At 37.0% G+C, this 140,386-nt stretch overlaps 8 protein-coding genes across 12 annotated transcripts; 3 read left to right on the forward strand and 5 right to left on the reverse strand.

Moving 5' to 3' along the window:
* Window positions 1–2,836: 2,836 nt before the first annotated feature.
* On the forward strand, window positions 2,837–5,273 carry LOC128229707 (uncharacterized). 2 transcript variants are annotated; one of them, XM_052941511.1, is made up of 7 exons: window positions 2,837–2,937; window positions 3,069–3,099; window positions 3,302–3,540; window positions 4,037–4,178; window positions 4,393–4,562; window positions 4,778–4,907; window positions 5,063–5,273. In XM_052941511.1, exons 1-7 carry the CDS (start codon window positions 2,922–2,924, stop codon window positions 5,187–5,189), a joined length of 855 nt encoding a protein of 284 aa, XP_052797471.1. In that variant the 5' UTR covers window positions 2,837–2,921; the 3' UTR covers window positions 5,190–5,273. The 2 variants fall into 2 exon arrangements, with proteins under 2 accessions (XP_052797471.1, XP_052797470.1); XM_052941510.1 differs by lacking the exon at window positions 2,837–2,937 and having other exon boundaries at window positions 2,969–3,099.
* A 957-nt stretch (window positions 5,274–6,230) lies between these two features.
* On the reverse strand, window positions 6,231–11,599 carry LOC128230458 (tripartite motif-containing protein 45-like). The gene is made up of 8 exons (XM_052942731.1): window positions 11,534–11,599; window positions 10,963–11,272; window positions 9,738–10,695; window positions 9,091–9,309; window positions 8,790–8,852; window positions 8,545–8,598; window positions 7,823–7,949; window positions 6,231–7,518 (listed from the first exon to the last, which is right to left on the reverse strand). The coding sequence occupies exons 1-8, from the start codon at window positions 11,536–11,538 to the stop codon at window positions 6,972–6,974; spliced, it is 2,283 nt and encodes a 760-aa protein (XP_052798691.1). The 5' UTR covers window positions 11,539–11,599; the 3' UTR covers window positions 6,231–6,971.
* An 808-nt stretch (window positions 11,600–12,407) lies between these two features.
* Window positions 12,408–35,937, reverse strand: LOC128231765 (metal cation symporter ZIP14-like). Its single transcript, XM_052944945.1, has 9 exons — window positions 35,799–35,937; window positions 21,649–22,034; window positions 19,429–19,591; window positions 19,003–19,172; window positions 18,332–18,460; window positions 17,909–18,127; window positions 17,266–17,479; window positions 16,497–16,684; window positions 12,408–16,267 (listed from the first exon to the last, which is right to left on the reverse strand). The coding sequence occupies exons 2-9, from the start codon at window positions 21,916–21,918 to the stop codon at window positions 16,103–16,105; spliced, it is 1,518 nt and encodes a 505-aa protein (XP_052800905.1). The 5' UTR covers window positions 21,919–22,034; window positions 35,799–35,937; the 3' UTR covers window positions 12,408–16,102.
* On the forward strand, window positions 25,663–26,713 carry LOC128230914 (spidroin-1-like). The gene is made up of 2 exons (XM_052943340.1): window positions 25,663–25,707; window positions 26,246–26,713. The coding sequence occupies exons 1-2, from the start codon at window positions 25,663–25,665 to the stop codon at window positions 26,711–26,713; spliced, it is 513 nt and encodes a 170-aa protein (XP_052799300.1).
* LOC128230915 (poly [ADP-ribose] polymerase tankyrase-1-like) lies at window positions 30,224–44,059 on the forward strand. The gene is made up of 11 exons (XM_052943341.1): window positions 30,224–30,373; window positions 33,827–34,310; window positions 36,128–36,220; window positions 38,017–38,195; window positions 38,426–38,627; window positions 38,872–39,036; window positions 39,422–39,603; window positions 39,908–39,980; window positions 40,940–41,104; window positions 41,599–41,740; window positions 43,222–44,059. Exons 1-11 carry the CDS (start codon window positions 30,224–30,226, stop codon window positions 43,412–43,414), a joined length of 2,028 nt encoding a protein of 675 aa, XP_052799301.1. The 3' UTR covers window positions 43,415–44,059.
* Window positions 44,060–46,902: 2,843 nt separating this feature from the next.
* LOC128232576 (SCY1-like protein 2) lies at window positions 46,903–63,965 on the reverse strand. Of its 2 annotated transcripts, XM_052946220.1 has the most exons (18): window positions 63,893–63,965; window positions 59,564–59,718; window positions 58,830–58,987; window positions 58,440–58,584; window positions 57,833–57,982; window positions 57,034–57,249; window positions 56,376–56,492; window positions 55,413–55,538; window positions 54,874–55,050; window positions 53,726–53,848; window positions 53,298–53,411; window positions 52,989–53,000; window positions 51,020–51,152; window positions 50,572–50,690; window positions 49,707–49,807; window positions 49,298–49,379; window positions 48,727–48,846; window positions 46,903–48,475 (listed from the first exon to the last, which is right to left on the reverse strand). In XM_052946220.1, exons 2-18 carry the CDS (start codon window positions 59,714–59,716, stop codon window positions 47,579–47,581), a joined length of 2,943 nt encoding a protein of 980 aa, XP_052802180.1. In that variant the 5' UTR covers window positions 59,717–59,718; window positions 63,893–63,965; the 3' UTR covers window positions 46,903–47,578. The 2 variants fall into 2 exon arrangements, with proteins under 2 accessions (XP_052802180.1, XP_052802181.1); XM_052946221.1 differs by lacking the exon at window positions 52,989–53,000.
* Window positions 63,966–65,080: 1,115 nt separating this feature from the next.
* Window positions 65,081–88,326, reverse strand: LOC128231978 (uncharacterized protein KIAA0930 homolog). Of its 3 annotated transcripts, none has more exons than XM_052945290.1 (10): window positions 88,170–88,326; window positions 87,518–87,666; window positions 86,752–86,856; window positions 86,192–86,269; window positions 83,784–83,885; window positions 80,941–81,081; window positions 79,989–80,192; window positions 73,871–74,018; window positions 72,974–73,123; window positions 65,081–68,004 (listed from the first exon to the last, which is right to left on the reverse strand). In XM_052945290.1, exons 1-10 carry the CDS (start codon window positions 88,297–88,299, stop codon window positions 67,964–67,966), a joined length of 1,248 nt encoding a protein of 415 aa, XP_052801250.1. In that variant the 5' UTR covers window positions 88,300–88,326; the 3' UTR covers window positions 65,081–67,963. The 3 variants fall into 3 exon arrangements, with proteins under 3 accessions (XP_052801250.1, XP_052801249.1, XP_052801251.1); XM_052945289.1 differs by having other exon boundaries at window positions 73,871–74,021; XM_052945291.1 differs by lacking the exon at window positions 73,871–74,018.
* Window positions 88,327–90,081: 1,755 nt separating this feature from the next.
* On the reverse strand, window positions 90,082–103,494 carry LOC128232840 (uncharacterized). Its single transcript, XM_052946607.1, is given in 9 exon segments — window positions 90,082–92,557; window positions 92,560–93,008; window positions 93,375–94,777; window positions 94,995–95,160; window positions 95,555–95,739; window positions 96,872–97,986; window positions 99,301–99,440; window positions 99,866–100,020; window positions 103,388–103,494. Coding segments are annotated over 8 exon segments (5,292 nt in total). The 5' UTR covers window positions 99,961–100,020; window positions 103,388–103,494; the 3' UTR covers window positions 90,082–90,818.
* Between the last annotated feature and the right edge of the window lie 36,892 nt (window positions 103,495–140,386).

A 140,386-nucleotide genomic window follows, 5' to 3' on the forward strand; every position in this document is an offset into this window, starting at 1 on the left:
TTCATCGTATTTTTTTCTTTACCATCCGACTTTGATTAAAGCACGTTTTAAAATCCCTTAACCCTTTTAAGATGCAGATATTGTCAAACTTAATCAATTGATCATAATATAACACAACACAGGTTTGCCTTATCATGACGATAACATAAAGAAATAAACACCTTATAAGTACCCGCGCCCACTTTTATAAAATATATAAAAAATATAGATCCCAGTTTTTGCTGCACATCTGACTTTCTGACTTGGAACATATCGAGGAGAAATAAAAATTACAGTTTTTTATTAAGTTATCTTTATTAATAAAGAATTTAGCATTTTGAATTTGTCGATATCTCTCATCAAAACGTGCATGATTATACAGCGTATTGGCTCAGCCTCCACCCTTTGGCTCCAGCTCCCTGGCTTTTGGCTCCAGCTCAACCCAGAAAAAGAGTATAAACATGCTTTTTCCGGTAAACAGGCGGTCATTTTTATTCCCGACAAAATAAAAGCACTCGATAAAACTGATTGTATCTTAAATGTAAGCTTCTTGAGTGAAATTCAGCTGGAAATTGGTGAAAATGTTCTACCTTCGTTTGTAAACATGCATGTGTTTGATGGGAGAATCGGTTTTATAACTCCATAAACAATATGTTTACAAAATAACCGAAATACGTGTGAAGATTAAACATATTTGTATGGCACTGCATTCCCCGATTTCTCAAATAAGCCCTCATAATTGTGATATTAGATCAAATAACGAGTCATACTTACGTTTTACGATGATATCCGTTCTCTTGCTCTAGCTCGGAAGTGGCATTGGCTCTTTTTTATACACAGCTCCAAAAAGAGCTGGAGCCACTGTTTCGCATCCATGTAATGGTTTGTTAAGTGTTAAGTTTATTTAGTCTCGAACTAGGGCCGAGCAGTGTAAATATTCCTCTTCAGGGTACATCTTTTTCTATGTGTATAATTATCTTTAATGTTTACGATGTGTTCTTTGATGTGATCATGTACATTCAGTGTAGAGGTGCCTTCACGATAGAAATGTTATTCTAAGCATTTGTTGACTCTCTTCATGGCCGCCAATGTATAAAGGCAGTCTCGGGAAAACTTCCTCAATGGCAACACAATGAGTCCGGCACATGAACAGCGTTGACACTAGTGGATTGGGTGGCGGTACAACCGGCGCGCGCTCCAGCAAAAATCGTTCAAGTTTACTTTTAATGTCAACAGCGGAGAAATAGTAATAAAATACGCTCAAAATACACTCAGGCTAGATACTGTAAGAAGATTCTGGGGAGTACCTCAAACACCCTGTCAACATCTTACACCGTTTAAATTTCGGTTCTGAAGGCGGACAAATGCCAAAAGGCTGTGCCCTTAAGTTGTGCCCCTCTAACGCCAATCTTTTGTTAACGATTTCTAAACTACAATCGTCGATGAAAGTAACTGGCTTTGGATCGGATTTTCCCATTCACATCTGAAACATAATATGAAAGATACTTATAATAATACACTGCTCAATTATGTCGTCATCAAATAAAGGAAAGCGAATCTACATTCAACATTTTTGCATTTTGTTCGTTTGTCAACCAAGATTTCTGAAGTTGTACCATCGGTTAATGTACAAAAATAATTTTGTTACAAAGCTTACAAATTGCATGAATCTATATAGCATTATGCCAACAACCCCTTCTTGTACTATAAACGACCCCAGCCGATGACGCCGACTGTTCGTAAGGGTTTCGATTCATATGTAGAAGAATATTCGAGAGCATACATCTATTGTTGTTGTTGTTGTTGTTGTTGTTTTCTATTTTCTATTTTCATTATGTTAATTTTTTTTCAGTACAATGATGCATTCATTTCTCAAGAAATATTACACACCTTTGAGTGTCATATTACATTATAAGGACCGGGCCGGTCAGCCCCCCAAAATAATACATATGGTATTTTAAGGTGTGTCATATTTCTTATATTATATAAACCATTTCATATTGCCATTCAATACTTTAAAAAATGTTGTTCATGTGTTTCTTAACTTTTTTTGAACCTGGTCATGTTAACCCATTACGTCATCGGTCTATACTTTGTGGACAAGTCCGAACCGGCCAAAAATTCTTTATGGACCGCTCACTTCATAAAAACTGGATTTCGATTAAACTACAGTGATATTCAGCCGACTGACTTTAGTCTAATATTATATACATATATTTGTCCCTTCTATTTATATAGAATGTCGATCGGTCCGAATATTACTGTAATTTAATATTAAAGCACAGTTTTATGACCCCAGCGGTCTATAAAGTATTTGAGAAATCTACCATTCCACGGGTCTCTCAAGCCCGGTGAAACCCTATATCGACACTTTCTAATGAGATCCTTCAAACGTACCGGTGCCGTCCCTCGTCTGTTGTCTTTCTTGTCATTTTGTATTCCTTATATAAACGATCTTACCCTTTTCTGTTCATTTCCTGCCGACATGAGCCAACAATTTCGTCTGCCTCACTATCAAAACCACTTTCACGGGTTGCTAGAGAAATTGTCACATTCCATCGGGATTCGGACGCCGTAAAGGCAGGAGTTTTCAGCATAACGTGAAATACTTCAAATAAATGGTAATTCTGATTTGCTTACAAAACAGTTGTGTTCTTTACTTTGTAGTACTAAACATATTATAGAACACCATGCTTGTATACAATTAAAGGAGGACTTAAATCAAACCTAGCAAGATGGATTTTGCTAATTCTGCAGAATTCATTTCAATCGAATTAAATCTGACGGCATTTGTTTAATATCACACGATTGCATGTTTGTTTTGTAAAGTAAATTGGAAATAGCATTTGAAGACTCTCTAAAATTTGATTAGGTTCCGAATCAGTGGAAAGTTTAAACACTGATAAGGCTTCGGATTTGAATAGTGTCACATTTGGGGCAAAATGAGGACTCTTTTAGGTGAGTAATAAAGAACTGCATTAACGTTAGGATTGAGCTATAATCGAGTTTCTTCTTTGATTACCACAATTGTATTGCTTAAATTGCAATTATGTTGGTGTGTTTTTTCAATATTGTGTTTGATATTGCAGTACTGCTGTGTGTGACAGGACACCATTTAGCGTACGTATAATATAATGATAATGGGTTTATATATATCACAATATATAACATATATACCGTAATAATATTGTTGTTTTACTACCAAACATGATACCAAGACCAGCCATAGAAAACATTACCTCCCTCTATTTTTGGTTGGAATATCAAATCGTTATGTTATTGGTTAATATAGTGTTTGGTAATAGAACAACGTCTACCACAGTTTAGGTATTCCTATCTATGGTTTTGAGGGCGCGAGCAGTGCCGTACAGACAGGGCGCACCCTGCACTATAAAGTTGACATAGCCAAGTGTGACCTAATCACTGGTTCGGCCATAATCCCGGAGTTTGCCGAGACGTTCGGAGGTCACGTGACAACATGGCGGAGTTTCAATGACAGGGATATATCGGATGAACCATTCCTTGCTTTCTTCGACCAGAAAATGTTGTTTAATAATACAGGTAGATAAAGCTTGTGTTTTATGTTCGTTTATGAATATTTTGGCCCAACCATTTGTCACATTTCAGCCGCGCCACTTGGTGCATTTCGCCTTCCGATGGCAACATCGGCGCGTTAGTATTTTGGTTTGTGTCTTAATAGGAATGTCTGTTTAAGTCTGTCATAGCCTTTGGCATCCAAACACTTTTTAACCGTAATATCTTACCAGAAAATGCTTTGTAAACTCTTATTTTGGCGTACTGTCTATACACTGGAATAAGGCACACCCCGGTTCGTGGGCGCTTTGTATTGTTGTGTTCTAAATCTTGAATCTAAATCTAGTGTTGATACTACAATACGTCTATCTTCAAAGTATATATATACGCCTATGCGATTCTTACTTAAACATCCTTAGGAACTGCTGTACTAACGGAAAAACATTAATGCAGTTTCGCTGATAACTGGTGCTCTATAAGTACAATGGAATTGAACTTTGTCATGACTTCCGCCCTCTGGCAGGTGGGTTGATGCAGGTGTCCCGAGAGGTTGAGGTGTGGGGAAACAACAGCGCCATTGTCACCACCGTCCTCTACACCCCGGACTTCCGCACCGTACACGACATGTACATACACCGCTGCTCGCTCACCGCGGAAAATAAGACGTGAGTCCGTCGTCGAATTCCTACATCCATTCAGGAGTTCTCTTATGAGGCCATGGTTGACCCATATGTAAACAAGGGTTATCAACTGTTAGGTTTAAATATGTTTCGGTAATACAGACATAACAATGTTGTAAGTAAATTCAAGGTAAGGGATTCGAAATGCCTGGCGAAATACTGGAACAGAAAACAACGTTTGTAATTATTTGATTTCCAGTGGTGCAATATCGTTCAACGCTCCTGAGGAGGGGCCAGCACGTTTACACGGGTTCGCTGAGTTGCTTGAGGCCCTGGAAGGGGGAAGCTATGTCCACTTCATGGCCATGACCTTCATCTGCCATGGGGGCAGGGAACACTCATTCTCTAACTTCGGTGGCCATATTCAAAGTAAGGTGGATCATGTGGTTAAATTGTGCTACACTATTTATTTACTGTAAGATTCATTCTTGTATTAAAGAGAAAAATATTCATGTCATCAGAAAGAAGACGACAATCATTACGATGGCGACGAAAAGGGGAAAGATACTGTCGGTGGTGGTTGTGGTGGTGGTGATTGTGGCTGTAGTGGTCTACTTATGAGGAACTCTTTGCGATTATTTCAGACTACGAATTAGGTCGTGGGGAGGTGGTGAGCGTGGGTGAAGGCATCCGCAGCTACGTCCAGCAACTTGTGCACTACGATCGCCGGGCCGCTAGTCACGTGGTTGACGTCGTCTCTATATGGATGTATAGGTAAAGTCATTGCATTTTATCATAATAGTTATGTGAATAATATGTTAAGTACAGTATGTGCAACGTGTCTTGTTCTTGTTGAGTCTAGAAGTATGTTCAACACAGTATCAAAGCATTAAAGTTAACATTTGTATATATTATCTATTCTACCACAGTAACCGGACGGTAGAGATCGTGGACACGCGGGGATTGCCCCCGTTCACGGACCTTGGCCACAAGCACGTGTCCTACTGCTATCTTGACAACGGCGCACCCGGAGCTTCATTCGAAATTTACGCCTGATTTGGAAACTAACGGCTTTTAAAAAAAGGCTATGCGCCAGGTGGTCCTAAAATCGGCATAAATAGCGTTTAATACTAAATTATAGAAAGCGTATCTAGTTATTTATCTCATGGAGCGTTTACGATAGAGATTTCAAAGACAAGGCATATCAATCTGAACATTGCGCAGTCGGGCCTTCATCCTCCCTACATTCGGCATAAAAAGGTAGATCTTGCACGAAAGCTTAGTAAGTGGAACTGCGACTCAATGTTCACCTCTAACTTGTTAAATCCCTGTACCTAGTATCGTGACCATGAACTTGGTCTGCCGCAGTTCCAGCATACGCTATGTACGTCCTTATAGGCATTCGTTCAGTTGATCATTCGATTCGTATATAATATATTTTGAATGGCTCAACCCTAAGATTTCGAAATATAGAGACCTTGACATTAAACCAGTGATATTGCAATTCCTAACGTCGTTTTGGTGAGAGAGACATGTGTCCCAAGTTTCATCAATATCCTTCAATATATGAGACAACCCTGGCTTATCTACTTAGTACAACTGTTACACATACAATTTAAGGTAGCTGGCCCCTTAGTGATCGTAGATCCAAGTGATCCATGGCTCACCTTAACCTATATTTTTAATAAATAAGTATAGTTTTTTGGATTATAGTTTTTTGTAGGTTTAATAGATAGACAAAATATCCAAGTAAATAGCGCTTCTATACCTAGGGTCAGTGGTTCGAGGCTCCGTACTTGGTATATCTTTCTTTAAAAAAATAATAACATATTTGAAACCCATATTTACTTTCACGAGCTGTTATAAAGAATAAATCCAATGCAGAGACACTGAACACCGATTCCTACTCTTTGTGGAATTATACGTATTCAAGCAGTTTCTCGCTCAAGATGGCAACAGCGGCGCGTTAGCAAAAACACCTAGACCGCTTATTCATGAGAAAGTATTTTTAAAGAATTCCGTTACTTTTTGATAACTAAATCACTAATTTCAAGTTCTCTCCCTTCACAAATGAATCAACGATGATAAAACCACAACTAGAACTCAATACATGTGTTTAATAATACCATATATATGTACCTCTTTAAAATAACTCGAACTGTTTGTTCTCGAATTACATAGTCAAGTGAGACAAGTCTGTCAAATGCAAAATTATCTTCCCAAATATAAAACTGAATATCTCATAAAATAACTTTGCATTAACAAAAAAAATATTTGATACAGCATTTTGGATAACAATCAAGCAATAATTCTAATTTAAGTTAATATAGTATGGTAAAGTAAAGAGAGGTTTAAAAAAATCCGTTTTGACCATTTTTTAAGTTAACAGCATTCTTGCACGGTTGTAGCTCCCTTTTTATTTATTCTATAAAGAAAGCGGCTAATTATCTTAAATATCAAACATGAACTTTTCACCACAATAAACGACATTCATTTATGATGGGACTTCACATAACTTTATATGTAAATACGGTGCAGAAAGACAAAAAGCACACAAAAATACAAATACAGTATATAAATTACAAAGACATCTATATTTATGTAAAAGTTTTGGAAAATGTTCATCAGTTGTCAAAATTATATTCTCAGACGTTACATAATAAGACATTTATCACCATTGAACGAAGACAAGAAATTGCTAAAACAAATTTTCACTTCGTTTATATCTCAGCCTATCCATTATATTCATTAGATATGATATTAAACTTATAATCGTAGTGTTCCCATTAACATGTATAGTAACTCGCTTCCGGATCACAGACACGCTTTGTCCCCTATTCACGGCGCTAGGGCCTCCAGTGCTTCATCCGGGACGACGTCGATGACGCGGCCGGTCTTGATAGTGAGGACAGTCTGCGTCACTTCCGGGCTGGAGACGGAGAACACCGGCCATAGCGGCTCCGACATTTCCGACACCACTAGATTCTTGAACCGGAAAATTAGCTTCTTGTTCTTCACGTCCGTGATGATCCAGTGGCGGCGCTCGGCATCCAATAGGAAGCCGTAGTAGAGACGAATGAAGGTCCCGGGCGGCGACTTTGTACGGGCGGAAATAGCGGTGTGGGAGAGAAGCTGCCCATTATGCCAGGTCTGAAGGCATACCTTTCCACAAACGTGACAGCCACGCGCGCTCACGCACCAAGCATATGGGTGGCAGTCGACGGACGGGTGGCGGTCGATGCAGTCCAACTTGGAGAGGCCGATCTCGAACACGTGTTCCTGACGAATGAGCTTGTGCACCTTGTAGACCACGCCCACTTCGAAGTAATACAAACCGGACTTCTGGATCGGCCTGCTCGCCATTGCGCCGCGGTAGATGGCAAATCTGAAAAACAGTGGCATGTTCTATGAAGAACCCATTAGCTAGACGAAAACAATGAACAATTTGTCGATTTGCTTCGATCAGATTTTTTTTTCAAAAAGGACTTCCATTACAATTTATCCCATTAAACTTTTAAACATATAATGTCAAATGAATTGTATGGGTTATCTGCCTGCTTGCTCCCTTTGGGTACGGTGAGCGGTAGAGCCATTGCTGACCTCGGCCATTATCGTTCTACCAACCTCCAGCATATTCACACTAAGCCAATAGCTCGGATAAACTATATGATACAATGTGTATGAATTACCTGCCCTGTTCCCTGCCGGTGCGGCGAGTGGTGGAGCCCTTGCTGATCTTAGCCTTCATCGTCTTTCCTTCTTCCAAGATCTCAACACTAGGACTCGATGTGGTCGCGTCCAAAACAAACCCAGGACCTATAAATGTACGTAGCGTGTGCAATATATAGTTAATGGATTAACAGGTAGAAGCGGTCATAGAAAGTGGCCCTTAGCTTCTCTGGTGACGAGAAGTTTTGCTGACTTTCCATGTTGACTATGACCTAACCTTGACCTTTTCCACCTAATGCCACAGAAAACAATACAAGTTTTCATTCAAAGACCCTCTTGACAGACAATCATAGTTACCAAAACAATTACATTATCCTATTAATACCATGTGTTAACTTCTGTAAATTCAGGACGAAATAATCAATGAAAATGACATTAAACAAAGACTTGCTAGCCCCAAATCGGTGCGGATCATCTGCTGGTAAAAACCAAACAACTTTGATATTCAATGATCTTATAACGTACTAGTCCTAGGTGTTGAACATGTTTTCCAAAGTGTTGACTGTGACCCTGGCCTTTCAATTACTTGATTGAGCCCAAACTCAAATTCTAGTGGTAAAATGAGCAAACTGTTTTATACATGTCTACCAACCAACCGTCCGACGTTTGCAAACCTCCAAGTGTATACTTTCCATTTTCTTTAAATGGAGAAACATAATATAAAACAATATTTGAAACTTACAAATCACGTCTCCTAGCATGTGGTCGGTAATTGGGGACATGTCCTCACTCATAGCTGGAAAATAGATGTCGAGATACGTGTTCACGACAGCATAAGGTAAATATGTGAAAAAGGCTTTATTATTAAGACACTCTTTTGATAAATCAAAATATATATTTATTCAAACATGTATATCGAGAGTTATCTTAATGTTGACAGTAACTTTAATACAGTACAATGCTAAAATACTTAAGGACTTGAAATACCGCTGGGAGTAGCAGTCCGCATCGATCTGGAAATCTTCATCTGATCTCGTCCGCCATGACCATCTGAGCAAAAGAAAAAAAAAACACTAACTAGACACTTTTGATGCTGGGCTAAGTATATGTTTATGTATGTTTATTCTTTTTCAAGTGTGTGGTTTTTTTTTAAAATACATTTACATCAGTTATTAGGTACCAGGTTAAGCATAGCATTCCCAAAATAAATCAAAATGCTATACAACCGTCATGGAAGCCACGACCATCCCACGACATACGAGTACACGCATTCAGAAGCTCAACTCACGCAGATCGAGTCTCTCGACAGTGTGCGGGGAGGAAACCCTAAACACGTGGTCGTTCTGCATTGGCGTCCCGTGTAGGTACACAGTGGCGCGGTGCTTCCCCTTGCTCGTCCCCAGGTACACGGCTTTGTAGCGGCCGTCCCCGGAAGTGTTGTCCACTACCGTAGCGCCCCGCCGCCGCCCGGATGGATCTAGCACGTCAACACGCAGGTCCACACCGCCTGCAGGGAAAAGTAAAAAGTAAAGTTGAACAAAGCTGGAGTAATAAAGAAAATTACTCATGTGTTCGAGCTTTTCTATATAGTATGTACCGGACTTCCCCACCCTGTCTTCCTCACCCAAGGCAAGACATAAAATTAAGTCATCTGATAACAGTTTAGTATATTAGAACTATTATATTTCAGTAAAACACAATCAAATGAGTAACTTTAAAAAAAAAAAATGACAAACTTAATACTAGTAAAAGCATTTCATGTGTTGTTGGCACGGACATTCTGTTACTGGCTATGGTCCACGGAAGAGTTTAAATGGTATATTCCTTCAAGTTTTGAAAATTCACTTGACAATGTCTTATGACAATGCACTTTGTGTATTATTAAAAAAACATGACATTTCAATGTAATTTTTAACGTGAGTCATTCATACTCACTATCGGACTGCTGCATTCCCTCGCTGTCAAACAATGTGATGTGGAGAATCGTCTGCTCCCGGTCCACAATGACGTCATTGGTATCCACGTGCGTGTTCGGAACGTACGCCGACGTCGACCAAATACCTCCCATATCTCTCACATGCTTGTTAAAATCTTCGCCTAGTTTCGTATTTCTGAACTTGATTTCATCGTTGTCGTGAGGAAGCGTATCAAACTCCTCATCCCGTAGGTGGTTCAGACGCTCAATGATCGTATCTTTGAAGAACAGAAACTCTGACTGGCTCCCGTACGTGGCGATATTTGCGGAAAACTCGTTCGCGTCTTCCATGCTATTGATATGGAAGTTGATGCTGTCCAACTGGTTTTCCAGCCTTTTTTTCTTTTCTCTTGCTCGTGCATGCGCCTTGTCCTTTAGTTCCGAACGTCTGCGCTCCAGAGCTTTGATACTGTTGTCAAATGCGGTGTCGATATTGTGTGTAGTATGTTGTAGACTGGTATCAAGGTTGTCGATAGTAGTTTCAATGGATGCGGCCGTATCTTGGGCGGAGAGTGTGCGGTGCTTTACATCAGACATTAATCCCTCGATGGATCGGCGAGTATCCATGTACACTTCATGCAGTTCCCGGATGTCGTGACCCTTGGACTCCTGGTGATCGGCTACAGCGCACATGGCACAGATGGGGCGGTCACACGTGGATGTCAGACAGAAGAAGGCATAGGGCTGCTCCTCGTGACCGGGAACGGTACAGAAGTGCACCTGCTGGAAGTCGTCGAGGGGAGCGTCCTTCAGCTCGTCCATCGTGAGGATGTGGTGGCGTTTTGTGATCTTGGTGCGGCAGTGTGCGTCATTGCATTCATCACAGAGAAACTGGGCACATTCCTTACACCGGTGCTTGGCCACTCGCGTCTTGTTTGTGCACTCTTGACAGCCGATGTCCGGGGTACGGCCTTGAACCTGGTTGGGTGGAATGCGATTTCAGAATGCGAATTTGCTAGATAGCCAATAGAATCACGATTTAATGTGAAGAAAATAGACATACCCTATACACAATAATATCAAGAGTATAATAAAGATTCGAATTGCTTATTCAGTTTGTGCAAAATACAAACTTAGTTTATAGATATTAACACGTTCACAAAAGTTACGTTTAAATCCCTATTTTTCAGAACTGATAGTATACGTTTTGGTAATAAAATATATTTGATTTTGTGTTAATCGTACCTTTTGGTGGTTGACCAGAAAGAGTCTGGTCTCGTCCGGTCGAAAAGCCTCCAGATCGCCATTGGGCACGTTGTGGCGAATCTCACACGTGGGACACTTGACGATACCGCGCGTGGCCGTCGACTCGAGGCACGAGATGCAGATCCCGTGCAGGCACGGAAGCACGCGCGGGGTACGGAGGAAGTCGTTGTATTCGTTTTTGCACTCGGCACATTCCGTGTACTGTTGTCGGATGTCATCGGGCTGCACGGAGATCTTGCTGCCCGCCTTAAGCGCAGAAGACATCATGTACTCCTTCTCTCGTCTCGAACTTTTTAATATCGGATAAGAAATTCGTAAAGAAAAGTATTATGTAGTGTGTCTTTTAGGACTACATGTTAGCTAAACCTAACTAAACAATACCCCTTCACCATGTAGATAAACTAAAACAGAATAAGAAGATATTTTCATTGTGTCCATATGATCCATTTAAATGCACAATTATACTTTTTAAGAATGAGTGCAAAATATTTATTTCTAAATCATTATTGGAATTATGGTATTTTTCCAGAATAAAAATAAAACAAGAAACCTCATTTTATTCCAGCATTTACTTTATGTAACAAAATATTTAGTGGTTCATACACTTCTATTTGTGTTTGTTTTATTTCAAGGTTACATACTTACCCCAAAGTTGAATGTTTTTCAAAACCACACAACGGTGCCGGCAGTTCAAGAGGGCTGATTAAAACAACGGGATATTATTAACGTATGTTTTTCTCTATTGTTTTACGGACAGAAATTGATCTGCTCAATAGCCATGACATGACTTTCAAAAGCCCAAACGATTGAAACAGTATACTGTGACAGAACTGGTTTCAAATCGACTAAATCATAAAATGAAATTTTCTTAGTGTCATGTTCTCGTTTTTTATTTGCTATATATTTATGTGATTCGAACTTAAACCTGTATTAAAGATGAACAGAACGTTTAGGAAATAAAAAAATCAACGAAATGCCATTTGATGTTTCACATATTTAAGATAAATAAGGTACCACAAATATTTTAAAACAAAACGGGCATCAGAAGGTCAAGTTTATACATTTAAATGCAGACCTTTATTTGAATAAACCCACGTATATAATTCTAATAAGCACGATTGAGCCCATTTCACAAGTTTTGAAATGTTTTCATGAAAGTTTATTCAGCGTTTGCGAATCCATATATCTTCATCGCCGTGCGAAACGGGAGTAATCGACGTGTTTAGATACTCATATTTAAACGATTAGATTTAATAAGTGTTTGCAACTAAAAACTTTATCATATAAAAGTATGTTGCTTTTCATTTACGATTTTTTCACCAGCTGTTATACATATGTATAACCTCCACAGTGAACTGGCACTGTGTGCGCCCTTTTCATACTGTATTTGTCAGGCTATGAAAAGAATATAACAACTGTTTATTTAAGTGGTCCACTTTTATTTTCATTTCACACGTTTGGTAGCAATGTCTACATTGCAAACCACATCATAATATGAGACATACGTAACAATCTGAAGACAAGGTTTTAACAAGAAATATACGGCATGTTTAAATGCATACAGAGAGCCTCACTACAATATTGCATCACTAATACTGATAAGCCTAAGCCGGAGTCTACCCTAAACAGTTTTAAAATGGAGCATTGCATAAATCATTAAAACTTGCAAATAAACTACAACCTTTACAAATGGCAATTATGAAAGCCAGAGTTATGGGTCTTGCATCATGGAAGCATATTACCAGTACTAACGTATGTACTAAGTTTCATCTGAATTTGAAAGGTTTTACTTGTGGATAAGGTGTTTGCACAGTGATGACATAACCAAGGCTTTAACAATACTGTGATGTTTTTCCTCTTAAAAGCACACCAAATAGTGAATGTCTTGGAGATTTATATCAGAGATTCATTCCTTACGCAATGCTAGCTGTGAAAGGATGAAACAAAGATAACAAAAGTTATACTAGAATTGTGTCAGGTCAAAACCATTATGGCAGATTCTTATTCTATAAAATGTACATCAGTTATGCTAAAAAAAAATAAAAATGAAAACGTTCGTATGTTCTCAAATCAAGAAATTTGTAACTTAAAGGTCATGGTTGTTATCAGTTAATGGTTAATAAACTAAATATAAATAACAGGCCTTAACCATTACATGTATAGTTCATAATCAAGTTATTAGTTACAATAATATACACAAACTGTTTTAAAACGAAAAGTATATTCACTGTATACATTGACATGTAAAATAATTCATGTATGAAAACATTACATCTTGTAAGTTTCTAAAAACAACAACACTAAATGTGCTTTCACTGAACTCAAGAACGTGTCATAACAGTACAAACATGAATTTTGACTAAAACTAGGCCAATGGGGACCTCAAACATTTTCATGAAATGAAAGATGTCAGCGTTTGAAGTGTGTCACATAATGCGAAGGTTGGACATATTGCACATACCATACAGCAGGTGCCAGTGGGGAGATCACGGGAAAGGGCTAGAAAATATCTTGTTTAAAAAGTTAACACTGAGTATTATGTGTGAAACTTGCAAAATTGTAAAACTTTCACTGGTGAATTCAAATGTCAAATACCAATAGATTAAACACAAAAACTTGTGAATTTCATAATGTGCATGTATTTCAAGGTATGTTTTGATGCTTCCTGTAAAATGTCATAAAAATGATATTGTCAATGGCTAAATGATCATTTTTAACTTGTCAAGTGTAGAAGGGCCAGTTTACCATGATATTTATAAACCATTTAAGACATAAACATGACTCATATTAAAACAACATGTATATTTAATAACAATTTTAAAATATAGTTCCAACAAGAAAAAACATGATTGTACTTAAACACTTTTAACATTATACAAACCGGAGAAACAACATTTCATAAATAACACAGAATATCACAAATGTGTACTTTCCAAAGGTTAATTGAACAAGGATAAAACAACAAAGTGATTACAAACACTTCAACATCACTTCCTGAAATTGTTCAAAAAATAAATCAGACAGCATTTAAACAGCACCAATTCTCATGACATTTTTTTTGCATTCTTACTATGCATTTGATCAAAGCTCATAAATAAGTAAGACTAAAGAGTATTGCTTATTGTAAAATATATATGGTTTAATGTACATGTAAGTTTATCATGGATAAGTTAGATAAATCATGGGTAAGTTTTCAACGATGCAATAATCGTAAGTGAGAAATAATCATAGAATTTGTTGTACTGATGCTACAATGAAAAAACAAACATGGACACATGAAGACTATTAAAGAACATTGTATGTATAGCTATGATGTTTTTTCTGTATTATCTACCTCAAAAGAGCTGTAATGTGGTAATGATAAACACAGAGAGAAACAAACACAACTGTCAGGATACATTTAGAAGAACCTTAGACACAATGATTACATAAAATTCTACCCTAATGTCAATACATGCATTTGTAACAGTATTTTCATACAGTCACGCTACCTTAATATCAATATATACAGCAAGAATGTCAATACATACAGCAAGTTGTAACAGTATTAACATACAGTCATCCCGTTAATGTCAATACATACAGCAAGAATGTCAATACATACAGCAAGTTGTAACAGTATTAATATACAGACATCCCGTTAATGTCAATACATACAGCAAGTTGTAACAGTATTAACATACAGTCATTCCGTTAATGTCAATACATACAGCAAGTTGTAACAGTATTAACATACAGTCATCCCGTTAATGTCAATACATACAGCAAGTTGTAACAGTATTAACATACAGTCATCCCGTTAATGTCAATACATACAGCAAGTTGTAACAGTATTAACATACAGTCATTCCGTTAATGTCAATACATACAGCAAGTTGTAACAGTATTAACAAACAGTCATCCCGTTAATGTCAATACATACAGCAAGTTGTAACAGTATTAACATACAGTCATTCCGTTAATGTCAATACATACAGCAAGTTGTAACAGTATTAACATACAGTCATTCCGTTAATGTCAATACATACAGCAAGTTGTAACAGTATTAACATACAGACATGCTACCCTAATGTCAATACATACAGCAAGTTGTAACAGTATTAACATACAGTCATCCCGTTAATGTCAATACATACAGCAAGTTGTAACAGTATTAACATACAGTCATTCCGTTAATGTCAATACATACAGCAAGTTGTAACAGTATTAACATACAGTCTTGCTACCTTAATTTCATAACGTTTCAAAACAATGTATTATTTTAATAGTGTTGCTATTTTATAGCATTAACCCACAACAGAATATTGAGCAACTAACAAACCAAATCAAAATTATTGTCTTATTCTTTCTATATCCCTAAGACATTAAGTGCCTTAAATGCACATGTATGTACTAGTAATTTAAGTATACAAAACAACTGTTGGCTTGCACATACAGTATTCATTAACAGAGTTGCATGTACTCAATCGGTATTAACATATATAACCAATCTTCAATCAATATCCCAAACGAGATCAAAACTACCTTCATGCATAAATACAAAATAAGCAAATAATTACATCTATTTACAAAATGTCTGGAATGTATAAGTAACATCCAGATTCTAACTGCACAATGATAAAGTTACCTTATCAACTGATAATATAAATGGAAAGAGCATTGCTAGTCCTCGATGAATGAATAAATGAATAAATGAACATAAGAACGAACAAACAAACAAATTAATAACTTAACTTGAATATTGCCTGGTGGAAGCGCCTGTCATTTTTCTAGTAAAGGTCAACCTTGAACCCAAAATCAGTAGAGGTCATCTACTGACCATGTCTGAATAATATGCATACCAAGTTTGAAGACCATACATTTGTTGTTCAGAAGTGATTCATTAGAAACAAATAGGACACCCACAACAACACAGGTAGCAAAGACAACACAGACAAAGTAATCCATCTTGTCTGCCATGAAGTTCAAAATTTCTGGCCTTCACATTTTAGGGTTGCAACAAGATTGCACCCGAAATACTTCACTCGAAATCATTCGAATACATGCAAACATCTTACACTTCTCTATCAAACACTTGGTACTAACATGAAGGGTGAAAAAGAAATCATAGTAATGCCCGTCAAGAGTGACCCTTGATGGCACTCTCTATGTTCCCGCCATATATGGCCATGAGAAGCATGATGCTGAATCCTGTGATCATGCCTATATTCTGCAGCAGAAATATTGTCAGGTGACTCATGTGCTTGTTATCTTCAAGTTCACCCGCACTGTTCATCTCCGGCATCTGGAAATGAAAGGCAAACATTGCGCGAACTCATAACCAATATTGGCAGCGTGATTAAGGTGTATTTTATTTTTTATTTTTAAAGCAAATAATTCCATGATTTCTTAGTCGAGCATTTGTCATTTCAAATAATTTACTAATGAACACAATATCTTCTGAATAACTATACTTATACTAAAAAAATCTTTATGATGTGTGAAATGAAGCTTTATTGCAATAACGCACTCACCATATCCACCAGTGATATATAGAGGAACATGCCCCCAGCAAAGGCAAACACCCACGTGTGGGCGGCCATGTTTTCTCCGAGGAAGATGCCCACAATGAGGCCCAGGTAGCACATGCACGCAGACAGGAAGTTGTACAGTACAGCCTTCTTCAGTCGCATGCCGGCATTCAGCAACACAGCAAAGTCACCTGGTAAATACAGAAAATGATACCATCAACCTTTACATTATACAATCATATAAAAACAGTCCTTTTATCAATATATCCTTAAGATTACTCTTTTATCAAAGCATTGGTCTAAATGTTATACAATTTCTTGAGGAATGACTATGGGATATAAATGTTTAATTTTAACTTTTACTTATGTCAGTTTAAATATGATTCAGCCTTAGGTATAACATTAAAATATTCAACTTCTTTAAACTATCACATGAAATCAAGTAATTAATCAAACAATTTACGCTGTATTATACTTCTGAATTCTTCAGCAACAGTTTAATGAAATTGTTATCTGACATCGTATATGCATTGAAATATGTGGGGATTGGAATAATCGTCATAAGGCTGAATTCTTAAATATAAAGCTAATTCAACTACCCAGTGGGGCAAGGTTAAGCAAGATTAATAGCAGTGTCCTGTACATGAAATTTTACATCAAATCATGGGTTATTGAAAGATGGTACTGAAACCTTACATATATTAATGTCACTTAGTATGCCACTTGGTACCTTAAGGCATTAGCACCAACAAATACACATTCATTGGCGTACCTAACTCATGAGGCAGCTCTTCACACAAAATAGCCACGGACACAGACACGCCCGCCAGTATGCTCTCCGTGAATGCAGCTCCTATTGAGACCCCGTCGATGAAGTTGTGAATGCCATCCCCAAATATGATCATCCAGGCTACAGGAGCCACTGGTTTGCGTGGGTGGTGGTGATGGTGGTGGTGAGGTACCAACTGACCTGATTCACCATTAGACTGAAAATTAGGAGTCCATTTATTCAAACATAAAATTATCTCAATGAACACTCAACATGTTTAGTTGCTTTTACATACTTTATGATAAATAACCTGTATGCTTTAATGAAACAAATATAACATGCAATTAAAAGCAGTGAAAATAACATATTTTCCCCTAAGAAATAATCCTTTCACACTAAGTGTCATAATGTGACTTTTTAATGAATTGACTTGGAGATAGATAGATGACCATCGAATGAACTCACATAAAGCCCAGTACAAATTTTAAGCCCCTTAGGCAATGATGAAAAGCTAGTTCATTTACCTTTTTACTAACCGGACAAGGTGAAATGTTTCAGTGACATAGCAGATCCATTTTGTTCAATTTCAGCCCTAGAGGTATTGTACAAATGTATGCAAGCTAGAGCCCATGAACACTGCACCTACCCGAAACTCAGTTTCATATTTCCTGTCCTCAGATACATTATTCTCGTCCTTGTCTGCATCTGCAAGAGAGTCACTAGAGGTATCACTGTTACCACAAGGGGAGATCTTGGGCAGGCCCTCAACGTTCTTGTACTCTGGTTGCGGCCTCGTCTGGTGGAACGAGGAGAAGTCCATTGAAGTACTTGTGGTGCGGGGTCGACCTGGTGGGTCACTCTTTTTCTGAAACAGATATAACGAGCTGACAGTTATGGTTTTTTTCTTCGGATTATTTAGACTCTAAAAAACATATTTAATTCAATATTAAATGGGCAGAGAGCCCAAATTTAAGTACCATTAAAGTATTTCAGCATAATCTGGCCGTGTGGAACAGTTATTTGAATAATGATTCTAAATTTGCATGTGTACAACACTGATTCAACTAACCTCCCTGTATTCTGTGATCATCTTGAGAAGGCGTTCAATGTTGAAGAAAGCGAGAATGCCGAAGATGACCACTGTACACTTCCACACATAGCTGTGTTCATCCAGCTCCTGCTCAGTCAACTCAAGGGCCTACATACAACACAGTAAATGCCTTATGGTAACATTTCTCAATGTTTTAAAAGTAAAGATGTGTGTACACTTTGTTTGCCCTAACTCTGAAAATTAAGCCTTCATGTAAGACAATATTCAGGCGTCATCAATGTATCACTAATTGTAGCAACACTTCAATATCTATAATCAGAAGTATATTTCGCAGAATCAGTAATGATAGAAATTTAATGAATTTCATTTTTTTAGATTCTACGGAAAAACATGATTGGTCAAGATTCATTCATTTTTATTTGTCTTAAAAACCTTGTTTAATTGTATCATTATAAGGACCATATATACAGCATAATAATCGAAAGTATCTGTTGTCATTTCATATCACAAAATCAATGATTATATAATAAACAAGTTTACAAGTTTTATTGGCAATCGGAATGTTGCCTTTGGCCATTTTCAAATGGTAAAAACAGTTATGTGGCCTAGACATACATACAATACACCAGGATTTGAGTGGGTGTGTAACTTGTGGCCCAACTGTTATTTGCTAGTGCATAGACATTTACCTCTGGTATTAGGAAGAGAAGGCTGCTGCCTGCAAGGGTTCCGACAGCCAAGGCGACCATAAAGAGCAACACTTTCTTGTACAAATCCCCATGTATGAAGGGCAGAGCAATCAGGCCGCCAAGCGAACACACATTGATAAGGGTGGTACACAGGATGCCATAGCCCCATGCTGGAATAGTGTGGGATAAGGGTATTATAAAATCGTCCAAAACAAATGTGATCATGGTGTATGAATACCATGTATGGTACTGCAGTTGACTTATGAGGAATAAAAATTATTTCAGATACATTATGTATAAAAGTTATTGAAAAGTAGGCTAGGATGCAATGTTTTGTCAACAATTAAAGATACTGGATATTTTGGTGTGTTTTTTCAGGCTGGCTGCATTGGCAATTTGAAATGAATTAATAAATAGAAATTATACCCTCTACAGATGATGTGAGTGGGTGGTGTTGTGGTGTGTGGTGAAGCACACAGTCTCCCTGCTCAAGAAGGTTGAGAAGGACAGTGGTCAATGTGGATAGCTCCGCCTTTGACTGTCCACGGCCTAGTCCAGATAGCTCATACACGTCTGTTGGGCTCAGGCACTGCAACAACAAAGAAAACACATGTAACTAATATACTTGTACATTACATTCTCAAAGATTTGGAGCAGAATAGTGATCAATGTGGTCAGTTCCGCCTTTGACTGACCACTGTCCAGCCAGGACAGATCATACACATCCAGAGGACTATGGCACTGCAATTCAGAGACAAGGGCAGTGCTACTTTGTAATTAGATTTAATTTAAATTTAATATATTAAAAATTATGGATTAATTTTATAGGACATAAATATATTGAATATCGTCACATATGTATGTCAGAATGATAACATGATAATTTCACATTGTATGTAACAATGAACAGAAATAGAATAGGAAAAGAAAGACAACAACAATATTAAAGATAAAAACAAATCCAAATATTGCCTGGTTTGATACCAGTTGTATAAAGATTAATCATTATTTCAGTTGCAATATAATGACTAACAGTCTAAACAGGTATGTCTGTCAACATTTAATCACAAGACGCTATTGTTTTTTCTTTAACAAAACTGACTCAGTTTTTCTACAGACAACATTTTTACATATATATGGTACATGCTGTAACATAATAACTTCCTTTGTTTAAAGTAAAGGCCTTGTAAATTTCATTAAACAATCAATAATGAGTGACATCATGTCCAGACACTTTAAGGTGTACAGGTATCGATCAAAACACAGAAAAGTGTTTGTTTAGTATGCTGTGGTGAGAGATTACCGGTAAACAAAATTTTTACACTTAAAAATCAGAGTTAAGTATAAAGAATTTGATAGCTGATTATGCTGCTTCCGAAACCTCACTTAATGGTGAAAATAAATATAATTATATGCCCTGATACCATATAATTATTTTCATAACAAACTATATAAGTACAATGTACTTAAAACCTTGAAGAATAAATATCAAACTTTTAATATTTTAGAAAGTCTCCGTGAACCAGTACATGCTTAATCTGTCGGGTCCATGGTGAGACAAGTGTGCTTAATCTGTCTAGTCCTTGGTGAGACAAGTGTGCTTAATCTGTCTAGTCCTTGGTGAGACAAGTGTGCTTAATCTGTCTAGTCCTTTGTGAGACAAAAAGGCTTAATCTGTCAAGTCCTTTGTGAGACAAAAAGGCTTAATCTGTCAAGTCCTTTGTGAGACAAGTGTGCTTAATCTGTCTAGTCCTTGGTGAGACAAGTATGCTTAATCTGTCTAGTCCTTGGTGAGACAAGTGTGCTTAATCTGTCTAGTCCTTTGTGAGACAAGTGTGCTTAATCTGTCTAGTCCTTGGTGAGACAAGTGTGCTTAATCTGTCTAGTCCTTGGTGAGACAAGTGTGCTTAATCTGTCTAGTCCTTGGTGAGACAAGTATGCTTAATCTGTCTAGTCTTTGGTGAGACAAGTATGCTTAATCTGTCTAGTCTTTGGTGAGACAAGTGTGCTTAATCTGTCTAGTCCTTGGTGAGACAAGTGTGCTTAATCTGTCTAGTCCTTGGTGAGACAAGTGTGCTTAATCTGTCTAGTCCTTGGTGAGACAAGTGTGCTTAATCTGTCTAGTCCTTGGTGAGACAAGTGTGCTTAATCTGTCTAGTCCTTGGTGAGACAAGTATGAGTCCTTGGTGAGACAAGTGTGCTTAATCTGTCTAGTCCTTGGTGAGACAAGTGTGCTTAATCTGTCTAGTCTTTGGTGAGACAAGTATGCTTAATCTGTCTAGTCTTTGGTGAGACAAGTATGCTTAATCTGTCTAGTCCTTGGTGAGACAAGTATGCTTAATCTGTCTAGTTCTTGGTGAGACAAGTATGCTTAATCTGTCGGGTTTCAGGGAGACAAGTATGCTTAATCTGTCGGGTTTCAGGGAGACAAGTATGTTTAATCTGTCAGTCCTTGGTGAGATAAGTATGCTTAATCTGTCAAGTCCTCGTTGAGACAAGTATGCTTAATCTGTCGGTCCTTGGTGAGGCAAGTTTGCGTCTGTCGGGTCCTCTGTGAGAAATATATGCTGAATCTGTCGAGTCCTTGATGTGACATGACCAAAAGCTAATTTTCACTTTTGTTCTAAATTCTAAGTGTCCCCATACCTTTTCCAGCAGACATTTCTCATTCAACTCTGGGTTAGTGCCATTGGATTGCATGAAGCACTCAGACACGGTCGAGTTCACTAGCTGGATCTGGTGCTTGCTGAAGAATGTCTGCAGGTCAGTCAGGGTAATCTCTCCCCCAGATCCCAGCATGGACTGGATGTTGGACAAAAATGCGCTCCTCACTACATCCAGGTCATACTGCACAGACTTGACTTGCACAAGCACTGCACACAGTGCAAACATCACATAACAACCCTTCATAGCCATTTTATTTTCGCTTTTCACTCTACTGTTACCCCACAGCAGGCAAGAACCACTCTGGAGTTAGTTGACCTCACAATGGTCAAGAAGTTAACAGCAACCTGATGGCTTGACCGTCAGACCTAGAAAGACATACAGAATAAATTACCTACACTCAAGGATCACATCAATAATAAAACCTGACATAAAACACTTATTAGGCATGAATGAATTATTATGACAGTGAACAATTAATCTTTGTTTGAAATGGTAACACAAAGCAGAGTGCAAGGTGGAAATAATCACAGACAGTTCAGTCGTTGGTCACCTGTTACAATGACAGTATATAACGGATACTGAACACCTTGAAAGAATGACAGCAAGCCTAACGCTAGAGTGATAAACCTAGACATAAATTGAACAATAAATGTCATCAGAAGTATCTATATGATCCAGACTTTCCTTTCACAGCCTCCAACAGGCCAATGTCTTGATTTGCTCCCTTTATTTCCTTGTAAGGACAAGCAAACTAAGCAAAACAAATTGCAGTCTTTTCAAAGTTATTGTATTAAATAAAAACAATTTGTTTAGTTTCACCAATTTGCATACTAAAATGTAGTTCATAAACTATAATTTGATATTGTTCATTATTGACCAAATAAGATATTGATTCACACAATTGTATGCATATAAATACATTTGATAAGAAAACCGATATTAAATCTGCACTCTCACAAAAAAATTGAACGTTTTGACAACACTTTTATATTTTGTCTCGGAACGAGCCAATTTATGTGAAAATGCATGGAAAGTAGTGACATATTATATAAGACTACTGACAAAATATCAGATTGCTGATAATCATATTAATGTTAAACAAGAGCTGTCACAGTATGTGACGAATGCCCCCGAATGTGACATTGACCTATGAACAAGGTCAGTACATGAAAAGTTGATCTTGCCTTTACGTGTCAAATACATATGGCAAGTTATTTTAAATTGCCTCTAAACATAAAAAATACCACCCATACTTGACAACCTACACTGTTATGTCCTTATAAGCAGCATTCCATTGTGAATAAACACTTAGTGTGACCTTGAACTTAGAGGTAGGGACATGGGTTTTGCACCCGACACGTCGTCTTGGTATGTCTGACACAAGTGGCAAGTCATTTTTAAATCTGTCCATACAAGATAAAGTTACAGCCCGGACACGACAACTTATAATCTATGTCCTTATATATGCAGCATTCCATTGTGAATAAACACCTAAGTGTGACCTTGACCCTAGAGGTAGGGACACGGGTCTTGCATGCGACACGTCGTCTTGGTATGTGGAACACATGTGGCAAGTTATTTTAAAATCTGTCCATACAAGGGAAAGTTACAGCCCGGACACGACAACCTATACTCTATGTCCTTATATGCAACACTCCGTTGTGAATAAACACCTAAGTGTGACCTTGACCTTAGAGGTAGGGACACGGGTCTTGCACGCGACACATTGTCTTGGTATGTGGAACACATGTGGCAAGTTATTTTAAAATCTGTGCATACAAGGGAAAGTTACCGACCGGACACGACAACCTATACTCTATGTCCTTATATGCAGCACTCCATTGTGAATAAATACTAAGTGTGACCTTGACCTTAGAGGTAGGGACACGGGTCTTGCACGCAACACATCGTATTTGTATGTGGAACACATGTGGCAAGTTATTTTAAAATCTGTCCATACAAGGAAAAGTTGCAGCCCAGACACGACAACCTATACTCTATGTCCTTATATGCAGCACTCCATTGTGAATAAACACCTAAGTGTGACCTTGACCTTAGAGGTATGGACACGGGTCTTGCACGCGACACGTCGTCTTGGTATGTGGAACACATGTGGCAAGTTATTTTAAAATCTGTCCATACAAGGGAAAGTTACAGGCCGGACTCGAGTTATTGAGCCGGACACACGGACGGACGGACGGATGGACAGACGGACGGTGCGATTTTAATATGCCCACCTTCGGGGGCATAAAAAATTATGTTTTATGCACTTTTCTTAAACTGTTAGTAATGCTTGTTGTCATGAAACATTAAATTTCGAATGGAAATATAAAAATCTGTGATCTTATCTTTTGTCAGCAGTCTTAAAGGGACTGTACACCAGATTGGCACCAAAAAAAGTTTTTTTCTGTAACGAATCTCAGGACAATTATCTAATAGAATGTGTTACGCTTTGACATCATATTTGTAAATAAAAGTACCAAAATGTAAACAAAAATTGTGTCGGAAACCGGGTTCGAACCTGTGTCCCTGTGTCGCCAAAATTGCAGTCCAGCATCGTATCGACTGAGCTACGACGGCTTACTCTAATTGGGTGACATAATTGAGCTATACACCTACCTCTGTAATATCACGTGATAACACTGACTAGCCAATCACGCATAAGAAATGAATTCTACCTGGTAGAAATACCCAGTAATCTTTTTTAATGGAAAAATACGAAATAACTGCTAAACTGAAATAAATTGTAAACTATGTGGTACTTCAGTTAGTAAGTTTCAATGCATTGTACACATCGATGCCAAGTTTATGTCAGTTTTTGACAACTTTCTTTTTTTTTCGCTACCTGTATCTTATCATACCGAGTACAGCCCCTTTAATAAAATTATCACTGGTTTGCAGAAATTAATCCAAAAATTGGCTCATTCCAAGAAAAAAATATACAAAAAGTTCCAAAACGGTAAATCTGTGAGAGTGCACTTTAATAACATAAACTGCTCAAATGTCATTTTCATACAGTTATCTTTCTATTTATAAGCCATACTCTATGACTGACTGTGACCGCCATGTATATATTCATAAGATACAATTAACTATCAAGGGTCATTGTTTATTTATTTCATTGCGTAAATTGTTTATAATATACACAAACTTGGTATTGTTCTGTTCTTGTTTTTGATACCTGATATGCACAGAGCATCAAGTAAGAACAAAAGGCATTCCAACTGTAAAACACAAATAAGAAAACCTCATTCATTTGTACTAGAGTAACAGACACATGTATACACAAATAGACTTTTAAGCAAAATATTCTTCCTTTTATCACCAACAAAGAGTGAAAGCAAAAAGGTTCTATCTGCTTCTTTATTTAATGTCACTTAGAACCTTTTCGCATTCACCCCTCGAATTAACAGAACTGATTGAAGATAAACAAAATAGTTAACTTTGTGTGACTGACCTGAGCCTTAAAAAAACCTTCACATCTACAAATGAAGTTCACTGCTACAATTTAAACGTGTGGTACAAATAACATGCTGTTGGTTCGGCTACAGAAGTTCACATTAAGTTATCAGTCAATAAACTAAACCAGTGTTCTCAAATAAGAACCGGCTGCCGGCCAAAATGGACGGTTCAAATGGTAATAGGGCCGGTTCAAATATGGAAAACTAAATGAATTTTCAGTAAAATAAGTAAGAAGCTGGTCGTTTACTTTACTATTTGAGACGGTTCAACCAAAACTTATTGAGAACCCTGCTAAACCCAAGTTAACCTTAATGTTTTAAATCAATATCCTATCTTGTTTTAATTATACTTCACTATTTCAGTAAGCTTTCATTGTATCTTACACAAATATTAGTATTATAATATATACACAAAATTAATGAGGCTGCTATGTTTTGTCAACAATGTTTTATTGAATATTATTCAATCTCACACTTGAAACCAACTTTATCAAAACCTTTTAGTTTTGAATAATTTAAATATTTTCAAAACATGATTAACAGGCATAAATTTTCAAACTCAACACAAAATAAACAGGTGGGTTACAATGTTTCATTCAATGAAATGATCAAATCCCTGACCTAGAAAACACGAGTTTCTGACTGCCTTTTGTTTTATGGACAGTCATTTTTGACTTACATGTAATATGCATCTCTGGAGTTCCCTAAATAAATTGATATTTTGAACCCTATTGAACTACTTCTCAAGACCAACTCCTTGTCAACCATGAGTGTCCAAGGACCCGCAGAATAAACATTCTAGGCAGTGCTCAAGCCAGGATTTGAAAAGGACAGGGTCCTAGCTGAGAAAGTGCACTTCAGACGCACATTGAATCAACCTTAATGAGAAACTTGCAAGGGCCAATGTTAATGCAGCAATATATAAAGTGTATGTGTTGTAACTACTTTTAGTTTCTTATGGAAATCTTAGCTGTTATCTTTACTTTAGAGTCAAAATTATGTACATTCATTATTTTTGTAATAATCTAAAAATTGACTCATCAATATGTCCAATCAATATCAAATAAATTTCAAAACAGTAAAAGAAACCAGGTTGTATAAAATTGCAACAAAAGGAAAGTAGCAAAAAGGCAGCAGGGGGGCTGGAAAAGGGCAGCAGGGGGCTGGAAAAGGGCAGCAGGGGGCTGGAAAGTCAGAAGGGGGCTGGAAAAAGGCAGCAGTGTGCTGGAAAAGGGCAGCTATCTGGAAAAGGGCAGGAGGGGACTGGAAAAGGACAGCAGGGGGCTGGAAAAGGGCAGGAGGGGCTTGAAAAGGGCAGCAGTGGGCTGAAAATGGCAGCAGGGGGCTTGAAAATGGCAGCAGGGGGCTTGAAAAGGGCAGCAGGGGGCTGGGAAAGGGCAGCAGGTGGCTTGAAAAGGGCAGCAGGGGGCTGGAAAAGGGCTGGAGGGGGCTGCAAAAAGGCAGTTGGGAGGCTGGAAGAGAGCAGCAGGGGGCTGGAAGAGCAGGAGGGGGGCAGGAAAAAGGCAGTGGGGAGGCTGGAAGAGGGCAGCAGTGGGGCTGGAAAAAGGCAGTTGCAGGCTTGAAAAAGGCAGTTGGGAATGGAAAAAGGCAACAGGGGACTGGAAAAAGGCAGTTGTGGGATGGAAAAAGGCAACAGGCGGCTGGAAAAAGGCAGTTGTGGGATGGAAAAAGGCAAAAGGCGGCTGGAAAAAGACAGTTGTGGGATGGAAAAAGGCAACAGGGGACTGGAAAAAGGCAGTTGTGGGATGGAAAAAGGCAACAGGCGGCTGGAAAAAGGCAGTTGTGGGATGGAAAAAGGCAGTTTGGGGATGGAAAAAGGCAACTAGAAAAAGGCAGTTGGGGGCCCAAAAAGGCAGCAAGGACTGGAAAAAGGCAGCAGGGGGGCTTCAAAAAGCAGTGGGGGGGCTAGAAAAAAGCAGCAGGGGCTTGAAAAGGGCAACAGGAAGCTGAAAAGGGCACCAGGGTTTTCCTAAAAGCTATTTCGGCCTACACGAAGCTGGAGCACTGCTACGGAAAATCCTGTAATTATTGTCACTTAATTTAATATTTTGATAATATTCATTTGATTGTTTAGACCTCTGTTAAAGTTAAAAATGTAATTAACAAGATCGTTGTTCACACTTCAACATGAATGACTTGATGAAATATAGATACATGTATTTAAATTAAACAAATACAGCTGAAGTCTCAAATCTTTTTAGAAATACTGCAGATCACAAGTGTAGCTATTTAGCTTCCAGAGGAGTAAAGATTTCAAAGTAAACAACGCTTACGTTAAGAACGTTGTTAAAATTTAACAAAGTTCCAGCCCAATTTTTATGTTTTCTTTGAAATGCTTTCAATTTAAGATATTATTGCCTAATGGTAATAGTTGACTTACTTGTCCATGATTAACTGACTTTAAATCAATAAATATAGAATATAAAACATTTTAAACTAGAAATTGCTTTTTTGAAAAAGCGTTTGTCTCCCCTATTGTGTGGTCGTAGCTGAGAAAAAATAAATGATGGACATGAAATTTGTAACTTTGGACTGGAGACAAACCAACAGTGAAGTTTGGTTTATTCGATTATATTAAATAGTGAAGAGAAGAAAGTGTTGTTGATTAATCATGGAAAATGTAAACGAAGTTTGCATTGTATGAAGTTCCTGGGCGCAAGCGTTATTCAATTATTGATCGGAAACCATTTTTCAGCTCACAGTCATCGTGACCATGACCTTTTACCTACTGATCACAACATCAATAGGGATCATCTACATAACCAACTTGCATACCAAGTATTAAGTTCTTGGGTGCAAGTGTTCTTTAGTTACTGAGCGGTAACCATTTCTTCAACTCAAGGTCATGGCAACCTTGACCTTTGACCTACTGATCTCAAAATCAATAGGGGTCATCTACTAGTCATGACCGACTAGCGTACCAAGAATGAAGTTCCTGGGTACAAGCGTTCTTAAGTTATTGAGCAGAAACCATTTTTAAGCTTAAGGTCACCGCCAACGTATCATTTTTTACCTGAAGGTAACCTTGACCTTTGACCTTTTGATCTGAAAATCAATAGGGGTCATCTTCTAGTCATGAACAACTAGCTTACCAAGTATGAAGTTCCTGAAACCAAAGGATCTTTAGTTATTGAGCGGAAACTTTTTCTTCACTTCAAGGTCATGGCAACCTTGACCTTTGACCTAGTGATCTCAAAATCAATATGGGTCATCTTCTAGTCATGACCAACTAGCATACCAAGTATGAAATTCCTGGTTGCAAGCGTTCTCTAGTTATTGAGCGGAAACAGTTTCTTCACCTCAAGGTCACGGTGACCTTGACCATTGACCTACTGATCTCAAAATCAATAGGAGTCATCTACTAGTCATGAACAACTATGAAGTTCCTGGGTACAAGCTTTCTTTAGTTATTGAGCAGAAACCATTTTTAAGCTTAAGGTCACTGCCAACATAACATTTTTTACCTGAAGGTAACCTTGACCTTTGACCTTTTGATCTCAAAATCAATAGGAGTCATCTAATAGTCATGAACAACTAGCATACCAAGTATGAAGTTCCTGGACCCAAAGGATCTTTAGTTATTGAGTGGAAACCGTTTCTTCACCTCAAGGTCACGTTGACCCTGATCTTTGACCTAGTGACCCCAAATTCAATAGGGGTCATCTACTAGTCATGACCAACTAGCATACCAAGTATGAAGTTCCTGGGTCTAAGAGTTCTATATTTATTGGGCGGAAACGAAGTGTGACGTACTGACTGACTGACTGACAGACTGATGGACTGACTGACGGACAGGGCAAAAACAATATGTCTCCCCATGAATGGGGGAGACATAAAGATATTACACGCAAATGATTTTTACATGGAAGGTCATGATCAACCTCCCTACCAAGTTTGGTGAACCTAGGTCAAACCATTCTCAAGATATTGAGCGGAAATGTTTTTTACATTGGGGGTCGCCGCGACCTTGACCTTTGACCTAGTGACCCCAAAAACAATAGGGATCTTCTACACCTCATGACCAACCTCCCTACCAAGTTTGGTGAACCTAGGTCAAACCGTTCTCAAGATTTTGAGCAGAAATGTTTTTTATATTGGGGGTCGCCGCGACCTTGACCTTTGACCTAGTGACCCCAAAAACAATAGGGATCCTCTACACCTCACGACCAACCTCCCTACCAAGTTTGGTGATCCTAGGTCATGCGGTTTTCCAGTTATCGATCGGAAACGAAGTGTGACGTACGGACGGACTGACGGACTGACGGACTACCGGACTGACGGACAGGGCAAAAACAATATGTCTCCCCCAGAGAGGGGGAGACATAATTTGGTCAGGCAACAAAAAGTACCTATTATTTGAATCATATTTATATGACCATCGTGCTGTATGCAAAATATCTCCTGATATTAATAACTATTCTTACCTTGACTTGTATTCTTAAACTTAACTCAAATTGATATCCAAAAGCATGTAGACCTGTACACAAAAGGACAGCTCAATGAATTTATTGAACGGTATCAAGTTACTTGAATTTAAATACAGTCATATATATTTAATTTGTCCATCAATTTTATTTTCACAGGTAAGAGTAACATTTGATTTGTTTTTATAATATAACATCAATAAACCATGAAAATGGAAATACAGCCCCTCAGGCTTCAATTAGTTAATTTTTGTAAGAGAACATCTGATTATGGCAATGTTATTTACATACCAAATATTTTAGCTGCAGGCCCCATTTTTTCTGTTTATTTCAGTATGTAAGGTCCTTTTGGTTGGTTGGTCAAACAAACCAAGCAGAATGACAGTTACTTCGGGAGTGTTAAAAAAAAAAAATCAGCTTGACATTGAAAAATGGGAACTTCATGGCAGAGTCTGGTAAAGCCTGAAAATGTGAACTACATGGGCAAGTCTGGTAGTAGCCTGAAAATGTGAACTACATGGGCAAGTCTGACAGTAGCCTGAAAATGTGAACTACATGGGCAAGTCTGGTAGTAGCCTGAAAATGGGAACTTCATGGCAGAGCCTGGTAGTAGCCTGAAAATGTGAACTACATGGGCAAGTCTGGTAGATGCCTGAAAATGTGAACTACATGGGCAAGTCTGGAAGTAGTCTTAAAAATGAGAACTACATGGACAAGTCTTGTAGTAGTTTAAAAAATGGGAACTACATGGACAAGTTTGGCAGTAGCATGAACATGGGAACTACAGGGACAAGCCTGGTAGTAGCCTGAAAATGGGAACTACATGGACATGTCTGGTAGTAGCCTGAAAATGGGAGCTACAGGGACAAATCTGGTAGTAGCCTGAAAATGGAAACTACATGGACAACTCAGGAAGAAGCCTGAAAATGGGAACTACAGGGACAAGTCTGGTAGAAGCCTGAACATGGTAACTATGGGGCAAGTCTGGTAGAAGCCTGAACATGGGAACTACATGGACAACTCAGGTAGAAGCCTGAAAATGGTAACTACAGGGACAAGTCTGGTAGAAGCCTGAACATGGTAACTATAGGGGCAAGTCTGGTAGAAGCCTGAACATGGTAATTAAAGGTACAAGTCTGGTAGAAGCCTGAACATGGTAACTATAGGGGCTAGTCTGGTAGAAGCCTGAACATGGGAACTACATGGACAACTCAGGTAGAAGCCTGAAAATGGTAACTGCAGGGACAATTCTGGTAGAAGCCTGAAAATGGAAACTATAGGGGCAAGTCTGGTAGAAGCCTGAACATGGGAAATACATGGACAACTCAGGAAGAAGCCTGAAAATGGTAACTACAGGGACAAATCTGGTAGTAGCCTGAAAATGGGAACTACATGGACAAGTCTGGTAGAAGCCTGAAAATGGGAACTACAGGGACAAGTCTGGTAGAAGCCTGAAAATGGAAACTACAGGGACAAGTCTGGTAGAAGCCTGAAAATGGTAACTACATGGACAACTCAGGTAGAAGCCTGAAAATGGTAACTAAAGGTACAAGTTTGGTAAAAGCCTGAACATGGTAACTACAGGGACAAATCTGGTAGTAGCCTGAAAATGGGAACTACATGGTTAAGTCTGGTAGAAGCCTGAAAATGGGAACTACAGGGACAAGTCTGGTAGATGCCTGAAAATGGCAACTACATGGACAAGTCTGGTAGAAGCCTGAAAATGGCAACTACATGGACAAGTCTGGTAGAAGCCTGAAAATGGCAACTACAGGGACAAGCCTGGAAAAAGCCTGAAAATGGTAACTACAGGGACAAGCCTGGAAGAAGCCTGAACATGGTAACTACAGGGACAAGCCTGGAAGAAGCCTGAAAATAGTAACTACATGGACAAGTCTATCTATATCTGAATATGTGACTTACTCAAGATTTTTATGTGATTAAAAGTTTAACTTTAAATTTCTCTTAGAGATAAAACAGATTGAAGAAAATGGTGTAAATCCCCAATGAATGTTATATCCAATGATTTTTTTCTTTTCAAGGCATGAATTCTTCTGGGTGTAGTATATTTTTGATATTGATAATAGAGACAATTTTCTGCCTCATAGTTTTAGTTGGCAATTAAAGAAATCCAGTGGGTTTTCGGAATTGGACTGGGCCATCCTGATAGGAGGAAAAGGTGTCATTTTGACTTAAATTAGGAATTCCAATTTTGACTAGAAATTACCAAGAATGCTATAAGAGAAGACAGAAAGAATAAAAGAATGTGATATCTGTGATTTTTTTGGATGAATAAAATGAATGAATAAAAAAGCAATGAATTTCTTGAAATTTAAACAAAGTCTTGACAATAGTATGAAAACTTACTCTTTCACAGCATAATGTATGCATAAAAAAGTTTAAACATGTATATTTACCATTATATTAGCTATTTTGGCCTGATTTTGTTTTTTTCTCAAAGTCAACTTTTTTCCCAATTTGCAAGGCACAGGCAGTAAAAATAATTTCAAAATAAATCACTGGATATAGTGCAGTATGTTCTTTTTAAAGATGTGTCCTCTAGTTATTTTGTCATTGAAAAGGAAGAAAGTCCTAGCCACAATAATGTGTGTTTAGGGAACTTCTTAAACTTTTTTTTATATTCTTTTTGTTCCCTTGACACCACAAATTGACTGATTCATACCAATGTTAAATATATTCTTATACTGTAAATCCACAATATTTAAAACTACATTGTTAAAAAAAACACAAAATATGTTTCTCTTATTTCACTAGTGGTTCATGAAACACTTATTTAGATCGGCTTCTGTCAACAAAGCATTGTCATTATGGAACTATTTAGCAGGTATGCATTATATTGCCGCTCGATATACTTAGCGCTGGGATCTGTCATTCTTGGCTAGGAAAACAACAAATGGGATATGGACACATAGAGTCGCCAAAACAAAAATCGTCAAAGACACAGGGACTTAGAAAGTTCCAGAACTAATGTCATCAATGATATTAACAATCTTGATGTCATCAATGATATTAACAATCTTGATGTCATCAATGATATTAACAATCTTGAAGATCTGTATCAGATCAAAACGTGGTCTTCTATAGGATACCATATGACAATTTCGTAGTCCATAATAGATCTGATGAGACTTTTGTACAGAATCAGAAACATAGTTGTGTTCATAAACTATATACAGTCAAGTTACCCTTAGCGGATCATAACCAATAGCGGATCACTCTCTTGTTGAATACACGCTATAAAGTTTATTTAATTGTATTTTTTTCTGAAAATTGGCAGTTATGTACTTTAAAGTGATTGTGAAAATCACAACAAATATTGGTTAAATCGAACTTCAAAATCTTCTGTATCATACGAACGTTCGATGCAACTGTTTACGTGACCCAGTTGTTCCGGCCTCAATTTGATTGCAACATATGCTTTTTCTGAGAACCTTTCGTCCAACTACAATGTGTAAGTGAACAATTTATACATTTTATGAAAGGCCAATATATAACCTCTTAAAAATGCATAACATTCTTTTCTTTCATCAATGAATTGTTAGAATTAGGCGGTCATAATTACGTGTGGGTAATTAACCAATAGCGGACCGCCATTTTGTTCATGCAGTGAGTCTGAGGGGTTCTCTCAACATAGTGAATTTGTACCAGTTTGTCATTGCCGATTTTTTTAAACATAAAACAAACATTGCTGGATACTTATGTTACTTTAATTATGATTATAATATGAATTATAACACACATATCTAATTTAGTTTCAAATGTTTGACTTTTTATTATACATAAATATGATGTACAGTACTGTACTCACTTAATATCATAAAAATGATATTTATCAGCTTTTAATTTAAAAGACGCCTGTGTTTTAATTGGTATCGAGGATTGCCACTTCCATAAGTGTATACCATGCAGTTTGTGATTGTTTTTAAAAATATCACTTGTGTTTTACAGATGAATGAAGATTGAAATTGGGCAGAGTTGACAACATTATTTATTGAGAAGAGTTGGTGGAGGTAAGTAACCATTTGAATCTGGAACAGAACATCACATTAACATTATCATATTGTAGCAGGGTACACTTAAAATAAATTATTTGAAATCAATCTCAAAGTTACTTGCTCATGGTTTGTAAAATCTTTAAAGTTCAGGTGGCCGTGTGGACTAGCCAGCTGTCTTCTACTTTTTTCTTCGTTTTCCTTAATTCTGTATTTAATTGAAATGATTTTCTTTCAGGTACCACCACCACCTAATATATCTGCCATCAAAGCCAGAAGAGGAAGAGACCATGATATCTCCACAGACAAGGAAGCCCATGATGAGTCTTCAGCAAGCTGTTGCACATCTATCACATTAGAGAACTCGATGATAAAGGGGTACCATGTGTACAAGATAAAAACCCCAATAACTGACCCTGTGACAAAGCTTGTTGTGGATAGGGAATATACTTACATCAAAGATAAAGATGCATGCCTTGTGTGGATTCCTGGACTTTCTGAGTTTGATATCACTTTACATGACATGGTAACCGATGATAAAAGACAGCTTAAGTTGTCAGATATAGCTGCCCTTCCAATTGGCCATGTACCATGCATTCTTTGTTTTTACAATGTACTTGATTCGGGTGGACACGTGTGTGCCATCATGACTGGTGAACCGACGCCCAGTTTCCCACCGTGGCCTGCTCCATCTGAGAGTGGTGGTGGCGTTGTTATCCCATGTAAATATGTACTTACAGCAGAAGATGAAGTGAACACTATACAAATGTTAAGAGAAACACTCAAAAAGATGCCCGAATGTTATGTGATGAAAATAGTTGTTAATTGACATTGATATACTTGTTATTGCCATGAAAATAAGGTGGACTAAAACTGATACATAAACTAATCAGTTAATTCATATGTCTTTAGAATGTATTTAGAATTTAATTGGCATTGTTTTGTTTTCAACAAATCTAGTGATAATTCGTTGTTCATTATTTCTCACCTGCAATAAAACTGCTTGATGTTATTGATCAAAGAATCTCCAAATTACAATTTTGATTGTAATAAGTACTTTATATATGGGTTATGGTTTTGTTTAGTTGTTCAATGTTTTATACTCAAAGTAGCTTGAATTTTGATTCAAATTGTTGCATCTTTTGCCATCAATCTTGTTCACTCCAGTTTTCGTGATGTATGTGTATTTTGTTCAGGTTTAAGAAATAGGTTTACCTTATACAGTACTATTTCTAACAGCTTTTAACCTGTTACCTCATATCATTGCATCAGGTTAGTACCATAATATCAACACCTAGCTCAGGCTAGCTGGTCAGAATTTCTAGTCAACTTGTTATGTGTTTATATAAATTATATTTGTTTATATTTTACTTTTTAAATGTCTGTGATTTAATTCTTGATTATAATGTGATTTACTGTGATTTTATGATTCTGTTATCCTCAATCATTGTCAAATTATTTTTAAATGAAAATAAATTATCTCAATCAGCATGAGTTTATTCTATGCATAGAATTAGTAAATCCTATTCATAAACAGTTCACAGATTTACAAGCACATGCATACACAGTTATTATTCATATCCATTTTGAAAATTTTATACAGTTATAAAAAGTCCAAAAGCTCTCAAAATTAACTGGACCTGAGTGTTTTCAGCTGGAAATTTGTTGAAATTATTTAACAAATCGCACATCTTTAAATACATATATGCTATCTCTACGGACTTGGCGTGATACAGACCACCAAATAAGCATCCTATCATGATATCACATATAAAATGCATAAAAGAGGGACTAAATATATTTAACAGAAAAGATAAACAAACTGATTGGCCGTTTTGACAGCTAAAATCTCGCTTGAGAGAACCCCCAATATCGGAATGTCACGTGATCCGTTATTGGTAAATTTGGTTCGCTAATGCCTCATTTACTCGTACATGCAAACAACGGTCAGTTAATCGGTTTCTGCACTGAAATTGAATTATTTTATGTCAATCAAAAGAGGAAATATTTTTCTTTTCAACTGTAAACGTTGCAATCTCAGAATGTAAAACGTTTGTTCAATGCACAGCATTGTTTCCATACTGATCCGCTAAGGGTAACACGACTGTATGATAAAGGCAAATAAAAGAGTGTTTGATAACAACTATAATTTGAGACAAGACAAATATTTTATATTATGTTAAATAGCGTAAAAAATTATTACATCGTACCTTTCTTTTTGGATGAGTTCTATTGTCTAAACCGAACTAGAAAGAACTGAAAAGAGTGATGTTAAGTTTGACATTTCGTAAACATGTTTACGTACACGTACAATAACATTTTTAGACTGCGTTCGTTTTTATATTTTTAAATATCTTCATCTTTCATAAAAATACTGCACCAGTCATGTTTGCTATAGTTTACGACATGAAAACCTCAATATGATTTCTTAATAGTAAATTTTAAAAGCTTTCTAACGGGTAGATTATGTAATTTCTATTTTCAATGATATTTTTTTATCTTAATGATTCAATATCAACCTTTCTTTCAAAATTATAAGTTGCAAAAGTTTGCCGTAAAGTATTCTCCTTGACGCGAGTAAACAATATGGCGTCTGCAAGCACCACAAGTAGCAAAAAATCAGAAAAAGAACGTATGTGGAGTAACATTAACAACTGTTTTACAAATCGAATATTTATATAGTGGCTTTTAATCAATGTGTAGTGAATGTTTTTATAAAATTCCTTAATATTACACAAAGTTGTCACAAAAATCATCTAGCTGAATTATCAACATAGCAAACAAACAGTTGTATTGTTATTGAATACAGCAAACCATCTGTTTGCAGACGTAAGCCATATTCTTAACGCACATTGAATGCAATTGTTATCACACCAGCATTCTGTTTACATTAAATATATTCTAGTAGATAATTTAAGTACTCATGTTTCAAAAACAGATGGTCATAATTTCTATACAGTACTTGTTTCACCACTGCATTGCACTCTTTCCGACCCATCCCCTGCTCCCCAACTGGGGGATACATAACCCCTGGAAATTAAAAATTAAAATAAAAAATAATGAAAATTAGAATTGGTGAGTAGGTGCGCGTGACGTGCCTTTTTGAAAGCAAACCAAGCTCAACATACTTGTATTACCTGTATTAACTGAATTACCAAAGACATTTTTATTGCAGTGTACCTCACATACTAACATATTAAAAGTTTTTAGGCATTTTTAGCTCGACTATTCAAAGAATAAGGAGAGCTATCCAAGTCACCCGAGCGTCGGTGTCGGTGTCGGCGTAACCACTTATGTTAAAGTTTTTGTAAGAGTTTGTGTACCACCTCAAATATTGACATTTGGCTTTGAAACTTTGCACACTTGTTCAACATCATGCCCCCACCCTGTACACAGGAGGAGGTAACTCGATCAAGCATTTTGACAAAATTATGCCCCTTTTTTTACTAAGAATTTATGTTAAAGTTTGCGTACCACCTCAAATATTTTCAAAGTCCATTGACATCTGGCTTTGAAACTTTGCACACTTGTTCACCATCATGCCCCCACCCTGTACACAGGAGGAGGTAACTATATCAAGCATTTTGACAAAATTATGCCCCTTCTTCTACTTAAAATTTATGTTAAAGTTTGCGTACCACCTCAAATATTTTCAAAGTCCATTGACATCTGGCTTGGAAACTTTGCACGCTTGTTCACCATCATACCCCCAACCTGTACACAGGAGGAGGTAACTCTATCAAGTATTTTGACAAAATTATGCCCCTTTTTCGACTTAGAATTTACAGTAAAGTTTGTGTACCATCTCAAATATTTTCCATTCAATTTATGTAAATATCTCAGCACATCATGTATTGCATTGAAATCTAATCTAACAGTGATCCACGCATGTTTCGCTCAAACTTTTCAATCCATACACCAAAAAGCGGCGGAATAGTCGAGTGTGCTGTCTCTGTGACAGCTCTTGTTATTTTTCTTATTCATATATTTTTGGTTGTCTTATCTGTGATATAAAATGTGCTTTGAGGGGTTTGTATATATTGAATTGAGAGCTTTAACTTCCAGTTCCTGTATAGTTGTAATGACTGTTTTCCTTAGAAATTTGCATCAAAAATGGTAGGAAACACCCTGAACTTAATACTTAATAGTATAAATTATTGGAAACAATTTCAAAAGGGGTCTTAGGCCCTTAACCGTGGGTTGACATGAACTCCTCATACTCAAAGAAACTGTTAACCCTGGCTATTTTTCAGTGATAACAATTTTCTGCTGGCAGTGGACCTTAAATGTTACAAAATAAAACAATTGAATAAAATTAGAGTCCTTCTGCAACACAAAACAATATTATTAATTGCTTTTTTATAATCCATAAATTCTTGTGTCTACATGTTCATGTTATTTAAATTATTTGACTAAAATAACCTTCAGGTTTTAAAAATGCACTGGGTGAGGCTACAGAGAAGGGAGATTTGGATAGGGTGAAGAGTTTAATGGAGAAAGTCAATGTAGACAATGATCTTCGCATCAAACGTGAGGGTCTTGGCAAGTCACCTCTCCTCATTGCTTGTACATATGGCCAAGTGCCAGTGGTCGAGGAGTTTCTTCAGGTGGGCACTATTATTTTATCTGCAAACTATTTCTGTAAGTGTTTAATATGATTAAATAGAAGAACAGCATTATTTCTTTTTTAAATCAATGTTTATGCACAAGAATTAATATGTGAATTTCAAAGACTATTTTCTAAATGGATGCACATTGGTATTTAAAATATATCAAATGCTCCTTTGGATTCTAAGATTATCTAAAAATATTCTAATTAGTACTTCATTACTTTCAGTCGGGAGTAGATCCACTGTCACGAATGTCAAATGGCAGGACAACCCTACATGAGGCATGCGTTGGGGGACATGTGGAGTGTCTCAAGCTGCTGTTGAAGTACACAGACAATGTGAATGTCAAGGACAGAGATGGACAGACACCAGCCCACCTTGCAGCCTTTAATGGAGAACTGAAATGTTTAAAATTTCTTGCAGAAAATGGTTTGTATTCTAATGACATGCTGTTGTTTTTTGCAAAGGCTTCAATATCTATAGTACACTTCAGCATTACGACTGATGATAGCATTGAAATCAGATGCATTTAGTTTTACATTCAAATGACAATGATGCCATTATCAGTTTACACACCTTTAAGATGTAGCAACAAATGTTTGTGAAAAGAACAGGTGAGAGCAAATATATATCATTTTTTTCCCTCATTCAATACATAAAAAATTGCTTACAGGAAGCAACCTGGTGTTTGAGGATTACAAAGGCCGTCAGTGTGCACACCTTGCCGCAATGCGGAACCACAAGAAGATCCTCCAGCTGCTGTTTGACCTTGGGGTTGACCTGGATTGCCGCTGTGAGCTTGGAAAGACCCCCGTCTTATATGCCTCTCAGTTTGGTGGTTAGTTATGTCAAATGTTATGAGCCTGATTTTAATGTTGATATATTAACATATTTGTTTTACATCAATGTATTCTGCAAAACCTCAGCTTTTTGAATAAAAAAGTATATTATATGTTTGAATAAAAAACAATAAAATAAAAATTATATGTTTACAGAAAGGCAATTATTTTATAAGAAATGGCAACAAAAATAAAACTCATTCAGTGGTATAAGCTGTAATCTAAAATAAATATTACTGAATTGACTAATATAGTGGTTATATTTTCAAGAATATAAAATTCACATCAGAACCAGTAAAAGTTAATGAGTACAGTTCATAGTTATTTATAGGTTTTATTTTTTACTGATCTCTACATATGTAACTACAACTGCTGTTGTTTCAGCTGTAGAGACACTGATCTTGCTTGTCCAACGTGACTGTGACATCACCCTGGGAGACAACAATGGCTACTTGGCTCTGCACCACGCGGCTAAACACAACCGCCTCAACTGTGCCCGTTTCCTTGTCAAACAAGGCTCGTCAATAGAGGCCACACAGGCAGATGGCAAAACACCCGCTCACATTGTAAGAGACTTGTGGTTAATGCATTGAACATTCTTATGCTATTTTGCATACTTTTGGTCTTGCCACTTACAAATTTACTTATTTCAACAAAGGGAAATGTAATAATTTGTTAAAAACACGACCACAGATGCATGTGGCTTCATTTGATTTTTGCATCCTTTAAACATTATTTTATAGATTTAATCTGTGTTTGGAAGAAACATGACAACAGAATACTAGTACTTCTTTTTCTTGATTGTTATCGGCAGTTAAACATTTTCTTTATTTTTGTACAAAATATTTATTTTGGAACAACTATTTCCAGGCAGCCCTAAATGGTGCAATAGATGTATTACACTGGTTACTAGACAAGGGAGCAGATCCAAACAGCCAGGACTGTAAGATAATTGATTAATAGCAATAAAATCAGGAAAGAAGTCACCTTAATTTTTTAACCAAGAATATCATTTCATAAACAGTTTTTTTATCATTGTTTACCTTTTCTATTAACTTGTTTTATTGTAAATGTAAGAAATGTAAGAGTTTCGTTCCCAACAATATCATACATGCCATATTTTCTGGAGACCATTCAGGGGGATTTGTTCAAAAGGCTGAAAATTCAGGGGGATTTTGGTTGTATTCAGGGGGATTTTTTAGCAGGTCTAAGTTGGCGAAAATTTCAAGTATTTTTAGACGCAAGTATGAAAAAAATGTATTCACATATAGTTTGCTTTGAAAACCTCTTAACTTGTTCATTATACAGAATTATTTTATGTCATGATTTATCATATTTTTATGATACACTGTCATGTCATACTGTAATGCACTTGCAGAACAAAATACGTCATTGGAAAAATATGTTTTCGAGACAATTAAATTAAATTTACCTTCCTCCAAAGTCTTTAAAAAAATTGTGCTTATTTCTATCAGCTTTGATGACTTTCAGACAATAAGAGAATAGAATAAATATTATTAATTTCTTCCTTCCAAAAGAGTAATATTTCTTTGCCTTTGATAATTACTACTAATTAATTGATCACTTGTTGTAAAAGTTTCCTTTTGGAGAGTTTCACTCACATACTGTGGTTTCACTTTGTCATTATTGCCTGATGTAAAATTAAAAAAAAAAAAAAAAAAAAAAAAAATATATATATTATTTTTTAAATTCCGGGGGATTTTCATCTCCCGCCGGGAGATCGGGGGATGGATCGAAATTCCGGGGGATTTTTCCTCCCGCCGGGGGATATGGCATGTATGCAATATTGAAAGAGATTGACTTTTTGTGGGTTAGTATTGCAGTTTTTGTTCAAACATATTAAAGTCATTTGTTCAGCAATGAGATTCATCCAACTTTCAGACTTTGGAAACACGCCGGGCCACTATGCATGTGAAGGTGGTTACCCCAGCTGTCTCAATTGCTTCCTGCAGCATGACGGAGAGATCGACATACAGAACATCAAAGGTGACACACCCCTAGACACTGCACGAAAGTTTGGCCGACCCCTGCTCATGGAGAAAGGAGGTGAAGATATACTGTAGATTGTTAGTTTCGTGATATCCATTTTCCATGATTTCTTGGGTTTGGGTCAGCTTCACAGGTTTTAATAATAAGTGTGGCTATCATTTAGTCATCAGAAAACCATGGTAAATTGAATATTTTGCTAGTTTTTAAATCCATGACCTAATTGGATCGACACAATTGCAAACATTAAGCAAGCAATCTGCATTAAGGAGAAATGCAGTTATGATTATAATTTTGATTACCTCATAAAATTTTGCAGCTTCTTGTAGCTATGTGGCAATGACCTGAATTTAGAATAATATTAGTTATAGTGTTTTCAAGGTATTATTTCTACTTTAAATGCCAAATAATGTGAAGTTTTAATCTTGAATTGTATCAACACAATTTTAAATAACATCGGTTAGCTTGTGGTGATGCTCGCATAGAAAGGCAACAATTGTAATGTTCTTTAGAAATAATTTTAATTTGCTGACACACTAAATGTTTCATTTCAGTAAACAATGAGGATCCATGTCCCCAGTGTTTTGCCAAGTACAAGCAGGTTCAGTGGGACACAATGCATCCCCCTGCCCCTGTGGAGAGAAACATTACCAATGCTGGCTCCACCGCGTACAAAAACCCTGTCCCTTCATGCCCGTATGTAAATTATTGTATTGTACCAACATTTATGTAAGAATTGTAGTTTTGGAGATGAAATCTTCAGTTTGTAAAAAATGGTATGACTTATTAAACTATGACTTAAGCTATCTAAATGTCCTTATACACTTGAACTGTTTATGAATTATAATAACATTTTCTAAATCCTAGATTGATAATAACTGACTCATTTTAATTTGTTCTGTATTTATGTAAAAAATGCATACTGGTAATTATATTGCACAAATACTACCCAGATCTGCTATGTTTCTTTGAAATTGATAGAATACTTCAAACTTTATTGGTTATTGTTCTGTATGTATGTAATATATAAATAATAATATTGTACAAAAACTATCCTGATCTGCTATGTTTGATTGAAATTGATATGACTATTCGTACCTTATTGGTTATTTTTTCTAGAGATGCTACAGCTTTGTAAGAAACTTGCAGTTTGGTCCATATTTTGGACATACTTAATTGAATTGTTTATTTTTTTAAATATATACCCTTCAGCTTCACTGTTTCTTTGTTTTAAGTCTGTGACACCTTTAAAGTTAATTTCACCAAGTTTGTTTTGTTTAAATTTGATGTGTACACGTTCCTATTGATGATTTTGTTTACTGTAATTCAGGTAATAAAAACATAATTTAAGCTGTAATTCAAAGCATATTTCAGTAAGAAAAAAAATCACTATTATTTCCTGTCAACAATTATGCCTGTTTAAATTGGCATTAGCTACAAAAATTATGCCATAAAATATAAAAGATAGTTGAATATTTTGAAAAACATATCAATTTTGTAACTTGAGTCACTTTCCTAAAAAATAAAAATCTAAAAAAATAAATAAATATGATATGGTGGCAGAAGGGATCATATCTGGGTCCCTGCAGGCGAGGACGATATCTGCTTTGTCACAGTGATAGATGATTTTACAATGTTTTATGAAACATATATGCACAATTTGTTATTCATAGGAGAAATTTTTTAGTTGTTTACATTTAGATTCTGTAGGTTATTTGAACAGATTTTTGAGGGAACTCATTTTTATCGACTTGTATCGCTTACAAGTCATTGCTACACATCAGGTTAATAAAAAGAATTTCGGGCCCTATTTACTAATGTTCTGGGTCTGAGTTTGAGTCTCAGACTCAGAAAAGCAAAATTTTCATTTTCATAGTCCTATATCTGTTACATATAATCTGCTCAACAATCAGGCACACATCTTTTGTCAAAATGAGTTATTTTATAGATATTTTGACATGTCTAATAATTCAGTTTTCTGAGCCTGAGTCTAAAACTCAGACCCAAGACATTAATGAATAAAGACCCAGGAGGCTCAATGCAACCAGTAATTCATTTCTTTATTCCTCAATATAAACAAATTCACAGACCAAATAGAGCATGAATAACAATACATGTACATCAGTCAAATAAATTAAACAATAATGAATATTGTATTATAATGTTATCTGTTTTAGGAGAGTGCCAACACAGTTACAACAGAACCTGCGTAAGCATGAGGAACGTCGAAGGAAGGAGATGCCCCCCAAGGTCACCCAGGCACGCGACATGGCAACCAAGTTCTACGGGGAACACCTTGACCCAAATGAGCTGTTCAAGTTCAAGGTCCCGGATGGCAGGGATTCGCTACAGGCACTGAAAAACTTGTAGAGAATGGAAAACCTGCAAGAGAAAACCCTCTCGCAGGGTCTAAGGAGCTCCATATAAGACATATATAAGAAATGGTCATGCATGTACAGTACAAGTATTGAAGTGCTTAGTTGGGACTTTTGCATTTGCATGTGTAGCAATTCTGCTGTTCAGAGATGTTGAGAAATCATTGTGAAATGAGAATGATTTAACATCTATTACTGTTGTTATATAAGGTTGCTATATTATTGCTGTTGACAAGATATGAACATGTTTTACATCACAGTTGCCAAATTTAGTATATTTGTATCTAAGATGTGTGAAACAAGTATTTTGTCTGCTGGTTCATTAACATTGATCACTAAAGCTTTCGCCATTAAATGTGCCTAAATCATTTAGATATATACATTGTTTAAGTATTGAGATTACCTCTGCATTACAAAACAAGCAACATGCCTGTTTTGAGCCCCATTTAAATTGTGATGCATACAGAATGAGAAATTACAAATTATTATTTATCATCCGCATACTGGGTTAAGATAATCATGTACCAGAAGTTATTCTGTGATATTGTGTAGTAATTTTTATTATTTATTGTAATTGATTTAATTTTACATGTTCAAGAATTGCTCTTGTTGTATTTGTTATTTTTGTACAATAAATCTTTTGTTATTAATAGAAGCTTCTTGTAAGACCAACATATATATTCATGTGTTTGATAGACAGAAAAAAACAGTATGCATTGAAAACCTGTGGCATATGAAGGTCACCAAATTCCACACAGCGCTAACTTTCCTCTGCCGTACAGTCATCATTGGCATGTAAAAAGCAAAATCTCTTGAACGCATACAGAATATTTTTTCCCCAAATATGTTTTTTCACTTATGTATTGAACATTTGTTTTAAGATATTTTCTGCTTGTCTAGGGAGGTCACCATAGGGGTACCATAGGCAGGTTACATATCATATGGAAATACCTTTGGTCTTGCTCTTTCTGAGCTTTTAGCTTCAAAATTATGAAAGTGTTTATAGCTTTACAAGCGAGTAAAGCTCATTTACATACACAAACCTACTTGCCATGAATAATGGTAACTCTACTAGAAATGTGTCCAGTGGACACTGCAGGTGTCAGCTGGTATAAATGGTTCATGTTCATACAGTTATGTGTAAAGATTAATAACAAAAAGTGCTGTGGGGCAAAACCTTTCTCAAGACAACCATGTCACAGTGTATGACAGTTTTATCAAGATCTGTACAAGCTTTCCAATTAGAGAGCAGACTGATTAATTATTTTTAGCGAAGGTGCATTGAAAAAACAATTAGGTATGAAAAATGACAGTTCAATGGCTATAACACTGACATGACTAGCTAGTTGCTTATTGCGCTCATCAGTGATACTGCGCTAAATGAAACTGTTACCAAATTTTAATGACTCAGTAGTTACTAGCTAGTTGCTTATTGCGCTCATCAGTGATACTGCGCTAAATGAAACTGTTACCAAATTTTAATGACTCAGTAGTTACTAGCTAGTTGCTTATTGCGCTCATCAATGATATTGTGCTAAACAAAACTGTTACCAAATTTTAATGACTCAGTAGTTACTAGCTAGTTGCTTATTGCGCTCATCAATGATATTGTGCTAAACAAAACTGTTACCAAATTTTAATGACTCAGTAGTTACTAGCTAGTTGCTTATTGCGCTCATCAATGATATTGTGCTAAACAAAACTGTCACCAAGTTTGGTGACTCTAAAGTGAATAAAGGGATAAAAGAGGGGTTGCTAAAACACTTGTAATTGTATGCATAGCTTAACCAACAGGTGAAAGTGGCAGTTGAGTTGCAAAATATCTCTTCAGAATTGTAGGCTCGCATAAATCACTTTCCTCCTGTCATTGAACATGTAATTCTAAACATGTACAAAAATGCTCATGCTTGAATGACGTGCACATGTGCACTTATCCATAGCGTTTCTTATCCGCTCTTTTTATTATAAATGATTTTCAGAAAATTGATGGCAAAAGTTGCGAAACATTCAGGAAGTATTCCTTAGGGCTATTCCAGTTAAACATATGTCCCACCCCAGGACGGCAAAATAAAGAAATTCTGTAGGGGGTAGGTCTTTTTCTTAATTTGCTACTGTAGGGGGTGGTGATAAGTCCAATTTCGCTTCTATAGGGGGGCGTCATTTTTGCTTCTGACCGTATCTGCTCATTTATATTCACTGCCCGATGGTGAAATACCGGGTTTTTTTATCCATATAACATATTTTACCGAACGTCGTGTACAGAATTGGTTTGGATACAAATTTTCGCGATATTACGAGTCGGTTCCGCGGTACCGGAAATCAGAAGAAGTTGCGTCCCTTGACAACAAGATGGCGGAGGCGCCAGAATTTGTAAAGTCGTGGTCGAAGACCAACCTACAAAATTGGCTAGAAACCAATAGTTGCGCCATATGTGTGGATACGTTTCGTGGTAAGTATACCAAATTCATTTAATTGACAACAGTTGTCTAGAATTATATTAGAAATCATAATTTGTACGTATTGCGTAAATGTTATAAATCCGAATGTTTCGTCCCCTTAACATTTCGACCACAAGGTATTTTTAGGTTGTATATAATTACATGGGTGAAAGTTTCAGCCTCATGTGGCTTAATATGCACTTATAGCAACATATGAAGAAACAAGAGAACCGTGGTGTGTAGGTTATAGTCCATATAATGGAAAATAACCATATTTATTAATGGAAAATAACAAAATTTATTACAAGCAAAGCCCAGTAATAAGTTTTGTTATTTTCCATTACATGAGCTGTAACCGACTTATAGTTCACCCTAGTTTCTAAGCCAATCATCGAACAAGGCCGTATACAGCGTGCCCATTGGCTGCTCGAAGTTCATTTGGCGTGCGCCATGTCTGTTGACCTAGTTATAATAATTAACTTATTGGGTGCAGATGTGATCTTATATGAAACCTATTCGAGCAAAGATTTGAAAATCTCTGGGTGATGATTGGCTTAGAAACTAGGGTGAGCTATAAGGTCCTATATAGCTCACCTGATCAAAGAGTTACAAAAGAGTAATTGCAAATAATCTTTGCATATAGACGTATAAAAAAATAAACTTCTCAAGGGGGTCCGAATTTGCTCAGAAAATATTCTAAAGGGGGTTCTTTTCTCATCAAATAAACTTCTGAAGGGGGATGGTCCATTTTGAAAGTGCCTTCCTGGGGTGGGACATATGTTTTACTGGAATAGCCCTTACGGTAAGAATACATAGTGTACAAGTTTAGGAACATCAAAGCAGTTAAGTCCATATGAAATAAGACTTCTATGAACATCACGTTTATGTAATTTGCCAGAAATTAATAACTCTGTCATGTTTTAAATTAAATTGTTATCCCATCACTTGGTAAACATTTACTGTCAAAACAGTGACTGTATTATTATTTCGTATTGACCTAAACATGTATTAAAAATAACTTTTCATAAAATATAAAAGAACAATAAAAAAGTAATGATTTATTAATAAAAAAGTAATGATTTATTAATTTATTTTGCAATGCATTAATAACTGTTTGTCAATAATAATGAAATAATCACAGATACATGTAAATAAATAAACAACACCGCCATCTATATAATGCAACAAAGCACTCATCATACATGTACATGTATTTTAAAAATATGAAAAATGGAATGTGACAAAACTAAAATATTCACAGAATTAAGCTTTAGTAAGAAATACAATTAAGCTTTAGTAAGAAATAAAAATGTGACATAAAGTCCCTTTACCAAAATAGTAAATATGTGTATCCATATTGCACATCCCAACAAGGTAATTAGGTCTTGACACCTACAATGTAGAATAAAATAGAATCTCAATGAAGACATGGACCTTTAAACCATAGTATATGAAAATAAGAATTTGATTTCATTGATACAATGGAAACTTATACAAATCATAATTTAAGAGCCGTTTTAATACTGAGTTTGCCTGCAAGAAGTACTCTTGAATGCAAATGTTCATTTAGAGTTTAAGTAGAAATGTAGACAGAATAGCACAATTCTTCTTTCCCAACATTATAAATGCCACCTTATAATTATTTAAGTAGCCATACAGCTAAAGCTTGTGTTAATGCAATGTGAAGAGCAGGCCTTCTTGACGACCTTAATCCAATTCACTCAACCCAACAGGTCATCAAGAGCACTACCAGAGGAGCCCTGTTTCATGTTTTGGTTGCTAGCAGACTGGGGATGTAAAACTCCCATCCCCTGTCCTACCAATGGCTGAGTGGGAAAACCTGTCCCTTGAAAGCCCATCCCAAATCCTGCATTAATTGGCTGAGTACCAAATCCAGTGTTCATGGTATTCTGACTGAATCCTGTATTCATCATGCCAGTTTGCCCACCCATTCTTTGTCCCATCATGCCATGTTGGCCTGGAAACTGTTGATTCCCCATCATGCCTTGAGAATTAAAATTTCCCATCATGCTTTGTGAATTTGTACTGCCCATCATGCCTTGAGAATTCATATTTCCCATCATGCCTTGCCCACTACCCATCATGCCCTGGTGCATTCCAGAACTGTTTCTGTTTTGAGAAATCTGGTTTATATTACTCTTGGGCTGTGAGTTTCCATTTGAAAGTAAACTATCAAAAGATGATAAGTCTACTTTTTTGTTTGGCTGGTTCGACATAGGATTGTTTGACTGAGAAAAGTTAGATGAAGAGCTTGCTGATAATGAAGCTCCCATGCTGGAATTGAATGAAGACATTGGTGTTCCACTAGAAAGTCCAGTGTTAAAACTGTTACTGGAAAATCCTGGTTGTGCAGAACTACCAGACACAGAATAATTAGGCATCTGTCTATTGTTGGCACTAGAGCTGGCCAGGCCCGACACGTTTGACTGCATCAGACTGGAGGTTAGGTCTTTAGGTGCCTGTGTGATTGGTCTGGCAGGTTGTGTGGCAGATGGGCGCGATGAGTTGCGGGCCTCCAGGGGCTTCCCTGCTGATTTCAAAAACCGCTGCTGCTCCTGCTCACGAGCCAGACGCTGCTTCTCCTCAAGGCTCAGTGTCTGTACACAGGAAAACAATAGTTTAACTCACACAAAGTGTGAATAAAAAATCATTATTGAGCATGTTAAAAAAAAAAAAAAGCATATATATTGAATTCTTAAAAGAAGTAGTTTTTAAAAGATGTTTACATATATTTTTATATTTGAAAATTGAGATATATCATACTGATTTAAAAATGAAAACTACCTTCAAATACAATGTAACTGTGTACTCAACAACCCTAGTAGACTTTGAAAACCCAGCTCCTTACCTTGGCGGGCTGACTGGAGGGGGTTGAGGCAGGAGTTGAGGAGGGGGAACTGGTAGCTAGTTTGCTGGCCCCACCCACTGACATTCGAGACATGCCAACACCAGACATGAAGTCATCCATCTAAGATGCATGGGTCATTTTGAAGGTAAATGGAAATTATTTATTTGAGTACATTGTTCATCATTTTTATGTTTAATTAAAAGTTTTGTATAAGTGTACCTTACTTCATGACCAAATCTTTTAGAGTGTTAACTACTTAAAACAAGCTTGTCAATGTCTGTTTTGTTTTTTTTCAGTCGTAAAAAGGGCATAACTGAACAATTATTAAGTCATATAAATTACTTGTATAAATATATAGCCTTGTCAAATACGTGCTTATTGTCTGTGGTAACATGTGTACCAAGTGTCATTGGAATATCTTGAAAGGTTTTGAGTTATGGCCAAGATTAAAGGTTTTGACAACGACACCAAGACAATGACAATACCTTGACTTTTTTCTTCGTACAAAACAGAGGAGCTCACTAGACATCATATTATTAGTACTGTATTATTACCAGATAATTATACTAACCATGGTCCTTGGTTTATCGCCATCCATTTGGCCTATCAATGTCTTGTCATTAGATTCGGTGATTTTTGTGATTTCCATGTTTCTGAAAACCAAAAAACAATTTACATTTAAGTAAAGCGTTTTTTTTTACTGATTAAAGCTATTCAAGCACATTAAAAATGATCACAGAAGCTCTCTGGAATATCCCATATTAGATACCAATGCTGCTATAGTTATAGCATTTCAACTTTTGATGCAGTGTGCATTGAATATAGGAAATAAAAAAGACCTTTGGCTGAAGCCTGTACAAAACATTTTTATTTTTTTGATATACTGTACATGTATTCTTTATCTCAATGTTATTACAAAGCTTTAACAAATGCCCTCCCTAACACCCCACAACAAAACAAGCATAATGTTTGCTACTCACTTCTGTTCCTGCCTCATCTGTTCAAGCTGTTCAAGCTTGCTGCGATGTTCCGTTTCCACCCGCACAACCATCTCCTGTACCAGGCTGATGTAGGCACTAAACTGGAAACATAACAACACCATCACATACCTCCCATGTATGTACATCCAAAGTGCAAAACTGCATGGAGTTAGATCATCATCATGTGACATGTGTGACGGCAGTGTAATTGTACAGCAAAGGGAAGTAACTACTGCATGGAGTCAGATCATCATCATGTGACATGTGTGACGGCAGTGTAATTGTACAGCAAAGGGAAGTAACCACTGCATGGAGTCAGATCATCATCATGTGACATGTGTGACGGCAGTGTAATTGTACAGCAAAGGGAAGTAACCACTGCATGGAGTCAGATCATCATCATGTGACATGTGTGACGGCAGTGTAATTGTACAGCAAAGGGAAGTAACCACTGCATGGAGTCAGATCATCATCATGTGACATGTGTGACGGCAGTGTAATTGTACAGCAAAGGGAAGTAACCACTGCATGGAGTTAGATTATCATCATGTGACATGTGTGACGGCAGTGTAATTGTACAGTTAAGGTAAGTAACCGCTGAGTTAGATGAGTGGAGATATGTTGACTGTTGTTGACCTGTACCAAATAGATTTGTTGTGTTGTTTTTAACATGCTGCTTTTAACATGCACTTGTTCATATCATAAGGTGTGTAACTTTAAATGAATTACATTTGAAGGGTAAAAATGATTGTTCAGTCAATCGAAATCCATTTAAACAATCACAAAAAGACCAACAGGTAATATCTTTACTGAATTGAGCCTACACAATGTAGACATCCAAAAAGAGAAGTGTTATGCAGTCAACCTGGGCTAGGTTAAGGTTGTTGTCGATGGAGATGGTGATCAGGAAGGGAAGAACTTTGCCAGCCAGGATGTCCTTTGTAATCCCCAGCTTTGGGTGGGTGAATGCCACCTTGTAGATCCCTGTAATTACCATACAACAACTTTTTATCATTCATTATTCAGAATACAACATCATTTAAACATTTGTATCCAAACACGCTACAACTAAGTCTTAGATCAGCTAAACAGTGTTTATTTCTTCCAACATTTTTTATCATACCATAACAAATCTAACTGGATTGAGAGTACATTGTAAATGCTATGTTTCTCTTGGATGATGTCTTTGATGATTTCCTTATCATTCATGCAATCAGTTTCAATTAAAACAATGATTTATTCCAGCAAATGCCAATACATTTGTTTCTGTTTTCTATTTTTTAATGGAGCAATATGTTGCTCGAAGCACACACCTAGCAGGCTCATGAGGACGGCTGGCTCCCGGGAGGGTATCTGTGGCAGCATCGGTAACACCTCGTCAAGCACAAACCACTTGTCCATAGACTCTAGTAGTTTGCCCATACATAACAGGCAGTTCACACGAACCTGGCAGCAACAGATGTACATGTATTAGGTCTAGTACAAGTATAAGAAACAACATACCTTAAATTAGGACTTGATTTCAGAATGTTGTATATTCCTAATTCAATTTAATTTAAAATTTCAAAGTTCTGTATATTTCAATTAATTAAAAAGATCAGTCTTAGATACAGGCAATAAAATAAATCTAATTCTTAAAAATCATCATTGAGCTATTTAGAAATGGATTGATTTGTAGAAATAAAACCTTCAAATTTAATTACTCAGACTCACTCACAAACTAGATCATACAAAAAACACAAGTACCAATTAAAAATTTCTTAAAATTACTTGAAATTATAAACAAGCAATTTCATTAGATATTAAGATTTGATTTGAATGTTCCACAAATCTAAAAGCAGTTTTTATATAATTGTATGTGTTTATGGAAAGCTGCTTCATAGTTATAACTTGATATTTTTAGCATGCATTTATCAAATTTAAGCCTCCCCCCCTCCCAGTTAAATGCATATTAAACAAGCACTGTCACAGGAACAGAACAAATGACCCCAAAAGGGTCTACTTGGACAGATAGCCTTTAGTATTTGTGCCGAAATGGACAGATTGTCTTTACGATCCATATATTCATGACAACCTTCCCATGCTTGAAAAAATTGTTAAAGATGAGAATCTTGTTAAAATATTCCCAAATAATATTTTAGCCATACTTTTTCAAAGAAGATACTCAGACCTCATTTTTACGGGCAATGATATTAAAAGGAAACAATGTATAGTCTGTTATTGTTTTATAAGGTTTTGCAGAACTTATTTAGTCTCTTCTTTTTTGTACTCATTATGTGATATCAGTTTTAGCTCATAATCCATTTCAAATACCGGTAACAGTTATTTTGTCATATTTATCAATTATAACTTGTTAAACTATTGTATTTCCATAATTGTGTACCTGAGTAAACAGCAATCATTCACTCAAGAGCAAATTCATTTTCAGCTAAAAGTCACTTAGACCTTGACCTTTGATCACTGACCTCACAATAGTTAGGGTTCATCTCGAGGGAAGAAAGCGATATTCTATCTTCTCCTTAATTTAATGTCACTTAGAACCTTTTTTGCATTTGCCCCTCGAATTCTGATAGTCATTTTCAAACCCCTACAATGCTTCACTTCCTTTAGCCCCAGCGTTCTTCAGTCATTGATTGGAAACAGATTTTCAGTTGAAGGTAAACACAAACTTGACCTATGTCCCACTGACCTCAACATCATGAGGCTTAATCCGCAGGTAATGGCCAATCTGCCTACCAAGCTTGAGGTCCCTAAACCCCGGCCAGCATTCTGCAGTAATTGACTGGAAGCAGATTTTCAGCTCAAGGTCACCACCACCTTGACCCTCACTCCACTGACCGTAATAGAGTTCATCTGCTTGTCATGACCAACCTGTTTTTCAAGTTTGAGATCCCTGGGTCCCACTCAGTATTTGATTGAAAGCAGATTTTCAGCTCAAGGTCACCAATACCTTGACACTCACCCCACTGACTTCAAGATCACTACAGTTCATCTGCTGGTCATGATCAACCTGTCTTTCAAGTTTGATGTCCCTGGGTATAAGCATTTGCAATTTTTCATGGACGAACAGACCGATTACTGTATGCTGCTTTTCGGGGCATAAATGCCTAACTTTTACTACAGGTTAAGTGCACAGTGACAGAAATAAAGCAGAGAACTTTTTATGACATACCTTCTTTTACATCAGAAAACTAGCGTAAGATACTAAGAACTTGTGAGGTTAGTAAAAAGAGAAATTACATTAGAATAATTATGTTTAAATGCAAAGGAAACAAACATTACCTTTGTGGATACCTTATCAAACAATAAATGCATAGCTATCAGAATAAACATAGAAACATAGTAAAATAACATGCAAATAAAAATTTAAAAGCTCCACAGTCCAAATGCACAGGAAACCATATTAGCAGCATCCATGCAACACCTTCAGAAAATACACAATTATAAATAATGGAAAGGATATTATACTGAGGCAAATAAAAATATATATCAAATAATGGGATGTTTTTGAACAGCATTTTACAAACATACAACATGACCAGAAACACATGCATCAAGTGTATATAGATTCATCACAGAGAAACCATTTACCCCGATGGTAGATGTCCCCAGACAGAGTTTCTTTACTCTCGGTACAATGGAGTTCTTCAGGGATGCGTAGTCAATGAGGTCCGCAAATGTAGGAATGATACTAAGACACAACTCCTGCAGTACAATAACACAAACAGACTTGAAAATGGTAAAAAAAAGATACCAGTAATTTTATACTGGAAAATATAAAAACAGTAAGATATGCAAAGCGCTAATACACCATAACTATGTTATCAGGCAATGATGACTTTTAATCGTTTTTAGTAGAAGTTCATTCTTTTCTGTCTTCAAAGTCAGTTCTTTTAATTTGTACTAACAACATACTATACATGTTTAATGGAATAACAGATGTACTAGCTTCAATCAAATTTAGTGACGATATTCAAAATACTTACACATAATAACAGATTATAAACTGAATTGTTAACCTGTATCTGAGGTGTGTCAGACTCCAGTGCCCTGTGTATCATGGGCAACACATGTGTCTTGATGTCAGAAGAGGGAGTCTTTTTCAGTAGCAGGTTCATATTTTGCATGAACAGAAGCAATATCTGCAAAATAGAAGGAGCTCTAAGATATACATGTATTATAAGCAAAGATGTACTCCATTCATTAAACAGGGATGATAACTGACCCAAAACTACAATCCTGAAAAATTAGTTTATAGCCTTAAAGGGCTTAGACCCCTGTTGAAAGGTTTTCAAAGCCATTTATATCCATGTAAGGTTTCTTCTTTCTATTTTTAATGGAAGTGTCCATCAAAAACTAACTACAATTCTACATCATAGATGAAACTGAAAGCTTTCAATCCTGAACTTTATCAGCCCTGATTACAATATACATGAATCATTTTTGTATTACTCCCTAAAATTTCATGTACCTTTATCTAGCAATTCCCTAGCAATCCTTAAATTGGAAGGGTTTTGTAGAGATATGCACTTATGCACTATCTCACAATCTCAAGATCTTAGGAATCAGTTTGTCTGGTAACTGCTGTTGAAGGTGATAGTTTATCCATCAAGGCCCATCAAATTCGTATGCCTTGCCAGATTAACTGTTGGCTCATCCAATTCATACCTTCACCTTGTCAGATAAACTTTCACCTCACCAATTAAATATGTACCCCTTGCCAGATAAACCTTTCCCATCTTTTCAACATTTACCTGATGTGCTGTTAAACCTGTCACATAATTGTTTCATTTCTTATAACTTGTTTCAACAAAATATAATTTTAAAACTATATATCCAAGGAAATGTTCAGCAAATATTGCTAAATAAATTCTGCCAATCTCTATATAATTAAATTAAAAGTTTATGCTCTGAAAATTAAACACTTCAATCGACTAAGACAAATTTATTCCACTGACATATACTCATATTTTTCATTCCACCACTTTCAGTTTTTCTTGACCTGGACAAGGGGTCATGGCCAGGGGTCATTCAGGCACCCTGTTATCAGATTGATTCCTATGCAAATGAACAATAATAGAGAACAACCAATATTTGATAACAGTATATAGATTGCAGAGTATAAAACTATGTGAGTAATATTTGTGACACTTGAACGATTCCCTACCTGTACAGGATTGGTGATTTTAAAGAGTGGTATGAGTTCGGGAAGAATGCTGGAGCGGTACTCCTGATCGGTTGCCTGCTCGGCTATCTGCAGGATGCAGGGCAACACAAAGGGAACCATGTCTGGGTTCACACATTCCTTCTGGAGGGGTGGAAGGATACGCTGCAGGTTCACCCTCTGAAATCAAGGGGTACCCACACTTAAATTAGCACTAAAATTGAAAAAGTCCATTTTGTAATTAGCATGTGAAGTTTGTTTAACAAACAATTATTTTGAATTCAGTGCCACATGAATCTTTTTATCAACAACTCTTACATCTTTTCATTTGTTTAATGGTTATGAGTATTCAAATCAGTGTGCAGGTACCGCATCATGTCAGTTGAACTATGATATTCTTTTAACGCATTACTGTCTAACTTGTGGATTTCTAGGAACCCTCCCAGGGGTGTAAATCTATCTCATAATTAAGTAAACATCACAAAGTCAACTTAAACAGCAAAGACTGAGCCTTATGACCTGAACAGGCCAGCAAATCTGACCTTGGGGAACTTGACAATGATTTTGGGTAGTCCCTTGAAGAACTTGGACTTCTGGAGGTTGTCTTGCTGAAACAGGGAGTCCATATACTGGAGGGTCATGGAGCCAACATCCTCAAAAAATGGAATCTGAAATCATGATGAAATAAATATGTTAATTTATCCAACACCTATAAAACTTTTTCCTCAATAGTTTGGATTGCAACAAGGAAAGGGTTTATAAATAAACAAGAACAGAAACATGTTGTATCTGAAAACAAATCAATAGGTAATATTATTTTCAAGCACAACCTTGATTTTTATGACACTGCTCTAGGATCCAAACATTACTAAAAGCTATCTCACAAATGTGGATTTGCTCTTGTATAAGGGCATCAGCAGATACATACATTCCATAATTTGATCATAAACAAAAGCATGGAGTTGAAACAGTTGGACCAGCTTTTTTTGTGTTTTCTTGAAACTAATTTGCTTATAAACGATAGCATTTTTCTATTTACCTGATCTGTCAAATAAAATCAGTTGCCGGACTTTCAAGAGACAATCTTAGGATGTTAATTTCTAGCCCTGGAGGTATCATTATTGATTAACATACAGGTTTATAGAAAAGCTAGTGATTTTAAACATAAAGTAAGACAAGAGTGCAGAGGAGGTAGAGCCAAAGCTAGGCCATCTTATTTTAGTCCAAAAGGGGAATGACTCCACCATTATTAAGGCCAGAATTATGGGTTTAGCTGTATATGTGCTTATCATCTCTGGCAACATGTGTACCAGGTTTCATTTGAAAATCTTGAACAGTTTTTGAGTAATGATCAATGTTAAAGTTTTGGCAGCAACAGTTTAACTCTTTTTCCTTCAAAAAGCAGACACTTTAATAAAAATTGAACTCCCTACAAATTCCTGAAATACTTCATAAAATATTCTATGTCTACAAACATGTACCAGTGTTCAAAACTGCACAGTTACCTTTGTGAGCTGGTCAGGGTCAGGGCGTACAGTAGGTTCAGTGTTCAACAACAACTTCACGATGTCTCTCAGACCCTCAGGTATCTTCCCCAGCAATGAACCACGCCACTTACGTAACTAAAAGCATAACAAAAGATTATTGTTTTCATTCAATGGTTGAAGAGAGTCAATCACAGAACATGCTTTTACAGCCTAAAAAAAGATCAAGAGTAGTCACACACTGCCATATGTACATGAAATTTGAAGTCAATACCTCAAAGACTTTTTAAGTTATTATAGGTATGAATAATAACAAAGGGAAATAACTAAAATAATCTGCAGCCAGAGTTCTGGTTACTGTGCACTGCACTTCTCCTCAGTGAGAGTTATCTGTCTATGATGTTTGAAGTCAATATTTCAATGACAAAGACTTTTAAGAGTTATACTCCAGACAAAAATTATTATGAATATTAACAAAGTGTAATAACTCAAAAAATACTGCAGCCAGAGTCATGGTTCCTGTGCACTGCACTTCTCCTCAATGAGATATATATGTATATAAAGTTTGACATCAATCAGGGGATATAAAAAGACATTGGCATTTTATTAGTTATATGTTGTCATTCTACAAATGTTAAATTGAATTTTATAAAAGGTACTTGAACTCAGACGCATGTACCTCTTCAGCATTTTTCCTGAATGCCCCAATTTGGTCTTTGCACTCATACAGAGGTTTGCCATTATTGAAGACTGAGTAAACTAGCACCCCTATGGCAAACATGTCACAGGCAAGACTACAGCTTTCTGTGAGGGCATACTCCGGTGCTCGGTAGTCAAGGTTTGGCTGAGCACAGGAAATCAGGTCTGGTTCCCAGTCTTTGTACACAAACATTGGCTGCAATAGAATAGACACATTGTTAACAAGATGATACTCACTTTTTTGCTTGAAAAGGGCCAAATGTAAGCATTTATCAGTGATTAGATTTAAATGAGAAAAATGTTCTTATTGGTAGTGTTGGGAATCAGTTCCATTTTGACTTTTGATCATTGGTTCCACTCAAGTAACCGATTATTTATTGTACAATCGGTTTCTGACAATATCTTAGTTTTATTCTTTTTATTACAAAAACTAATAATCGTTAACTATGCTTATGCTATGTATGTTTGAAGTTATTTGGTGTTGTAGCTTCTGGCCATATTGTTGACGATTACAACTGATCAATTCCAAATTCATAATTGAACTCAAAGGAGAAAATTGGCAGACATAAACCAAATGCAAATAACAAAACGGAAAAACTAAAAAAACTTAAATGATTTAATTGATGATCGATGAAGACCAAATACAATCAATTGCTGCCAATTTCAGGCCCAACCAATCAAATTTTGATCATAATCCATCATCTGAACATCACTACTTATTGATACAAAATGACCAACCATGACATCTTAATATGAAGAACTAAGCACAAGGTTTATACTGCCTGCTCTGAAGTGTTGGAGTTAGACACACAGAAGTCAAAGCCTGCCAGTTTCCAGGCCCCATTCTTGTTGACAATGATGCTCTCTGGACATAGGTTGTTGTGCAGTAACTTGACGCCAGAGTGAAGGAACTGTACACCCTCAACCATCTGAAGACATACAAACAAGGATTAAACACTAATTTAATCTAGGCAATTGACAAGTGACTAATATGTGAATGTTCCACAAACATTTTCAAAAATTTCTTCCATTTTTTGCAGTGTTTTAGGCATACTGTTTTCAATTAAGTGCAATAATATGTCAAGAATGTTACAGAGAAATTGAACTGAAAATTCATTTATTACAAGTATTCATAATTTTAGTTTTATTAACTTATGCTAAGTCTCTATCGTTGGCAGGATGATGCACACGAATGTGGTCTTGTGGGGAAAACTGTAGGGCCCAGAGAAAACCCACTTCTCCAGCCTGGTTACCATAAACCAAACTCACATACACCCAGGCCCGTAATTAAACCAGGTGAGAAGTGATTGTGTTAACTAATTCACAAGCCGGACAACTTACAAACACTGAGTTTAATCCCTTATAACATGCCAATATTTTACTCACCTGAAGAAGGCCATACTTGATCTCCATCTCAAACATGGTGTGCTCCTGTAGCTGCTTCACAACACCCTCTGGAAGGTTGTCACGGTTACCCAGAAGGTTAGACAAGCTCGCAAACACTGGCTCTGTAGCAAATGCCAGGCTCTCCCTGTAAAAGTATTGTTTGGTTGCTTAAAAATTCTTGGTTAATATTTCCATTAGAAAAAAAAATCAAAGATCCTTTTGACATGTTTAAATGAGTAATAAATTATTTTGGGGCATGACATCAAATGCATCATTGCATTTTATGTGTTTATAAAATAACAAAATGCAACACAATTGATTTAAATTGACTTGAAAGTCTGCTAAAACATCTGGGTACACTTATTTAGTGTGAAAACACTTTTCCTTGACCTTGATTCCTCGAGGGGCTGTATTACTGAGAGAACTTTAGGGTGTCGTAGCCGTGTAAGTTGAGCCACACCTTTCTTCAGAGCCTCTATAACTGCCTCCCTGTCCCCACGGGAGTATTTCTCCATAGGTTTTTTTTCACACACAAATATAGCAGCATCCTGAGGACAACAAAAATTGCTTTTGTAAATCATTATTAAGTGAATTATATCAATACTTGATACATTGTGCTAAGCTTGCTATATCTATGGTAACTCATACATTCAATATTTCATGAGACCTCCCCAGGGGATTTTATTTAAAAAAACAGTAGATTTTCACATTTATAGTCTAGGGGATTTTAAAGCATTTAAAAATATTACTGGAAGACTTCCCAGGGGTTTTAAATCATAAATTGTGCGGGCATTTGAAATGTTTTACTTTCAAAAACAATTATTTAAACTGTCATTTCTTTTTAGCTGAAGTGCAGTGCATTGAGTTTATATATGTTGTAAGAAAATATGTTCAAAGCGGACAGGTCTTTGTTTTACCCAATCACAAACAAATTATTTATTATAATTCCAGGAGACCATGGGATGGATTGAAATTCTGGGGAATTTATACTGTAATTCCATTCTATTTCAAGTATGCTGATATTAGTAAGTTTTAAAAGTTAAAAGCTGATCATTTTATCATATTTTTGCACACAATTTTTCTGGTGAAACTGCACTAGACTACACTAATTGTGTCTGAATTACTTGTTTGGTAGTTTTCTTCACTCCGTTGTATATTTTCCAGACATGGCCTGGGCCAGCTGTGGCAATCTGTCCATACACTTCAAACTCCTTTGACATAGGGTTGCCAGGAAGAGCACTGGACACAGCACTCTTCAGCTTGCTAAACATATCCATTGCTGCAAATACATACATACATGTAAAAGCACAGACTTGCGCCAACTGCATTGGTTGAGGATGACAAATTAGGAATTAGGATCTAAAAATATATCAGGTCTTATCAGATCAGTGCTTCCACTCAGCCTTATATACTTAGGATCCAGCATCAGGGCTTTTTCTGTAGTGCCCACAGGTCAGACTATCGGACCCATTCCCAAATTAAAATATAATATATTTTTCCCAATCTTCAGAAAAATTCCCAAACAAAAATTGAAACAAGAGCTGTCACAGTATGTGACGAATGCCCCCAAATGTGACATTGACCTATGAACAAGGTCAGTACATGAAAAGTTAAAGATCAAACAAATACATATGGCAAGTTATTTTAAATTGCCTCTGAACATAAAAAAATACCACCCATACTTGACAACCTACACTCTATGTCCTTATATGCAGCAATACATTGTGAATAAACACTAAGTGTGACCTTGACCTAAGAGGTAGGGACACAGGTCTTGCACGCGACACGTCGTCTTGGTATGCCGAACACATGTGGCAACTTATTTTAAAATCTGTCCATACAAGGGAAAGTTACAGCCTGGACACGACAACCTATACTCTATGTCCTTATATGCAGCACTCAATTGGGAATAAACACCTAAGTGTGACCTTGACCTTAGAGGTAGGGACACGGTTCTTGCACGGGACACGTCGTCTTGGTATGTCAAACACATGTGGCAAGTTATTTTAAAATCTGTCCATACAAGGGAAAGTTACAGCCCGGACACGACAACCTATACTCTATGTCCTTATATGCAGCACTCCATTGTGAATAAACACCTAAGTGTGGCCTTGACCTAAGAGGTAGGGACACGGTTCTTGCACGCGACACGTCGTCTTGGTATGCCGAACACATGTGGCAACTTATTTTAAAATCTGTCCATACAAGGGAAAGTTACAGCCTGGACACGACAACCTATACTCTATGTCCTTATATGCAGCACTCAATTGGGAATAAACACCTAAGTGTGACCTTGACCTTAGAGGTAGGGACACGGTTCTTGCACGCGACACGTCGTCTTGGTATGTCAAACACATGTGGCAAGTTATTTTAAAATCTGTCCATACAAGGGAAAGTTACAGCCCGGACACGACAACCTATACTCTATGTCCTTATATGCAGCACTCCATTGTGAATAAACACCTAAGTGTGACCTTGACCTAAGAGGTAGAGACACGGTTCTTGCACGCGACACGTCGTCTTGGTTTGCTGAATACATGTGGCAAGTTATTTTAAAATCTGTCCATACAAGGGAAAGTTACAGTCCGGACACCACAACCTATACTCTATGTCCTTATATATGCAGCATTCCATTGTGAATAAACACCTAAGTGTGACCTTGACCTTAGAGGTAGGGACACGGTTCTTGCACGCGACACGTCGTCTTGGTATGCTGAACACATGTGGCAACTTATTTTAAAATCTGTCCATACAAGGGAAAGTTACAGCCCGGACACGACAACCTATACTCTATGTCGTTATATGCAGCATTCCATTGTGAATAAACACCTTAGTGTGACCTTGACCTAAGAGGTAGGGACACGGTTCTTGCACGCGACACGTCGTCTTGGTATGCCGAACACATGTGGCAAGTTATTTTAAATCTGTCCATACAAGGGAAAGTTACAGCCCGGACACGAGTTATTGAGCCGGACACGAGTTATTGTTTATGAATGACCTTTTACCTGTACTGGTTCATTCAACATCATAATAAATTAAGATGATGTAAAGTTTTGGGGATAATTGAATTAAGAAATCATTGATTTGCATCATATTGAGAGATCAGTATGAAATATTATCTGTCATGATTTATTGCAATTGATATTTCAGCCTTTTCTGGTCCTTTGAAAGAGAAAAGAAACTTATATTTAATAATTGCCTCATTCGCAGGAGACTGGAAAAGCTTGTTTTTTTTTACTGCTAAATTTCCCAATTTCGCGTCACAATTTTCCCAAAATGTCTAGGGTCTTTTTCCCAAAATGGGCAGAAAAACCCCTTAGCATGAAATGAGTCAAGTGACCGGCCAACAGCAGCCATCAAAATTGGCTTTTAGGAATGAGAAGCATGAACCCTTACAACATTGCTTCATATTTTTTTTTACAAGCAACACTAGTTACTCTACCAACCACACAATTTTTGCAAAAAAATATGTTGCCACCTGGCAAGAGATTGCGTCATTGCAGGAATATATTCCGTTGTAGCTAACGCGCTGATATGCGTACCAACACGTTCATGTGCTGCTACCGCATATGACTTCCAAAAAATTTTTCAGCAGCATATTGCCGCAATGCAGCTTACCAAAACATGAAGATATTTTAACAGGTGCGGCAGGTACAAAAGGAGATTTGTAAATTGCACCATGCAGAATGCTAATTCACCCGATTGTGATGATAAACAATCTCATCCCCCATATTTGAAATGGTTCATTCTATTTGGTGGTTTAATTTGTTTTAATTATCTTAATTAGGTTGCTAGAATATTGAGTCTTTGTTAAAGCATTTTTGAAAATAAGTTAATTGATACTAAAATATACCAGCAAAAGGGCTAGGCGGGGCTTTCACACCTTAAGGAAGGATTTGCATCTTTGTTGAAAGAGCAGAGCTTATTGCAAGTTTTTATAAGTGTCAAAACTTATGAAACAAAATTGAATTTAGTTTTCATTTAAAAATAATCATTGCACAGTGTTTATTCAAATGTGATTTCCTTCTTTAAGAAATTCATTTACAATTCAGGTTAAAGTGTCACAAATGGACTAACTGGTGCAAAAGTTATGGTATTCATTTTTATCCTTATGTACATAGAAAGTTGCATAAAGTTCTTACCATCGATTTATTTGTTTATGTGTGTGTTAACCCCAAATGAATTATGTCCTGACTTGATAATAATAGACATTGAATCATTCAATTTGATATATTTCCTCGCTTTGTATTTCATCATAAAACAGCCGACATTTTACATGATTGTGAACTATGACCTTTGATGTTATGCACGTAATTAATACAATGTAAGGTAAGATTATAAGAGTTTTTTGGAATCTTCCACAGAAAACAATGCAAAAAAGCCTTTAACCATGCACTGTGAACTTTGAACATGTGTTTGACCCAAGTCACTCAGTGTTTTCAATAAGAACCGGTTGCCGGCCAAAATGGACGGTTCAAATGGCAATATTGTCCAGTTCAAATTTGGAAAACTAAATGAATTTTAAGTAGAATAGGTAAAAACTAGTTGGCTACTTTACTATTTGAGACCGTTCAACCGAAACTTATTGAGAACCCTGTCACTTTCAATTGTGATTTTCTGATAATCTTTAAATAGTTACATAGCCTGCTTTGGGTGTAATATATTTATCAATGTTTATACTATATCAAAATTAAATGCCATTATTTAGTCATGATATAATCAAACATTGTTAAAAAGTTATTTTTTTTTGTTTTAATATGCATGAGCAAATTTATATCTGACTGCATTTCTTGTAATAAGCTTACTTCATGCAAAACGTAATGATTTAAAGTTAATCAAATATCTTCTATGAAAGTGGATCTGAAAAACAACAGCTATTAACTGTAGCCATCATAATTGATTAACAGTTACCTTGGTTACCGTTACTTAACACTTGGCAGTAATGAATGCAGCGTGCAATATGCTTTTATCGCAGGGTATCATGAAAAACAGTTACAAGTACATCCATGATAAGGAAAAATTGCGGCCCATAGCGAAATCTGCAAAATATGTGTGGTTTGTAGTGTAAAACCCAGATTGGAAAGAATTTTCCTGGTGCAATGCTTGTGGACTTGTGCTAATTTCGATCACTACTATGGTGCCCGATGTCAGTGAACCACAGCCACATAATTTATTTATGTATAATGAAGGTTGCCCAGGTTAAATTAGAATATAAACAAAACTAGAGATAATATTGAAAGATGAATTAATATTAAAAACTTAAACATTTTACGAAGTGAGATGGAAATAAAATGCGTAAAATGCTGATGTCCGAAATGAAACATCCGAACAATATTCTTCAACTATTTAGTTCACATTTTCACCGGTTAAATACATCACATGGAGATAATATTTATTCACCAAATTGAGAACACATATATTGTGATAAAAACGAAACTATGAGGGAGTTTTACCTCGGTGTGTGTTGATAAAACGCCAATATTTAGTGCGACAAGTAACTTACTTCTCCATAATATTATCGAATATAATGATACTCACCAAACGATCACCTCGTCATCGTCACCATCATCATCATCATCATCATCATCATCATCATCATCATCATCATCATCATCATCATCATCATCATCATCATCACCATCACATCATCATCATCATCATCATCATCATCATCATCATCATCATCATCATCATCAACACCAACAACCCTACCAACAGCAACACCAGCACCAACGCCACCATATTCATCACCACCACCATCATCCTCGCCACAACCATAACCCCTACCACCACTGCCACAATCATCCTTAAAAAGACCACCACACAACCACCACCATCATCAACACCACCATCGTCATCACCACCAACAAACCATCACCACCAACATATTCATCAGCAACAAGTATTAACTAATATTATATAGTTTATTCAATTCTAATATGCTGTTTAATGTTAGCCTCAATAATATTTTATTGAAGTATCAGTCAACAGCACCGCCATTATCATAACTGTCACAATCACCATTTATTACATCGTCATTTAATCACCAACAACACCATACCCTTCAGCACCAACATTACTTTTTTCTCCATATGTTTGCCCATTCTTGAAACTTGACATTACTGTGAAAATGCAATGGAATGTGATGGAAATAGTCCTTTTTATTGTACAACTTCAGCTTTGTAGTAAATGACCTTGTATGTCTCATTTTTTCCCCTGTTCTGGTCTTTTTTGGGGGGGCTCTTTTTTAAGTTCTATAAAATACAAATCACAATCATGATTTTGAAAATTAGAGATATTGAAGATCATTGGCGTTCTTGAGTCAGCAGTTTTAGAACCTTTTTCAAAGTCCATTTCTATTTTCCAATTCCATTTTAAATTTTCTTATAGAATTGTTCTTACAAGAGCAATAACGCTAAGAGAAAATGCTGTATCCGTTACAAACATCCTGTTTGCTCTACATTCAGGTGTACATCTTTTGCCAAAATTGTTATAATAAAGATTTTGAAACATTTAAACATTCACTTTTCTAACGTCAGGTCTCATACTCAGACTTAAGGCGTTAAGGAATATGCCCATGAGAATCGGCAAATTTTCATACAAACTCCAGTGGAAAGTAAACTCCTAGAAGGAAGGCAACCAAGATTTTATATATTTATTGCACATAATTCAGTAACGTAACAATTGGATTTGATAAATAAATCATAGCACATGGAAATAGAACACTGCCTTGTAAATCAGAATGTAAAATCATAGTAAACAAGCAAGAAAATAATGGTGATCAACGACAATGTACATATAAATGATATTTTAATTCATCTTTTAATTTATCAATACAAATTACATTGTACTGTACTCTGTGGTGTAAATATTGTAAATTATGCACATAAGTCTGAAACTACTGATGTTTTTAAGTAGAAGTGCTATTGTAAAATCTGTTAGTATTGGAATTTGGAACTGAAATGACACTAGACTGCCTCACAATAGATATTCATTTAACATCACACATGAGTAAGACATACAATCATAATTGTGGACAGTGACTTTAAATAACTTCTCTGCAATATATACACCTCAACTTCCATTCCTTAAATAAACATTCTTTCAGAAATTGCAAATATTTTTCGATGAACACAACATCTTCAGATATGTTTGGATCGCGATTCATTGTGTATTAATACCATATGAAAATTGATTATCTTGTCATTTGTTTGAATTGTTTTAGCAGGCCATGAAAAACTTAAATCAACATGTTGAAAAGTGTTAATTTATGATTTGTTAAATGTATAAAGCGTTTTAACTATGAAGAGATTAAAATTTCCCCAGTGTTATTATGACATCATCTGATAAACTATTTCCAGTTACACTCCGATCACTCTATTAACAGAATGAGTAGGAAAGTTTTATCGTAAGGTGTTCTTAAATGAAATGAAGTATTTTTTAACAATTTTGGTAAGAAATAATGAACTATTGGTGTAAATATAAGTAATGAATTGTGTGGTTGATGTCCTATTGGGGATATGGATGAAGTTGGGCTTGTTAAAGTATGCATAAAGTCCACACACTAAAACCATCCCAACTGCGGCCATACCCAGATAATGATATCAATCACCAATTTATTCCTTAAATAACTTCAGTCTAACAATATTGCAAGATGAGATGTTAAAAAAACATCATTATAAATTACTTAAATGTTTGCAAAATGCTTCACAAAAATCATTCTCTCAGATAAGCGTGTATGACCGAACATGTTCTCTTTCCTAATCATTAAGGGCTTAATATATTGACGTGCAGTGCACAAAAGTGCAATAACAGCCCTAGTATCCTGATAATGGCCTGACGACTTTATGTTTACCATATTATCTTATCAATAACACAACAAATGACAGAAACATAATGACTAACATAAATCTGTCTGCTTACAATACTAGGGAATATATTAAATTAAGGTTACTGGTAAATCTGACTAGCACAACATGAGCTAAGCTTCATAGTATATGATATAATATAATACATACAATCATCATAATTCAGTATATATGCATTCTGACAATTTGCTTTCTGGTCAAAAATCTGATTACATACAAGATAAATTCTGGAAATTAAAACAAATGATACAAAACAATCTGATCTCTATCTTAAACTTTTGTTAATAGAAAAAAAAGAACACAAAATAAACTGATGACAGACAAACCCTCTCAAAATATTTAAGGAAACAAACCTATATTGGTAATCATATATCCAACAATAAATCTTACAACATTCTTATCTTTGGAATGTGTGAAATAATGGAATGAATAAAAAAATGAAATAATACACTTATAAAATAACTGATCTTTCTGGTGTTCATGTACTTTAATGGCCTGACATAGCAATTATATGTAAATAGTGTTTTGATTTACATGTAAAAAGTAGATGTATATAGTACATGTATAATCAAACACATAATAAAAGAACATAGCAAAATAAAATTGTAAGTTTAACCCATTTTTAAACATATATGAATAACAGAATAAAAGTCACAAATATCAGTCACTGATAACAACATGTGTAATATCTTTGGCATGTTAAATCTAATTTCAATGGGTTTTATTGTTAAATGGACAGAAAGATGGTATTGTTTACACGGTTATTGTGAAGAAACCACAGAAAACATCCTCTAAAATGGTCCCGTCTATATGTATGGTGATTTGTATGACCAAAACAAAGACTTTAGAAAATTGATTTAAAGAAAAATGTTTCCAGGGCATTCTCATTCCTGTTTAAGGAAAATAGGCTATAACAGTAGGCCTTAAGGTTTTGTTAGATTAAAACTCTTAGAAATCATAGGTTTTATTCATAAATTTAAAATATACTTAAAATGTCTCTTTAATTAATTTACCTCTAAACTAGACCACAAAATGAATAATGGCAAGTATGTATAGTTTACTTCCCACAGTTACAAATATTGCACAAAATAATTGCAAATAATACAAATCCTAATTTCCATTTTTTCATACAACCAACCCCAGGAAAGGGCTTTAAAATTGGACTGTCCAACTTAAGAAGTTTTAAATGTGTTGTAGCAAAAACACAAACAGGAACTTATCGAAGTCTACAAAATGTTATTGTTATTTGTTTTCAAAGAGTTGATTGTATGTTTGAATGGAATAGCCATTACATGTTAGGTTGATGAGCAAAGATCCTCACATTACGACCATGATAGAACTCTGTTAATAAGAGAAAAAGGTCACTGTGCTTTTCAACACTCTTTAAATCAAGCACCAAAAATCATACATATACAGAACATAAGTAAATTTCTTGATAGATTTAAAAAAATAAATATTTGGCAACAATTGTTACAAATATTCATGCTGGACATTCTGGTTTTCACGTCCTGAAAAAAATGCACAGCATCAAAGTAAATAATACCAGTATATTAATATCCTTGGTTCTCCTTTCCAACAACCTCTATACTTGGTGCTCTATTTGTTATGCTGCCTTCAATGTGATGGTGTGATATGGATGGTGTGGCAAGGCTGGCTCTAGAACAACAACACAGGCTGGTCTTTGGCATCTAATACATCTGAAAAACATACATAGACCTGCATAAATCAATATTTTACTTCAAATCATGCATATCCTTGTTAATAAACCTTTGAAATAACATGTGTACAGTCTGCCTAAGTAAGCATTATAGTTGGCACTTATTGGATGCCTAAGAAAGCATAACAGTTGGCACTAATTGGTTGCCTAAGAAAGCTTAATAGATGGCACTTATTGGATACCTAAGAAAGCATAATAGTTGGCAATAATTGGTTGCCTAAGAAAGCATAATAGATGGCACTAATTGGTTGCCTAAGAAAGCATAATAGATGGCACTCATTGGTTGCCTAAGAAAGCATAATACTGTGAAATCATTTATATTTGTTGGCATGAAATTTCGTGGTTTGCCGAAAAATTACAATTTCGTGAGTACTTGAATTCGTGGTTTTTTATTTTGAAAAACAAAATTGATCATTCTTGATCGTCTGCATTATCTCCACGTGCTGGCCCGTGATTTCCGTCTTCTACGTCACTCGGTTTATGACACTCGCTAAAGTGCAATACGACATGCCAATTTGTGCATATACTCATGTCAATGATCGATTTAATTGGAAATTAAGGTCATAAAAGAAAATGTACCCCGATCATAAATACAGATAGGCGAAGCCATTGAATGCCGATTAAGAATTTTGCAAACTGTGAAAACACTGATAAGGTCCGTAATTTTGAGTAAACAATCCCTAAAGATTGCTGATGTCTACAATTTCAATCACTTTTGAATGTTATCTCATTTCAATATTTATTCACACGTTTTTGTTTAATAAGTATATTGAACACGTTGTTTTGTTCATTGTCACGTTAGTCGCTCAGTAACCTCCAATGTAATTGATTAATTATTTCATTAAAGAAAAATCAAGAACCGACACTCATCACTCAAATCTTGTAAACTTGGAGATTTTCATGGACAGCACATGTTTAGGCACGTGCTTCAGTCATTTGGTTCATAAAAACACATTAAAATGATTTGGTTTATTATTTGTTAAAGGCTGATATAATATATTTACAAAACAATGATAGTAAGATATACAGTGAAACAGATATTTATGATGTATACTGAGGCGTCTGTAATGAATTAACTAGACTATGTACATAACATGGCAATTGAAAAAGTGAATAAAGGGTTTATCTTTCGTGGGATCTTGAATTCGTGGATCACCCAACCCACGAAAACCACGAATATTAATGCCCCACAAACATTAATGATTTCACATTAGATGGCACTAATTGGTTGCCTAAGAAAGTTTAATAGATGGCACTGATTTGTTGCCTAAGAAAGTTTAACAGATGGCACTGATTTGTTGCCAAAGAAAGCATGAAAGATGGCACCTTTTGGTTGCCTTAGAAAGTATAATAGATGACACTAATTGGTTGCCTAAAAAAGTATAATAGATGGCACTAATTGGTTGCCTAAGAAAGTATAATAGATGGCACTAATTGGCTGCCTAAGAAAGCATAATAGATGGCACTAATTGGTTGCCTAAGAAAGCTTAATAGATTGCACTTATTTGTTGCCTAAGATAGCCTAATAAATGGCATTAATTGGTTGCCTAAGAAAGTATAATAGAAGGCACTAATTGGTTGCCTAAGAAAGTATAATAGATGGCACTTATTGGTTGCCTAAGAAAGCATAATAGATGGCACTAATTGGTTGCCTAAGAAAGCTTAATAGATTGCACTTATTGGTGCATAATAGATAGCACTAATTTGGCTGCCTAAGAAAGCATAATAGATGGCAATTATTGGTTGCATAAGAAAGCATATAAGATGGCACTTATTGGTTGCCTAAGAAAGCATACAGATGGCACTAATTTGGCTGCCTAAGAAAGCATAATAGATGGCACTTATTGGTTGCCTAAGAAAGCATAAAAGATGGCACTAATTGGTTGCCTAAGAAAGCACAAGAGATGGCACTAATCGGTATGGTCATTACAAGGGTGACAAGATATAAGTCACCAGTACATCTGTATTTGATTCCCTTATTCTATTTTGGCTATTCCAATAATATTCGTCAACATCATATATCTTGGGAAGACTGTAGCATGTAATTTGTATTTGAATATAAGTAGTTTGGGTTTTTTGTCATACAATGAAGATTATAACCATTCAGCTAACAACAGCTTAGTTTTAGTCATTATAGGAAGGCAACTGTCCCTGTATTCATTCCTTTTAAGTTTGCATGTACCTGCACCTCTGGAGTTTGAAATATAAATGGTAATTGTAACAAGAGCAGCCTTGATTCAAACATTTTATTTGGTTGGCTTTATGAGTTTTTTTAATGAATTTAATCTGTGGTTTTAAACATGCATTGTAAACAGAATATTTAATACCTGCAGAAACACCCTGCATAAGAACTTAATTGTATGCAAATATGTAATGTAAAGACTAGAGCTATGTCTGAAGATGTTTTTTTTTTTTAATTCTTCAAAAGATTAACAAACCAGAATTTTATTTCAAGTAGTTAAGCTATTTAATGGAAAAGCAGCAATGCTGGTTTCATATTTCCCATACTGCTTTAAGCAGAAAATGTGTAATAAAAACTTAATGCTAAGTCAAAATTATGTTGCTACATTTATAATTAAGTATCAATTTCACCATAATGTCACTTAATTGACTGTGAAAATAGGCTTTAACCACAGATTTTAACCAGGATACTGTATCATGCATTCATCAGATAACAGCTGTTATCACAATCAGACTAAAATAAACTACCCCGGTTTCAAGGCAATAGAGTGTCATTTCAATAAGCTCATAGAGAAAACTGTCGTCACCAAATGCCATAGTTAAAATATAAATTAGCCCACACCAAATTCTTTTTTATTTAGACAAATTTAACGCACCTATTTTCAGAAAATGCAAAAATATACAAATAAAATTTAAATCAAACAACACTTTCTTTTGAAGCCGCCTTGCATAAAGCAATAAAAATCATGTAACATTATGTCTGTGACAACTCAAAAATAGTTCAAACAGTATGTAGGATTATAAGTATCTTCCATGGCCGAGAGTTTAAGATAGGTTCATTCCGACCCGAGCGTAGGGTATTTTGCGGAAACGAGGTTTACCGAGTTTCCGCAAAACACCTTGCGCAAGGGTCTGGATGAACCTATCTTACACGAGCGGCTATGGTAGATGCTTTTTCTCCCACCTCAGTTAAAAACAAAATTAAGTAAAAATGTATGTTTTTTGCTGGAACTCTTTTGTGCCTTGTAAAAATAATTGCGTACGGATATGCGATAATTCATGGTTGTCATGGATATTCGCGCAGTGATTCAGAGTATGTAAATGGTCTGATTGGTCTTTAAATAGTTCTAAGAAGAGTGAAGCACTATTTCTTAAAAGGTGCATGAAAACTGTTTTCTGGTGACATTTGAAGCAAGAAATAATTATCTAGCATTCTAAATATTGCCACAAGACAATGTTTCCATGATGCGCTACAGACGACAGTCATCAACAAGGGATGTAATTACAATGTGGTGACCATTAAAAGAAGTTCCATACGAGCATTTTATCTTCGCCCGTGGGCAAAATAAGAATTTCTAGCATGGTTAAATTAATGGATCTACTTATCTGAGGTGGGAGAAAAATATTTATGGGGTATTTCCTTCAACTTGCAGTTAGAAGTAGGATTAATGTTGTTGTTGTTTAACATTGTTCAAGATTATCACTATTAAAATCATTATAAAGGAATACAATGATTTTCCCCATGCCAGATTTTCTTATGATTTTTTTTTAATGTGAGCACTTTGGTCAAACAGACTACAAAGAAGTGTAATGCCACTATAAACAAGTGTAATCACACTATAAACAAGTGCAATATGACTATTAACAAGTGTAATACCACTATTAACAAGTGTAATGCCACTACAAGTGTAATGCCACTACAAGTGTAATGCCACTATCAACAAGTGAAATGCCACAACAAGTGTAATGCCACTATCAACAAGTGAAATGCCACTACAAGTGTAATGCCACTATCAACAAGTGAAATGCCACTAAAAGTGAAATGCCACTATCAACAAGTGAAATGCCACTACAAGTGTAATGCCACTATCAACAAGTGAAATGCCACTACAAGTGTAATGCCACTATCAACAAGTGAAATGCCACTACAAGTGTAATGCCACTATCAACAAGTGAAATGCCACTACAAGTGTAATGCCACTATCAACAAGTGAAATGCCACTACAAGTGTATTGCCACTACCAACAAGTGAAATGCCACAACAAGTATAATGCCACTACCAACAAGTGAAATGCCACTACAAGTGTAATGCCACTATCAACAAGTGAAATGCCACAACAAGTGTAATGCCACAATCAACAAGTGAAATGCCACTACAAGTGTAATGCCACTACAAGTGTAATGCCACTATCAACAAGTGAAATGCCACTACAAGTGTAATGCCACTACAAGTGTAATGCCACTATCAACAAGTGAAATGCCACAACAAGTGTAATGCCACTACAAGTGTAATGCCACTATCAACAAGTGAAATGCTAGTACAAGTGTTATGCCAGTACAAGTGCAATGCCACTATTAACAAGTGAAATGCCAATATAAGTGAAATGCCACTACAAGTGTTATGCCACTTCAAGTGAAATGCCACTATCAACAAGTATAAAACATGAGTAGTGTGCCATGACTGGTCTGCTGTCTTTTTTTCAGTGCAAGATGGGCATAACTCAACATAGATGCAAGAATGACAGGCCTTGCTTCATTTGTGCTTGTTCTCTCTGGCAATTCTAAGATCAATATGAATTTCTTGAATAGGTTTAGCCAATGTTATAGTTTTTGCATGACAATGAAGCTTACCCTGACAAAAACACCAAAGCTATCACAAATTTCCCTATTTTTTGTAAATAAAAAAACTGGAGTTCTTCTATGACTTAATGTTACATTTAAATTACTGAAATGCATTATTTTACTATCAGTTGGCACATATCTCCCACCTGCAATAATCCTGTGCCATGGGAGGGTGACATAGGTGAGGTAGGCGTTCAGGGACACGCTGTTCGCTCGCCGTCTGTCCTTGAACCAATGCCACGCCTGACCAAATGACTTCCCCCAAAAACCATTGTACTGCTCTGCATCTTCCAGCTCTGTAAAGGAATGGCTCACACTTATACTATTTGACTGCATACAAGATGAAAAAAATAATTAAGTCAATGTTCCAGAAAAAAAATCACGAAATGCTTAGCAGCTATGCATCTCAAACCGAAATGTATATATGCAATCTATTAAAGCTCATCTCTTTTTAATTTTCCTTCATGAATTGTAAAGAAATAAAGATATACCAAAACACAGTTGTTGTTTTTTTATTTCACTGTTCACTTTAATTCATTCAATAGGACTTGGAAATATACAGAACAATTGTTTTCAAGTTTAAAGCTGCACTCTCACAGATTGAACGTTTTGACAACTTTTATATTTTTTGTTCCGTAACGAGCCAATTTTTGCGAAAATCCATGAAAGTCAGTGATATAAGACTGCTGACAAAAAATCAGATACGAGAATTTCATATTTAAGTTCAAAAATTGATGTTTTATGCATTTTCTTAAACCGTTAGTAATGGTTTAAGTCATAAAACATTAATTTTCGAACGGAAATATGAAAATCTGCAATCTGATTTTTTTGTCAGCAGTCTTATATCAGTGGGTTGCTGATATTTATGCAAAAATTTGCTCTTTCCAAAACAAAAAATAAAAAAAGTTGTCAAAACCGTAAATCTGTGAGAGTGCAGCTTTAAAGTGCAGGGTGTACATCATTAATACATATGTTTAGTATAAATGGGGAGACAAAGTTGTACAATATGGACAAGCAGTGGGATCCCCAAACAGTGGCCGTACCATCATGCAGTGTTCCTGCCTCCACTTCCTGTTCACTGCCTATTGTATCCACATCCTCTGTCTCGGACCGTGACTTTTTCACGGCCCGCTGCCTGAATGAGGCTATTGCCTGGTTTGGGTCGCTCATTCTACGCTGGGTGTATTCATTCTGCTGCAAGGACAGGGTAGGGAGGGTCAAAGGTGCATTAAGGTCCCCGGTTAATAAATAAGTAACTGGTATTGAATTTATCAGAGGTTTGATAATGATAAATCTGGTACGCATAGTACCATCACTCTGGTGAAAGAGAATGACGTAAACCAGAAACCAGAATAATGTGTCATGCCAGTCAATAAAACAGGATACATATCTGTACCACTTTTTTCATGTGTCACTTTTAATGACATCTAGCAGGTCATAATAAAGTTATAAAATTATTCAAAATTAATGTAGTGAAAACATGGGAATTAGCATGTGAATAGATACCAAGCTGCCTTTAAGATCATATACGTGCTGATATTTGATAGGAATAAATATATCGCTCACCTGATTGGACAAAGGGTTCTAAAGTTATTGATTGGACAACATACTGGAGGCCTCCAGCCCATACACCACAGGTGAAACTACAATATGTCCTGTTTTTTAAAAGGCTTATAAAAACATTTAAAAACATATATTTGTTTAAAATGTTACAAAGGGCCACAACTCTTACAATATTTAAGTTTTGGCTATTTAACTCGCCACAAGAGCACATTGTTCAAAGTTTTCCATAGAGACATATTTATGAAGAGTAGCCCCTCCCACTGGCGATGTTATTTTACCAATCAAAATGGAGTCAATGAATTGGATAGAGGGCCACCTAAGGATATTTCTGTGAAATAAAAAAAAAATCTCATTTATTTTCTACATCCAATGTTGACATAAAAGGCAAACAAAAATGATATTTTGTAAACATTTCAATGCTTAATACATTTTACAAAAAATAACAAACACATACACACACATACAAACACACCACACACACACACACACACACGCACGCACACGTGCACGCACGCAAACACACTCGCACTCATACATACACACCCACGCCCACACAAAAGAAACTCATGCACGCGCATTTACACACCTTCAGAGTGATGCCTCTTTTTTCATGAAGATTATTTTTGTATTTTTATAAAAAGTTCTTTTTGGTTAATATTGTTGTGGCTACTCATGTCGTTTTTTAGATTAATCATATAAGATATCAAGATCTCTCCATTTTTGTTTGTGGGTCTCATATTTGTCATGATTAAATGCTATTTGTTCTTCTATTTTGATTCTTAGCTTCAGGTACATCAAGTATGCATCAAACGACAATATTCTACTGTTACATTTTGCTGAGTATATGTAAAATTTCATTAATATAATTAGGAAGTTACAAACATTTGTGTGTGGGTTTGTACCTACTATTCCCAATAGAGCCTCAAGTTTACCTATGTTTATATTTATTGTCGTTGATGCAATAAATTTACACAGTTTGTTCCATAAATCTTTTACTTTACTACATTCCGAATATAAATGTTCAATTGACTCTACATTCGAGTAACAGAATGTGCATAGACTGCAATCGGCAAGTTTAAACTTATAGAGTTGTTTGTTGGTTGGTATTATTCTCATAAGAAATTTATAATGAAAACTCCGCAAGGTTGTATCTATTGTCGATTTGTATATATTACTGTATGTTTTGTTCCAATCTAATTGTTCATTTTCGATTTCCATGTCTTCTGCCCATTTCATTTCCGAGGTTGGACGGATAGATGTTTTGGTCAGTATTGAGTAAAGAAATTTGTTTATTTGTACTGATTTTTTAACCTTTTCTTTTAGTGTTATGTTTTCTGTAAGGGTTATGCCGTCTTTGATTAATTGCATTTTTATATGTTGAGGCACTGAACGAATAAGAGTTTGATATTTTATGAAATCATTACCATTTATATCATAAAGGTACCTTATTTGATTGAAGTCATAAAATGTGTTTGTTCTATAGTCAAATATATGTTCAAAATATTTAATGCCCTTTTCAAACCATTCATAATAGAATATCGTTAAGTTTCTGCTACAAATATCTTTATTGTTCCATAGAACTTGTTTTGCATGTAAATTAGTATTTATATCATACATTTTTTTAATATTACTCCATGCTTTAAGGATGTCGTGTAAAAATGAATAATTCTTAGAAATTCTCTTTATTAGAATTTCATCTATTTCACAATCAAATATTAATTCATTTCCGTAACGCATCAGCTTCTTATGAAAGAATATTTTCCATTGACTTTTGTTCATGTCGTCTAGATATCTTTTCACCCAAACGGCTTTTAATGATTCAAGTAAATTTTCAATATGTTAATTTATTTTGCTTAAAAATAAATTTTATTATTTTCGCGAGATTGAATTTAAGGTCTGTTGTTCCGTTGCTAAGCAATCGGAACACTCTCGGCCTCTATCGGTCAAGTCAATGCGGACTGGTTCTCGATATTTGACACTAGTTTTAAGTGCCCTTTTGAATTAAATTAAACCGGTCTATTAACGGGGAATCTTTCTTTGCTAGTGAAATCTCGTGCGGAGAGGACCGAAATTAAAAAACCCGCCCAGCCCACCCAGTCATAGATTGTTTTCCCCATTTACCTTTCGTTTAGAATTTACCTGTTATATAAGTTTTAAAGTAATTAAATTTAAATTTTGCCGCTTAGAAATGTACTTTCATGTGTTGCTGCTTTCGTATTTTGTATGTTACAGTATGTATCGCAGCGGTGATTCGAGTCTGGTCCACATGCATGCTATGGCGGATTGATGTCTCTCCTGGGGGCGTTCGTTTTGACAGAGAATACCCTAAAACATGTCGGGGAGCAACGGATCACAAATCGCCATCTGAATCTGTCTGGAGTGCCATATTAAAGTGTGCGAGGAATATAGAGTCACTTCTTAACGTGCAACCGCTATATGAACATTGCTTGTGACCATGTTGTTTCGCACCATCTGACTGAATTACTATCTTGTAGTCATGGTGATTTATCATAACTGGAAACTCGTGCGGATAGGAGTTTAGTATGGAACAATTGACTGTTGCCATAGAGAGGTCATGACAGAGTGTCGACCCTCACTTTAGTGGAAATTACTTTGGTTATAGATGCATTGGACTGGACCAGACTTGTGGACATTATGTACTTTCATCACATGTTGTAAATGTGCATAACAAGAGCTGGCTAGGCTGTCATCCATTTCAATTTAAAAATGCATACATATATAATTTATGATTTAGATGTATTTGGGCTTGTTGAGACCTTTTACCTTGGTCGAGCACCTCGGTGCTAGTTATCACTCAGTATGGGAATCAACAAGAGGGCTATACATGTGAAATTGGGAATTATCAACTAAAATCAATTAATTAGGATGAATATAGATATCAACTAGAGATTGCTTTTTTGAAAAAGCGCATGTCTCCCCCATTGTGTGGTCGTAGGTGAGAAATAATCAATGATGGACATGAAATTTGTACTTCCTCCCTACCAAGTTTGGTGAACCTAGGTCAAACCATTCTCAAGATATTGAGCGGAAATGTTTTTTATATTGGGGGTCGCCGCGACCTTGACCTTTGACCTAGTGACCCCAAAAACAATAGGGATCCTCTACACCTCACGACCAACCTCCCTACCAAGTTTGGTGAACCTAGGTCAAACCGTTCTCAAGATTTTGAGCAGAAATGTTTTTTATATTGGGGGTCGCCGCGACCTTGACCTTTGACCTAGTGACCCCAAAAACAATAGGGATCCTCTACACCTCACGACCAACCTCCCTACCAAGTTTGGTGATCCTAGGTCATGCGGTTTTCCAGTTATCGATCGGAAACGAACAAAGCATTCTCCTGATATTGCACGGAAATATTTTTTTACATTAGAGGTCACAGCGACGTTGACCTTTGACCTTGTGACCCCCCAAAATATAGGAGTTTTCTAAACCTCATGATCAACCTCCCTACCAAGTTTGGTGAACCTAGGTCAAACCATTCTCAAGATATTGAGCGGAAATGTTTTTTACATTGGGGGTCGCCGCGACCTTGACCTTTGACCTAGTGACCCCAAAAACAATAGGGATCTTCTACACCTCATGACCAACCTCCCTACCAAGTTTGGTGAACCTAGGTCAAACCGTTCTCAAGATTTTGAGCAGAAATGTTTTTTACATTGGGGGTCGCCGCGACCTTGACCTTTGACCTAGTGACCCCAAAAACAATAGGGATCCTCTACACCTCACGACCAACCTCCCTACCAAGTTTGGTGAACCTAGGTCAAACCGTTCTCAAGATTTTGAGCAGAAATGTTTTTTATATTGGGGGTCGCCGCGACCTTGACCTTTGACCTAGTGACCCCAAAAACAATAGGGATCCTCTACACCTCACGACCAACCTCCCTACCAAGTTTGGTGATCCTAGGTCATGCGGTTTTCCAGTTATCGATCGGAAACGAAGTGTGACGTACGGACGGACTGACGGACTGACGGACTACCGGACTGACGGACAGGGCAAAAACAATATGTCTCCCCCAGAGAGGGGAGACATAATAACGTTTATTATCCCATTGCTGGAATAACAAGTTCTTAAGGAGTCTGTTGCATGTCTGTTGCTCAAGGTACTTGCTGGGTTGTAGCATTTTGCCAAACAGTCTATTCCAGCACGGGCATATCATAGGACACTATAGTATTTATAGAGTACACTTTGAATATACATTAAATACAACGGCTCAGCCTAGCCTCTCTCGGCTTGCGTGGTTCTTTTCCATTCGGACTTCCAGCCGTGTGTCACTATGACCTATCATGGAGTCCGTTCGTTTTCACGGCCATATTTTGCCAATCCTTTTATTTTTGTTTGTTAAGCTGTTGCATCAATTGCAGTTATTATATAGCAAGGCTATTATACGTTTATAATATTTATTATGCAGAAGTAAAACTTAGGAAATGTCAATGTTGTTTATTTGGTTTCTATTCAACGAACTGGTAAAATAATTGTTAATTTTTGTCCACCATTTTCTAGTTTTTGGTATAATATTTCTCCTTTGATCTTGTCTGCTTTTCCGTTCCAAAGGAAATTAAATACGTCTCGTTTTATACTATCAACGATGTTTTTACTTGGATTTGTTAACACTGTAAATGGATATATAAGTTTTGGTAATGCATATGTTTTCACCACAGTAATTTTATCCATGAGAGTAAGTTTTCTGTGTTCCCATTGTTTTAGTGTTTTATGGAATTCTTCAATTTTTTTGGAATTTCTTTTTATGAAATATTCTCGTCTATTGTTTTTTGTCTACTATTACAAAAGGTTATACCTAAGGCTGTGGGACATTCTGATGTCCAAATAAAAGGTTTATTTTTGCACAATTTCAATGTTGTGTTTTTTAATGTACCCACTCTCATAATTATTGATTTGTTCGTGTTGAGGTTTAGACCAGAACATTTTGAAAATGAGTCTTTTGTGTTAATTAATGATTCAAGCGATGAAATAATTTGAAAATTGGTCCAGCAGATGCTGAGGAGAACTACATCAAAGATTTCTATATAGTGAAAAGTAGCCTGGCAAAAATGTGTTTTTAACGAAACAACATGGGGTGAAGGAATTTGATAAAGGGTCACCTAAGGATCATTTGAAAATTACCGGGGCCAGTGGTTACTGATAACATAGATTTTCAAAGCTTTTCCTGTCAGTTTCTATAGCAACCAGTGTTCTGCCTGGAACCACTTTTAATAAATGAATCTGGAAGAGGACAACACAAGAAACATTCCTGTGAAGTTTGGATGAAATTTTTCCAGGAATTTAAAAGAAGAAGTTGTTTAAAGGAAAATGCTGATGACTGGTGGACGACCGCAGACAACAGACAATCACCATATCACAATAGCTCATGCTGAGCACAAACAGCATTTCAGCAATGTCTATGAAAAAATTCAACAGATTAGCTTCTCTCAACAAACCTTTCCAAGATTGATCTGAAAATGACTGAAAAATATCAAGTGGCTGGTCCTAGCGGTTTCAGACAAGAAGATTTTCAAAGATTTCACTTTCTGCTCAGGTGATCTAAAGATACTGTGTCTCATAAACAAAATTATCCATACCTGTTGTTGATTTGATTCAAAGTCATCACTTGGAAAGTTTTCCAGATCTGGGGTTTCTGGCCCTGACCCCTTCACCCTGGACACAGCAATCTCTGCAAACCCCTTCGCCCCTGGACCCCGCATGCGGACAAACTCTACCCTCTTGTGGGTTTTGCTTATCCAGCCCAGGGACATACGCTGAACCATCTTGGTTGTTACGCTGGCCTGAAAAATAGACAACAAATATTGGAATATAGCAAGTCTGCTCAGGGCATGACAGTAATAAAATGGCTGCATGGTTTGTTCAAATTTGAATCATACATGGCCAGGTTTGTTAAATTATTCAAAGAAAAAGGCACTGTAATACAGTTTTAGCCAGGTTTTGAACAGAACAGGGTGCTGCAAAAGAGGGGCAGGGTACTAAAAAGAGAGAAAGAGGTGAAAAAAGGACATTGTATGAGGCTGACAGAAAGGTGTAGGAATTGCGTTTAAATGAAGTAATATTAGGTTTCAACTGCCTAGTATGCTAAGTATGTGTGTGTTAATAATCATATTATAAGTTCTCATCAAAACAAAAAAATATTTGACAGTCTTAAGTATTTAATCCTATGTAGGCAGAATGGTGGTCTCCATGAGGGCAGATGGATGCTATCAAACAAGAACAGGGTGCAATGTAGCACCCTTTCATAACTTTTTAGCTACCTTAAAACCCTATATGAGGATACAGGCTGAATGATTGCATATCCGATTACAATAAATGAGATTGTTGTTGAAATTGAATAATGAGTTTACTTAATGAAACAATGTTGTGGACAGTGTTGTTTGTCAAACAGAAACAGTTCTGAAAAGACCATGTTTAACTTTGAAAAAATGAGTATTACCAGTACACTTCCGTTTAAATCTTAAAGCCATTTTATATAACTACAAGCTAACAACATTTAATTGTAGGTTATAATAATAATACAATACCTACCCTGGCATCATAGACTTTTTTAAGATGATCATATCGTATAGAGCCAAGGAAGATCACTCCTTGAAAGCTGCCTGTTCGGTCAGAAGCTACTAATTCTACTGTGACTAGTTCGCTGTCTCGTACTATTATATCGGTGAATGCCTGAAAGAGACTAGGAGTGTATCAAACCTCTTTCAACAGAAATCCTAATAAGACTGTGAAATTTTAATCATATTGTGAAAACTTAATTATATTGTTAATTATACTGTGAAATCCTTATTATATTGTTAATTATATTGTGAAATTCTAATTATATTGTGGAATCCTAATAATATTGTGAAATCTTAAGGCCTAAAAAAAAAATATGTCTGTTTCGGGTAACAAGAGCACCCCGAAACGGAGCATTATACGCCCGAAGAAGGTTCGGCTTGAGGTCCTTTTAATGTTGTGATGATTTGTATAAAGTTATTTGAAAATCGCTTTATTAGTTACCAAGTTATGGCCCGGACACGGAATTGCTAACGGACGAGAAACAAAGATGTGGCCCGGACACAGAATTGCTAAAGCCCCCCATGGTGATTCTAGTCTTTGAGGTATGGACCTGTAAATTGCGCGCGACACATCCTTTTAATGTAGTGATGATTTGTATAAAGTTATTTGAAAATCGCTTCATTAGTTACCAAGTTATGGCCCGGACACGGAATTGCTAACGGACGAGTTACAAAGATGTGGCCCGGACACAGAATTGCTAACGCCCCCCAATGGTGATTCTAGTCTTTGAGTTATGGCCTGGACATGGAATTGCTAACGTCCCCCCTATGGTGATTCTAGACTTTGAGGTATGGACCTGGAAATTCCATGTGACACATCCTTTTAATGTAGTGATGATTTGTATAAAGTTATTTGAAAATCACTTTATTAGTAACAAAGATGTGGCCCGGACACAGAATTCCTAACGCCCCCCCATTGTGATTCTAGTCTTTGAGGTATGGACCTGGAAATTGCGCGCGACGCATCCTTTTAATGTAATGATGCTTTATATAAAGTTATTTGAAAATGACTTTATTAGTGACCAAGTTGTGGCCTGGACAGGGATTTGCTAACGCACCCCCATGGTGATTCTAGTCTTTGAGGTATGGACCTGGAAATTGCACGTGACACATCCTTTTAATGTAGTGATGATTTGTATAAAGTTATTTGAAAATCGCTTTATTAGTTACCAAGTTATGGCCCGGACACGGAATTGCTAACGGACGAGTAACAAAGATGTGGCCCGGAAACAGAATTGCTAACGCCCCCCCATGGTGATTCTAGTCTTTGAGGTATGGACCTGGAAATTGCGCGCGACACATCCTTTTAATGTAGTGATGATTTGTATAAAGTTATTTGAAAATCGCTTTATTAGTTACCAAGTTATGGCCCGGACACGGGATTGCTAACGGACGAGTAACAAAGATGTGGCCCGGACACAGAAGTGCTAACGCCCCCCATTGGTGATTCTAGTCTTTGAGTTATGGCCTGGACATGGAATTGCTAACATCCCCCCCCATGGTGATTCTAGACTTTGATGTATGGACCTGGAAATTCCATGTGACACATCCTTTTAATGTAGTGATGATTTGTATAAAGTTATTTGAAAATCACTTTATTAGTAACAAAGATGTGGCCCGGACACAGAATTGCTAACGCCCCCCCATTGTGATTCTAGTCTTTGAGGTATGGACCTGGAAATTGCGCGCGACACATCCTTTTAATGTAATGATGCTTTGTATAAAGTTATTTGAAAATGACTTTATTAGTGACCAAGTTGTGGCCCGGACACGGATTTGCTAACGCACCCCCATGGTGATTCTAGTCTTTGAGGTATGGACCTGTAAATTGCGCGCGACACATCCTTTTAATGTAGTGAAGATTTGTATAAAGTTATTTGAAAATCGCTTTATTAGTTACCAAGTTATGGCCCAGAAACAGAATTGCTAACGCCCCCCCCCCATGGTGATTCTAGTCCTTGAGGTATGGACCTGGAAATTGCGCGCGACACATCCTTTTAATGTAATGATGCTTTGTATAAAGTTATTTGAAAATGACTTTATTAGTGACAAAGTTGTAACGCCCCCCCATGGTGATTCTTGTCTTTGAGGTATGGACCTGGAAATTGCGCGCGACACATCCTTTTAATGTAATGATGCTTTGTATAAAGTTATTTGAAAATGACTTTATTAGTGACAAAGTTGTAGCCCGGACACGGAATTGCTAACGCACCCCCATGGTGATTCTAGTCTTTGAGGTATGGACCTGGAAATTTCGCGCGACACATCCTTTTAATGTAGTGATGATTTGTATAAAGTTATTTGAAAAACGTTTTATTAGTTACCAAGTTATGGCCCGGACACGGAATTGCTAACGGACGGACAGACAGACGATGGAGGCCATAACATAATACGACCCTTCGGGCGTATAAAAATGCGCCGACCCTAACTATTTTTTCCGTTTCTGAGCAAAAAAATATTCGTTAGCGAATAGAGAGTTACGAAGGGCGGATAAATGTGAATTGGATGATCAGAATTATTGTTTATATGATAAAACAAAGTCAGGCAATGACAGTAATGTAGGAAAGACTGCCATGTGCAAGGAAACACTCTGAACTTATGACAGATTTTGAAAAAAAAAAAAAAATCAAAAAAAATCCCTACCTACCCTACCTAAAAATTTTGGGAAGGTTACCCTAAACAAACAATTTTTTTTTGCCTAATTTAAAGTTACATGTATATTAAGTGAAATCTTAAATTTTAGTCTTAGATCCCAGGACGAAATTTTTCAGTCTCGAAGTATTTAGTCTCAAACCCTGATATATCATCCAATACCTCCTCAAAGTTGTCGACAGTGAAGAAGATGCTTGGGTAACATATCTCCTCTGAAGTCCCCTTACTGTCCATTCTTCTACGGCTCGGTGATGCATACACCTTCTACATGGCAGTAAAATATACAAGGAAACCGTTTACACTATGCAATATGGATTGCCATATAAAAGTCATTTATGAACAATTGTATTTAAAGATTAATGTGATTGTTCATTTCTTTAAACAAAATATTGAAAGCAAGGAAGTATAGACTATTGAAATAACATACCTCAATCAACAGAAAAATTTAATACATTGTACAATTACATACATGTATACAGATTAGAAGACTCATCAAATGTATTTCAGAATAAAGCAAAGGGTATTCACAATTTTGATACATAGACAATGCCTGCATTTTGCAATAAAAGCTGTTGAGCAATCATTACTATCTAAAGTCTAGTCAAACCATTAAACATAAAAAGTCTAGATAGATGCACAAAAGAAATGTATTCATCTTGTTATTTTTAACTCATTTGACTTCAATGATTTGATTTGTGTACAGAAAAGAAATAGCAAAAATATGCTGCTTTTTAACGGGCTAATTTGTGGCCACATAGCTTTTAAAACTCCCATTTTAAAGGCTATAATTTTTCATCTGAACACAAATCATATGCTTTGGATTTTGTTTTAATCATTATAGTACAATGAGTTAAACATAATACCGGGAAATGCATTTTAATTAAAAACTACATGGCTATCTAGACTTTCTACAATCAACACCCTCTACATAGATATCTAGACTTTCTACCATTAACACCCTCTACATAGCTATCTAGTCTGTCTACCTTATAGAACCTCTACATAGCTATCTAAACCTTTTAGACTATCTAACTTATTCACCCTCTACATAGTTATGTAGACTTTCTACCATTAACGCTCTCTACATAGCTATCTAGTCTTTCTACCATTAACACCCTCTACATAGCTATCAAGACCTTCTACCTTATAAACCCTCTACAGCTATCTAGTCTTTCTACCTTTATTGCCCTCTACATAGCTATCTAGACTTTCTACCATGAACGCCCTCTATATAGCTATCTAGTCTTTCTACCATTAACCCCCTCTTCATAGCTATCTAGACTTTCTACCATGAACGCCCTCTACATAGCTATCAAGACTTTCTACAATGCCCTCTACAAAGCTATCTAGACTTTCTACCATTAACGCCTTCTACAAAGCTATCTAGACTTTCTGCCATTAATGCCCTCTACATAGCTATCTAGACTTTCTGCCATGAACACCCTCTACATAGCTATCAAGACTTTCTACAATGCCCTCTACATAGCTATCTAGACTTTCTGCCATGAACACCCTCTACATAGCTATCAAGACTTTCTACAATGCCCTCTACATAGCTATCTAGACTTTCTGCCATTAATGCCCTCTACATAGCTATCTAGACTTTCTACCATTAACGCCCTCTACATAGCTATCTAGTCTTTCTACCATTAACATCCTCTACATAGCTATCTAGACTTTCTGCCATGAACACCCTCTACATAGCTATCTAGACTTTCTACCATTAACGCCCTCTACATAGCTATCTAGTCTTTCTACCATTAACATCCTCTACATAGCTATCTAGACTTTCTGCCATGAACACCCTCTACATAGCTATCTAGACTTTCTACCATTAACGCCATCTACAAAGCTATCTAGACTTTCTGCCATTAATGCCCTCTACATAGCTATCTAGACTTTCTGCCATGAACACCCTCTACATAGCTATCTAGACTTTCTACCATTAACACCCTCTACATAGCTATCTAGTCTTTCTACCATTAACATCCTCTACATAGCTATCTAGGCTTTCAACCATGAATGCCCTCTACATAGCTATCTTGACTTTCTACCATTAACGCCTTCTACATAGCTATCTAGACTTTCTACCATTAACGCCCTCTACATAGACTTTCTACCATTAACACCCTCTACATAGCTATCTAGTCTTTCTACTATAAACGCCCTCCGCATAGCTATCTTGACTTTCTACCATTAACACCCTCTACATAGCTATCTAGACTTTCTACCATTAACGCCCTCTACATAGCCATCTAGACTTTCTACCATTAACACAAAGCTATCTAGTCTTTTTACCACTTTCTACCAGTAACACCCTCTACATAGCTCTCTAGACTTTCTACCATTAACGCCCTCTACATAGCCATCTAGACTTTCTACCGTTAACACAAAGCTATCTAGTCTTTTTACCACTTTCTACCAGTAACACCCTCTACATAGCCATCTAGACTTTCTACCATTAACACAAAGCTATCTAGTCTTTTTACCACTTTCTACCATTAACACCCTCTACATAGCTATCTAGTCTTTCTACCATTAACACCCTTTACATACATGTAGCTATGTACCTGTGAGTATTTTTTCAATATCTGTATTTGTTTTTTCGCTGTTCTTGTACATACAGCACACGTCATTGTGTATACAAACTGTAATAGATATAAAAAGAGGCTTTTAATTTGCAGCTATGAAAAAAATTCAATGCATTTAAGTATATAAGTAATATAGCAGTGAAATAAACAAGAGCACTGCGTCTGTCAAGCTGATGCCAAAGCTTGTCCATTTTCTTAGTTTTCTCTCAAGAACTATATTAGCCTGACTTATTTGATTTGTTAGTCAGAAATCAACTGTATTTAAGTTCACTTGCTGTTGCACCAGGTTATAGATTCTCCAGTTTTAACAAAATTACATTTTTGTATAAAACCAATTTGATGACAATACAATCTTCCTTAATGAATTCATCCCAAAACAGATGAGAGTTTATTTTTAAACCAAAAAATGCACTTTCATGTCGGCTAGATTCAAGTGATATATATATATATATATATACATACACAAAAATAATTTTAAAAATTGGACACTGTTTCAACAAGTCCTTAAATCATATTATATACAAGTAACATTTCTGTACCTGATGAAGAATGATGTTCAAGTATACAGTCTCCTCCCAGTTGATTGTTTTATCACCAAATACTGGCTGTTTCTTGGAATGTTTTCTATACACCTCTATTTCAGACTGAAAATACACAAGGATATCTATATTATTCTCCATGCTAAGAGAATGTGTTTGACATAATGTCAAGCCATCATGATATGAAAATTCATAACCGTTGAAACAATGGAGTAATTTTCATGATACATGATAAACCTGGCAAAAATAAATGCATGTGGACTTGGATTCATTATTAAAAATTCTTTATTAAGCAAAGTAGGTATTTATATTGAGTGGTTGTGATCTGATTAAAGCATCTCAAAAATGATCAACAACCTATGTTAAAGTGTAGGAAATAAAATGCTACATGTGGATTTACAAAAATATAACATACTAATTATTCAAATGAAAATAAATTAAAGAAACAAATTTCATATATTTCTTTTTTTAATATTTAAATCATAACAGATCATATTGAACAACTTGATCACATAACAAAACCATCATAGGTCTGTCCTTAAATATGCAAAGTTAGATTGTACATTTTCCAGTGAACAAGGAGCATAACTCAACAACAAGCCAGAGGTATCGGTTTGCTACATATGTTTATACCAGATATGGCCATGGTTCAAGTTTTTGCATGCTAATGCCAACATGGATATCACAATACATGTACTAAACTTGTCATCTGTGGAAAAAAAGTTGAGTTTAAGAGGTTAAATATATTGCAAATTGCAAACCAAACCTTGGCAAAATGTCTGTTTTCTTGCTTTTCCTTGCGAACATAAAAAAGCATGTCATCTCGCGTACCATCTGAGCTTTCACCAGACAAAAAGTAACGATCAAACAAACTGGTCCAAAACGTCACACTATCACTGGGGATAACTTCAAAGTCTGAAATGTTAAATAATGAAAAAAATGAATCGTTATTGCAAGTCTCGAAACAGTAAACGTGAATGGATTCGTGACATTGAGAACAGTTATCAAAATCATGACTAAAGATCAACATGCCATTTAACACGTGCAAGCCAATACATTACTGGTAAATATCTATCCCACTCTTTTATCATTTTTGCCATCCACCTGAGATATATGTAATGCACACATAAATATTAGAAATATCACTCATTCATTGCTCTCAATAAACAAACAAGTTAATCTCTTCCCAAAACCTGTTTAAGGGGTCATCATGAATTGGAGTTTAATCACTCTTTGTACATAACTTCTATTCGTTTTGTAATACTAAAGCAGCAGTTGTCACCAAAGAAAAAGATAAACACTATCGATCATCTTTTCATCTTTTGTCAAAAGAGTTTGTAGATTAGTTCTTGCTGTCAGTGTCACAAGATTTTGAGTCAATGATTTACAAATAAAGAAATAAATATTTCACGATTTACCTCCTGATATTGAAAAAGTACTTGTTTCTCGTTTTCTTTCCTCAGCTATAACTGCCAGCATATGTTGCAATGAGCTGCTATTTTTCATTTCTCCTTCAACCCCATCGTCTAATTCGTCTCCGTCAGCCATGTTTGTTTTGGATAATTCACTTCCGGGTTTTATCGAATATTTGGTGCGCTTAAAGTCGACCGGACTGAACATTGTCGGATACCAACTAATCTGGAATCCGGATCTCATAACTAGCTTTTCTTGTCACAAAACACGCTTCATGGATGTGTAAGCCTGGAATATAGTAGGGGATCCTGTAAGATTTATTTTTAAGGATGCGTCAAGCATCAATAGCTAGACAAAAAATGACATATTTCCTTGAATGCCTACGTTTAACTACAATGCAGATTATTATTGTATTGTATAAAGAATGAGTGACTGTCGAGGCTTTTATGCAATGTGTAACCGTAAGTACGTGCAAATCGCACACTCTCAAATATAGTACCGATTAAGTATGTATTGTATTTTGATAATTTGTATCTACTTCGTGCACAGGCTTTCATACCCTACAATACTACATACAGTATACTATGTACTGTCGAAACTTGTTGGCTCGATATCTCATGGCTCGATATCCTCATTGGCTCGAACTAGATTGAAAGGACCGATTTGTTTTTACTCTATGTTCATATAAAATTTGATCGGATGGCTCAATATCTTGAGGGTCGATATTTCTCCACGCTCGATGTCATTTTCGCCGTCCCAAGTTAGAATTTCACACTTTGTTTTGTTTGCTTGGACATGTACATATCTACACCAACAAGGAAGTTAAAGCAATATCAGTTATAGACCTCCGGAAAATTATATTTTTTTCCTTTATTGCTGAAATGTGTATATCAAATTAAATTAATCAGTATCATAACTATGTTCAAAATGATTTTGAATACGGTTTCGCTATTCCAATATGGAATATTTCACTATCATATAAAATCAAGTTGACGTGATCATCAACGGCAGTGCCTGGATTTGACTTCGAGGGTCGAAGACTGTATGAACATGTTCCATCCAATATATCAAACACTTGTACGTCTAAATGTTCTCCCGACGCGAGTGGTCTGTGGGTACTCACTTACACTTTATCTCATGTTTGTTCTAAATATCAACTTGTAGTGCTGAAAGATTTACGCTATTGAAACGGTAACACGAGGAAGACCCATTTATGGTAATCGAATGCGTTGGGTTGCATGCCCACGACCTATAATCCCGGTTTAGGTACGTTGACTGCGGCAACCTGTCATGAGTGGTATAAGTTCGCAGATTCCCACACTGCTATGTATGTATAATGTGCGATCCTCATGATTCTATTTCGGGTCAATACCTACAAACGATTTTATTAGTGAACATTGTTATTAAGAAGGTTGGTTCATTAACGTGCCCAGTGTAGAGTACTGTACACCATCCCAGTAGCAACTGGTACCATGTGTTCACCTCTTTGACGCGGCCGGGGTATGAACCCGCAACCTTCTGTACCCGAAGCGAACGCTCTACTACTGAGCTATTGGACGATGTTAGACTTGATTAGCATTAATCTGCAGCCAATTGTATAAAACTCGGATAAGTTGTCCACAGGTTATATTTCGGCTAGTGAACACTTTTCAGTGATTTGATTGGTTAAAAAAATTATTGGATAAATATTGACCAATCGATAAACATTTCGGATAACTTTGACCAAACCAAAAAGATAACCGGTTTTATACAAGTGCTGATGTTTATATAGTAAACACTGACGTTATTAGCCAATCTTGCTGCCATGGTAACATCGGTGTACATTATTATTTGCAATCCTGAAACCAACTTAACTTTGAAGCAGGCATGCACCACTGACAATCAATACAAAACAAACTCTTGACAATATGCCTCCGGTTCTCTCATAATATTAAAGAGAATATTTATGTATTGAATGTATAAATATATAACATGACAATATATTATGTATATAACATGATCAAAACAGTTCATTGAATATACATTGCAAAAACATAGCCAATCCTGTTTTTTAAACCATTAACAGTCAGCAAAATTTAAATTTGACACAAACTACATGTGTATGGGTGATAAACTGTGTTTAAATCCAAATAAAAAAGATTCTGATTCTATAGAATATACACAATGTAATTCTCATTTTGTAACTAGACTAGCTTTAACAAAAAAAGAACATTACGAAGTCGTTTCTCTCACAAACTTCTTAAGCATTAATAATACGATATGATTTTATACATTCTTTGTTCACAAATCGTCCAAATTAAATCAGCCTGCAGGTGTTTAAAACACGGTTTTGCTTCTGAGCCATTCAAGGCTTCAATAAAGCTATGCAGTCTGAATTCCGTACATTTGTTTTGCACGTTGTTACATTATTAGACATGTATACTGTGTTTAAAGAAGATATATGTACAATGTTAAAACTCAAATTGATACATTTAGCACAGTGTTTAATTCAATCAGAAAGTAACTGAAGTATATGTAATAAGAAATATACACGAATCATGATGATTATAATAAATAATTATATCTTATATATAAATTATTATAATAATATTAGATAACTTCAAAATTATGTACAGTATATAATAATCATACTGTTTTTTGTACAGTCTTCTTAGCTAATAGTTTTCGATGTCATATTGCTCTTGGTAATACCCTTCGTATAAATTTCCATCGGAATTGAATTGTCCCGTTGCTGTCGCTTGAGGTGCTATTCCGGAAAATACTGCCCCTGGAAGAATCTGCTGATCTCCTTGCACGTGACCTTGACCACCTTGCTGCGAAACGCAGTCAATCGGGACGTCTGCACATGGTACGAGGTCTGTCTCTTGCCTTGCCATGGCAACCAAGCTGTGCGAGGTATGACTGTAAGCTGGAGGCGAGGTGGATCTCTGTGAGTACTCTTGTAACGAGTTTCCCCCCAGCACTTGGCCATGACCATGAACTGTCAGGTTCTCACCTTGAACTGTCATGTCCTGCACTTGGCCTTGAGCAGTGATGCTGTGTAGCATTTCCGCTACATTAGGCTCACTGGCGAGCTGAGCGCCACCGCCGGCCTCCCGGTACTGGTAACTATTTCTAAGGCGCTGCAGGGTCGTACTGATAGTATTCTGTATATTTTGACTTTCACTTGGCTCTGGTGAATCTGCTTGCATATCTATAACTAAATTGTCGGATTCTTGGAATGGTACTTGTGACTGATGCAACACAGCGGTATCTGGATGGCTTTGCTGATCAACATTTGTGGAATCCTCGAAATGTCCACCGCTGTTATAAATAGCATTCTTTAATAACTGCCGATGCTCTGGGTGTTCTAGCGCTTCTTTCAAAAACATTCGTGCTTCTCTGGAGTTTGGATCAATTATTTTATGTGGTTCAGTCACTGCCTTTGAATATTTCAAAGATTCTATACGCGCAGAGCTCATGCTGAGCTCTTCGTTGTGTTTTCGTAGCTCTGCGTAGTCACTTTGACTCATATAACGAGCCATATCTTGAATGATCAAGCTGACATTCCTTTCTATGCTGCTATCACCTGCTGCGTTAACTTGCATTCCAGTATTAAACTCAGATAACTCTCTAATGCTTGCATCATTCATCATCTTGTTTTGCTGTGAAACGTCCATCTGCTGAAAACTGCTAACAGGAATATCGGCTCTATTGCCTGCAACCATTTCTGAATTTGCATGAGGGTCATTGCCTTCAGAAAAGACCAAAATCTCTAATGGTAGAGTGGGACCTTCGGTATCAGCTAGACTCTTTGACTTTCTCTGTATATTTGAGCCTGGGATTTCACTGGTATTTGGATCAGGGTCAGAATCGGGTTCTCCGGCGATTTCTTCCCCTTCTTCTGGCTCACTAGGCTTCAAGGCTTCCATTAAACTCATCACCACACCTGCCTGAAGTTTGTGCTTGGATGTTAGGTGAAGTTTCATATTACCTCTGGTGGTACTGCGGTAAATGCACCCTTGTTTCGGACATAGGAATGGCTTTACGCCAGAATGAACTCTTGTGTGTACCTTAAGCTTTGTCATTGTCTTAAATGATTTTGGGCATTCTGGACATTTGAATCTCTTTTCTGTATTATGTTTATGGAAGGTATGGCTATTCCATGCAGTTCTTGTTTTGAATTTTGACCCACAAGTTTCACAAATGAACGGATGATCATCAAAATGTATAAGTTTGTGTTCACGTAGCTGAAATTTTGTGAAAAATTCCTTTTTACACAAGTCACATCTGTATGGTTCCCAACCTTTTGGCAGTGGGACATTGTGTCTGAAGTACTTGTGAAAGTGAACATAGTACATTCCACTCTTCTTAGTCTTATAATCACAAATGTCACAAACTTGAGCATCTTTGTTGGTGCATTTTTGTCTTCAATGTTAACATAGTTTATGCATTCTTCCAAACTTATTTCATGGGTACTTATTATGTGCACGAGTGCACGTTTTGCAATCAGAAATGCTCTGTCACAGAAACAACATCTGTATATTTTCAAGTTAATCGCCTTTGGGGCAGTCATGTCTAGTTCAGCAACCTTTTCAGCAATTAACTGAGGATGGCACATGTGGACTTGAGTTGAAGGTTGGCTCTCTTTGTACTTTCTCGTCTTTTTGACAGTCTTCACTCTAGTATCCTTCCCCTCAGTTTTTGCCAGCCTTGCAAGTGATGTTCGTGAGGCAATGTTCTGTTCCTGATCTGTTGTGCTGCTTTCATTCTTCATCATCTCCCTAATCTCTTTTGTCCTCTTCTTTGGAGGCTGTCTCATCAACACCTTATCCATTACATCGAATGAGTCAACTGTGTATTTCCTGAAAATAATTATACATTATGAAAATACATACAATTTGTCAATAGTATAATGAAAACTACAGGGATAAGCCCAGTAGTCACAAAAAACAACAAATATAAAGCCAGTTTAGAAGCAAAATGTCAAGTCCCAAATTACGCTCAAAGTTACACAAACGAGAGACGCATACGAACATATGCTACCAACAGACCGCACATGCATCAAAATAGCTTTATCAATAAAACAAAGAAAATTAAAAAAACACAAATGTTTAAATTATTTAAAATGTTTCTCATGACCGTCACTGCTATGCTATGTTTTAAAACTATTTGACATGGCAATTATCAGACTCGATCAATGAAATAAAAACAAACTTAATGCAAACTACCTATTTCTAGCCTTTTTAGGAGGTGACGTATAGGTAGTCTTTTCTGCTGTTTCTATCTTTTTAGGTATTCCCTTCTTAGTTTGTGGTTCAAAGCCTGTGCTTTCAAGATCAAGATGTGTCCCATCAATGGTAGAAACAACTTTATTCTGACCTACTCCTTCATAATCTTTCAGGCCATCAAGGGACTTTGAATATGATTCAACAGGGTCGACAATCATTTCTATTCCATGGTCACTTTGAACTTTCTGCTGAAGATTTTTGTTTAAGGCAGCTAAATCATCAGGGTTGTGAGCTTGTACTTGGTTAACACTGGTGCCGGGTTTTGACTTCGGAGATTTCCTTCCCTTTGCTTTTGGCTTCTTACTGCTGCTAGTGCTAGTGATAAACAAAGCACTGGTGTCATTCGACTTGGCTTTTTTTTGTTCTGCAGCCTCAAGAAGGCTGATATTTGATGGTCTTTTTCGGAACCTTGAAACAGTTGTTTCATTGTCAGTAGCCACGGTTCTTTCCTCAATCACTTCACATAGATTATCTGATTTTCTTAATTCATCCTCATCAAGTTTACCTGTTACAAGTGGGTCAGGAAACAATGTAAAATCATGTGATAATTCCTTGCCAACGCCCTCTATGGTATCGTTGTTTGCTTGAGTATCTGCTATTGGCTTAAAAGTAGCACTAACTTTGCTAATATCTTGTTTGTCACTAGATTTGTCTTTACGTCTACGTAAGGTGTAGTCTTTCTTTAAACGTTGTTTCATGTTTCCTTCTACTCTTTCATTGCCCATTTGATCCTTGCTTTTCATGCCCAGTGATTGATTCAAATCTCCATCAACAATCATTTTGTCAACTAGTGGAACATCATATTCCAGATTTGCAATAGATGTGTCTGCATTGTTGACAGTGATATTGTTTGAACTTGCGGTTTCCACATGTTTTGCAATTGTGTTATTAGTTTCTTCCATAACAGTTGCTGTTTCCAATGAAGTAGGGACACCCTGTCCAACCTTTCTATTCCGGCCTCTTTTTCTTATTGGGATGTTGCTTTGAGAAGGGTCATTGGTATGCCAATCAATGTCAGAACTGTTCATTTCTTTCAGAATATTTCCATCTGAGTAAAACTGTGTTGATGTTTTGTCTTTAACACAAGTATGCACATCAGTAATTTTCTGTACAGCATTTGGTGAATCACTAAGAGCTTCATTTGTATCTGCATGGCCTAGACTTTGAATACCACTGGTTTCATTTCGTTGCTTGGTAACTTGAGAACTTTTTTCTGAAATAGTATCTATATTTGCGCTACCTTTGTTGGAATCATTTGTCTTACTCATAACTTCTTGCTTCACAGGTGATTTTAAATTGTCAACAGTTTGCATTCTTGATTTCTTCTTTGCCGCATCTAATTTCTGAAAATAAAGCAGGCAAACTTATTTCATCACACAAGAAAAAACCCTTCTCAGTTCCATATTGCATGCTTATTGTACATTATGGCTTATAATGTTTTAACTTTTGGTCACTGTAGTCATTAAGGAAACCTATAATAAGTAACTCTGTTAGCTTTAAGTAAGTTTATAAATTAACAACTATTTTTCACAACTGTGAAAAGACACACACTGTATTTACCCTTTTGGCTACGAGGTTTGTCTCGTCCATCCTGACCCTATCCAGGTGTACATGTACAGCGGTCTCCAGGTATGGCACTGAGATAATCAGGTGCCCAAGCTTAGCCTCCTTGCAGAAATCATAGCAGTAACGCACCACAGCATCAATGCTGAATATCAGTGCTATTCTATAATATATATATAATCCATTGTTATACTATGGATATAAGTAATTATTCACTGAGCTATTCATTGTTTGAGCTATTGAATAAAAAAATCACTCTCAATAACTTCACTGCTGAATGATGTTTAAACTACCAGAGAAGTTTTAAGAAACTATTAAACAAAATGACATAATTGTTTGTAAATATCCAAAAAGCATTTGGTTGATGAAATATTTAATAAATATAATAAAAGTGTCAGTTTGGATGCTTTAAGTACAGAAACAATATAAATTTGAAATGAGAGGTTATTCAGGACTTAACTATTGATATAAGTGAAAGAACTATTTTATGGTTTTGGTCTTTTGGCCTTGTCCTCAACTAAAATTGAAAGAATGGCAATGGGTTTTTCAAATGCTACCTGTATATTTGCTGCACATTATCAACAGTAAGCGTGATATTGCCATTGTATAGGAAGGCCAGGAATGCCTCTACACTTTCTTCCTGTATTCCCTCTGGTAGAACCAGTTTCAACTCGGACTCACTACAGTCAGCACTCTTCTTCTGGAGCTCAGGGCTTGAGGCAAGGAGAACCAGTCTGTGGGCCTGAAAATGAAGGCATGGCTTGCTTTGTATACAGTGTAAATTTCTGTAAATTTAAAGATGTTAACAGGACTGAAGAGAATTGCTAATTGATATTTAACTACGTTCTTTATTGCATTGTTTAGAAAATAATGAAAGTAATACAAATTTTGAAAGGAGCTAACACTACACTATTTCAATCCTGGTTCACATTGTATACTATAGCATCTGTTATGGCTTCGATTACATTAATATTTAAAACTTTGCAATTATTGATAAATGTAGACAAGTTTGAGGATGTGTACAAAAAATAGTTTCAACCTCCACTGAACTCCTATTTAACTGACTGTTCCAAGGTGGTGACTCCAACAGTTATTGATTCATGTGTAGTCTGTCTGTGTTGTTTTGTATGTTCTTCTCTATCATTAAGATTCTGTTAGGCCTTAGCCATATGCCTTTAAACAGGTTGTTTTGAATGTTTAGCAACTGGGCCTGTCCAAGTAGTTTCAATTGAATTATTTATTGAATTAATCTGTTTTGTGTGTTTATGAGCCAGAGTCCTTTGTACAATAAACTTTGAACCATGAGCATTTCAAAGGCTGTTGTTTTAATAAACTTTTAACCATGAGCATTTCAAAGGCTGCTGTTTTAGTAAACTTTGAACCATGAGCATTTCAAAGGGTGTTGTTTTAGTAAACTTTGAACCATGAGCATTTCAAAGGCTGCTGTTTTAATAAACTTTGAACCATGAGCATTTCAAAGGCTGTTGTTTTAATAAACTTTGAACCATGAGCATTTCAAAGGCTGCTGTTTTAATAAACTTTGAACCATGAGCATTTCAAAGGCTGCTGTTTTGGTAAACTTTGAACCATGAGCATTTCAAAGGCTGCTGTTTTAGTAAACTTTGAACCATGAGCATTTCAAAGGCTGCTGTTTTAATAAACATTGAACCATGAGCATTTCAAAGGCTGTTGTTTTAGTAAACTTTGAACCATGAGCATTTCAAAGGCTGCTGTTTTAATAAACATTGAACCATGAGCATTTCAAAGGCTGTTGTTTTATTTTAAAAACAAAAACATTTTTTTATAAATATTGTGATGCACATGTTCCAGATGGAATAAAATAGTGTTTAAAGGACTTTTAAATTGTTACATACCCTAACAAAGTTTTTGCCACAGAAGAGGACAGCATCACAGTACTTTCCCTCCTCACGAAGTTTCCATAAGTTCTTCAAAATATCAGAAGCCAGGCCATAGTCGTTGTACTTCTTCTCCGTGATGATTGGTGGTGGCTGTTCCTTAGGCACATCAGGTCTTGTAACATACAGGTACACAGGCTCCGGTTCACTAGCTGCTGCAGGTGGCTCGGATCTTAGTATGTGGTATGTCTCTGCTGGCTCAACAACAGGAGCAACAAGGGGATTCGAAGGGGGCTTTGGCTGAATGGCAAGCTGCTTTTTCATTAAAGCTGGCTTTTTAATCTGTTTTATTTCAATGTTTCTTGTAATGCTGCTGAGGGGCATTTGCTGGATTTGTGTTTGAATAGACTCAGTAGGCTCGTTAACATTTGGAAAATCATTAAGCCTTGAAGCTGAATCAGAATACTTCTTAAACAGCAATGACCCACTGATACCAGATGATGCAGTTAACACATTTTCTAGGGCATTTGTACTGTCAATACTCTCCTTTGCTGAAGATTTAACTAAATGGCTAAGCTGACTTTGGGTCTCTGCTTTGAGCTTACTCAGTTGATTCTGTGCAATGGCTTTCTCAAGCTTGGATTTATACACTGGAATGTTTGTATTCTCTTGTACTGAAGAAGACATTAAAGAATATGCATATTCGGACACGGAAGGGTTATTGAAAATGTCCTTGTCTGAAGTTCTTGCTTCATTTCCCATATCGTGAATATCAAGGCTCTGACTAAGCTCTTTATTTCCAAGGTAGTTCTCACTATAGTGTTCAAACTGATTTGAAGACAGGAACTCTGTTTCCCCAAGATGTTTTCTCAGCAGCCCAGCTGTGCTTGTGTTCAGTATGAGTGGCTGGGGACTGGAGTTATCTCCCCTGGGAGAGGCCAGTCTGGCCGCCAGGTTTGGCAGGTTAGCTGCCAAGTGGCCCCATCTCACAGGCAGGAAGTCTGTGCCTGAATTTCCCAGGGGCAGCAATGCTATTTTCTGTGCCAAATCTGACTTAGTATGAGAAGCAGACACTTCAGCTTGTGTCTGAGACTTGGTTAGATTTTGTGGAATACTGTTAGGGCTCAGAGGTCCTGGAATAAAACATTAATTATAATGTCTATGATATACACTACAGTAACATCTTTAACATAATATGTAGTATAAAGGACTTTTATATTTTCAGACAGTCAGCAAAAAACTTTGCTCTCTTCATAAGCAAAATTTACTTTAAATGTTCTGACTAAAACCTACCTTTAAACTTCATATATATATGTACAATGTACAGTGTAACAGTAAACAAGTACATCACCATACTTAATTGAATCTACTATATAAGTATGCACAGCTTATTTTATCGTATCATCTATAAACAAACAGACCCCAATGCACAGACCGACCAAGCCAAAGTGTTGTAACTTGAATCAGCGCCATTGAAGCTTTAAGTGAAAATATTGAATGTTTTAATGTGGTAACCCACATTCAAGTTTGTCCCACATCACCAACATCTACATTGTTATGACAACAACCTCACCAAGGTTTGACAATACCTCTACACAAGGTTTGTGAAAAGGCTTAGATCTCTACACATGTATGACAAAGACATATCACCTAGGTTTGTGAAGAGACTTTGATCTCTACACATGTATGACAAAGACATATCACCTAGGTTTGTGAAGAGACTTTGATCTCTACACATGTATGACAAAGACATATCACCTAGGTTTGTGAAGAGACTTTGATCTCTACACATGTATGACAAAGACATATCACCTAGGTTTGTGAAGAGACTTTGATCTCTACACATGTATGACAAAGACATATCACCTAGGTTTGTGAAGAGACTTTGATCTCTACACATGTATGACAAAGACATATCACCTAGGTTTGTGAAGAGACTCTGATTTCTACACATGTATGACAAAGACATATCACCTAGGTTTGTGAAGAGACTTAGATCTCTACACATGTATGACAAAGACATATCACCTAGGTTTGTGAAGAGACTTTGATCTCTACACATGTATGACAAAGACATATCACCTAGGTTTGTGAAGAGACTTTGATCTCTACACATGTATGACAAAGACATATCACCTAGGTTTGTGAAGAGACTTTGATCTCTACACATGTATGACAAAGACATATCACCTAGGTTTGTGAAGAGACTCTGATTTCTACACATGTATGACAAAGACATATCACCTAGGTTTGTGAAGAGACTTTGATCTCTACACATGTATGACAAAGACATATCACCTAGGTTTGTGAAGAGACTCTGATTTCTACACATGTATGACAAAGACATCACCTAGGTTGGTGAAGAGACTCTGATCTCTACACATGTATGACATAAATACCTCTTGTTTTAAAACAGTAAAATGTGAAAGACCTTACATATGTCTAACCTTGATATAGAGCATTGCTGGATGTGTGCATATTGACATGGTGCTGGTGTGAGGGAGGGGCCATAGTTGATGGGTTATGGGATACACTGTAGTAGCCCCCAGCAGGGACACGCCCTTGGTTCACCGACAGACTCCCCTCACTAGATAGAAAAAACAAATAGATATGCATCTGCTGTGATCTTAAGCAGTATAAAGACTTGTTTAAATAGTTCAAAAACAGTATTACAAAATATATAGATTTTGCTCAAGAATTATCAAAATCTTTTCCAAATATGATTCTGCTTTAGGTGTTACAACCTTTAGGCTTATTAGTAACTTCAACTTACCAGAGTCTAGCATTACAATGCACTCCTAAGCTGGGGTTTTAACCTATAGACAACAGACCAAGTCTGACACACAAGTATAATGGGTATATTCCCACTTTCTTATCCAAAATTCTTTCACTTGGCCTAGATGTGAGGCTTTAAAATTTTAACAATGTTGTCATTATGTTAAGAAATTTCAAGCATTCTCAGCAGATATGTCTTATATAATATTCTGAATATTTAAAACGATTAGCGATTACCCTAAGTTTGTGTCTTGCTGATAGACTGGTAGTTGCCTGGAGAGAGACTGGACAAAATGTTCCCCCAGCATCGCATCTCCCTCCTCAGCTTCCATACTGTCATGTACTTAAAACTTTTAGCTAAAGGTGCAAGCTCAAAACTTGGATTGGTCTGTCTGGAAAATATTAAACACACGTCTTAAATTTCAAAACACAGAAAAAGAGGCCTGCGCATGGACAGGTAGAAATAGAGGCCTGGGCATTGACAGGTAGAAATAGAGGCCTGGGCATTGGCAGGTAGAAATAAAGGCCTGCGCATTGACAGGTAGAAATAGAGGCCTGCGCATTGACAGGTAGAAATAAAGGCCTGAGCATCGACAGGTAGAAATAGAGGCCTGCGCATAAACAGGTAGAAAAAGAGGCCTGTGCATGGACATGTAGAAATAGAGGCCTGTGCATGGACAGGTAGAAATAGATGCCTGCGCATGGGCAGGTAGAAATAGAGGCCTGGGCGATGACAGGTAGAAATAGAGGCCTGAGCATGGACAGATAAAAAATAGAGGCCTGTGCATTGACAGGTAGAAATTGAGGCCTGGGCATTGACAGGTAGAAATAAAGGCCTGAGCATCGACAGGTAGAAATAGAGGCCTGTGCATAAACAGGTAGAAAAAGAGGCCTGTGCATGGACAGGTAGAAATAGAGGCCTGTGCATGGACAGGTAGAAATAGAGGCCTTGGCATTGACAGGAAAAAATAGAGGCCTGGGCATTAACAGGTAGAAAAAGGGGCCTATATTGACAGGTAGAAAAAGGGGCTTTTTTTGTCCATGCGCAAAAATCAGCGATGAAAGGAGCATATATCACCACTTATTTGTTGATTTTCTGAAATTTTAATACATAAGTTCAGAAAAAGTAACACCGGTATGCATATATGTATACATTTCTTTTTCAAATTACAAACATAAATAAATGCACATACAAGATATGTATTGGAATGGTTTAAATGCACTTATTAATGATGATTTTGGAACCATGTGCATTAAATGGTCTGTGTTATTTAAGTTTTTTAAGATGAAACTGTTCAGGGACTTTACATTCAATGCTTATTTAGGATGATTTTTCAGTAAATCTGATTATCATCGTTCAACCAAACATCGTTTCGCCCCGAATAACCATGCAAATAGTAATGTGTTATGTCGCCAACCAACATTTTTTCAAATTATGCTGATTGCCAATAAACACTGAAACTAATAATCTACCTACTGATTTCACATTAACGTTGGCAAAAGATGACTGAAAGCTGATGATTGTCCTATGCTTTAGTAATGACTTTTGGATAAATGACACTTCGCTCTGTCATATCATTACCATCGTTTAATGGCAGTGTAAAGAATGAATAGCAAGTCTCAAATCAAAAATATAGCATGGGTTAGGAAATATCCCAAGCTCTTACATGCCTGTGTTTTTAGTTAGAGCAACCTTGCTATGCTCCTAAGCTATGTATTCAAATAAGCTTTATAAAAAAAAGTTTAATCAAATTATGTTTATCCTATACATAACTTAAATTATTGAGCGGAAACCACTTTTCATTATTCAGTAACAGCGACCTTGACCCCCCCCCCCCCAAACCCTAAAAGCAATCCCAAGCTACTTCTTCACATTATAAGCTGTGACCTCCTCACTATGTTTCAACATCTCATTATCATCACACCATTTTCTTGATGACTGATGAAAATAATACAGTAACTATGAATATGACTTTGGTTTTTCCAAATAGTCTGTGATAACCCTGGGATAGAGAGAGCTAGAAGCCTGAAGCTTTTAAGCAGACAAACTGCAAATAGTACTGAACTTTCAATGATTATCAATGGTCCCCATCAAATTAAAAAAAAGAGCCAGCTCTTCCCAAGCATTTTCATAATCATTAAAATCCCAAGGTTCAGGGTCTAATTCACCGACATCTTGCGTCTGAGTTTGAGACTCAGGCTCCGAAAATTGAAATCTAAATTGTTTCAAAATATCTATAACATAACATTTTTTTACGAAAGATGTCTTTTTGATTATTTGCTACAGGTACTCCTTGCTCCTTAAAAAAAAATACAACAGAATTAAGATTTGCCTCTTCTGGCATTGCTTGTGGTATTGACAGCTCATCATCACTGTAGATGAAGTAGGTAGGTCTTTTCAATATTTTTTCGGGAAAAGGGCGTTTTATGATGTGAAAAAAGAATCTGTAATGACCAGAATGACTTTGTGTTCATTTTCGACTTTTCTTGTGGAGAAGCTGCAGTGATAAACTTGTCACTAGCCAATTTTACATATTTTGGTTCTTGGGGAGGGCCGCAATATTCAGACATGCACCGCGAAATTGAAACCCTCCAGCATCATGCACACGCGGTGAAACGCACCAGCATGTATCACAAGCAGAGTACACCAGCAGGGAGTAGCTAGTGATATGGACATATGCACATGCGTTACGCCAATTTTCTTAAAGCAATCTTATATTCCCTTTTTCCCTTTTTTATTATACCATTATTGATTTAACAACTTCATTCAAAAATAGTAAATTTTGCACCTTAAAGTGACTCGCTCATGGTTCGTAAAATGCACTTTTTAAAATTAGGAAGTAAAGTGTGGCAAATCATAGAAAAATTAAAAATAACAATACCAAAATCTTCAGTAAATGTGGATATTTGCTCAAATATTATCATGTGATGTTATCAATGTATCCTTAACAGGTCAACATATCCACCAGATTTGTTAACGTCCCAGTGGCCGTGTGGACTAGCCAACTGTTTTCTAATTTTTGCTTGACTTAACTAGCGTAGGTTCGAACCCCACTTAAACCAAAAACAATTTTTAAGCTATTGTTTAACTTTTTTTTGCAATTTCGATATCTTAGAGTAAAATAAGTGTTTCCAGATGCATTACTGGGAAAAATATTGTTTGGTCCAAAAACATGAGTGTTACTTTAAACACAATTTAAGTTTAGGTATCTATACACATATATATATATATATATACAGTATAGCCCTTAAATCAGTATAAAATCAAAAACACAGTGAATGCAAACATTATATCCCTTTTTAAGGCTTTTATATATATTTGAACGTTACAGAGAAAATTAGCAAAATGTACATCGTCGACGTCGAGCAAGACGAGCATGACGTCAATGCCACCCATTTCACTACCAGAACTGGTATTTATTATTATTTTTGACTACATACATAAGAAACTGACTTTATACTTACAAGAAACTGACTATATAAAGAAATGGCCAGTTTCAATATAAACCTATAGCTTGCTTCTATCTTATTAAATTAAAGGCCTAATACATAACAAAAATTACAAACATAATGACAAAACATATGCAAATGTTTGCACAGCTGAATGCGTGTTTACTGACAAAAAACCAGTACTTAGTATGCATGTAAATCATTCCCTTTTCCAGTAACGAAATCAATGTCGGCTACGAAAAACAGTTTTTTAACATATACTAAGGGGCAATGTAATTTAATATTTTGGCAATGCAAAGAAACAAGTACTTGTTTCCTTTTAGTATGGAAGACGTGCCCATCCGTAACAAAGACGCATCGAATTTACTTAATTTTTGTCGGGAAAACCTATAGTCTATCCTCCATTTTGGAAATCGCGTCATTACAGGTCAAGGTCAGGTAGCACTCGAGTTGCTTCCCTTGCATCATTGCCATCTTTACCATAAATAAATCAAAGCGCTTAACGCGTTGAAGGCTTTCGTCTGCTTCGTTCTGTGAGTATGCTATTGTCATTTTTTTTTATCATAATCATCTAATATTTCTTCGCAAATCCTTTCAAATCTTTATGCTGATACTCTATTAGATCAAAACCTTGGAATATCACTATCAGTCACTTAAAATACTCATGTAATATATGTTGAATGCCCAAATAATTACTTATGTATTTAGTAATACTCAATTGCATATGCAACATTATCTAGAGCTTTGGTTTAATAAACAATGAACTGCCACGGATTACGCATTAGGCATTGTATAGTAAAATCTATTCTACTTTATACCTCAAACATGACTAATTCGTGTTTAGTTTTCTAGCAGGGTATGGCCGCTTAACCAAATGCATCTAACAAAATGCATTGTACATGCTAATTATGTTTAATGTTTAGGTTTTGTGCTGCAATGTCAGGATCCTCGCGCAAAATTCCCCTGGGTCTAATCACCCACATACTATTATCTCCTTGTATTTACATCTTCATATTGCCCTCAACCTAAGTCACTCGTGAACACTGAAATGAACAGATTTAAATCAGTGGTTTAAATATGCACATGCAACATGCTCAGGACTCTTGGCTGAAGTAACTGAGACGAACTGAGAACTCCTCACACACTTTCCGTTATATTCGGCATTGCATGACTATACAGTAGCACGTGGAAAGACTGCAGTTAACGCTTTTTAAAAGCACTTTGCTTTTAATTGTAAAAGTGTATAATTTAGTAATTGTTAAATATGTACTATTACTCAAAAATAAGATTTAACATATTTAATAAAATTGTTTTAATATACCAAAAAGGATGAACAAATGGCGAAAATAAAAGATCTTATGGAGGATACCGAGTTTGATTTGAAACGAATGTGCAGAAAACACGGTATTGCTACCATATGAGACCATAGTAGATCGCAGTAAATCTTTTAGCATTCACCATCATTTAATATTTTTGCGTTTTCAGCTATTAAATACACGGTTATAACATTGTTAATAGTAATTCATATTTTCCATAAATGCATTATTTAGTAAGTATTTGACGGTGTACCACTCAAAATTTATGCTTGTTTTACACGTGTATGTATCGATTTTGAATAAGAGTGTCACTTTAAAGGTTGTTAGTATCTATTTATACAATGCATGGTTTGATGCGACACAGTTGCATAACCATTTATTTTGTGAAAGTACATACTAACCACCTTAATCAACCTTTGTCAAGTAAAAGCCAAATTTAGCTATTTAAACACTGAAAATATACTAATGAATGAATCATAATCACCAAAAAACTGATTATAGGATAACTTTTAATATTATTATTTTATTTAAAACATTTTGGTTTGACAGTTTATGCCAAATGAGCTTTTAAATGCATCTTCAGTACGATCTATGTTTCCAAGTTTTAACGAGTTCTCCGGGCAGTTGTTTATAACCCTGTCCGAATCCAATGACGCAGATTCTATTTTTATAATACTGCTCATCAGCAACCACAAGAACGGCAATGTTATAGCATAGAAATAAAAACAAACTAAAATACTATTATTAAATGTGTACACCTACAAGAAATGTAATATTTGAGTGAAATACAGTGTAACGAAGCACAAGAATGTGCTTTGTGCTAAATGCTATAGTATAAGGCAACGGAACTATTAAAGGAATGTTACTTTGTGCATGTATGAATGACAAATAGACGCAATGAAAATGCATTAATCAGAATTAAATTACAAAGACAAAGTTATTAAATTCCCAACAGGCGAATTAGAATTTCGAAAATGCATCAAATAAAATTAAATAAACAATCAACGTGATAAGTTATCAACACTCGGATTGGAATTATGTTCCTCTGCACTACCATACATAATGACCATGAATTAAAATTTCTGCGCGGTGTGACGACCGCACATCATTATCTTTTGATATTTAATGCTTCATTCAAATCCTCTCAGTAAATACTCAAAGTTATGCTTCAGTCAAATTTCGATAGAATCAAATCGAAGTAAAAAGGGAAGATAAATTTAATAGAAGGTGCACAACGGTTAATACTTAAAACTGTGCACAACTTGAATCGACTCGCCCATTTTTTTTGTAAATGCAAAATGAAGTAGAAGAAGAAGAAAAAGAAGAAATTCAGCGCCACTACTACTCAATAGCGCCATTACTAGAGCAACAACGCCATTACTACTCGACAACGCCATCACTTTAGCAGAAGCGCCACCACCACTCGACACCGCCTTCACTAGAGCAACAGCGCCACCACTCCTTGATAGCGCAATCACTAAAGAAAAAGCGTCTCCACTACTAGACAGTGCCACCACCTCTCGACAGGTCCACCCATAGAGCAACAGCGCCACCACTACTTGACAGCGCCACCACTCCCCGACAGATCCACCCATAGAGCAACAGCGCCACCACTATTCGACAGCGCCACCACTTCCCGACAGATCCACCCATAGAGCAACAGCGCCATCACTTCTCGACAGCGCCACCACTACTCGACAGATCCACCCATAGAGCAACAGCACGTCAACCACTTCTCGACAGATCCACCCATAGAGCAACAGCGGCACCACTACTCGACAGCGTCACCACTACTCGACAGATCAACCCTTAGAGCAACAGCACCACCACCACTCGACAGATCCACCCATAGAGCAACAGTGCCAACACTACTCGACAGATCCACCCATAGAACAACAGCGCCAACACTACTCGACAGATCCACACATAGAGCAACAGCGCCAACACTACTCGACAGATCCACACATAGAGCAACAGCGGCACCACTACTCGACAGATCCACCCATAGAGCAACAGCCCCACCACTACTCGACAGATCCACCCATAGAGCAACAGCGGCACCACTACTCGACAGATCCATCCATAGAGCAACAGCGCCACCACTACTCGACAGATCAACCCATAGAGCAACAGCGCCACCACCACTCGACAGATCCACCCATAGAGCAACAGCGGCACCACTACTCGACAGATCCATCCATAGAGCAACAGCGCCACCACTACTCGACAGATCAACCCATAGAGCAACAGCGCCACCACTACTCGACAGATCCACCCATAGAGCAACAGCGCCACCACTACTCGACAGATCCACCCATAGAGCAACAGCGCCACCACTACTCGACAGATCCACCCATAGAGCAACAGCGCCACCACTACTCGACAGTTCCACCCATAGAGCAACAGCGCCACCACAACCTCTCGACAGATCCATCACTAGAGCAAGAGCGCCATCACTACTCAACAGATCCACCCATAGAGCAACAGTGTCGCCACTACTCGACAGATCCGACCATAGAGCAACGGCACCAACACTTCTCGACAGATCCACAAATAGAGCAACAGTGTCACCACTTCTCGACAGATCCAACCATAATGCAACAGTGTCACCACTACTCGACAGATCCACCCCTAGAGCAACAGTGCCAACACTACTCGACAGATCCATCCATAGAGCAACAGCGACACCACTACTCGACAGATCCATCACTAGAGCAACAGCGCCACCACCACTCGACAGATCCATCACTAGTGCAACAGCGCCACCACTACTCGACAGATCCATCACTAGAGCAACAGCGCCACCACTACTCAACAGATCCATCACTAGAGCAACAGCGCCGCCACCACTCGACAGATCCATCACTAGAGCAACAGCGCCAACACTACTCGACAGATCCACCTATAGAGCAACAGTGCCACCACTACTCGACAGATCCATCACTAGGGCAACAGCGCCAACACTACTCGACAGATCCATCACTAGAGCAACAGCGCCACCACCACTCGACAGATCCACCACTAGAGCAACAGCGCCAACACTACTCGACAGATTCATCACTAGAGCAACAGTGCCACCACCACTCGACAGATCCATCACTAGAGCAACAGCGTCACCACCACTCGACAGATCCATAACTATAGCAACAGCACCACCACTACTCGACAGATCCACTCATAGAGCAACAGTGCCACCACTACTCGACAGATCCACCCATAGAGCAACAGCGCCACCACTACTCGACAGATCCATCACTAGAGCAACAGCGACACCACTACTCGACAGATCCACTCATAGAGCAACAGTGCCACCACTACTCGACAGATCCATCACTAGAGCAACAGCGCCAACACTACTCGACAGATCCATCACTAGAGCAACAGCGCCACCACCACTCGACAGATCCATCACTAGAGCAACAGCGCCACTACTTTTACAAATACATGCATATTTCTTTTTAAAAAGTGATTATTAGTTGTGTTGTGTTCCGGCGAAAGTACTATACATAACAGATATATTTGCATGCGCCAAAATTTTCTTATGATGTTTGTATAAGCAACGAAGTGCACTGAAGTGCTAGCACATCACAAAATAAGCACAGGTCCGATTCGGGAGAAAAGCTCCTGGAACCACAGTTTGAACAATATTGAAACGAAATCGAAACCAACCTGCAGTAAAATTGTTCTTACACGGCACCAAATTGTCAATATATGTCCGTTCAATAAAATTATTTAAAAAACAACAACACTATAAATCATACTCACGTGTGTATTTATAAGTAAACACAAGGCTGCACCGCGGAAGTGTCGTGAGCTCATTTTCGTTGAACCACCGTTAAAGTGACGCTCTTATTCAAAATCAATCCATATACATGTATACACATGTATAACAAACATACATTTTGAGTGAAAAACCTTTAACTACTTGCATATTTAAGTGGTGGAGCCTTATCTTTATATTAAGAAAATAAGTTTCTTTTTAAATGATATTAGTCATATTACAAATAACCGTTGTTGTTTTTAATCACAACCAAGAATCATCCGAAAACGTTATCGATTGATTTGAAATTGTGTCATTTGGCGCTCATAAAGTCGAGTTGAATGCCAAGCCAGCTCAACACTCCGAATTTAAATGAAATTCAACATGACAGTCGAGTAGAATGCCAAGCCAGCTCGACATTCCAACTTTCAATGAAATTCAAAATGAAAGGCGAGTAGAATGCCAAGCCAGCTCGACACTCCGACTTCAAATGAAATTCAAAATGAAAGGCGAGTTGAATGCCAAGCCAGCTCGACACTCCACTTTTAAATGAAATTCGGAATGAAAGTCGAGTAGAATGCCAAGCCAGCTCGACACTCCGACTTTTAAAAATGAAATTCGGAATAAAAGTCGAGTTGAATGCCAAGCCAGCTCGACACTCCGACTTTAAATGAAAGTCGGAATAAAAGTCGAGTAGAATGCCAAGCCAGCTCGACACTCCGACTTTAAATGAAAGTCGGAATAAAAGTCGAGTAGAATGCCAAGCCAGCTCGACACTCCGACTTTTAAAAATGAAATTCGAAAAATAAAATTCAAAATCAAAGTCTTGACATTCGGACATTATCATTTTGAATATGATAGTTGAACGTCGAGCTGGCTGCAGTATTCATAAAACAACTGCTTATGATTACATGTAGTTAAAAATTAACTTAGTAGAAAAACATTTTTCTTTAGTTGATTTAAAAAAATATATTTGTACCAAAAAACAATATGCCAGAAAATGGTCGAATGACTTATTATAATTGCTGAGCTGAATAACGAGCAAGCTAGGCTTTCGTACTTCGTAGTTTAAAGTGTCTAGCTAAATCATAACGTCATCGGTATCAAATGTTGAATGACGAACCAACTCGAATTTCGGGCTTTGTAATGTTGACGGTCGAGCGGAATTTGCATGCGCACTTAAAAATCGTGCTGAATGTCGATTGCTGAGGTATGAGGCCAACTACAGGGTTCCGTATGATATTCTGTTATAATTGTGATGTTGGCAATTATTAGTTTACATATTTTCTACATGCATTACTCAATGGTTATATTAGTAAGTGGACTGTTTACTTAAACTCTATAAAAGGAAACCCGCCCATAAATATGTTGAATTTGGCTACCTTGTAGCCCGATGTTATTTATGGCGGATGAAGATGGTTTTTATGTGTAGGTAAATAATGTGAACAATTGATACAAAAAAATGTTTTTTTATAAACCATTTGTGTTGGCGTTCAATGATGATAAATATGCCATTTTATTTAAGTTGAAAATACAGTGCAAAAATACATACCGCAACAATTTATAATGTTAATTTCTTTTGCGTATGAAATAATACAAAAAATTATACCAGGGCACCAGACATTAAAAGTTAACTTTTCGGCTGATGAAGCTTGGCCATGCTGACGATACGAGCCATGTTATTTGCTATGCCTGATAATAAATGTTTCAACTGTTACGAAATAACGGTAGAACTGAAGGGCGGGGTGGCGACTGTAAGCTTCTCAAACTTCCGGGTAAAATAAAAAAATGCCGTGTTTTTGTTATAAATATACTGCAAGATAACATGAAAATAATCAATCCGCTTTTGTAATCCTGTGGTTCCGTCAACCTACACGATGTCAGATAGGTTACCGAAAAGTACTATAGTAATATAAACAAAAAATATTCTTTATATATTTGTTCTCCGATGAAGCACGCCGCAATTCTAAAAAGTTTTATCTTAACGATTTGTTCAAAATAATGATTCAACCTAAATAAAAACTTAATGAGTTTCCAAATATAGATTTGAAGCTATGTACAGTGCAAAAAAAAACCCCGAACGAATGCGCAACCGTACTGAATATCCACGTACAGTCAAGGTTAGACATGCAAGCTTAATGTACTTTATGCGTATCGTTTTTCAGCTTAATCACGAAACGCAAATAATCATGTTAATGTATCGTTGAAGTATTTTTAAAATCATTTTGAGCAAATATTTGCTGATATTAACCATGATAAAAATGAGGAAGCTGTTGTAAAAATCCAATTTTAATAAATGGTAAAATGTTACGTATAATACGAAGTATGTACCAGTCAGTTAAGTCCTATGTAAAACGCTGTAACAGTTATTCAGAAGATTACATGTACTTAAATATCGCAGTAGGCTTAAGGCAAGGGGAGATAATGTCACCGATGATGTTTCTCTATTCGTTGAAGACTTGGAATTACATTTATAGAAATGATTGTGAGTTAGCTTTGCAAGATATATGTTTTAATTTTTTATTATTTTCTGATGATATGGTTGAACTTGGTGAAACCTCAAAAGATTTACAAATGTCACTAGAGAGATTACATAATTACTGTAATAGCTGGGGTTTAGAGGTAAACATAACTAAAACAAAAATTGTAGTTTTTCGCAAAAGAAGTGGTATGAAACGAAATGAGAACTAGGTTTATGGAAATGAACAAGTGGATATTGTTAACTATTAAGTTATGAATTACACTGATCTTTTTTAATAAAAATCTTAATACCTAAACACTGTACGGTAAGGTTTTAAAGGCAATGAACACGTTGTTGTCTAATTTAAAATGGTATGAATGTAAACCAAGGCACTGCAATTATTTGATGCTTTTGTTTCATCTATTATTACATACGGGTGTAAAATATGGGGATCTTACACAGTTGAACATTTAAGTTTTTGCAAAGCTATACTTGGTGTTAGACAAACAACTTCAAACGCTGCTGTATATATGGTGAATTGGGTATATACCCACTACATATAAATAATTACGTACGGAATTTTATAATACTGGTTTAAACTTAAGAAAAGTGATAACATATTTATTCCATCGGTCATTGAAGATGCAATGTTAGATATTGATAATGATAAATCAAACTAGTTAAGTAATGTTAAGAACCTTCTTACACAATATGGTTTTTATTATATATGGAGTGATTATTCACAGATAAACGAAAAACATTTTATATGTATTTTAAACAACGTCTTATAGACGAATATTTACAACAATGGCATAGAAATGTCATCTGAAATGGTATTTCAATTGTGTGTAGAGAAATAAAAACCTCATTTGAATTTAAATCTTATTTAGACAATATCGCGTCAAAAAAACCCCTAGAATTGCTATTACAAAATTACGTATATGTTCTCATTATTTAAGCAGTATAAATGGTCGAATATCCGACTGGCGAATATACCAATAAAAGTGAATTAAAACAGTGTTTGTCGAATCCCCAACTGGCAACCAGCAGGTAGTTGAATATTCGAATCCCCAACTGGCAACTGGTAAGTAGTTGAATATTCGAATCTCCAACTACCAACTACCAACTACCTTCCAACTTTTTTATCAGATAGGAAGCATGTATTTGTACTGTATAGATGTTTTTATTCGTACATTAACATAGAGGCCTTGAACTGTTTTCTATTTAAGAGCATTTTATATACGTTTTCTTGTAAAACAATGATACATAAACTGCTTTAATGTACTAACTATCAATCTGAAGCGATTATCAACATTTTTTCATACATGTTTTTTTCTTCTAAAACATTGTTGTTTATATGTACAAATTTTCAATCTGAAGCGATTATCAACATTTTTTCGATCAAACAGTTTAGCGGCCTATCGGCGTGAAGTTAGCGGCCGGGTGGCCTAAAATGGTTTCCTATTTCAAAGCATGTATACATGCATAGGGGGTTGCATAGATACAAAAGGGATTGGCAAACACACAAAAGAGATTTGCATAGACACAAATGGGGTTTGCATAGACACAAAAGGGGTTTTCATAGACACGGGTTTGCAAAGACACAATAGGAGTTGCATTCACGAAAAATGGGTTTGCATAGACACAAAAGGGATTTGCATACACCCAATAGGGGTTTGCGTATACCCAATATTGGGTTGCATAGACACAATAGGTGTTTGCATAGACACAATAGGGGTTTGCATAGACACAATAGGGGGTTGCATAGACACAATAGGGGTTTGTATAGACAAAATATGGGCTCGTATAGACAAAATAGGGGCTTACTTAGACACAATAGGGGTTTACATAGACACAATAGGGGTTTGCATAGACACAATAGGGGGTTGCATAGACACAATAGGGGTTTGTATAGACAAAATAGGAGATTGTATACACCATATAGGGGTTTACGTAGACACAAAAGGGGTTTGCATAGACACAATATGGGTTTGCATAGACACAATAGGGGGTTGCATGGACACAATAGGGGGTTGCATAGACACAATAGGGGTTTGTATAGACAAAATAGGAGATTGTATACACCATATAGGGGTTTACGTAGACACAAAAGGGGTTTGCATAGACACAATAGGGGTTTGCATAGACGACACAATAGGGGCTTGTATAGACACAATAGGGGTTTGCATAGACACAATATGGGCTTGCATAGACACAATAGGGGTTTGCATAGACACAATAGGGGTTTACGTAGACACAATATGGGTTTGCATAGACACAATAGGGGGTTGCATACACCCAATATGGGTTTGCATTGACACAATAGGGGTTTGCATACACCCACTATGGGTTTTCATAGACACAATAGGGGTTCGCATACAGCCAATATGGGTTTGCGTTGACACAATAGGGGTTTGCATACACTCAATATGGGTTTGCATTGACACAATAGGGGTTTGCATACACCCACTATGGGTTTGCATTGACACAATAGGGGTTTGCAATCAACCAATATTGGTTGGCATAGACACAATAGGGGGTTGCATACACCCAATATGGGTTTGCATTGAGACAATAGGGGTTTGCATACACCCAATATGGGTTTGCATAGACACAATAGGGGGTTGCATACACTCAATATGGGTTTGCATTGACACAACAGGGGTTTGCATACACCCAATATGGGTTTGCATAGACACAATAGGGGTTTGCATACACCCAATATGGGTTTGCATTGACACAATAGGGGTTTGCAAACAACCAATATTGGTTGGCATAGACACAATAGGGGGTTGCATACAGCCAATATGGGTTTGCATTGAGACAAAAGGGGTTTGCATACACCCAATATGGGTTTGCATAGACACAATAGGGGGGTGCATACACCCAATATGGGTTTGCATTGACACAATAGGGGTTTGCATACACCCAATATGGGTTTGCATTGACACAACAGGGGTTTGCATACACCCAATATGGGTTTTCATAGACACAATAGGGGTTTGCATACACCCAATATGGGTTTGCATTGACACAACAGGGGTTTGCATACACCCAATATGGGTTTGCATAGACACAATAGGGAGTTGCATACAGCCAATATGGGTTTGCATTGACACAATAGGGGGTTGCATAGACACAGTAGGGGTTTGCATAGAAGTAACTGGGAAATTCTGCCATGAAGTTATGCTTGATATTTTGTGTCTATATTTTATTCTATGTGGAACGGCTTTTTCGATTTTTAAAACATGCCATTGTTTTGTTAAAGTTTGATTGAAGAGTTTGTTTATATTCTCACATAGGAATGTCTGGTAATATATCCCTTTGTCCTTTTTTAGAATGATAGTTTTTTCAAGATACTTGTTTTAGGTTTCAATAAAGTTTTTTATCCTGTAGTCATACAAATGACGATTGACGGACCTGATTTATAGATTATACCGATTCCGTAAAACGTGTTATACTTCCTCTTTTAACATCGGTAAGATCAATACAGGTAAATCTATCAGAGTCCTCAGGTATAAGTACAAATGAGAACGTGTTCTGGTTGAGGTCATGGTCCTATTGTGTTTCGTCTTACGGATAAAAAATTGAACATTTAATAAGCATTGCAGACATCATACAGCCATGACGCATACTGATAGTTGCATAAATCAAGCCGAGGGTTTAGCTTACACAACAAAAAGGACAGTCACAAGCGGGTCATCTACATCACAACAGTCGCCCAGACATATGCCCCTGAACGTTCCAAGTCTTACAATTGTAATGAGATATAACCTACAACTGACCATTGTTCCAAATTCAATTGTTCAGAGGCATTAATCAAATTAGTCATAAATTGAAAGTGTTTTAAATCTCTTCAATCTGTAGATTTTAGCATGCTCAACTTTCTTCTAAAAGTGCATGCTTTCTTTACATCTGTCCCATTTTCCTCCGATATGTCTGTAATACAATATGTATGTGCTGATTTTTTTTATTATTGATATTTGAAATCTACTTTTGTATCTGACAACATTATTTGCATTTTTGGATTTTAGCTAAAACCTATTTTCAATATCAAAATAAGACATTTATATAAGCATATCGTCTTAATAATCTTGTAATTATAGTATTAATAAACAATTCTTCTTGTCAACAGTGATAATTTTCATTTTCTAATGTTTATAATGTTCTATCTATTTAGAATCGATGTATTTATAATCATTTAATATGATACTATTTTATGTCTTAACTTATTTTGCTAATACTATTTTAAAATTAGTGTTAACCTTATTTAAATGCATTTATTATCTTCCAGGTTCTGTGTTGCATTATTGATATGTAATTAATGTATATCCTTCGTGAAATAAATTTTCCTGTATCTTGTATCTTGTAAATTCCTCAAGCAGAAAACCCTTATTGAGTTATGTCCCCATACTGTTGACGTCAGTGTCATGGAAACCACAAACAGGTAAGGTTGGGACGGAGGTAATTGTGTTGTTTTGTCTTCAATACTGGGACAATACATGCCTTATCTCCAGTGATCACCCACTTGTTGCCAAAATGGAAACCAAGGCGCACTTTCCCACGACATGTGCGGGGGCGGTATGGGACTATTGATAGACCTTTGTTGGCAAATATTACTACGCTTATTCTATACACAAAGGGTTTGTCCTATTATTGACAGTGAATTCGGACCCTTCGGACCTTTGATAACGCAAGGATAGTGAACATATTTCATTTGAAACTACTACTAGTATTTGAGTTCGACTGATAAAACACAAATTCACATAACAATTACTATATACAATATTTAAAGTCAAAAGCAAATACCATTTTTAATTGACATATATAAACGATCCAATCTTTCTTTGGAAAAAAATCCCATCAAAATGTAATCCATTTTACAAGCACCTTTTTGTTAAAATTGGGGCACGAGTCTACTAGCGGAAATCCAAGGATGTCTAGTTTTGAGGCAACAAGAAAAGGACAATACCTGTTACAAGCCAACACATCTACAAAACGACATGTAGTCTCCCAGACACATGCCATTGGATTAAAGTCCAACACATCTACAACACGACAGTCTCCCAGACACATGCCATTGGATTAAAGACCAACACATCTACAACACGACATATAGTCTCTCTGACACATGCCATTGGCTTAAAGACCAACACATCTACAACACGACAGTCTCCCAGACACATGCCATTGGCTTAAAGACCAACACATCTACAACACGACAGTCTCCCAAACACGTGCCATTGTCTTAAAGATCAACACATCTACAACACGACAGTCTCCCAGAAACATGCCAATGGCTTAAATACCAACACACCTACAACACGACAGTCTCCCAGACACATGCCATTGGCTTAAAGACCAAAACATCTACATAACGACAGTCTCCCTGACACATGCCAGTGGCTTAAAGACCAACACATCTACAACACGACAGTCTCCCAGACACGTGCCATTGGCTTAAAGACCAAAACATCTACAACACGACAGTCTCCCAGGTACATGTCATTGACTTAAACACCAACACACCTACAACACACACGACAGTCTCCCAGACACATGCCATTGGCTTAAAAACCAACAAATCTACAACACGACAGTCTCCCAGATACATGTCATTGACTTAAAGACCAACACACCTACAACACGACAGTCACCCAGATACATGTCATTGACTTAAAGACCAACAAATCTACAACACGACAGTCTCCCAGATACATGTCATTGACTTAAAGACCAACACACCTACAATACGACAGTCTCCCAGACACGTGCCATTGACTTAAAGACCAACAAATCTACAACACGACAGTCTCCCAGATACATGTCATTGACTTAAAGACCAACACATCTTCAACAAGACAGTCTCCCAGATACGTGTCATTGACTTAAAGACCAACAAATCTACAACACGACAGTCTCCCTGACACATGCCATTGGCTTAAAGACCAATACATCTACAACACGACATATAGTTTCCTAGACACTTGCCATTGGCTTAAAGACCAATACACCTACAACACGACAGTCTCCCAGATACATGCCATTGGCTTAGAGACCAACACACCTACAACACACACGACAGTCTCCTAGACACATGCCATTAGGTTAAAGACCAACACACGTACAACACGACATGAAGTCTCCCAGACACATGCCATTGGCTAAAAGACCAACACACCTACAGCACGACATGTAGTCTCCCAGACACATGCCATTGACTTAAGACCAACACACCTACAACACGACAGTCTCCCAGACACATGCCATTGGCTTAAAGACCAACACTTCTACAACACGACAGTCTCCCAGACACTTGCCATTGGCTTAAAGACCAACACACCAACAACACGACATGTAGTCCCCCATACCCTTGCCATTGGCTTAAAGACCAACACATATACAACACGACAGTCTCCAAGACAAATGCCATTGGCTTAAAGACCAACACCTCTACAACACAACAGTCATCCTGACACATGCCGTTGGCTTAAAGACCAACACATCTACAACACGACAGTCTCCCAGACACACGCCAATGGCCTAAAGACCAACACCTCTACATCACGACAGTCTCCCTGACACATGCCATTGGCTTAACCAACACATCTACATCACGACAGTCTCCCAGACACATGGCATTGACTTAAAGACCAGCACATCTACATCACGACAGTCTCCCAGATACATGCCATTGGCTTAAAGACCAACACATCTACATCACGACAGTCTCCCAGACACATGCCATTGGCTTAAAGACCAACACACCTACAACACACACAACAGTCTCCCAGACACATGCCATTGGCTTAAAGACCAACACACCTACAACACACACGACAGTCTCCCAGACACATGCCATTGGCTTAAAGACAAACACATATACAACACGACAGTCTCCCAGAAACATGCCATTGGCTTAAATACCAACACATCTACAACACACACGACAGTCTCCCAGACACATGCCATTGGCTTAAAGACCAACACATCTACAACCGGACAGTCTCCCTGACACATGCAACTGAATTAAAGACCAACACATCTACAACACGGCAGTCTCCCAGACACATGCCATTGGCTTAAAGACCAACACACCTACAACACACACGACAGTCTCCCAAATACATGCCATTGGCTTAAAGACCAACACACCTACAACACACACGACAGTCTCCTAGACACATGCCATTGGCTTAAAGACCAACACACGTACAACACGACATGAAGCCTCCCAGACACATGCCATTGGCTTAAAAACCAACACACCTACAACACGACAGTCTCCTAGACACATGCCATTGGCTTAAAGACCAACACACCTACAACACACACGACAGTCTCCCAGACACATGGAATTGGCTTAAAGACAAACACACCTACAGCACGACAGTCTCCCAAACACATGCCATTGGCTAAATGACCAACACACCAACAGCACGAAAGTCTCCCAGATACATGCCATTGGCATAAAGACCAACACACCTAAAACACACACGACAGTCTCCTAGACACATGCCATTGGCTTTAAGACCAACACACCTACAACACGACATGTAGTCTCCCAGACACATGCCATTGGCTTTACTACCAACACATCTACACAACGACAGTCTCCCAGACACATGCCATTGGCTAAAAGACCAACACACCTACAACACACACGACAGTCTTCCAGACACATGCCATTGGCTTAAAGACCAATACATCTACAACACGACATATAGTCTCCTAGACACTTGTCATTGGCTTAAAGACCAACACATCTACAACACGACAGTCTCCAAGATACATGCCATTGGCTTAAAGACCAACACACCTACAACACACACGACAGTGTCCTAGACACACGCCATTGGCTTAAAGACCAACACACCTACAACACGACATGAAGTCTCCCAGACACATGCCATTGGCTTAAAGACCAACACACCTACAACACGACAGTCTCCCAGACACATGCCATTGGCTTAAATACCAACACATCTACAACACGACAGTCTCCATGACACCTACAACTGACTTAAGACCAACACATCTACAACACGACATATAGTCTCCCAGACACATGCCATTGGCTTAAAGACCAACACACCTACAACACGACAGTCTCCCAGACACATGCTATTGGCTTAAATACAAACACACCTACAACACACACGACAGTCTCCCAGACACATGCCATTGGCTTAAAGACCAACACACCTACAACACACACGACAGTCTCCCAGACACATGCCATTGGCTTAAAGACCAACACATCTACAACACGACATATAGTCTCCCAGACACATACCATTGGCTTACAGACCAACACATTTACAACACACACGACAGTCTCCTTGACACATGCCATTGGCTTAAAGACCAACACACCTACAACACGACAGTCTCCCAGAGAAATGCCATTGGCTTAAAGACCAACACATCTAAAACACGACAGTCATCCTGACACATGCAACTGACTTAAAGACCAACACATCTACAACACGACAGTCTCCCAGACACTTGCCATTGGCTTAAAGATCAACACATCTACATCACGACAGTCTCCCAGACACATGCAATTGGCTTAAAGACCAACACATCTACAACACGACAGTCTCCCAGACACTTGCCATTGGCTTAAAGATCAACACATCAACATCACGACAGTCTCCCAGACACATGCAATTGGCTTAAAGACCAACACATCTACAACACGACAGTCTCCCAGACACATGCCATTGGCTTAAATACCAACACATCTACAACACGACAGTCTCCCAGTCACATGCAACTGACTTAAAGACCAACACATCTACAACACGGCAGTCTCCCAGACACTTGCCATTGGCTTAAAGACCAACACATCTACATCACGACTGTCTCCCAGACACTTGCCATTGGCTTAAAGATCAACACATCTACAACACGACAGTCTCCCAGACACTTGCCCGTGGCTTAAAGACCAACACATCTACAACACGACAGTCTCCCAGACACATGCCATTGGCTTAAAGGTCAACACATCTACAACACGACAGTCTCCCAGACACTTGCCATTGGCTTAAAGACCAAGACATCTACATCACGACAGTCTCCGTGACACTTGCCATTGGCTTAAAGATCAACACATCTACATCACGACAGTCTCCCAGACACATGCAATTGGCTTAAAGACCAACACATCTACAACACGACAGTCTACCACACACTTCCCATTGGGTTAAAGATCAACACGCCTACAACACGACATGTAGTCTCCCATATCCTTGCCATTGGCTTAAAGACCAACACATCTACAACACGGCAGTCTCCCAGACACATGCAACTGACTTAAAGACCAACACATCTACAACACGACAGTCTCTCAGACACTTGCCATTGGCTTAAAGATCAACACATATACATCACGACAGTCTCCCTGACACATGCCATTGGCTTAAAGACCAACACATCTACATCACGACAGTCTCCCAGATACATGCCATTGGCTTAAAGACCAACACATCTACAACACACACGACAGTGTCCGAGACACATGCCATTGGCTTAAAGACCAACACATCTACAACACGGCAGTCTCCCAGACACATGCCGTTGGCTTAAAGACCAACACACCTACAACACGACAGTCTCCCAGACACATGCCATTGGCTTAAAGACCAACACATCTACAACACTACAGTCTCCCAGACACATGCCATTGGCTTAAAGACCAACACATCTACAACACGACAGTCTCCCAGACACATGCCATTGGCTTAAAGACCAACACACCTACAACACGACAGTCTCCCAGACACATGCCATTGGCTTAAAGACCAACACACCTACAACACGAGAGTCTCCCAGACACATGCCATTGGCTTAAAGACCAACACACCTACAACACGACAGTCTCCCAGACACATGCCATTGGCTTAAAGACCAACACACCTACAACACGACAGTCTCCCAGACACATGCCATTGACTTAAAGACCAACACATCTACAACACGGCAGTCTCCCAGACACATTCCATTGGCTTAAAGACCAACACACCTACAACACGAGAGTCTCCCAGACACATGCCATTGGCTTAAAGACCAACACACCTACAACACGACAGTCTCCCAGACAAATGCAATTGACTTAACACCTTTGAAAATTTAACATCGAATAGTCTTGGTGTTTGCACATACTTGTGGGCCAATGCTTATCGAGGATTTACCCTATTAACCGCAGCTTCATATCATGTAGAGCGGGTTTGACGGTGATATAAACAATTTTTTTCGTAAAAAGTATTTTGGCCTTCTTTTATTCGGTAAAGTCGACTGTTTTTCATAGATCGCTCTGCCCTCTGCGCATGCGCGAAGTATCTATGATTGACAGGTGGATGGTGCTGGTCATAATTGACTGGTGCATAAAGTTGAACTGTTCATGCAAACATACCTCGGTAATTCTCTTGGCGGTTTAACCTTCGCGCCAAAATACCACGTGACTACTAAATGGGGGCGCCAGTGGGTGCGACCACGCTGCGTTCGCTGTATTATCTGTAGATTGCCATTATGAACTCTAACATACTTAATTTGTATATCAACATCAAGCCATATCTTGCACATTTAAGAGTGAGTAGGAAGGATGTGATAGAAAGACAATTGCACCATGTGTGCAGATAATTATGTCAGAAAGTAGGCTAGTTGTACTAAGGAGTGAAAACAAAAACGTTCTAAATGACATCGAAAAATAAGTAGATATAACACTCTTGAATTCACCAATCGGCGCACTACCTCACACTGAATAGTGGCCATCAAGGTCCGTGTCTTTACATAAAACAATGTCCGATCCCGCCAACTGCATAAAATTATGTCGCCTGCTTGGAACGCTAACTTTTTGGAATAAAAAAGAGTAAACAACTATAAGTGGTTAACATTTTGTCCAATGAGAAAGCAGTATTTCTCAAGTTTTCCTATACATTTCCATTGTTGATTTAAATCAGTTGAAACGATAGCTATAAACAGTGGCTCTCCCATTAAGTAAATAGTTTACATAATTAATTGCAGACCACTAAACAGTTAAAGATTGAAAGTATGCGCGTACATAATATTAAAAGATACAGGGTGAGTAGGTGACCCGATATGGGATATACGGGGCAAAGGAAACCATATCGGGTGAGAGCGAAGCTCGAAAACAAATATTGTTTTCTCGCGCCCCGTATATCCCATATCGGGTCACATACTAACCCTGTAACCTATATATCACGTCGACAACCTGTTCACATTATTAATGTTTCATTTCTTCATCGGAATCGGAAAATAGACGCCATTTTGGAACGATATAAATTTGGTGACCCAATATGGAAAAAACGGGGTCACCGCTTGACCACTCCTGGACCAATGGCGTTGCGTCATATATGTGGGAGGCGTGATATAAATGGTTATGCGACCGTGTCGCATCATCAAACCATTAATTTACATACATACTAACAACCTTTAACCATTACATCATTGGTAATTTTGATATGAATCATTTTCCCAAAATGCGACCGAGTTATTAAATACATTTACTATTTTATTTTTTTATATGTGATGTATAATTAAGTATTCGATTGCCAATTTATGCTGTACGTGTGTATAATTGTTTAAACCCGACAAGTTCAGCCTAAATTCTCAAAATACAAACAATTAAGGACTAAATATTCAGTATACATTAAGACTATCCTATGAAGCAATGACTAAAAATAGGAAGTGTTTAGGTCGAAAATAATGAAACACGGATTACCAAGCACGGATCGCGCTATTTGCATATAAATATCAACTTTGATCACGATAATGTATCACTGACATCCTAAAAATAAAGCGCTGATCAATCTGTACTTTAGTTCCCCCAATACCAGCGCAAACTAAAAGCTTACTAATGAAACATCTTGAGAGTGGACGTTAGTGTCGATATGTTTAGAGGGCACTTGAAGATAATAGCACCAATGTTTACGTCAACTGCCCTATCTTCAATGGACAGTCGTCAATGTACACTGTCAATAATTAAATTTCGATTGCCAACTTCCTATTTAAAATCAATACAATCTGTGAAGGGCCAGTCAATTGTTTCGGTGTTCAGTTCGATGTTTTAATTGTTATTATATCTGATTGAAGGCCGACTTGTCTTTTATCTCTGCCGAGCAGAAACTTCAAGGCGAATAATCAAATATTAATTTGTTGACACTCCTTCGCAAAAGTGTTACACATTCAGTACAAACTAAAATGAAAACTTAGGTCGTTCGATACATCGGATCACTCGATGTTTAAGGTCGGTCCCTGGCATCATCGAGCGATCGCAGTTTTACTGTACAAATTGCTGACAGTCCTTCGTCAAAGGGATAATCAGCCTTGCGGCAACGAAGTCCCCACCTCGCATTTACTACTGAAACATTGCCATAAGCCATAAAGCTGTACCCTTGTCCTAGTCTAAGATAATAACTTGTAGCTCCATGGGCAGGTTTCCAAAAAGATCTTAATGCTTGGATCGTTAATTTCCAGGCGCTACCCCGTTTTAAGCGTAAACTGCGTTTCAATTAAAAAACAACAACATTGATCGTATAGATTGGACCCGCAACTGAACGGGTATCCACGGGCACTCTTAAGCATCGAAAGATTTACTACTTAGACACCGTAATGAAACAGGACCATATAAAAACCATCCAAGCTAACACTCGAAATACGTTAACATACGATTGTCAGTGTGGCATTGTAAATTAAGCTTTCCCGATTCCATGAAAAATGCATTCTTCTTGTCCACATATAGTTACAAGCGTCATAAAAAGCATTCGTCAGTTTTCAATGCGCGTACTTAACTTAAGTATCCACTACTTATTATAATTGTGTACTTAAAATAATGATAATGACAAACAATTAAGAGCTTACGAGTTCGGACACGTACATTCAGAAAAAGACAATAAGAGAATGAAAAACGGGTATAAATATCTCATTAAGATTCTAAGAAAGATGAACGAGTCGAAGATGCAACACATTACGCACTGTATCAATGAGTTATGTCTGTGAAACCAATACTGTACATATCAAACATTCTGTGGGGTACATGAAAGTTTTGCACAGGTTAATCTAAATTTAATCATGAAAAGGGATAGTTCAGTAATTTGTATAATTATTTTTTTATTTAGTCATCAACAAGGTCAATCCAAACTCGATCGACGTTGTCATAGAAACGGGTACGTCAGTCTTGCAGGTTCAGCAATCCGTACACTCGTTGATCATTGGTCCGTGGGAAACCAACCGAAATCTAGCGATCAATGTAAAGATGTATGATTCAATGCTGTACATACATTTCTAACAGCTCATCTCAAACGCTCGAATCAAAATCACTTTGTATGACTCTTATATATACCACATACACAGCTAAAGGAATATAAACAGGTTCAATATTGTAAATCAAGTGCTGCACTTAATATTTCTATAAGTATATATACGAACAATTGTATCACGTTCTTCCATGCAAGTTTCTAAGAAACTTTCTAACCTTATGATAATAACATATGTTCTTTAAGTGTGAAACACTTGCACACACATACTTCTCCAACTTATTGAGCAGTATTTCGTGAATAAATGTCATGCTAAAAGAGTTTTGGTGAGTTAATATTCATACTGCTATACTATCCAAACGATGCCAAGAATGACATGACCCGGTTAAGAAGCCGAATCGTTCTTTACAATATAAAACGAAAAATCAAACAACATAACAACAAATGAATATGATAAACGTAATATTAACAAAGAAAGTTAAAAATGCTCGTACTGACCCAGGCCAGTAAGCATATCCACGTTGAGTTTATAAACCTGCAGCTTAGACAGCGGTCTCTATACATTCCTTATCTTTAAATGTGCTCGTTCGTGTTTTAGTCAAACGCACTTTTTTGTAAGACGAAAAAAGCGCGGCAAATCATTAGGAGTGTTAAAACTAAGATACCAAAGTTTGGAACCGACCAGCAAATGTTGATATTTGCTGAAATATCGTCTTTGAAGACCAGAATTTTCAATAGCTTTAAAAACGCTAATAATCACTTAATTACAGCTTTGTTGTTGTGTGATAAGGTGATTGTCACTATCACGTAATGTTATCAATACATTGTAAGATGTCAAAATAGATACCAGTGTCGTTAATGTTCCGCTGGCCTTGTGGCTGTGGCTTCGGTTTCTATTTCTATCATGACTTTATCGCCGTTGGTTCGCACCCCACTAAAACTATTTTTTTTATATTTTAGCTGTATTTTGTTCTTACAGATTAAATAGCGATACAATATGTGTTTTCAAAAGCATTTCCAGGAAAGTAAGTTTGGTCCAATACATGAGCGAGTACCTTTTAACACGCAATAACAGATTGAGTTTTTTTTCAAAATAACTTACTATTAAACATACACTCAGTTGAAAAAGAAAAAGTGTACTTTTTATTTTAAATATCTCCATTTCGATCAAACTTCACGATCTACAATTGAGGACACTTATTTACCCACCATTTGCTGTCGCTCGTGCATTACATTTTTGATATGAGTGGTATAACTTTTAATTGAATGTAAATTATGTAATTTCGAACATTTTCTCTGTAGGAAAGCTAGAGGAATATACATGCGACAGAACAGTGTTTGTTTATTCCTGTCAAGACTTGGTGAAAGACAGCGATTCCAACCTTAAACGACGCTTGCCTTGAGTGACAACGTAACACAAATCAGCCGAAAGTTTGGTTAACATAGAAATACACGGATGCCTTAGAAATACGAGGTTTCGCCTACCTGAAAGTTTTCAATAAACCAATGGTGTCGCTGATCACCACAGATTCGGCAGATCTTGTGTCACGAACTGATAACCGCTCGAAACGTCAACATACCTGCGACCCCGTCTGAAAACAGCGTCCATAACAGCAACAGTGCACGGTATCAACAAGTATATCAAACTGCGTCTATATAGGTAAGCAAACATGCTTATTTGATCATGAAGACCGTATACAAACGTGTGGGATCAGTGCTGTTACCGCGTCATCGCCTCATTGCGCTGTTCGTTTACATTGGGACGGTGTCATTTGCGCCGGGGCAGCGTCAGTGGGCACAATTTATGTTCTCAGAGGCGTTATTAACAACCTTGTAAATGCTCTCAAACGGGAATGGAATTTCTTCGTCCTACATCGCATTCGGTTCATGCGCGCCCTCATTCTCGCTTGAATTAACAGTAGGTGCGGTGATACACGATATTTAACGAACTATAAAAAAACGTGAAACATCCAATTGAAATCAAATTGTTGAGGCAGTTTACAACTTTCCACGTTACCACTATTTGCAAAAACATATCACACACACCAAATTGCAATATAATTTAATAATAAGTCCATATTAAATCATTAAATTGAGCAGAAGTTGTTCTAAAGGCTGAAACCAAACATCATTATATTTTTGTTAAAATGATTCATAAAACACAAACCTAAGCGTACATTTTCTTTGCAACGGAGTGTAACTGTCATCGCTTATCGGTGGCAAGTACGTGTTCTGGCGGCAAACATTTGACTGGCAGTTATATTGTCCCACGTTCGATCCCTCGCCTCACCACACACAATAGTAATTTTGTCTTCCGGGAGTGACATTTAAAAGGGGTCCCATACACTGACGCACGTTAAAAACCAGGGTAGCTCTTACAAGTGTTACATTCTGTCTGTGCACTATGCCCCACAACCTCACACTTCTGATGTCTCCATGGGACCGACGCCCAAGGATAAGCCAGAGCCGTAGTAAAATATATGAAAAAAAACTCGCATCGTTCAATATTTTCGATATGGTTGATCTGGCAGGGCGTAGCTTGACTTAGAAACAAATGCTTCAACAATCAAGTTGACCAAAAACGCAGGATCCCAACTCTCATAATGAATTTAGAAAGTACAAAAATAAACTAGGATTCAGCGAATCGGCTATGTCGCCTGTCGGAAGCAAACATATTTTTTTTTATGATAAAGGTCAACATGACTATGACCTACTGACACTAAAATCAATAGGAATCATCCACTGACAATGACCAACGTGTCAAAGACTTAACACCACGTCGTTCAAAAGTTTTTGATCGGAAACGAAAGCGACCGTTCTCGTTCTATTAAAGGTCATCATGATCTTGACCTTTTGACCCCAAAATCAATGACAATCTACTGACAATGAACATATTTTATACCAAATTTGAAGACTACACCAAGTCGTTCAAAAGTTATTTGTTGTAGATATAAAAATATCACAAAAAATAATAACAGTTGGCGTGAAGTTTTATTAGAGTTCGTGAAAATCGTGGGTTTGGAATGATTAACAAGTTCTGAACGACGATATATGCAACGTTCCTCATCAAAACGACTAGACGGTTCAGTTTATGTTCGCTGTGTATTTTAACATCTATCAAATCAATAAATCTGAAATAAATATAAAAGTCCCTAGAATTTTGTTTTCATCATTAAAACTTAAGGAAACGATGTAACTTTCGAGCACAATGAAGTTGTAATATGTTCTCCAGGCCTATGGTCACCAATCAACAGCAGCAGTGGAAAAATAATAGCTTGTCTTAATTGTAGAACACGATTACTACACGTCGTTCGTTACAACGGTCTGTGCTCCATTTTGACGTGATTTACGTTCAACCACTATCGCCCGTTTCACGTTACGCTTCCTTTCTCTGGTTCAAACCTGTACCAGTTACGTCTATTTTTAGAAACTGTGTTTTCCAAAGTTGCGACACACCAATTACCGAGAAGTGCTTTGTTAATTAATTGTTATGAGAAAAAAACACGAAATGAAACAAATTAAAACTGTTCTTTAATATGACAGATGACAAAAAATGTATCTCATAAGAAATCGGAGGATGTAAAAAACCCAGAATGTACAAAAGTAGAGCTAGCTTGAAAAACAAATTGTATGAATTAGTGTGTGGACGACTCTTCTGGTCAAAAGTTACTATCAAGCTACGTTGGAAATCAAAGGATTGTACAATTTATGAACAGTCAATTCAAACTTTATTTGTAAAGAAAGGCCTCCGTTCCATAATACAACATTTACAATAAAAAAACATAAACTCTATAGAGTTGCGTTTTCTTCCCTATGCGCAATTAGTTTAAATAGGTCTGCGCATTTTGTTTTTACCTTACGATCATTCTTCGAACTATAAAATGTATTGATTGCCACACTTTACTAAGAGCTCAAGCGATTTGTTTTGCAAGTAAGAATAATGATAAAGTTGAAAACGTATAATTTAGCGCTAGCCAAATCATACTGGTCTTTAGTATTTTCAAGGGCTTTATTATTGGTAAACATATTGAAAACTTAAAGAAAGAAGTACAACTAAAACGTATCCGGGCTATGATTGATCCACTGTTCAATTATGTAAATAATCAAGACTTAGTGTTGAATGTACAGTATACGCCCTCTTGAAAGTAAACATGTATACTTTTCATGTTAAAATGTTTTTCCTTAAAACATAATATATTGCAATACGTGTGAAGCGCGGAGTATTTTATGCTTGTTTCGGTTATTTTTAAGCTATCTCATAAATAGATGGATACATTGTTTTATTCCTCCAAAACTGAAAATATTTGCCTCTTTTTTAACCGGGGATCATCAAAACATAAGTGCATCTTTATAGTTAGATAAACACTGTGTTTTAGCAGTCAAAACGGTAGTGCATCTTTATAGTTAGATTAACACTGTGTTTTAGCAGTCAAAACGGTAGTGCATCTTTATAGTTAGATTAACACTGTGTTTTAGCAGTCAAAACGGTAGTGCATCTTTATAGTTAGATAAACACTGTGTTTTAGCAGTCAAAACGGTAGTGCATCTTTATAGTTAGATTAACACTGTGTTCTAGCAGTCAAAACGGTAGTGCATCTTTATAGTTAGATAAACACTGTGTTCTAGCAGTCAAAACGGTAGTGCATCTTTATAGTTAGATTAGCACTGTGTTCTAGCAGTCAAAACGGTAGTGCATCTTTATAGTTAGATTAGCACTGTGTTCTAGCAGTCAAAACGGTAGGGCATCTTTATAGTTAGATAAACACTGTGTTCTAGCAGTCAAAACGTTAGTGCATCTTTATAGTTAGATTAACACTGTGTTTTAGCAGTCAAAACGGTAGTGCATCTTTATAGTTAGATAAACACTGTGTTTTAGCAGTCAAAACGGTAGTGCATCTTTATAGTTAGATAAACTATGTGTTTTAGCAGTCAAAACGGCAAAACGGTAGTGCATCTTTATAGTTAGATAAACACTGTGTTTTAGCAGTCAAAACATAAGTTCATCTTTATAGTTAGATAAACACTGTGTTTTAGCAGTCAAAACGGTAGTGCATCTTTATAGTTAGATAAACACTGTGTTTTAGCAGTCAAAACATAAGTTCATCTTTATAGTTAGATAAACACTGTGTTCTAGCGGGGTTAGGTGGGGGGGGGGTGTGTAGGGTATGGGAATCCAACCCACTCAAAACATCATTATTGCAATACAAACATACCCCGGACATGTTTTCATCGCAGATCAAGGAAATATTCCCCAAAATAGAACATGAATGGTTATGAAGCCCATCGTTGACATACCGATGAACTTCGATCGTGACATAAAGTATCAACTTACAATAAGATAGGCAGTGTTTACGTCTGACATGGCCTATATATCCACCCAGTTATACTATTTTAAAATATGTTTAACAATGATGCTATTTTGGACGATGTTTGCTATAACTTACTTGCGTCATTGAATAGCGATTGGATAATAATCGAAATCACGTGACCCAAAATTTATGAATGAACGTATATTACTACAATGTACCCGTCAATGATAATACCCCTTGTAAACATTTAACTAGGTTTAAGATTTCTATTTACGTCATTCTCTGTCCTTCACGCGTTTATTTTCAAGAGTTTTGAGGTTATTTGTGTACCTTAACATTTTTCTGTCGCAAATTTTGATATTTTTTGTTGCATTACAAAAGCAGACTACTGTAATGTTAAAACAAATTCTTGATATGAATACAGATTATAAAGCCTTTATTTTTGCATAATAAACCAAACCTACACAGATATCTTATTATCATTTCGGTTTTAAAGTGCAAGTCTACTTGATTGCAGAAGGTTATTAGATCCACATGAAAGGCATCCGGGGGATAAATATACCGTGTTTGTTTGAGAAAAAAAAAACACACACTTAAATGTGCATGCCAAAAATGATAACTCAATACGTAAGCCTATTTAACTCCTACGTGAAAAATTATTTGATTATTTACGAAATGCTTGCAATGTTCATGCATAAAAAATAGTAGTTCAACGCTATGTTGTACAACAGTATTGTTATGTGGCACACTGACCAAACGCTACTACATTACTGTTAGGTGGCACACTGACCAAACGCTACTACATTACTGTTAGGTGGCACACTGACCAAACGCTACTATATTACTGTTAGGTGGCACACTGACCAAACGCTACAACATTACTGTTAGGTGGCACACTGACCAAGCGCTACTACATTACTGTTAGGAGGCACACTGAACAAACGCTACTACATTACTGTTAGGTGGCACACTGACCAAACGCTTCTACATTACTGTTAGGTGGCACACTGACCAAACGCTACAACATTACTGTTAGGTGGCACACTGACCAATCGCTACTACATTACTGTTAGGTGGCACACTGACCAAACGCTACTACATTACTGTTAGGTGGCACACTGACCAAACGCTACAACATTACTGTTAGGTGGCACACTGACCAAACGCTACTACGGTACAGTTAGGTGGCACACTGACCAAACGCTACTACAATACAGTTAGGTGGCACACTGATCAAACGCTACTACATTACTGTTTGGTGGCACACTGACCAAACGCTACTACATTACTGTTAGGTGGCACACTGAAAAAACGCTACTACATTACTGTTAGGTGGCACACTGACCAAACGCTACTACATTACTGTTAGGTGGCACACTGACCAAACGCTACTACGGTACAGTTAGGTGGCACACTGACCAAACGCTACTACAATACTGTTAGGTGGCACACTGACCAAACGCTACAACATTACTGTTAGGTGGCACACTGACCAAACGCTACTACGGTACAGTTAGGTGGCACACTGACCAAACGCTACTACGGTACAGTTAGGTGGCACACTGACCAAACGCTACTACATTACTGTTAGGTGGCACACTGACCAAACGCTACTACATTACTGTTAGGTGGCACACTGACCAAACGCTACTACATTACTGTTTGGTGGCACACTGACCAAACGCTACTACATTACTGTTAGGTGGCACACTGACCAAACGCTACTACGGTACAGTTAGGTGGCACACTGACCAAACGCTACTACAATACTGTTAGGTGGCACACGGACCAAACGCTACTAAGGTACCTTACTACTGTACAGTTTTCATTTTGACAACGCAATATAGCGTGAACATTGCGTTATAAGCAGTTTTCCGATATTAGAAAACACTTCGTCTTAAATCACGCTCATACCTCGTTTTGTCTTCCTCACCTGAAGACCGAAATGATTTTTATACCAAAATTCAGCATTTCATCTACTCTCGATATTGACCGGTTTAACGATAACCTCAAAACACATACATCTGCCAAATACTGGCAAGTAGGTACAATGTTTTGTTTAAACAGTCGTTATGCCGCAGTTTCTTTCATTCAAAGTACTTAAAAGAAAATAATGTATAATGATACAACGTATATTTTCACAATATCTGTAATTTACCTATAACATCTTTTTGAAAACAAAACAAAACAAAAACAACAATGACTAGAGCATTGGTCTTAGAGTAAATATGGGACATGCTCTTCTTGTTTGATTCTCTGGCGATTCACCCATTCCACAGATTAACATAATAATAATGCTATATTTAGACGCGATTAAACAAATGATAACAAACCATCCATTAAAAAAACTATATTAGGTAAATTAATTACATGAATTGCCCTGTATACATGTAGTCTCAAATCGTACAACTTTGCATCATCTGATGAACTTTTTAGGCAAGTATTTAGGTTCTTAATGGCGTCATTGAGTGAATATCTAATCTTTGGAAAATACCAACAATTATCAGTGCTAGATATGCGCTAAACAGATCGCCCTGTACAAATATTTTTGCTTTCAACTAACAGAGCTAGGTCATGCGGTGCTTTCTTTGTCAACAAAAATACCTTCCTCGTATTTAAAACATTACCTAAAATGAATTTTTTAATCATATGTTTCTTTTCATATTTTTTACAGTCGATATCAACAGCATATAGTTAAACAACATGAAGATTAAAATTAAGTATGTTTTACAAAACTTCATTTTATATACAAGCATCATGAGTAACGAGACTGGTCAACGGTTTCAGTTTTATAAATTTGAAAGCACACACTCGATTTTGCCCTTGTATTAGATAAAATGGTTTCAATCATTAGGAACTCCTTGGCCATGTTCCATCCAAAAAAGCTTCGATGGAAAATGGCCAAAAAGAATCCCGAATGGATTTCATTAGGTCTCTTGAACAATTTCGTTTCAATGTTAATATAAGTTCTCCAAAAATGACACATTATGTTTATGTGTTTCATAAAATCTTTACTATTTTATATAACTGATGTCTTGTCACAACTTGCATATGTGCCTTTAAAGCTGCACTCTCACAGATTGGCCGTTTTTTTACCTTTTTAAAAAAAAATAATGTTTGTCTGGGAATTACAATTTTAGTGTTAATGTGTGAATACCAGTGATAAAGGACTGCTGACAAAAGATCAAATCGCAGTTCTTTATATTTACGTTCTAAAATTGATGTTTTAAGGCTAAAAGTGTCTCTTACGCTTAAAGGAAAATGAGTTTTTCGGCAGTTTAGCAAACAACCGAGATCTGTTATTAAGTAAGTAACCTTATAAATATGACTGAATTGAAGACATCGATGCCAATATTGGCTGATTCCGAGACAAAAAAATAATGGTCAAAACTGTCAACCTGTGAGAGTACAGCTTTAACTGCACGGGCGATAAGATACTTGGGGATATCGGAATATGCACGTATAATTTTGTCTTGTTTGGTTAATAATATCAAAACTGAGATAAAATTGGCTGACATTAAAGTCTTCCCCACATGGTCAATGAAAGTCCATCAGTTTACTTCATTTAAAAGGTTAACCAGAGGTTAACAAGTTTCTTCTACGAAAATATAAGTTTATCAATTTAAAGTTGAGTAGGTACGCAATTTCGTAATTGTTTGGCATTGACATGGCTCGGGGGAATTTTAAAACAGGGGAGTATGACAAACTCAGTATTAGGTAGTTATGTTATCGTAAATCGAAAGATAAAACATGTAAAGTACATTATTAGATATGCGTCAAGACAAAGTTAACATATTCCTGTACGTTTAAATGAAATACAATTTAATTTACACAAGGTGACTTTTATAAAGTAACATGCAGCGGAGATCAACGGTTCTATGAATTCTACCTGCAGTAGATCAACGGCCCCATGACTTCTACCTGCAGTAGATCAACGGCCCCATGACTTCCACCTGCAGTAGATCAACAGCCTCGTGACTTCTACCTGCAGTAGATCAACGGCCCCATCACTTATACCTGCAGTAGATCAACAGCCCCGTGACTTCCACCTGCAGTAGATCAACAGCCCAATGACTGATTCCTGCAGTAGATCAACGGCTACATGTGACTTAATTCTACCTGCAGTAGATCAACAGCCCCGTGACTTCCACCTGCAGTAGATCAACGGCTACATGTGACTTCTACCTGCAGTAGATCAACAGCCCCATGACTTCCACCTGCAGAAGATCAACGGCCACATGACCTCTACCTGCAGTAGATCAACAGTCCCATGACTTATACCTGCAGAAGATCAACGGCTACATGTGACTTCTACCTGCAGTAGATCAACGGCCCCATGACTTATACCTGCAGTAGATCAACAGCCCCATGACTTCCACCTGCAGAAGATCAACGGCCACATGACCTCTACCTGCAGTAGATCAACGGCCCCATGACTTATACCTGCAGAAGATCAACGGCTACATGTGACTTCTACCTGCAGTAGATCAACGGCCCCATGACTTATACCTGCAGTAGATCAACAGCCCCATGACTTATACCTGCAGTAGATCAAAAGCCCCGTGACTTCCACCTGCTGTAGATCAACGGCTACATGTGACTTCTATCTGCAGTAGATCAACAGATACAAATGACTTCTACCTGCAGTAGATCAACAGTTACATATGACTTCTACCTGCAGTAGATCAACAGCTACATATGACTTCTACCTGCAGTACATCAAAAGCCCCGTGACTTCTACCTGCAGTAGATCAACGGCTACATGTGACTTCTACCTGCAGTAGATCAACAGCTACAAATGACTTCTACCTGCAGTAGATCAACAGTTACATGTGACTTCTACCTGCAGTAGACCAACAGCTACATATGACTTCTACCTGCAGTAGATCAACGGCTACATATGACCTCAACCTGCAGTAGATCAACAGCTACATATGACTTCTACCTGCAGTAGATCAACAGCTACATATGACCTCAACCTGCAGTCGATCAACGGCTACATATGACCTCAACCTGCAGTCGATCAACGGCTACATATGACCTCCACCTGCAGTCGATCAACGGCTACATATGACCTCCACCTGCAGTCGATCAACGGCTACATATGACCTCCACCTGCAGTCGATCAACGGCTACATACGACCTCAACCTGCAGTCGATCAACGGCTTCATATTACCTCCACCTGCAGTGAATGCTGTAAGTGTCGCCCGTTGTTTGTCCACGGTGTAGACTTATGTCTTAGAGCTTAGAGCTCAGTGAAATTAGATTTTAAGTGACTTATACTATTCATAGAAACTGGATTTTTGGCAGAAAGTCTAATGAACATATATTCATCATGCAGGTCAGTTTAATTCTTGGAATTATCATTGAATTTGTGGTCTTGAAACAATCAATATATAACAATTTTTGGTGACCTAATTTTGGTGAACACCATCTCAGTGATCAGAATGGATAATCCAAATCACACGTTTACAGTTACAACGTATAGTGCCCCTCAATACCTTATTGAACTTTTGTCTCGAAAAAATACAAAACGCACACTACGATCCTCGGAATCATCAATAGGATGCTACGTTGTGCCTTTAAATAAGAAAAAGACCTTCAGTGACAGAAGTTTTAGAACTATTGGCCCTTAGCTTTGGAATGAACTGCCTCTGAGCCTTAGACAAAGTGATTCAGTAAACATATTCAAGAAACATTTGAAAACCCATCTTTTCAGAGATTATTATGCATTGTTTTAAAATGTATACCCATGAACTATTTACCAATATATGGATGAGCTGTTGTCTGTTTACACGATGGTGAACAACCATCATGTTGTAAATTATTAATATACTATTCATTGAACTATGTATGTTGTGTACTGTGCGCTAAAATTTTTTTTTTTTTTCATTGATTACTGGTTATTTAATTCTTGTGTCTGTATTGCTGTATTGCTTTCATTATCTTATAATTCATTATTGTACAACGCCATTGGATATGTATTTATATGTAGAAATAGGCGTTCAAGCAAATAAACAAGTTTCAAGAGCTGCAATCTCATAGATTGACCGTTTATATTTTTATCTTGGAGCGATCTTTTTTTGCATAAAGTTGTGGAAACCAGTGAGATAAGACTGCTGACAAAAGATAAGATAGCAGTTTATATGTTAACGTTCGAAGAATTATGTTTTGTGGATTAAAGGGTTACCAACCCTTAAAGAAAAATGAAATTTTCGGCAATTAATTTCGGCAGTTTTTTAAACTTTTGAGATCTGTTCTAATGTTATATATCTTACATGACTGAATTAAAAGCATCGATGCCTACATATGCTGATTCTGAAACAAGAAAAAATGTGAATGTCAAAATGTTAATCTGTTTGAGTGCAGCTTAACCAGAACGTAATATAACTACAAGCCCATTACGGCCTATCAGTGACTAGAAACTAAGATGCCGGTGCTAGAGATTGCTGAAGGTTTTTGGACGAATGTTTGTATTGCTGTATGAAGTTATAAGTGATGTCTTGATCATTAACTGGGACAGATGGAAGACCCTCCGGGAACACAGTATACATCCAAAGCAGCACACTATCAGTATCGGTTTGATTGACTGTCCATTGAAAGTAAAGGTAGATACAACTACAATATATGTCGAAATAACCTCACAAGAGAGCATAACGCGCCATACAATCGTACATATATATATGAAAGCAAGTCGCAGCGCGAATGTTCAGTCTTCTTAAGCATTTAAACTACTAATTGTGTTAAATGAGTTTAATGTATGTGATATCATGCAGTATGCAATAGAAGAAGGTCATACATCGGCTGTTCCAAATATCGACACTACACATATATACAAATCCTAATACAAAACGCGTTAGTGTAATGTAACTAAAGCTTAGTCAGACACTATCTACCATCTGGATTTAATGGCCAGAAAAAAAATCAACAGAAAAGGCTTCAACCCACACACAAGAAACGCAAATAACAAGCATGCCTTAAACAAATAGCCATTCATTTTTCTTGTAAATCTCAACAAAAACTTAGAGGCTCACTTTGAGACCAAAATATATACTAGTAGCTCAAGGATTTAATTTCACTCCATAAGTTCTCATGATAGTACATTCGTCAGATAAAGGAAATGGTTACAACACTTACGAGTTTGAACAACATCAGTCAATGCATGTTCAATAATAATAACAAAATGTAGTTGACCCTTCTGTGCATGTCTTCTATCGCCACTCTAGTGCAAGAACTGACTAACAGATCTAGAAAAAGAAGCATTAAGGTGACGATATGTAATTTGATTAAAACGGCAATTAATAACTAGAGATTGCTTTTTTGAAAAAGCGCTTGTCTCCCCTATTGTGTGGTCGTAGCTGAGAAAAAATAAATGATGGACATGAAATTTGTAACTTTGGACTGGAGACAAACCAATAGTGAAGTTTGGTTTATTCGATTATATTAAATAGTGAAGAGAAGAAAGTGTTGTTGATTAATCATGGAAAATGTAAACGAAGTTTGCATTGTATGAAGTTCCTGGGCGCAAGCGTTATTCAATTATTGATCGGAAACCATTTTTCAGCTCACAGTCATCGTGACCATGACCTTTTACCTACTGATCACAACATCAATAGGGATCATCTACATCACCAACTTGCATACCAAGTATTAAGTTCTTGGGTGCAAGTGTTCTTTAGTTACTGAGCGGTAACCATTTCTTCAACTCAAGGTCATGGCAACCTTGACCTTTGACCTACTGATCTCAAAATCAATAGGGGTCATCTACTAGTCATGACCGACTAGCGTACCAAGAATGAAGTTCCTGGGTACAAGCGTTCTTAAGTTATTGAGCAGAAACCATTTTTAAGCTTAAGGTCACCGCCAACGTATCATTTTTTACCTGAAGGTAACCTTGACCTTTGACCTTTTGATCTGAAAATCAATAGGGGTCATCTTCTAGTCATGAACAACTAGCTTACCAAGTATGAAGTTCCTGAAACCAAAGGATCTTTAGTTATTGAGCGGAAACTTTTTCTTCACTTCAAGGTCATGGCAACCTTGACCTTTGACCTAGTGATCTCAAAATCAATATGGGTCATCTTCTAGTCATGACCAACTAGCATACCAAGTATGAAATTCCTGGTTGCAAGCGTTCTCTAGTTATTGAGCGGAAACAGTTTCTTCACCTCAAGGTCACGGTGACCTTGACCATTGACCTACTGATCTCAAAATCAATAGGAGTCATCTACTAGTCATGAACAACTATGAAGTTCCTGGGTACAAGCTTTCTTTAGTTATTGAGCAGAAACCATTTTTAAGCTTAAGGTCACTGCCAACATAACATTTTTTACCTGAAGGTAACCTTGACCTTTGACCTTTTGATCTCAAAATCAATAGGAGTCATCTAATAGTCATGAACAACTAGCATACCAAGTATGAAGTTCCTGGACCCAAAGGATCTTTAGTTATTGAGTGGAAACCGTTTCTTCACCTCAAGGTCACGTTGACCCTGATCTTTGACCTAGTGACCCCAAATTCAATAGGGGTCATCTACTAGTCATGACCAACTAGCATACCAAGTATGAAGTTCCTGGGTCTAAGAGTTCTATAGTTATTGGGCGGAAACGAAGTGTGACGTACTGACTGACTGACTGACAGACTGATGGACTGACTGACGGACAGGGCAAAAACAATATGTCTCCCCATGAATGGGGGAGACATAAAGATATTACACGCAAATGATTTTTACATGGAAGGTCACCACGACCTTGACTATTGACCTTGTTACCCTCAAAACAATTGGGATCATCTAGACATCATGACCAACCTCACTTCAAAGTTTGGTGAACCTAGATCAAAGCATTCTCCTGATATTGCACGGAAATATTTTTTTACATTAGAGGTCACAGCGAAGTTGACCTTTGACCTTGTGACCCCCCAAAATATAGGAGTTTTCTAAACCTCATGATCAACCTCCCTACCAAGTTTGGTGAACCTAGGTCAAACCATTCTCAAGATATTGAGCGGAAATGTTTTTTACATTGGGGGTCGCCGCGACCTTGACCTTTGACCTAGTGACCCCAAAAACAATAGGGATCTTCTACACCTCATGACCAACCTCCCTACCAAGTTTGGTGAACCTAGGTCAAACCGTTCTCAAGATTTTGAGCAGAAATGTTTTTTTATATTGGGGGTCGCCGCGACCTTGACCTTTGACCTAGTGACCCCAAAAACAATAGGGATCCTCTACACCTCACGACCAACCTCCCTACCAAGTTTGGTGATCCTAGGTCATGCGGTTTTCCAGTTATCGATCGGAAACGAAGTGTGACGTACGGACGGACTGACGGACTACCGGACTGACGGACAGGGCAAAAACAATATGTCTCCCCCAGAGAGGGGGAGACATAATAAAATAGATAGTGAACACAGTTAAGACTATTCAAAAGTCAGTCGTTTGAATTCAAAATGTTAACACTATGTATTGGATATTACATGCACGCTCAACCAGAAGTTACATTCGATCTGTGGATGAGGTGAACAGGTATACTTCCCACGCCAGCACGCTTCTACAATTGTGCCAAGGCTGATTTTTGCGAGAAAATAAGTGTACGTGAAAGATATCTGCTTACGAGAGTTCCGATCGGCATAAGCCATTGGCTCGTAGAGTTTGAGTCTACCACCAATCACGCGATTGAATGGATTACATCGCTATAAGGAGCCGGTGTCATTGTGTTTTCTTAACTGCGTGACCCTTTAAACCCCCTTTGACTGTATTGGTTAATGGGATGACATTATCTGTTCACGGTTCCGTTTACTTACTGACAACCAAGTCCTTAATTGTCCTTCGAACCACTAGAAGTGTCATAGAAAATTAAACAGGCTTAATGACAATTGAAATCACAAGGACATAATCGATTTTAAAACACAAACACTAACGTTATTAGGACCGTTATTATTATAATGTTCTCATTGACGCTTAAACCAAAAACGACTTAAAGACGAATATTTGTAACAAAGAGCCACCCTCTTTGTCAAAGACAGCCCGGATGCATCTTTCTGACGCTGACTATTTCGACAAAAGCCGGGTTCGACTTGTATGAAAATGAACAATACGTGAGTGTGGTACTTAATATATATATAAAAAACAGAATCCGTGATAAAGGGTTTTGCCTACCAAAGTTGATATTCCATAATATAAATTATATCATATATACTAAAAGTATACTAAGATCATGCAGTTAAATGATACTAAAATTGAACTAAACTCCTACATGAATACAAACTATTAAAACATAAAAATCACCATTTTGAACTTCATGTCCGCATTTACAATTTATTTTGAATGAAGCATAGCTATGACGTTAAATGCTATGGCATATGTAGAAAAAAATGAATTACCCATGCAGATTTTCAAACACAATCGAAAATCTCGCCCTTTATATTTTTATATGTATTCAGATGTACGTATCTTCATTCCGCTCGACAATGCACGCATAATGGCATCTATATATAGCAATCACAGCTGAAATACATTATACAGAGTAACCCGTATTAAAGTTCAAAAATAGCATTATAGTTGTATCATCTAAAAATCTATTAGCTCAAAATAACTGCTATATACGTCACGTCTTGCTCTGGTAGCTTTTCGCACAGTAAAGATTAAATCGTAAGTATTTATATTAACACATTTTTACCGAATTGGTTTATATGGACCGATTTGTCAGTTAACCAACGAAATAATGCTAATAATTCTTTACGTTAGCATCATATGAAATTTCATCTCTGTGAAGCTGCACATAATTATGCAGGACCTAGAAATGTAAGAAAGCCCCCATTAATTTAAAACTTATAGAGACTCGCTCATGGTTTGTAAAATGCAGTTTTTACGAAACAAAGTGGGCAAATAATTAGGAGTGCTAAAATTAATATAAAGACTGCTGTGACCCTTCGGCAAATGTTGATATTTGTTTAAGGATCATCTTTCGGGACCACAATTGTAAATAGCGTTACTAACGGCTTTCGGCGAGTTCGTTGTTGCAAGATTGGTTGATTGACATTATCACGAGATGTTGTCATTATATTCTGCTACTTAGGTCAAAATATCTCTGTTTTGAGTCCTTGTGGCCTTCTTTTTCTTTTTTTTCTGGACTTTGCAAGCGTGGCCGGTTCGCACCCCACTAAAACCAAAACATTTTG

Source organism: Mya arenaria, chromosome 4 (assembly GCF_026914265.1).
Source record: "Mya arenaria isolate MELC-2E11 chromosome 4, ASM2691426v1".
NCBI lineage: Eukaryota > Metazoa > Mollusca > Bivalvia > Myida > Myidae > Mya > Mya arenaria.

What these genes read in the sequence shown, in the direction of transcription:
- LOC128230915 (XM_052943341.1), top strand. Translation starts at nt 30,224, where the DNA reads ATGCCTGAAAATGTGAACTACATGGGCAAGTCTGGAAGTAGTCTTAAA. An exon ending in TGGTCGAGGAGTTTCTTCAG is followed by an intron (nt 38,196 to 38,425) that starts GTGGGCACTATT and finishes CATTACTTTCAG; the next exon opens with TCGGGAGTAGATCCACTGTC. An exon ending in AGATCCAAACAGCCAGGACT is followed by an intron (nt 39,981 to 40,939) that starts GTAAGATAATTG and finishes TCCAACTTTCAG; the next exon opens with ACTTTGGAAACACGCCGGGC.
- LOC128231765 (XM_052944945.1), bottom strand. Translation starts at nt 21,918, where the DNA reads ATGGCTATGAAGGGTTGTTATGTGATGTTTGCACTGTGTGCAGTGCTT. An exon ending in ACTCACATCATCTGTAGAGG is followed by an intron (nt 19,173 to 19,428) that starts GTATAATTTCTA and finishes ACACTATTCCAG; the next exon opens with CATGGGGCTATGGCATCCTG. An exon ending in AATATGAAACTGAGTTTCGG is followed by an intron (nt 17,480 to 17,908) that starts GTAGGTGCAGTG and finishes CCTAATTTTCAG; the next exon opens with TCTAATGGTGAATCAGGTCA.
- LOC128231978 (XM_052945289.1), bottom strand. Translation starts at nt 88,299, where the DNA reads ATGGCTGACGGAGACGAATTAGACGATGGGGTTGAAGGAGAAATGAAA. An exon ending in TGAACATCATTCTTCATCAG is followed by an intron (nt 86,270 to 86,751) that starts GTACAGAAATGT and finishes TATCTATTACAG; the next exon opens with TTTGTATACACAATGACGTG. An exon ending in ATGGCACAGGATTATTGCAG is followed by an intron (nt 68,005 to 72,973) that starts GTGGGAGATATG and finishes TATGTTTTTCAG; the next exon opens with ATGTATTAGATGCCAAAGAC.
- LOC128230458 (XM_052942731.1), bottom strand. An exon ending in GGGAATGCAGCAGTCCGATA is followed by an intron (nt 9,310 to 9,737) that starts GTGAGTATGAAT and finishes TTTTCCCTGCAG; the next exon opens with GCGGTGTGGACCTGCGTGTT. An exon ending in ACCGGCAGGGAACAGGGCAG is followed by an intron (nt 7,519 to 7,822) that starts GTAATTCATACA and finishes ACTGTTTTTCAG; the next exon opens with ATTTGCCATCTACCGCGGCG.
- LOC128229707 (XM_052941510.1), top strand. Translation starts at nt 3,029, where the DNA reads ATGTTGGTGTGTTTTTTCAATATTGTGTTTGATATTGCAGTACTGCTG. An exon ending in CTTCGGTGGCCATATTCAAA is followed by an intron (nt 4,563 to 4,777) that starts GTAAGGTGGATC and finishes CGATTATTTCAG; the next exon opens with ACTACGAATTAGGTCGTGGG. An exon ending in GTCTCTATATGGATGTATAG is followed by an intron (nt 4,908 to 5,062) that starts GTAAAGTCATTG and finishes ATTCTACCACAG; the next exon opens with TAACCGGACGGTAGAGATCG.
- LOC128232576 (XM_052946220.1), bottom strand. Translation starts at nt 59,716, where the DNA reads ATGGATATGTTTAGCAAGCTGAAGAGTGCTGTGTCCAGTGCTCTTCCT. An exon ending in ACAACCTTAACCTAGCCCAG is followed by an intron (nt 49,808 to 50,571) that starts GTTGACTGCATA and finishes TTATGTTTCCAG; the next exon opens with TTTAGTGCCTACATCAGCCT. An exon ending in CCTCCAGTCAGCCCGCCAAG is followed by an intron (nt 48,476 to 48,726) that starts GTAAGGAGCTGG and finishes TCCTGTGTACAG; the next exon opens with ACACTGAGCCTTGAGGAGAA.
- LOC128230914 (XM_052943340.1), top strand. Translation starts at nt 25,663, where the DNA reads ATGATTAACAGGCATAAATTTTCAAACTCAACACAAAATAAACAG. An exon ending in ACTCAACACAAAATAAACAG is followed by an intron (nt 25,708 to 26,245) that starts GTGGGTTACAAT and finishes TTGCAACAAAAG; the next exon opens with GAAAGTAGCAAAAAGGCAGC.